The sequence below is a fragment of the Erinaceus europaeus genome, chromosome 14 (genome assembly GCF_950295315.1).
Source record: "Erinaceus europaeus chromosome 14, mEriEur2.1, whole genome shotgun sequence".
NCBI lineage: Eukaryota > Metazoa > Chordata > Mammalia > Eulipotyphla > Erinaceidae > Erinaceus > Erinaceus europaeus.
The window spans coordinates 65,066,222-65,210,400 of record NC_080175.1 but is presented as its reverse complement, the minus strand read 5'-3'; positions in this window follow the sequence as shown (position 1 = coordinate 65,210,400).

Sequence of the window (144,179 nt, the reverse complement as noted above, 5' to 3'; positions counted from 1 at the left end):
CCAAGAAAATATGTGTACACAGATCTTTTTGGATGGATGTGTTGAGTTCCTTAGGATATATCCCCAGGAGAGGGATTGCAGGGTCATAGGGTAGGTCCATTTCTAGCCTTCTGAGTGTTCTCCAGACTGTTCTCCACAGAGGTTGGACCAATTTACATTCCCACCAACAGTGCAGGAGGGTTCCTTTGACCCCACACCCTCTCCAGCATTTGCTGCTGTTACCTTTTCTGGTGTATAACATTCTCACAGGAGTGAAGTGATATCTCATTGTTGTCTTTATTTGCATTTTTCTGACAATCAGAGACTTGGAGCATTTTTTCATGTGTTTCTCAGCCTTTTGGATCTCTTCTGTGGTGAATATTCTGTCCAAGTCCTCCCCCCATTTTTGGATGGGGTTATTTGTTGTCTTGTTGAGTTTGGCAAGCTCTTTATATATGTTGGTTATTAAACTCTTATCTGATGTATGACATGTAAAGATCTTCTCCCATTCTGTGAGGGGTCTCTTGGTTTGGGTAGTGGTTTCTTTTGCTGTGAAGAAGCTTTTTAATTTGATGTAGTCCCATAGGTTGATACTTGCCTTAGTCTTCTTTGTAATTGGATTCATTTCATTGAAAATGTCTTTAAAATTTATGCCCAAAAGAGTTCTGCCAATATTTTCCTCTAAGTATTTGATAGTTTGTGGTCTAACATCAAGTCCTTGATCCACTTGGAATTTACTTTTGTATTCGGTGAAATACAGTGATTCAGTTTCATTCTTCTGCATGTTTCAACCCATTGTTTCCAACACCATTTGTTGAAGAGACTTTGCTTTCCCCATGTAATAGTCTGGGCTCCTTTGTCAAAGATTAGATGTCCATAGGTGTGGAGCCTCACTTCTGGGCTCTCAATTCTTTTCCACTGGTCAGTGTGTCTATTCATGTTCCAATACCAAGCAGTTTTGATGACAATGGCCATATCATACAGTTTGAGATCTGGGAGTGTGATGCCTCCAGTTCTGTTCTTTTTTCTCAAGATTGTTTTGGCAATTCTAGGTCTTTTCTGGTTCCAGATAAACATTTGTAGCATTTTTTCTATTCTCCTAAAAAAATGTGCTTGGGATCTTGATTGGGATAGCATTAAATTTGTAGATGGCTCTGGGTAGTATATTCATTTTGATGATGTTAATTCTTCCAACCCATGAACATGGAATATCTTTCCACTTCTTTGTGTCTTTTTCAATTTCTTTGAGTAGTGACTCATAATTTTCAGTATACAAGTCTTTCACTTCTTTGGTTAGGTTTACTCCTAGATATTTTATTGTTTTTGTTGCTATAGTAAAAGGAATTGATTTCTGGATTTCAATTTCTTCTAACTTAGTGTTTACATAGAGGAATGCCACTGACTTTTGAATGTTAATTTTCTTACAATCTTTTAATGAACTATTAAGGACGAGTAAATTAAACAAAACAAAACAAAAAATACGGATATCAAGCTCCATAAAAAGAACATACTCACTAGTATTGAGCTGTCCCAATATAATTTAAGTAATAAATCTGTTTACTATCAAGTTTCCTTAAATTCAAAGTAATTCATCATATTTCATTTTTTATTTCTTCCTTTTTAGTCAACAACAACTGATGCAAGCACTTAGCATAGTAAACTATAAAAAGAATGAAAGCAGACATACCTGAAAATTGGTCATTTTTTCATTCTATGAACATTTGCAGAATCACCAAGACTTATTTCTTTCTCCATGTCTATTGTCATATTAAACATACTCAAATAAACATATGTACCAGTTAAATAAGGCAAAATGAACTACCATCATAACAATTATTTTTATATCACTTGAAATGATAAACTACTTATAAGCTGACAATTTTTTCAAAACCTTTTCCTGTTTTCAAATCTTATCTATGCTCATAAGAAATTCAGTAGGCTTTAAATTTTAAGAATGAATAAGCAGTATGTCCTCTATATTAAAATGAGAAGACTAGGGCATCAAGGTCCCCATAGAATATATCTAAAATGGACCTACTAGCTTTTGCCAAAATGGAGACCCCAAATTTTCATCTGCAATATTCTTGCCTTTATGTTCATAATTAGTCAACAATTTGTTCTGCTTTATATCTTAACTCTTTTCCAGCCACCAGGACCCAGATGCTACCCTGATACCAACCTGACTTCCCCATGCAGATGACTCCACCAATGTGTCCTGGAGCTCTACCTCCCCAGATCTCTGCCCCACTCTGGAAAGAGAGAGGCTGGGAGTATGGATCGACCTGCCAATGCCCATATTCAATTACAGAAGCCAGACCTTCTACCTTCTGCATACTTTAATGATCCTGGTTCCAAATTCCCAGAAGGATAAAGAATAGGAAAGCTTTCATGGGAGGGGAGGGGATATAGAGTTCTGGTGTTGGGAATTGTGTGGAGTTGTACCCCTCTTATCCTATGGACTTGTCAGTGTTTCCATTTTATAAATAATTTTTTTAAAGAAAATTATTATGTAATTATGTTTTGCTCCTAAAGAATATTTTTATATCACATGATAGTTATTGGTGTCTTGAGTATACTGGCTATCTTAAGTAAAAATAAGTTAAATGATGAGTTTGGAAAATGTGTTTGTAAAATTTTAAAAAAAAAGGAAATACTTTAAAAGCTAGTGTTAAGGTGGATAGGAGATGATAATTCTTTAATTCTGATCCTAGTCTTGATGTTAAAGAGCAACAATTAAATAGATGTTTGAGGTACCTGAAGTTGGTTCATGTCTAAACAGAAACCTTAGACATGAAAGTATTTTTATAACCTAATTTTGCTATCTACCAGGCACCATGCTAAAGTTTTTAAAATGTATAGTTAATTTCCATGAGGACTCTACTTAAACAAAAAATATCCCATCCTAAAATTATGTGGAAACTCACCATATATCAAAATTTAAAATACTACAAAAGATAGAAAAGTCATGGACTCTCTGGAATATACCTAAAATAGATCTACTAGCTTTTTCTAAAATAGAGACCACAATCTTCATCTACAATATTTATGCCTTTAGGTCCATGATTAGTCAACAATTTGTTCTGCTTTATATCTTAACACTTTTTCAGCCACCATGTTCCAGATAATACCATGATGCCAACCTGAATTCCTTGGGCAGAGGTATCCCACCATGTGTCCTTGAGCCCTGCCTCCCCCAGATCTCTGCCCCACTAGGGAAAGAGAGAGTCAGGCTAGGAGTATGGATAGACCTAACCAACACCCATGTTCAGCAAAGAAGCAGTTCCAGAAGCCAGAGTCTTTTAAAATTGTTAATAGTTTTATTGAAAGATTCCAGAAATCAGTCCATTACACATTCAAGGCCTATTAAGTTAAAACTGGTCTATGCATGCTAAAGATGGCTCACTAAATAATTTTTTGCATCTTTTACCAATATGATTATAACAAAAAATTAAGAATTAAAAATTAGACATTAATAATGGCTTAATAACTAACACATTGATTATTTTTCTGGTGAAAATAATTCAGTCTTATAGAGAAACAAATCTTCTCCTTGCATAGACATTCCTCAGTATGAAAAGTCCAAGATAATATGAAAGCCATAAAGGACAATAGAGGTAGATTTTTTATATAGATTTTAGAAACAACAATTTATAAAAATTTGAAGGTCATCCTACAAATTACCTCTTTGATCATAATTTAAGCAAGTTTTTACACTGATTCAAAATAGATGAAATACAGAAAATTCATCCATTTTATATAGTTTTTTTATATGTGTTTTCTCTGTCATAAGACAAATTGATAAACAGAAGAAATTCCATCAACGTTCACAATTTTCTGGATTACTATGTTGACAATTATCCTTGAAGCTCGATGCCAGGCTTCTGCAATGTAATTTCAGCACATATGTGTGGGCTTCCCACACCAATTGGCAAAATCTTAGACACTAACAGGGTGTGTGAGAATTCAACTCAAGTGAGTTTAGTTGTAAAACTCTATTAAGAGATAGCATCATATTCTAGAGGTCAAGTGCTCAATCTCCCTAGATAATAATTCCATAATAATTACAAGCCCAGGGAGTTACCTATATTTCAGATCCCCTCTTCAGGCTTGATTTTCAGCTAAAGTGACTCACACAGATCAGGAGACCCATTTATTTACTCACTAGGTCATTGTTTCATTTCAAAGGCTGCAACTCAGGAATGGATGGAGGATTTGCACAGATCAAGGCAGGAAGAAAGACCTTCCTTATTTTCTCTGGGTGCCATTCTCTCCAAAGACCACACATCCAGCAATCCAGAAGCTTTGAAACCAGTGTGGGGATTTTAAGAGGGTTTATCATTTAGGCATACTTGATTAGATTATTGGTCATTGGCAATTAAACCTTCCCAGGAGGTTCTGACTGGATTACTAGGCTTCCTGCAAATCACTTCATTAACTTAATAGAAGACGCCTTCCAGATATCTTCAGCTAATTTCAACACCTCATAAATTCAAGAGATTTGAGGGGAAGCATGGACCAGAAAATGTGGGTGAGGACCAAGTATATATGAGTACTGAATGACCAAAATATATGTTATAAATCACAATATTTCTTAAGTTTATAGGATATTAAATTTGATATGTATTATGGAACATTGACAAACATTTCCTCATTAGCAGATAAATAGTGTTCTTAGGCCAACGTTCTTATTTAGATAACTGAATTTAATATTGTTCCTTAATATTTAATATTCAGTTATGCATTTAGTCACTTAATAATTACTTTAATTTTTTAAATTTTTTTTCTTTTTTTAAATATTTTTATTTTATTTATTTATTCCCTTTTGTTGCCCTTGTTTTATTGTTGTAGTCGTCGTTGTTGGATAGGACAGAGAGAAATGGAGAGAGGAGGGGAAGACAGAGAGGAGGAGAGAAAGACAGACACCTGCAGACCTGCTTCACAGCCTGTGAAGCGACTCCCCTGCAGGTGGGGAGCCATGGTTCGAACCTTGTTTTTCTTTTTGAATGTATATCAACACCATTCCCACCACCTCCAAAGGTCTGTCCCCTCCCCGCCATGAAGCTGAACATCTACCCTCACCATACACTCAGAGATTTTTACTTTGATGCCATACTCCAAACTCAGTCAGATTCTGCTTTAATTCTTATAAAAACAATTTATTTACCTATTTATCTTTTACTTTTTTCTTTTTTACCAGAGTAATGCTCATCTCTGGCTCATGGTGGATATTGAATTTAGGACCTCCAGACCACAAGGCTCCAATTAAATGAAATTTATATGTTATTCCTTTCAAAATGGTAAAATGTCACAAATGGTATGGTGTATTTTGCGATTACCAGGATTTTGAACTCATAATATGGAAAAGTAAAACTATTCTCTTTAGTATTTTTAGAAAGCAATGTGCTGCATGCCAGAAGATAGTGCACCTAAGATAGTGTGTGTGCTTTGCAGTGCACACAGCCTAGGTTCTGACCCTGGCATCAGATGTATTACCGTGGACCCAAGGGAAGCTCAGGTGCTCTCTCTCCTCTCTCTCTCTCTCTCTCTCTCTCTCTCTCTCTCTTTCCCACCCCCTTTATTTCTACCTTTCTTTGTTTTCTTCCTTCCTTCCTTCCTTCCTTCCTTCCTTTCTTTCTTTTTTCTTTTTCTTTTTCTTTTTTTTTTTTTTTTTTTTTATCAGAGTACTGCTTAGCTTTGGCTTATGGTGGTGCAGGGGACTGAACTTGGAATTTTGGTGCCTCAGTCATGAGAGTCTCTTTGCAGGACCATTATGCTATTTTACACTTTGCCTCCAGAGCTATCTCTGTGGCTCAGTGCCTAACCCACAATTCACTGCCCCTGCAGCCGTTTTTTTTTTTTTTTTTTTTTGCATAGGACAGAGAGAAACTGAGAGAAGAGGGGAAGATAAAGAGGGGGAAAGAAACAGAGACATCTACAGACTTGCTTCTATGCTTGTGTAGTATCCACCCTGCAGGTGAGGAGCTAGGGGCTCGAACTTTTCTTTGAACAGGCCCTTGAGCTTCGTACTTTGTGTGCTTAACTCACTGAGCCAACAACCAGTCCCCCTATGATCGCTCTCTGAAAATAAAATGAAAAAGTAGTCTCGGAGAAATGAAATTATAGTGGTCTGGGAGGTGGCGCAGTGGATAAAGCATTGAACTCTCAAGCATGAGGTCCTGAGTTCAATCCCCAGCTGCACATGTACCAGAGTGATGTCTGGTTCTTTCTCTCTCCTCCTACCTTTCTCATTAATGAATAACTAAATTCTTTAAAGAGAGAAATGAAATTATACATAAAAAATGTAGTAGGCGGTTTTTATCTCTCATATACTACCTAAAATGATCTTTTGAATAATTTTTAAATAAGATGTTAGGTAATTTGGCCATTTAATTAATGGAACTTCTTATTCATTTATTTAACTATTTATTTACATAAATGATGCTGATCGAACATATTACTTTGCATAGCAAAAGCAAAAACTTATCTTCCTTCTCCTATAAAATTAATACAGAGAATAAAAAGAAATCTCTGTGGACTTAAAATATTTACTATTAAATACTATTCATCTTACTTGATTTAATTTTACTGTAAGTACATCAAATTAGTAAAAATGGTGTTTAAATATATGATAGGTTGTACTTTCCTAAGAATCTTAATATATCTATCTTCAGAAATTAATTTACCAAAATAAACTGTAAGCAAACAGAAAGCTAAACACAACAAAACTGTTCAATTCAATAGAGACTTTTAATCATTTATAAAAATCTTACTTTAGGGCCAAATTATTTTACACTTTGTATCATTTTAATCAAGTTAAAATTGCTTAATATACATAATTGAACTGTTTTTTACCAGCATGTTAGATAAATGAAAACACAAAATAATATTTTAAATGATATTTCATATTATTTGAGTAATTCCTAAATCATTCCATGTTTATATATATGAAAGATTAATTACTTTGATTATATGACTGATAAAATTAAGTTATTATAATCCATAATCCTTATTAGGGTTAATTTAGAAGGAGATGATATTTATAACAACCTTGTTAATTTCATCTAGGCATATGTATCTTTGAAACACATTGTACACTGATGATAAACCTATATTAAATTTTTTATAAAATGTAGTTTGTTTTATATTATTAGAGATACAATGAGAAAGATGTATCTCTCTTATGATTTTCTTATCTCTCTTATGATTTATGAAAAAATTATGATTTTAAAAGTAAAACTCTAAGTATAGAACTGACTACTTAGAATCAATAATTTATGAATAATTTAATAATAATTATTAATTTACTAATTTAATAATTAGTCAATAATTTATTCATTTAAGAGAGTATGGCTGGGAGTATGGATTGACCTGTCAATGCCCATGTTCAGTGGGGAAGCAATTACAGAAGCCAGACTTTCAACCTTCTGCATTCCACAATGATCTTGGGTCCATACTCGCAGAGGGGTAAAGAATAGGAAAGCTATCTTTGTATGTTAACTCTCTTTTCAGTCACCAGGTTCCAGGTGTCATCAGGATGCCGGCCAGACTTCCCTGGATTGAAGACCCCACCAATATGTCCTGGAGCTCAGCTTCCCCAGAGACACACCCTACTAGGGAAAGAGAGAGGCAGACTGTGAGTATGGACCGACCAGTCAACGCCCATGTTCAGCGGGGAAGCAATTACAGAAGCCAGACCTTCTACCTTCTGCAACCCACAATGACCCTGGGTCCATGCTCCCAGAGGGATAGAGAATGGGAAAGCTATCGGGGGAGGGGGTGGGATATGGAGATTGGGCGGTGGGAATTGTGTGGAGTTGTACCCCTCCTACCCTATGTTTTTGTTAATTAATCCTTTCTTAAATTAAAATAAAAAAAAAAAGAATTAAGAAAGCTATCAATGGAGGGGATGGTATACTGAGGTCTGGTGGTGGGAACTGTGTGAAGCTGTACCTCTCTTATCTTATAGTTATGTCAATGTTTCCTTTTCATTAATAAATAAAAATGAATAGTAATAATAATTTATCAAGCACCTAGCAGAAGTATTCAGGAAGGTATATATTATTTTCATATAACACTAGGCTTGCATCTGCCCATAATGACTATCACATGAAAATCTAACAAAATGATGACATGTCTTATAAAATATACATATATACATTCACAGTAACCAGCATCCATAAAGATGTGAATTTCTTTTATTTGGTATAGAATATATTATTTAATATAGAAAATATACTAATATAATAGTCTATCTTTAATTATTTAAAAAGTAATGTCTTAATAATCTTAGTATAGCCCTTTTAAATTTTAGTAATATATGCATATTTTCTTTATGTTAGTAGTATTATATTGATTGATTGATTGATTGAATAGAGACAGCCAGACATTGAGAGGAAAGGGGGTAATAGAGAGGGAAAGAGCTAGAATGACACCTGCAGCACTGCTTCACCACTTGTAAAACTTTCCTCCTGCAGGTGGGGACTAAGGACTAGAACCTAGGTCCTTGCACGTTGTTAACATGGTGCACTCCACCAGCTGCATCACCACTCAGCCCCTGCATATTTTATTTCTAAGACGAAATTTTCTTTAGGGCATTTAATTTTCTTTCTATGTGTGTTATGTTAAACTAATGCCTTTTCAAGTTGATAAGTCATGTGGGCAAAATATAATTAATGTATGTTCCTTGCATTAAAAATATAATAAGATCTGTACTTTTCTCACTTATCATAATTGTGAAATGGCAAAAAAATAAAAAAGAACTTTTTAGTTATTCTGTAAGGAAACTGGTTTATCAGGTTTTTTTTTTGTAGAATCACATCTATAATATCTATTTCCTACTTGTGACAATATATGAACTGATAAAATAAATAGAATGAAGTGTACATCAATTAAAAACCTAACCCATGCACAACTATGTTAGTTTGCAATACACCTCACTTAACCATAAAGCATTCAAATCTCAGTATGGTATTTTCAAAGATCAATATGGTTTCCTCTGAGCCACACATTTTTACCACTAGGTGGGAGTGTATCCTTTAACGTTTATTCAAATAGCATTCAACATTTTAATCTTGACGAGTCAAATAGATTATATCATCTACAACTTTGGTTTTGTTTAATTTCTTGGCCCTTAACACAATAGAAGTAGCGTATTATTGTTATTCATGTTTGTTATTTCTAAAAGTATACATATATCCCAGAGAGGTATAAATGATACGTATTGCTAAACCTTAAAAGACAGAAATACCACTTGATGCTAGGGTGTTATTTTGGTATTTGTTTAATACTTCACACTTCTACATCAGCACCACTTCAAACATAATTCTTCCACTCTACATATTTTCTTTGTAAGAAAGTATCAGTATTTCAAGTCTCTTAAAAGAGGAGATAATATGATGTAGTTCTCTTCTTCAGCAAACAAAAGATCTTTCGGGGGCTATTTGTGAGTGTTAATCTCTTTCCCTAGACAGCAAGGAATCTTCTTCATTCTCTGTAAGGCTTATATTTGTCTTACAATCCTGGTGCCTCTGGGGCTTTCTTTCTCTCTTCCTTCCTTCCTTCCTTCCTCCCTTCCTTCCTTCCTTCCTTCCTTCCTTCCTTCCTTCCTTCCTCCCTTTTTTTCATTTTTCTTTCACACTTCTTTCGATCCATACAATTTGATACTGAATTTACAGATATCAACCAACTCAATGCAACCAGTGCCACCTTGACATGTTTCACTTTGGATTGTGTCCAGAGACACCGGGCCTATGATGTCAACCATCCAGCTCCAATATTCTTCCACTACATTGCAGATGCTACCATGATGTCAAACGGACTCCCCAGGGCAGGCGACCTCACCAATTCAACTTGGAACCTCACCTCTCCAGAGCCCTACCCCATTAGGCAAAGATAGAAACAGGCTGGGGATATGGATCAATCTGTCAATGCCTATATCCAGTGGAGAAGCAATTAAAGAAGCCAGACCTCTCACCTTCTTGCACTCCATAAAGAATTTTGTCCCTTACAACAACAAGGGCAATAAAGATGAGGGAAAGTGGCCTCCTGGAGCAGTGGATTCATGGTGCAGGCACGGAGCCCCAGAGATAGATAACCCTGGAGGAAAAATTAATTAATTAATTAATTAAAATTTAAAAAAGAATTTTGTCCCATACTTCCACAGGGATTTAAAAAAAAAACAGGGAAAATTACAATGGAAGAGGTGGAACTCTGGTTGTGAGAACTGTATGGAATTGTACCCCTCTTATCCCATAATCTTGTTGATCATTATTAAATCACTAATAAAAAAATATATAGAAAGTACCAATCCATACTGTTAGTTTCAGTACTTAGTAAACAGTTCTATGCAAAATCTTTGAAATTTATGTTCACATAAAAATGCTTGGTCTATACTGGTTAATTTTTCTATTGATTTGAGTTTAATTTAATGGTTCTGGTATTTTATGATCAACAGAACCAACTTTCTAGTACTGTAAACTTTTCTCCTGTTTGACTTTCCATATAACTCTACAATCACTTTTCTTAAGTTTGTCATACATTTCTGTTACCATAAACTGACACTTTTTATTTCAATGTCAATATCAATTTATTTAGAAAAATGTTGATTTACATGTTTTTGTTGTCAATAGGATACATTTTCTAATTTCCTCAAGACAATTATCCCTGTTTTACCCTCAACAAAACTACCATCCTAGTCCTCCATAGGTCTCAAATACCATTTAGTAATCCTCCATTCCCCCTTCTGATTTTATCACACCTGAACTGCTTTAACAAACTAAATTCCATTGAGGATTCACCTTGAGCCTGTAATAATTTATTTTACAGAGGGAAGAAGAATCCATGTCTAATCTGTATTCATAAATTATTTTCTCAATTTATAAACACCTATATGATTAATTTTTCTTAATGGCTGATTTTATTTTTTGGGAGAGGATGAAGAGAGCCTTGGAATTTGGTATACCCTTGTGCCAATAACAAAACTGTAAGTCATTAATCCCCCACAAAATGGAGGGGAAAAAAAACTTACTCTGTCTGCAGTCCCATGCTGTTGATAGGTGGAAGGAGTAGGACCACTTTGTTTTGTTGCTTGCTTTCACTCAGATTTTAAATGTGTAGGAATACTCAGCTCTTTTTTTCTTAAGTTCCTGTTAAAATGTTAGAAATAGTTACCCCTCTCTAGAAATCTTGACTTATGGTTAATTTCTTGAGACCAGCAGAGTTTGAAGTAACACTGTTGAACATGGTGAGGTCACTGTATAGTGGATGTTTTTCACTCCTTACAGAAGATGTCTTTGAATGACTGTGAGAGTGACTCACAGATCAGCTCATTAGAACAAAGTCATGCAGACATTCAATGTTTTGGCAATAATTGACAACAGCTACAGTCTTATAATTAGAGAATCTTGTGTTACTAACAATAATGTAGCCATCTGCTAAGACTGAGCCAATAACAAAATATTATATCTAAGTTTTTCCTTTGGGCAAAATAACTCCAGGATTTGTGTACTTTACAAATGGATATCTGAATCAAAGTTTGTTATTATTGACAATTTTTATAATCTTGATTCCTTCCTCCTCTTCTATCCCACATCATAGCAATCCAATTATGCTCCCTTATTTTCTTCCTTAAAGCTAATAGAAAAACAAAACCTTGCAAACTCCATAAGACATGCCCAAGAACCTGCACTGTGGTGCCAAATGTAACAACAGTAAAGAACTTAAGAAAATAAACCTTTTAATATCCCTTGGTTTTACAATCTGAACTAAAATTCGGGTCAGAGTTCCATCTATCCTCACAAATTAACTACAATAATCGTTCTTGCTTCTGTATTCCTGTGATATTATATACTACCGCTTTTTATTCTGTGACTTTGCATCTAATCATTGAAGTATGACCATATAATATTGATATGACTATATTACATATACCTGGACCCTACTAAACCCTGAGAAAACAAGACTACCTAGAAGGTGAAATAATTAGAAACATATCTAACACCATTTATTTCTTCAAGGAATATAGTAAAGGGAAGTCTGAGTATCACTTAGTATATAGTTTCTTTTTAAAACATATAAATAAAGCTCATCAAATACTTTCCTGGGAAATAGCACATTGCATTATAATCTAACAATAACTAGTAATTTTTTGTTCCTGCTTTTCTGCTATATTATTAAGTTGCATAGAGAAAAAACTCACATGATGGGACTTGTTAAAGAGCATATATAATAGTTATAGTTAAAGATTAAACAGTAAAATAGTTTCAGATTTAGTGTTTCAAACATAAAAGAATACAAAATTATAGAGCAGTCCTTTTGCATTCATTATCAAGTTAAAAGTTGCTCCAAAATATATTCTTAATTCTCTTTCTTTAAGAAGTTCAGACTACATAGGTCAGATAGTCAAGCAAAATCTCCACAGCAGGATATACACATTTGAAACCTTTCAGAAGGAAATGTTTTTATTCCCTGTAATTAGGCAATTAATTCTACTGGTATTTATAGGCTGCATGTGGTGACAAAAAAAAAGAGATAAAGAAAAGCAGTAAAATAAAATATTTCAATTTGACTTTAAAGGTCATTGAATTATATGACCTACCTTAGAAGTATTTAACTTGAAATAAAGAAGTCAGGAAATAAATGAGCTAAATAACTCAAGTTGTGAAGTTTGCTACTTTAATTAGCACATAAAAGATTTTCTTTTTAAGAACTTACTGGTGTGCTTGAATAAATGGTTTTTTTTTTTGTAGAGAGCCTGAAATGTAGTTTTTTTCTTTACTTTCTATTGTTTTATTTCATATATTCATATATATATATTGCATTCTATGTATAGCATATATTATAAAACATAATTTAAATAGAATGTTTTGTGTTTCTTTGGTATAATGAAATATGTTTTTACAGAGGGAAAATAAATATATAGGCCTAGAAATGATGTTCTTTAAACAATAAATTTTCTTTACTAAAAAATCAATATTCTGTAAGATTTATGTATCATTCTTAAGTAGAAATTCCATATGATATTATTAAAAATTATTTCTTAATAAATTATTGTCACCTAAATAGAAGAAAAGCTAAATATAGAAAAATAAATTAATGCATAAAGTAATTCTGAATAAAATACCTAGTGGTTCTGAATGCAAATTCTATATGCAAAAATATTTTTTATTTTTTTCTTTGCAAATATATTTTTATACATAATATATTTCTTTCAAAATTACACTAAGACACATGGAACCCAGACACTGAAGACATATTATATGTCTTATATGACATATTATATGGACTGGTGAAACAACATCATGGTTATACAAAAGCCTTTCATGCCTCAGGCTCTGATCTCCAGGTTCAGTTCCTAACAGCATAATAAGCCAGAACTGTGAAGTGATCTATTCTATCCCTCTGTATCTTTCTCTATATATTGTTCTTCTATTAAAAATAAGAAGTTATTAAAAGACACAGTTGATCATATAGTACTGTAAACCAATTCTCAGTAGGGAAAATGCATTTATAATATGTCAAAATTAGAGAATAAAGGGATGGGCAATAGCTAGCTCAGTAAAGTATGTGTGTACAAAGTCTTGAATGCCAGCACCAGGTGGGAGCACTATGGAGCACACTAGAGAAGTGTAAAACAGTTTTGTACTATTTCTCCTCTCTGTCTCTAAATAATAATAATGTTTATTATTATTGTTATTAATTTGGCTTGAATGCAAACAAAAGTTTATTTCCCAGTGTTGTATTAAAAAAATATAAAAGGAAAGGAGAGGAACAAAGAGAGAAAGAGAAAAGAAAGTAGGAAATGAAATCAAAGTGCTAGGGAATACAAAACAAGTCACTTTCCTTTAAGTCACTCTCAGTTGAATACTGTATATAGTTTATGTCATGTCTGAGTCCTCAAATATGTGCTGTATTACCACTCAGTATATTTTTCTTGAATTATCTTGTTCTATTTTAGAGAGAGAGGAGAAAGAGGGAGAGACAAAAACAGAGGAGAAACATCATAATAATCTACCATCCATAGAGTTCCCCCAAGGCCATCCATTGTGCTCCCAGCTAGTGCTGGAACTCAAATCCAAGAACCTTTCCTGTTAAATTTCACACCTTACCAAAGAGCTATCTTTTGTCCCTTTAATTTAGAATATAGCAGTAATTAATGTGTTTAGGACTGACATTTGTCTCTCAATGTAGGTTTAAAAATATCACTAATGGAACTTTTCAAGGAGTCAATAACTGAAGGCTTTGCTTTTGCCCTTTCTTATAGCTATATATTGACTTAGGTATAATTCTGACCCATTGTCAGACTTCAAAGTATGATTTACAATAGGCAAATTCTTCATTCCAATATAAGGAATATGATACCAGCTTTCTGGTTCTCCTCTGGCTGAGTGCAACATAAAAACTATACTAATAACATGGCAGAGCAACAAAAGAGAATGTCTGGTCTTGTAGGTTGTATTTTCAGCAGTGGAAACACTTGGTTTAATATCAGAGAGAGTATGAAGCTCAATATACTTATTTTGTGGTGTTCAATCCATAAATACCTGAAAAGTACCATTTTTTTGATATTGTACAATTCCCTTACATGCTGGGGAGTACATCATTAGTTTTCTATTCTACCACACCTGAGAGATACATTTCTACTGATAATACTGGCTCATTCCACTGAGATGGGAAAGAAGACAGACTGCCTTGACTAGCCAGTGTACTTTTTTTTTTTTTTTGCTAAATCATTATAAAATGTGAAACTTTAAAACATAAACTGTAACTTTTGAAATTGTTCATTATTTTTCAAAATTATCTAACCAGGTAAATAGCAATTAAGAAAATAAGAGAAGACACATTTTGTTAAACACACAGACTAGAAGTTACTAGAAATGATGATTATCTCTATTTATTAAAAAAATTTTCAATACAAAATAATCATTTTGATATTAGACACTCAATAACATCATGATAATATTATAGTTTTATGTCTTATTATCTCATATTGTCACTTTGACCATTTTAAAGGAAAGTTGAACATATTAAAAACAAAACAGATCAGGAGTCAGGTGGTAGCACAGAGGATTAAGCGCAGGTGGCACAAAGCACAAGGACTGGAGTAAGGATCTTGGTTTGAGCCCCGGGCTCCCCACCTGCAGGGGGCAGCTTCACAAGCACTGAAGCAGGTCTGTAGGTGTTTCTCTTCCCCTCTCTGTCTTCACCTCCTTTCTCCATTTCTCTCTGTCCTATTCAATAGCGACGACAACAGTAATAACTACAACAATAAAACAACAAGGGCAAAAAAAGGGAATAAATAATAAATAAATAATTATTTAAAAAAAAAACAGATGGTAAGGGGGTAGCATCACTGTTATGTAAAAAGCCTGCAATGCTAAAGGCTCCAAGGTCCCTTAAATTCTCCATAACACCATAAGCCACAGTTGAGCAGTGCTCTGGAAGAAAGAAAGTAGAAGAAAGAAAGAGAAAACATATATTATATAAATATGAAAGGGAATAAAGTAGAGATACATAAATCATTTGAAGGGTCTGGTAAATAGTGCAGTGGTAGCACACAAGACTTTCATGCCTGAGGGTTCTGCATCAACTAGCACCAATTATGTTTCAGAGTAGGAGAGTGCTTTGTTCCCTTCATCTTTCTCTTATGAAGATATGTCTTTTAAAAAATATATCAAAAGGTGCTTATTTTTACATCTGAAATCACATTATTAATTGAGGCCGAACAGTAAAATTATATTAACAAAAAAAAAAAAAAACTATTTTTTTGTGTGTGTGTGAGTTAAGAAAATTTACTTTTAAAAAGAATAAATGGTAAGCTTATTTAGGAAATTGTACACCTCCCGCCCCTACTTTCACCACCCCTACATGGACACCTAGCATTAAGGGATGTCTGTAAATAAACAAAGAAGAAAGATTTCTTAATTTTTAAAATATGTATTCATTTCCTTTTGTTGCCCTTGTTTTATTATTGTAGTTATTATGGTTGTCGTCGTTGCTAGATAGGACAGAGAGAAATGGACAGAGGGTGGAAGACAGAGAGACGGAGAGAACGATAGACACCTGCAGACCTGCTTCACCATTTGTGAAGCAACTCCCCTGCAGGTGGGGAGCTGAGGGCTCGAACCGGGATCCTTATGCTGGTCCATGTGCTCTGTGCCACTGTGCTTAACCCTATGCACTACTGCCTGACTCCCTAGGACGTGGGACTTGAACCCATGTCCTTGTGCACTGTTTTGTGCACACTTAACCAGGTGCACCACCACCTGGTCCCACTCCCTACTGTTTTCTTTTTTAATTTTTTTATTTATTAATTTTAATGAGAGATACAAAGAGAGGAAAGAAAGACCAGTGTACTGCTCAGCTCTGGCTTATGGTGGTGCTTGGGATTGAACCTGGGATCTTGGAGCCTCAGTCATGAAAGTTTCTTTGCATAAACATTATGCTGTCTCCCCAGTCCTCCCTGTGGTTATCTACAGTGATCACACAAGTTAAGAGAACCACCAAGGGTACACAAGGGTCTTTGTTCTCCACATCCTTCTACCATTTGTTTACCTGATATTTGATGGCATTCATATTAGCATGTATGAGATAATGATTTCTGGTTTTAATTTGTGTTTCCTTAATTATTAGTGATGCTGAGCACCTTTTCATGCACTGTAGGTGATTACTATTTCTTCTTTGGATGAATGTCTATTCAGTTTCTTTGATCACATTTGACTGTGTGTGTGTGTGTGTGTGTGTGTGTGTGTGTGTGTGTGAGTGTGTGTGTCAACTACTGAGTCATCTGAGTTCTTTATATATTTTGGATGTTAAACTATGGATGCTCTGGATATTCACTTTCTTTTTTAAGTTATGTACATACATATCATGTAAAAATTAAATTACATGGAAGCTAACAAAATATTAACACAGTAAGACTACTGATCATAAAAAATTTTCATCTAATTTATGGACTTTAAAATTATTCTTTTTTATTTATTTTAAAACATTGTCATTAATTTGTGTATTTGTTTTGCTGCCAGTACTATTACAAGGTCACATTGTCTGTATTCCTTTACTACCTACAACCATTTCTCCCCTTTTTTTTTCTTTCTTCCCCTTATTTTATTTTATTTATAAAAAGGAAACACTGACAAAACCATAGGATAAGAGGGGTACAACTCCACACAATTCCCACCACCAGAACTCCGTGTCCCATCCCCTCCATAATAGCTTTCCTATTCTTTAACCCTCTGAGAGTATGGACCCAGGGTCATTATGGGATGCAGAAGGTAGAAGGTCTGGCTTCTGTAATTGCTTCCCCGCTGAATATGGGCATTGACAGGTCAATCCATCCTCCCAGCCTGCCTCTCTCTTTTCCTAGTGGGAATTGTTCTTTGCAAAACTAGGAGTCGAATCCTGAATCCAGAGCATCCAACTTGTGAGGCATGTATTCTACCACAGAGGTAACACCCTCATTCTAATTTTAAAAATTTTATTCCCTTTTGGTAACTTAGTTGATTAATGTCAGGTGACCTCAACTTTTTGAAGACCTTTCAATTCAGGAGCACAGGCCTAGGCTTCTGTCTTTATTCAGGTAAAGGCTAAAGGAGAAATTTAGGGGGTCGAAACATCAGTCGGTGCTCATTACTGGTGAATTTTAAAATATAAGAGCAGAATTTTAAAATTCAGTAACAATGACCATGGAGGTGTTTTTGTTCCTGAGTGCAGAACTTGTAATCATGAGCCCCCTGTTTAATACCCAGTACTGTACATGTGTTGGTATGGTCAGTAATTTGGCAGGCACATGTTCAGTGTGACACATTTTCACTGCTGTACCAAAGCAGTAAGAAGAGTTCATTGAGGAAATAGTAGTAGGCCAACCACAAAGGGTGAAATTGATAATTGTCTTTATATATATTTTTGTTCCTCTGAGTAAATGAAGAGGTGTTTGCTACTGTTGTTGTTTTTCATGTTGAGATGTGACAAGGATAATAAGTGGATTACCAAGGAGCAAAGATCTTCTCATTAAGCATATTTCCTATGATACTCAGATCAGTTCATCCTTTGAGAAATTTAAGAAAATTCATTTCATCAATAGTTCAATAAATTGAAATTTTGATTATTTTAACAGCTTCTTTGCCTGACATTTATCTTTTTCAGCATCTAAATTAAAGGTTGATGCCTCCCTAAAACTTAACATATTAAAATTGTGTGTTACTTCTCTTAAAAAGTAAAAGCTAACTAAATATATGAATAATATAAACTATGACTTTGAGTAAATGAAAACGTACCTAATAATGAACTTTATACAATATTTAGATTCTCATTTTTATTATTTCTGTTATTGAACTAATAAAAGAAATCTTCTATTATCATTCACTATGAGTAAATTCAAGATCAATTTGATTAGTTGAAAGAATCTAGCATGATATATTGCTTATCTTAAATAAACAATGAGTAATGTAACTTAACTGCACTTTGCATACAAAATTTAATGAAAAGCATTTGAGTATAGAAGACCTTTCTAATTATAAAATATCACATTTCAATATCAAATGCAAAACATGTAACTGTGAAACGTTTAAGAAATAAACTATTTAACACATTATACCCTAAAGAGGAAAACTGATTCTTTGTGCAAAATGAAAACAGGAGAAGTACAGTGACACCTGTTTCATCTATTCGATATAATGATATAATAAAAATAAGGCTTCTAGTGAGCCCTATTTTGTGATCTCAGTCACATTAGTAAGACGTGCCTTGATATTGTATAGATTAAATTGTCTGCATAAACAGCTGTTTCCTTCATTCATTTGTAATATAGATTGAGTCATCTACAGGAGAAGATAAGACACAATGTACCTTAGTTTGATAATGCATATTAGCATCTAACATAATACTATCTAGTATCTTCCCAAATTAAGAAGCTGAAACTACTTATATAATTTTCATCCACAAACTTCTAATCATTTGTTTGTTATTAGTTAATTCTGAAAGTACAAAATCAATAGGAAAGTGTATCTCTGAAAACCTAGAAAAGAAACCTACACCCATACACACATACAAACTTTGAAAAGAGGCATCAAATACAAAACTACAGGGACCTGCACTATAATTCACATTGCTTGTACAGCTGTTTTATCACATGCATGATCCAAATTTGAGCCTAGTCTTCAACACACTAGCAAAAGTTTCAGTTCAGTGGGAGCTCTTACTCTCTGTTAATATATATTTATTAGTGAGAAGGAGAGAACAAGAGCATAGCTCTGGTATTTGCAATGCTGAGAACTGAACTCAGGGTATCGTGATTGAGGGTGCGGCAATTTATCCTCTGCACCATACCCCACACTGCTCCATATCTCTTTCTATCTTAAAATGTGAAATCAAGCCCCAGAAATAGCCCTGATGGGAAAAAAGAAATATCACATCCCACGATAAAAAAAAAAATTTAAAACTGTGAAACAGATAAATAAATGTGAAATATATTCAATTAAGGCTATAAATTCCCCTCTAAGACATGTTTTACACAAATTTTAGTGCACTGTATTGCAGTGGAATAAAAATACGTTTTTACTTGAGCTTTCTAATTTAATTCCAGTGTTTTCAGAGAAACTTATTGCATGAGTTTTACTTTTCTAATGTGCAAAAGTTTAATTTGCTAAGGATTGTTTTTACCATGCATGTGCCTTTTTTTCCAGCTCGGCTGTGACACTATATTTATGTACAAATTTTTGTTGTAATTAAATCAGAAGGACTTTTGCTGCTGCGTGGTGCATAAGGAACTGGCTGCAGAACAGCTGAGAATGGGTTTAAACAATTCTAGGCTTTAAGGGTGATACAAGGGTAAAGGACAAATATCTAGGGACTGCAAAATAAGCAGTTATCAGCTGGTGTTGAGAACACACTAGGCCCAGAAAGAACGTGAGTCAGTTACCAAGAGTTCAGTTTTCATAGTTGCAGTCAGCATCTGTCTTGCAGATCCTAGGAACCCTAGCTGGGTTCACAGTGTCCCAGAGAAGAGATCAGGAAATCAGGGGTAAGAGATCATGAGAAAGGTAACTAGCAAGGTTAAAATTTATATGTGTCCAAATCCTGGGAAAAAAGCCATCCCCACACTATCTTTCGAACTAGAGTCTCGAACCACATCCCTCATCCCCCGACCCCAGCCCCCAGTCGCTCCCAAGCACCAACCTCTCCTCCTGTCATCCAATCACTGCAAGCACTCAGGCAAAGAAGGCCAGATTTCTGGCCACTTGCAAGTTGCATCAGGCTGACATCATCTCCAGACAATTACATCACACAACAGTTAAGCCTTATTTTTATCATGTATGTGCCCTTTTTTTCCAGCCTGATTGTGGCATTACTACATTTATGTGCAAAAAAAAAAAAAAAAATGTCTATGCTTATAATTAGGGCAATTATATGTCAGGTTAAAAAGCAAAATGTTTCTTTTTTTTTTTTCTTAATTTGTATTTTTTCCCTGTAGGTCTAAAAGCAAAGATTAGGTACTTAGGAAGATGAAGTTGGGGCTTTAGACATTAGGTTGGAATAGATGTGACTACTTTGTTGATTCTAACATTCTCTGGGGCAGGGATCCCTAGACATGCCTAAGGCTATTTAGAATATTAGTAGACTTTCTAGAAAGTAGTTTTCCTCAACCTACCCAGTTAGTAATACTTTACTATTTCTTGTCATATGTGAGGGATCTTATTTTAATAAGATCACTTTAAAAAGTGATTTTTGGGGCAGGAGTAGATAGCATAATGGTTATGCAAAGAGATTCTCATGCCTGAGGCTTCAGAGTCCCAGGTTCAATCCCTGAATCACCATAAGCCAAGGCTGAGCAGTGCTCTGGTTAAAAGGAAAAAAAAAAAGTGATTTTTTTTTTTTAATTAGCCTTGGTCACATATTTGTGTTAATAAAGTTAACTATAGAAAAATGTAGGTGCTACTAATTAGATATTTGGTATTAATGTTTTTTTTAAATTTATTTCTTTATTGGGGAATTAATGTTTTACATTCAACAGTAAATACAATAGTCTGTACATGCGTAACATTCCCCAATTTCCCATTTAACAATACAACCTCCACTATGTCATTTATCATCCTTCATGGACCTGTATTCTCTCCACCCACCCACCCCAGAGTCTTTTACTTGGGTGCAATATGCCAATTCCTTTTCAGGTTCTACTTGTGTTTTCTTTTCTGATCTTGTTTTTCAACATCTGCCTGAGAGTGAGATCATCCCATATTCATCCTTCTGTTTCTGACTTATTTCACTCAACATGATTTTTTCAAGGTCTATCCAAGATCGGCTGAAAATAGTGAAGTCACCATTTTTTACAGCTGAGTAGTATTCCATTGTGTATATATACCACAACTTGCTCAGCCACTCATCTGTTGTTGGACACCTGGGTTAAAGCAAAATGTTTCTAATTTAGAAGAATTTCATATTTAAAATGTTTGCCAAAGGTGGGGAAATGTTACATTACTTGGTTTGGTATATATATATATATATATATATATATATATATATATATATATATATATAACTATAATATATATATAACTAAAATATATACAACTTAAAAAGCCTTCCTTATAGACTTAGTAAAAGAATGCAAATTCTGTTTACCTACTAGCTTTCTGGACCTGTACTAATTAAAATCTGAGAACATAAAGGTGTAAAGACAGAGACAAAATCCCATGATGTATAAGAGAGATCTTTACTTGAATAGGCAGAGTAGATAACAGAAAGATTAAGCAAAAGACTTCCTTTATTGAAGCTCTGAAGGCCCAAGTTCAATCACCAGAAGCCATAGTTGAGCAGTACTCTGGTCTCTTTTTGTATCTATCTTTGTCTCTTCCTCATTAAAACTAAATATGTATATAAAATATTAAAATATTTTTTAAAAAGCCTTACTTGAAACAGCAGGTACACCCCACATTATCAGATATTTATATTTTAACTTAGATTTGAGTGGTTTATGAATCCTTAACATATCTTGTTTTTTGTTGTTGTTGCTGTATGAGCTCCACTGCCTTATCAGATAGAGAGAGACAGAATGAAAGTGAAATAGAAAGACACCATAGCAATGATGCACTGCCAAAGTATGGTAGGGGGAAGCCTTGAGTCTCCACTCGCATGGCAAAGCATGGCTTCCCAGGTGAGCTCTATCACCAGACACTATTTTTGTATTTTTATTTATTTTAACTTTCCAGTAAAGTAATTGCACCAAATCATCAGCTCAAATATGGTTATCAGTCAGAAACCTGTGATTCTGTGAAGAAATGTAAAATACATCTAACACTTTTGTTAAATTTCTGTGGAGCTAAGACCTCACAAATACACATTTCACTTTTCTGGCCTGTTTATTTTTATTCAGAAAGAGAGAGGGGTAGAGGGAGGGGTCTTCCCACAATCAGAACTTTCTCCATCTCATATAATCTATTAAGTCTTACTGCAGATCAAACTTGGATTATACACATGACATTACAGGCATCTGCTCAGATGAGCTATCTCTCCAACCTCACCTGGAACATTCAAACTGTGAGAACTTGAATCCTCTTATAGTTAATGTAAAGAAATTTGAGCTCAAAACTTGTGCTAATGCTTAATATTACATGTTCATTCCAGACACCCCCTTTGTTCTTCCTACCTACCTACCTATGCAGTAGATTATATTAACAACATTATGAATGGTAGTGCATACAAGTTAAAGAGAACTTTCTCATTAGAATTCACTATGATTAGGAAAACAACAGAATATATGCAGGTGATGATAACATGCTATATGGCATAATATCAATATACAGAAAAAATATGTCTAAATTCAAGATAAATCTACATGAAGTTTAGGGTAAGATATGTGTATATTAGCTTTATCTTGAAGAGAGGTTTGTCTGATAAATAAGTCTGTCATCATGAATTACAAGATTATCAAAAGAGTAGTATCTTGGAGCAGAAGAATATATGTTTAAAGATATTGATAATAGCAACAGGAAGTCCTAGAAACCAAGGTAGGCTAATACCAAATCTTAACAATATTCTTTTTTGTCACCAGACTCACACTGATAAACTCAGCCTTGAATTCACTTCCTCCACTTATCACCAGCTTGTATTTAAATTTTCAGCACTTTGACAAACTTAAGTCAGTATTTGACTTCTAGAATTCTATGGGCATATAGAGGCAAGTACATATAAATAGACATATATATGAAATTGTAGATGTTTCCTTAGATTATAGACTTAATAAGTTACATGGCACTGTTTTTCCCAGGATATGATCATTTGTATTTTTGTAGAATCATCAGTACTACTTTGGAATTTTGAGTAAACAACAGTTATTTCAGGATGGCTTATTGCATGTTCACAGAAATATATTGATCATTTTTACACAATCTAAAATTTCCCTGTTTTCTCAAATTCATACAACTTTATGTTTGTTAGGTTTATTCCACTGTGAGAAGTTTAAAACAAATACTTTGCTTTAGTTGGTAATTTAAACACTACATGGAGAGTCATAAAAATACCATAAAGCATTTGCAAGCACTACATCCTTATACAGAATGTCATCATAAAGGAACCGGAATAAACTTCAGGACATAACACAAATGTTGTGTCTGCCTTGTTGCACATGTCACATTTTTTTTTCCCTTCTTGCTAGCAATTCTCTTGTATACAGCCTTTTACAGCTTGGGCCATCACAGATTATGCTTGTTGCTACTCATCAAGGTTATATTTCATGCTTTTTCCTGTTTACAATTTTCTTTTAGTTGATCTCCTCAAAGATGACAGAGAGAATGTTCATAATCAAAAGTCTGTGAAGGATACACTGCACCATATCATATATAGGGTAGGGCTCAAACTTGGGACTTTATGTGTGCAAGTCAAATGTTGCACAGGCTCCTATGTGGTCTCTCCCTCCTCTTCAACTCATGAAGCTCATAGTAGTACATGAGCTCGTAGGCATTTAACACAGAGACTGATGAAATTCCACTTTAGTAAAAGTATTAAGTAATCCTGTGGTGGGGCTAGGGCAGGTCGAGGCTCATCCTATTGAGAGAACACAGTACCATGAACAAAAACCTAGGTTGGAGTTCCCGCTCCCTACCTGCAAGGGGCCACTTAACAAATGGTGAAGAAGGTTTGCAGGTGTCTCTCTCTCTCTCTCTCTCTCTGTGTGTGTGTGTGTGTGTGTGTGTCTCCCCTCTCAATTTCTATCTCTTTTATCTAATAAAAGAAAAAAGGGGAGAGAAGGGGGGAATGTTACTGTCAGGAGTAGTGGATTCCTAGTGCTGGCACCAAGCTCTGCTGATAACCTGGGTGGAAATAAAACCATAAATGAAATTGAACAAGCATGCAAATAAACAAACAACCACAAAACACTTATGGTGTTCTCCCATTTTGGACCTATAAGGACAAATGATAAAAGCAAACAGTTAAATTGTATTAGCTCCACAAATTTTGAGAGTATTGTCAACAATTTCTTTCAGTCCAATCTTTGCCCATAGAACTACACTGAGTAGCCCAATTCCACAATAATTTGAAGAAAAAGACATAATAACTTACCAATACATGTTTTTTTTTCCCTCAGCTGAGTCAGGTGATGCTTAAAAAGTAGCAACAAAATTCAGATTTGATTTTATTATGGGAATAGTAGACTACAATGTAAGACTGTATAATATATCACTGATTCCTCTAAATATATCACTTACTTCCTCTAAATATAGGGGCCAGGTGCACACATTACAGTGCACAAGGACCCAGATTCAAGCCCCTGGTCTCTACCTGCAGGGGAAAAGCTGCATGATTGGTGAAGCAGGGCTACAGGTGTTTCTCTGTCCTTTTCATTCTCTATCACCTTCTCCCTTCTCAATTTCTCTCTGCCTCTCTCCAGTAAATAAATAAATAAATACATGAGAATATTATAAATAAATAAATATAAAGAAACAATTTAGTACAAGTATGTAGAATTATGGAGTGGCAAAAGGTTGGAAACAATGTTGAAATTATTGCTGCAATGTGTGCACATTTGCAGGTGAAACTCATACATTTATGTATACACATATTGCTGAATATGTGTATAAATATTATGATATTCTTAAGATTTCCTAGAAAATTTTAGATTTTGATAAAATTATTGCTGGTATATTCTGAAGGTAAAATTATTACTTCATGTGCAGAATTAACATTTTTTTAAATTAGGGAAAATATATTGTTAAGAACACCCATCAGTTCACTGGTTTCTGGGACTCAAGCCAAGAATATGGTAATATTCAAACAATGTTGTCTCCCTGTTGTGATATTTATTATTCAATTAATTTTTTGATATTTCCATATTATAGAAGCAATAGTAATAAAAAGTCCCTTAATTACTTTGCATTGCACATGGTGATGTCTTGAAATGTTTTCAGAAAGCAAATTCTAATTAAGAAAATTAAACCAAGAAATTAGCTTTATTTTATGATTTTGAACTACTGCTTGAAACGGGAGGTCAAGGTTGAAACACAAAACAAAAACAAATGCAAAAACTTAAGTCAGTATCAAAACCCTTTTAAATTCACTTTTTATAGTTTATAGACTTTCATTGTACCCTTTGCATGTATTGACTGGATTAAAACTCTTAATGATGAAATACAGAAATTATATTTCCTTACTATGTAATGCATTTAATGAGCATCTTATGTGCATCCTGATTAATAGTTAAGGTCTGTATTTACAGAAATAATTTAGTTAGGCTTTTTCTCCTATGTTTTTAAGACAACTATTTTAAATGTTTACATATTTGTGAGTGTGCATCTAAAACAACTCAGCATATTTATTCCGATATAGTTATAAGCAAATGATAAAATCATGTTATTGGCATTATTATTCACAATCTTAATATCATAGTAGTGATAGACTGTAGTGATAGACTGCTTTTGTGAATAGCTTCGTAATTCAGTCAAATACAACACAGGGGTGGGATGGTGGCAGACCAGGTAGAGTGTACATGTGCATATGCTTGCTTAGGTTCAATCTCCCGGTCACACTCTGAAGGATAAAAAACTTCAAGAGTGTTTAAACAGTGTGCAGGGTTCTCTCTTTTGCCCTCCCTTTTCTCTACATTTCTATGGAGAAAAGAGAGAAAGAAGACAATAGAAAAGAAAGAAAGATATAAGCACAGAAAGAAGAAATGAGAGAAAAAGAAAAAGAAGAAAGGGGAAAAGAGAAATGAATTTACTAGGAACAGTGGAGTCATCCTGCGTGTACAGAATCCTGATAGTAACCATAGTGGCAAATGAATGAATGAATGAATGAATGAATGAATGAATGAATGAATGAATGAATAAATAGGAGTTTCAGGGATAAAATATTGGATAAAATGCTGAATTCTCAAGCATAAGATCCCAAGTCTGGTACCCAGTGGTACATGTACCAGGGTAATATCTGATTTTTTTCTCTCTTTCTTTCTCTCTCATTAATAATTAAATAAAACATTTTAATAGTCAATGAAATACAGCCAAGAATTCAGTGGTGCTTGATTCAAATGAAATGTTTTGGACACACAAAATGGCTGTGCAACATAGAAGAGAGGTAATTGGTAATCAAGAAATCTAGATTTTGGTTCAGAGAGTAAAAAATGTCATACAGACCCATACATTAGAAAGCCTATCTAATTTCAATCCTGTAGTTTAACAATCCAACAGCTTTTACGCAATTCTCTGTTCTTATTTTTCCTGATCTATAGAGCTGATAATATATCCTTCTTGTGGCATAAATTTATATTATTTAGTTACTGTCTGAATGATGGATGCCTGAGAACTGCAGTTTACATTTCCCCAAAACCTTTGCATGGCCTGTGGCCTGAGTAGCAGAGGCCAATATTCACCTATGGAAATCACAAAAGCACCACATACATTTCAAGTGGCCCATCATGAGACAGGAACCATCAAGAATAAATTAAGATATATTTCTAGAATATATATTTGACTGTGACCTCTACCACCTTCCCACAGCATTCCACACACACCCACCCCAACCTTACTTCTCCAACTACTCCAGCCAGGCTTAGAGGGGGCTGTGTGACTTGTGACTGGTAAACTATTGTGACCCCTTTCCTCTTGATCTTTCTGTTTACACTTAGTTTTTCTGCCATGTCTCAGTCAGAACATGAAGTCATCATTTGAGTGACATAAAGGCAAATACAGAATTATCTCACTCAAAGGTGGAACATAAACCAAGATGACGGCCAGGTGATGATGCCCCTGGTTGAACACACACTTTGCAATGTGCAGGGACATAGGCTCAAGCCCCAACCTAGAGAGAGGAAGCTTCATGACACTGAAACATTGTTTCTTACAGACACCTACACACCTATGCTGGGGAGGTGAGAGGTTGTTACAATGTATCAACTGGGCTGTTAATTGTTACCTTCCCAATGAAGTAGAAAAAACATTACTGGCTACAAAAATGTAAATGTATTACTCTTAATAAAACTTCAATCATAAAATGAATACAACAATTTTACTCTCAGACTATAGTTATTATTGCAGATTTTTTTGTAGAATTAGACTCCCATCAAGCATGATTTTCTCTATTTTAGCTTCACAATAATCTTGGATATTTAATTGAGTTACAGTGTCCCATTTGCTCAAGTTAGTTTAATTCTGAAAAGTCACAGCTGGTATATTCTAGTTATCTAGTTTCCCTTGGTGACACATCTTGTTATCATTGTACTTCAAACTTTATTCCTCTTTTCTGACATTTATGGAGATAAATTGACTTGTTGGAGTTCCTACTCAAAAATTAGATAAGGGTGAGGGGTTTCCTGTCCAGTTGGATTTAACTCATAACTGTCCTTATGGAGTGTCAGAGATTCAACAAATCCATCTCTGGTTTTCTTCCTCTTAGTTGATATCTCTGGCAGCTTTTGAAACTTATCTCTTTTCAGATAAGATTCATAGAACTTTGTTCAGCTAAGGATGTATTGCCTAAATTTTACCTTCAGTTGTGTGTGTGTGTGTGTGTGTGTGTGTGTGTGTGTGTGTGTGTGTGTTGTTGAGGCGGTCTGGTGTCGGGCTGCACCGCGGAGAAGAGAGCGGATGTCCAGAGCAAAGGGGTACACAGATCTTTATTATAGGATGGGGGGGGGGAGGTTTGGTTCAGACCACGTGGAGCCAGCCAGCAATGGCCGACCACGGGGGGAGAGCAGGGAGCGAGACCTCAGAGAGGGAGAGCCGAGAGCCCAGAGAGAGAGAGGGGAGGGGTGAGGGGGCTTTTTATTGGGCGATAACCAGGGGTGACGTGTAGGGCCAGGATTGGTTGAAAGGGAGCACTCTAGGATTTAGCTGGGCATAGAAAAACCTGGGGGCGGAGACTGCATCAGAATAAGTCCTCAGCAACATGTGTGTGTGTGTCTGTGTGTGTGTCTGTGTGTGTGTGTGTGTAGGGGTGAGGTAATACATGAAAGATTTGTCCAATGTCCTCTTATCTCTTAAGAAACCAAGAAGAGCTGCTGACTTCTCACTGTGTTCTGATTTTTAGTTATTCTAATGGCATAATGATTTTCCAGCTTCATAAATGTAAAACAGGAAATAGAAGTTACTTATATTCTTGAAGCAAACTTTTCAAATTTAAATTCATATGATTCATCTGGAGACAATGTTAAGCTAACAGTGATTTTGCTAAGTATTTTGCTGTACAATATTTTTATATTTTAAGAATATTTTTTTGTGGTCCCAGAAGTGTTATGGTGGAGAAAGTGTTTGATTCTCAAGCCTGGGGTTCTGAGTTCCATCCCCAGCAGAGTGATGTGCCAGAGTGATGTCTGGTCCTTTCTCATTAATAAATAAATAAAAATATTAAAAACAGGGAGTCGGGCTATAGCATAGCAGGTTAAGCGCAGGTGGCGCAAAGCACAAGGACCGGCATAAGGATCCCGGTTCGAGCCCCCAGCTCCCCACCTGCAGGGGAGTTGCTTCACAAGCAATGAAGCAGGTCTGCAGGTGTCTATCTTTCTCTCTCTCTCTCTCTCTGTCTTCCCCTCCTCTCTCCATTTCTCTCTGTCCTATCCAATAATGACGACATCAATAACTACAACAAAGGAGAATAAATAAATAAATATTAAAAAATATTTAAAACATTTACTTTTTCTGGAAACAGTAAACAGAGCATAGCATCATCTGATCATGTCATAGTGCAATGCTTGGGATTGAATTTAAGACCGTAGACATGCAAGTCCTGTACTCCAAATTGCTGAGCTGTCTCCATGCCCTGATAAACATTATTTAAATGTAAGAATTAATTATTTGTTATGTTCTAGAGTAAGGATAGGAAACTTCTTTTCTGCCAAGATCCATTTAGATATTTACAGCATAATTTGTGGGAGTTATCCAGTTAAAAACTAGCACTTAATGTTGCAATAAAAAAGGTTTCTATATTTGTGGAATTTCAATTCCTATGTGCAGCCTGTCTTTGTAGAGCCAAACCAAGTGAATTGTGGTACATATACAGCTAGTAGACTGGGAGATCCCCACCCATGCTCCAGAGGATTAAAAAGGTAATTTTTTGCTGCACATTAATTTATTTTGTATAATCATAAAAGATTATGGAGCTACACTTTTATTTGGTTATCAGAAAAGTCCATAATACATGTGTTAAGATGATCTCAACTGTATTCACTACTACACTGTCAGATATCTCTATTGAAATATTTGATTTGTGACTTAACAAATGTGCATTCACCAGTCCAGGTCAAATTTTACTCAGATAATTTTACAGAAAGGGAGAGAGAGAGAGAGAAGGAGAGAGAGAGAGAGGAAGGAGAGATACCATAACTGTTTTTTTTTTTTTCTGTTGCCAAAGTATCCCTTATGCAAAGCAAGGACAAAACTTGCATTACATTCATGTCAACCAACCTTACCCATGAACTATCTCTATGTCACAGAAATTTTTGGTTTTTCTTGCCAGAACACTGCTCAGATCTGGCTTATGGCGGTGTGGAGGATTAAACCTAAAACTTTGGAGCTTCAGGCATAAGAGTCCTTCTGCATACCATTATGCTATCGAGCCCTTGTCACAGAAAGATTTTTTTTTTGTAAGTGAATAAATATATGTTCATAGGTGGAATGAGCTACAAGCTGTAGCAAATGTATTTTTGAGTGACTGATTTAGTTACTTTATCTGTTTAAGATATTTTCAGTCCTCACCTTTTTTAAAACTATATATAATGAAACCACGCTCACAGATGTATACTGCACTTTCAAAATATAGATTAGAAAGATATTTTTTTAAAATAAAGACTACTGAGAAATACTTGCTAGACAATAAAAAATACTCAGAAGTTATCTTTTCCAAATTCTTCCTGCTATATTAAAATATAGTATATTCATATCAGAGGCACAAGTGTTTTCAGGTTTAATCCCCAGCAACACCATAAGCTAGATCTTAGTAGCACTCTGGTAAATATAAATAATTAATAGATAGCAATAAATAAAATACTAGTTATAAAGTTAAATAATTATTTATTCATAAATAAACATGAAACTTCATAGAAAAAGCAATGTCACCTAATCATGGACTCATTCCTAGGCCCAAAATAACTATCTTTGGCTAGCAGGTAAGCTACATAATAGAACTTCTTATCTTTAGAAAATTTACACTTGCAAGTTTGGTTCAAGAATATATATGACTACCATTTCCTATTCCACATTTATGAATATTTTATCACAAATATTCTTTATGTAAAATAAATATAACTGTACTGGATAACATGATTTTGCACCTTGTGTTAAAAAAGGACTGACAAAACTATCATAGTGTTAGTAGTGAGAAGTTTAGTTCTTTATTTAAGAGAGTTAAAGTGTCCTTTTTGCCTAAATCAGTCTTAAGTAATATTTAAGTTATATATCAGTGACTGTTAGATGATTAAACCTTAATTTTCATTTTAAATACATTTTAAAAAATCTTGTGCATCTATCAGAGTTGAAAAAGTCTAATTGTTTATTTCCTAGTATGACATATAAAAGTAGTAATGCCTTCTATCCAAAAGAAGTTGAATAGAAATAGATTCACAATATAAGCCAGTACCAAACTAGAATCCCTTTCTTCTCCCATTAATTTACTTCTGCTTTATTGGGCAAAATTCTGTAATAAGTTCATCTGTGGAAATGTCAATGAACATGATAAAAGATCTTCTCTGGAGATTTATCATCGGATGTAATTGCTGAGTTTTACATTTTGTTGCAGTGTGCTGTCACAGATAAAAATGCTTTTGAAATTGTTTCGTGTATGATCTTGAAGAACTTGGAAGGTCTTAAAACTCCCTGTATAACTGCTAGGTAGCAAACATGGTCATTCTTTAGAAAAAATAATTTAAAAAGAGGCAAGATTATCTCTAATGTTAATAGACATTTTCTTTTATTTTTCCCCGAGTTTTTTTTTTAACTCCCTGACCTGTTTAATATAAATGTACATAAACATGCATATTCTAAATGATACAAGGGGTATGGATAGATCAATATGCTTACTCTAATTAACAAGCAGCTGGTCAAAAATACGAGCTTCTTGAATAAAGATTTCTGTATCACAAGAAGAATCAATCCTGCAGTCGCTCTGAAAATTTGTTATTTAATTGAATGCAATGAATAAATGCACATAAATATTGGTATGACAGCAGCATATCTACTTGTACCTAGTAGCTATGGAAATTGAATTGAATTAAGGGATCATGGATGCACATATCTAAGTAAAATGGATTAAGACATTTTATTTTAGGCATATTAATCTTATTTTAATTGAGAGATGGATTAATAGTTCACTAAGTAGGGCAGGCACATTTTCACATAAGTGGCCCATGTCCTAACCCCAGTAACATATGGAAGGTGCTAAGTCACCAGGATAGTCTTCAGTGCTGTGGAGTCTATCACTACCTGAGTGAAAAAAGGATGCTTAGGGGCAGTGACATCATGCATGCATGAGGTCTAGGCTCAGAGGTGGGGGGGCACCTAACAAAATTAATAATATTGCAAATATTTCACTTCAAGTTCAAATACATCTTGATTATAGGTATGTAAAATGAACAATCCAGAGAGACTTTAAGTTATAAAATTCATGGTAATCTGAACTATGAAATTGTATGCTTGGAAATTAGCTGAGATGGTTGCCATCATGAAGACCAACCGAAAAAAAAAAAGATTAACATATTCTAGAATAGTGCTTTCAGAAAAACTGATTTTTCTCAATGGTAGTAAAGGAATTGAGCATGAAATACTGTTAATGACCTTATGAAAAAAATTTTAAATTTTATAATGTACTATAAAATTTAAATTTTTTCATAAGGTCATGAAAAAAATTAAATTTTATAGTACATTATTCTGGTTCTTTTTGTTTTCATATTTATTTATTATTTTTCTTTTTGTTTTAATTTCTTTATTGGGAATTAATGTTTTATAGTAGATAGTAAATATAATAGTTTGTATATGCATAACACGTATCAGTTTTCCACATAACAATACACCCCCCCAGGTCCTCTGTCATCCTTTTCTAGGACCTGTACCCCCTCCCCATTATTTTAATTCTTTTCTTTTTTGTCTCCAGGGTTATTGCTGGAGCTTTATGCCTGCACTGGAAACCCAGTCCTCCTAGCAGCCATTTCTCATTGGATAGGATAGAGAGAAATTGAGAGAGGAAGGGGAGATAGAGAAAGGGACAGATAGAGAGACACCTGCAGACCTACTTCACAGGGGCTCTAACCAGGATCCTTGAGTGGGCCCTTATGCTTTATACTATGTTTGCTTAACCAACTGTCCCACTGCCTGACCCTCCTCTATTTTTTTTATTTTTTTCAAAATTATGCTTATAAATGTACTTACAAAACTATATGTATTATTTTATTCTCAATTTCTTAAATATATACACATTTATTTTATAAGAAAAACCAAAGATAGATACATAAATGAGAGCCCTGGTAAAATGTAGTTTTAAAAATTAAAACCAGGGCCTAGATAATATAGTGTGAGGTCAGGAAGTATGATGCCTCCAGTCTTGTTTTTTCTCAAGATTGATTTGGCAATCCTATATCACTTTTTTTTGTTGTTGTTGTTCCAGTGTTGGTAACATGTGTAAGCCTGATAGAGCTTAGGGAGAACCACCCCCATCTTTGGATGGAGGTCTGAGAAGATAACCTCTTGGTAAGTCTCTCTCAACCAAGGTGAGCATAAGGGGGGAAACTCAGACTTGGTTCTTTCCTTCTTGACTCTCAAGCCCACAGAAACCCCAGTACTTCCCTCCATTAACTGCAGGCCACATGGCCACAGATTCACTTATTCAAAGTCACCTTCTGATCACAGAAGAACACACCTTATCACACACTTCATCACACACCTCAGACCCCAGACAAGAGAAATTCCAAACTATACGTCCTTTTGATATTCATCTTCTCTCTGTCTCACCCTACGGGTTCAACCCCTATGCTTCTCTCAAATACCTTTGGATAATTAAGTTGCTCATGTCATGGAAAATAACTGTCTTGTATCTCATCAATTCCTGTCATACCAGCCCCCTACCTTAGGGGCATGCTGACTGTTAAGAAACCTGTAATTCCTGACATATTTCAACAATAATTACCTCCATTGCTTTTCTATTTAACTCATGTCCATTTTGCTAATAAACGGACTCTAGGATTCTGGGATTCTAGGATTCAGATTCCAGGCATGCTAAGAGTCCCCTGGTGTCTTTTACTTCATGTCCCCCCTGTTGTGAGCGAGAAAGAACCAGCCCATTACCTTTCCCCTGGAGACCACCCCACCTGAGAGGGAGAGAGATACCCCAAAATTCCAGATAAATTTTTGTAGCTTTTGTTTTATTTCTTTTTTAAAAATGTGTTGGTGTCTTTATGAGAATAGCATTAAATCTGTATATGGCTCTGGGTATATTGGTCATTTTGATGATATTAATTCTCCCTTTCCAAAAGGGTAAAGTATCTTTCTATTTATTTATATCTTTATTTTATATAAAAAAATTCTGACAAAACAATAGGATAAGAGGGGAACAACTCCACACAATTCCCACCACCAGAACTCCATATCCTATGCCCTCCCTTGATAGTTTCCCTATTCTTTAACCCTCTAGAAGTATGGACCCAAAGTCATTGTGGGAGGCAGAAGGTGGGAGGTCTGGCTTCTGTAATTGCTTCCCTGCTGAGCATGGACTTTGACAGGTTGATCCATACTCCCAGTCTGCCACTCTCTTTCCCTAGTGGGGCAGGGTTCTGGGGAATCAGAGCTCCAGGACATATTGGTGGGGTTGTCTGTCCAGGGGAGTCTGGTTGGACTCATACTACCATCTAGAACTGAAAAGAGAGTTAACATAAACAGACAAATTATTGATTAATCATGAACCTAAAGACTGGAATAGTGCAGATGAAGGGGGGGTGCTGCATTTTGTAGATAGCTAGTAGGCATATTTTAGTTATATTAAAAAGGGCTTGTGGCTATACCATTTTTATCTTTTTCTTTTTCTTTCTTTTTTTATTTTCCCTGATCCTGAAACTGATATGCAGATCGATCCTAGTTATTGTTTGGGGAGATGATGTCATGGCTGGAAAAAGGACCAGAAAGCTGGATCAGGGAAGAGAGTAGCTCCCAAATATGGGAAAGGTGTATAAATGTTGTTGACTACAAACCCCATCGATTTGATGTGATATGGGGCCCATATTCAGCTTAGGAGCCTATGTAACCTCTGTATCCCTGTAGATCTGAGCTCACATCCTGTGGTCACATCTTTGTATCTTTACCTGTTCCATTGAAGGGTGATATATAATTTTGGTGTACAAATCTCTCACTTTCTCTGTTTTTCTTTATTCCTAAATATTTGATGGTTTTTGCTGCTATAGTAAAAGGCATTGACTTTTGGATGTCTTCTTCTAATTTAGAGTTTTGCATAAAGGACTTTTACATATTGATTTTGTAGCCTGTCACTTCACTTTACTATATTGATCAATGATTTCCAGAAGTTTTCTACTTTGTTTGGGATTTTCCACATATGCAATCGTATCAACTGCAAACAGGTACCATAATCTAGATAACCATTATATAGTTTTATAGGGGATGGGTAAAGATGTATAGAGAGGAGTGAAAACACACACACACACACACACACACACACACACACACCATTTTTCCTGTATAGATTCTCTCATTTTTTTACCATTTTAAAATAAACATTGCATTTATGTGATTGGGAGATATTTCAGTGAGTAAAATATATACCTTACTGAAAGTGAGGTCCTAGGTTTCAGCACAAAAGCACATGAAAAACCATGGTGAGTACCAAGGGGATTTCATGGGTGATGGACTGTTGCTTTGTTGTCTCCCAATAAATATTTGGACCAGGAATGTGGTACACTAGTAACATATATGTGAAAAGCCATGGGTTTGTTCCATATCATTACACTAAAAAATACATTTAAACTTATGTTTAAATAGATAGAGAGTTGTTCTATGTACACATGTTGGCAATCAGGAAAGTAGAGAAAAATAATACCATTTCTTCATGTATAAAACTTTGTAAAATGTTTAGAAGGTTTTTAAGGGCATATCTATTTATGTTCTTAGTAAACAAAAACTTCAGAATGTGTTATTCATAAGATATTCTGTTTTTTTCACTTAAAATACATTTGAGGGAATACCTGTAGACAGAGGAAATGATGACAAAGACAAAGAAAATGACTGAGAAGTTGGCAAATGGGAGCAACATAATTAAAGAAGTTGACCCGACCCTGGGTCCATACTCCCAGAGGGACAGAGAATAGGAAAGCTATCAGGGGAGGGGGTGGGATATGGAAATCTGGTGGTGGGAATTGTGTGGAGAATCCTAAAATTTCTAAGAGGTCTTTTCCCCTTCTCACATATACAGAGAATATTCTACATAGAGCTTAAAAATACTGTACCCCTAATTTTCAATGATTCTGGAAAAGGTTAAGGGCAGAAGAATGAGTTGCTTTTTCAGCCAAAAGGAAAATATCAGATATCAATTTCTTTTAAACCTAAATAAACTTTATGTACTTGAACTTTCCTATTACCTGTTGTCAACCGTTCTCTTCTCTGGTACATAGTGTCCCAAGTACCCTGCTTCTCCTTGTGGGGAATCCTCTCCATATCTATCTTTCTTATTCATTTCTCTCTGGTTCTCCAGGGAACTTGGCAGCTAACAAAGTCCTATGTCTTCATTTAATGCAATATCTCAATAAAGGCAGAATCACTGATTAAATTAATAAATTTTGTTTGTTATGCCTTTTACTAACTTTTTTTAAAATAAAAAAGCTAAGTTTTGTTTTCTGTTGTCTTCTTGTTTCCCTCATCTGATTCCATTTCTACCTTCTATTTCCTGCTTTCTGACTTCCTATTGTTTTAACCCTAATTTCTGCATACTCATTCTAAGATCTTCCCGAAGTTAACAAATCTCTCCTGCCTGAAAGATTGTCTGTCATTATTTCTTCTTCCATCAAAAGTCTTGTCTCATGACTGCTGCTTCAGCACTTTCATTGTTTTATAGTCGAGATGGGTTGTCAGACTCAGATTGGACAAGCTGCCAAGAACAGTGACTCTGCATGATGGTTACAAAACTAAATTAGAAAATAACAGAGATATTTCTGAGAAACTTTACAGGTTCAGAAGCTTTAAATGAAATTTGATGAGACTGTAAAACAAAAACCAGAATTAATTTATAAAGAGAAAGTTTAGAGTGTTTAATTTGAATTTCACTAATCTTAATTTTCAAGTGGCAAGATTTCAGAAAACATTAAAAAGGGTATTTCTAATTTTAAGTGTATTTTTGCATGATTTACAGATTATTAAATATTATTCAACTTAAAATGTTGGTGCTTTGATAAATGGGATTCAATACCTTTTTATCTTATTACATTTTATGTAGTGATGAATGCCTAGATAATTTTAGTCTTATTAAAAACAAATCTAGATTTTTAAAAAATTGCTTTCCATTAAAATAATTGATTTTATTTCATTTTGTGACATATAATTGCATTATATGCTACATAGCAGGTTTACATATTTCCATCTCCTGAGATAAACCATCATTTATTTTTTTAGGTGGTTGCTTATTACTCTGTTATGACCCATTCACTTGATGTAGGTGTAAGACCAGGGAGCATTTATAAGCATTTATCAAGATCAGCAGCAATCAAAAACGAGGACCTTTTTGTTGGTATTGTTGTTTCTAGGGCTTCATTGCTACCAGTCTTTCAGATAGAGGGAAACAAAGAGAAAAGGGAAGCACCACAGTTTCAAAGCTTCCTCTAAAGTTGTGTGGACCAGATCTGAATCTGAACCTAGATCGTGCATATAGTGAATCAAATGCACTATGCAAGTGACTTATTTATATGGACCTACAATGAGGATATATATATATATATATATATATATATATATGACATTGATAAAACCATAGCATAAGAGGGGTACAACTCCACACAATTCCCATCACCAGCTCTCCATATCCCATCCCCTCCCCTGATAGCTTTCCTATTCTTTATCCCTCTAGGAGTACGGACCCACGAGCATTGTGGGATGCAGAAGGTGGAAGGTCTGGCTTCTGTAATTGTTTCTCCACTGAACATGGGCATTGACTGGTCGATCCATACTCCCAGACTGTCTCTTTGTTTCCCTAGTGGAGTGCGGCTCTGGAGAAGCAGAGCTCCAGGATACATTGGTGGGGTTGTCTGTCCAGAGAAGGTCTGGTCAGCTGGTCAGCATCATGATAGCTTCTGGAACCTGGTGGCCAAAAAGAGAATGAACATACAAAGCCAACCAAATTGTTGAACAATCATGGACCTAAAGGCTGCAATAGTGCAGATGAAGAGTTGGGGGGCCCTCCATTTTGTAGATAGCTAGTAGGCATATTTTAGTTATATTCCAAAGGCCCTATTGCTATACTAATTTTTTTTTCTGTTGTTGGTTTTTTTTTCCCTGAGCTGGAAATCTGATATGCAGGTGGATCCAAGTTATTGTCTGAGGAGATTATGTCATGGCTGGAAAAGGGACAGAAAGCTTGATCAGGGAAGAGAGTAGCTCCCTAATATAGAAAAGGGACACAAATATTGTTGACCGCAAATTCCATTGATTTGATTTGGTCTGGGGCCCATATTCAGCATAGGAGCCTATGTGACCTCTGCAACCCTCTAGAACTGAGCTCACATTCTGTGATCATGAGTAGGAACATGCCAAGCTGCCCCAGTATCGACCCATCTTCCTCAGGTATAACATAAAGTATGTTGTCCAGCCTCCCTTCTGAGGATGGAACATTCTCTACTGTTGTTGAAGCAAGTTAAGGGTAAGTCCTATGGGGGATGCACAAAGAAGTCTATTTTGTTGTTCCTAATAGTGATGACCGATAACAATGGAGAGAGGGATTTATGTGAGGTCTAGGACTATCATGTCTATTTGGGAATCTCAGGACTCCCCCATTAGGGCCCCAGTTGATGGGGTGGCCTGATAGTGACTAAAGAGTCATTCTTAAAGTATGCACACTCTCATTAATTTGTAGTTATATAAATCACTATTTGAATAATATGAGGGGGGAAAATTGATTGTATGTCTCAAACTTTTTAAAGCACAGACTGAGTCTTTTTAATATGGAGGCTGAGTCTTTGATATGCTGACTCTCTCAAAAGCCTAGAGCAGGGAGAACAGAAGCAACCAGTGGCACAGCTATACACAAATAATGTCAAAGGACATAAATTATGGTGATGTTTGGTATGATACAGCAAATCCTAACAAAGAGATTTTTCAAAGTTAACCCAATTGCCAAATAATGGGATTATAGCAATAGCTATCTATTGTCTTCTTAAACTCTAAAACAGCAGGAACCCCTCATTTCCTCTAAAGAGGAAATTTCCTCTTTAGAGCCTATATTTCCCCCAGTCCTGGATCATCTAGGGAGGGGTCTCACTTTTCTGCATGCTTCTCTCAATCCATACCAAATATTGAATCTGCTGATCCCAACCTAATGCAATAGTACCACCTCATAATGCTTCACTTCAGACTGTGTCCAGAGACGTCAGGTGTGGAATGTCAACCCTTCAGCTTCGTTACTAGAGTGAGACCTTTCCTTTCATAGTATTCTCTAATTCCATTCCAGGAGGTTCATTTCCTAACAAAATACCAAAACCTAGATATAGACCAGGTCCATGTTGACATGTATCCATAAACTAGGGCAAAATATATACCTGAAAGCAAAAGTACACAATAGTCTGTATTGAGTCAGTATAAAGTTCCTAATGAAATAGTATCTAATTAGACTTACCCTCCTCACCTACTTCCTCTTACAGTTCTCTCATTCACTCCAAAGCTAACCTTAGCAAAGCAAGGACTGCAAAAGCTGAGTAAGGAGTTTTTTATAAAACAACTTGAAAATTGCTAGTGTGTTTTTTTAGGCAAGGTGATTTCACTTGTTCTGTTGATGAACAGAACTAGTTTTCTAGACTATGCTAATGAAAGCAAGACACAATTTATAGGAAAACTATGAGTAAAATAAATGGTTCTCACTATTGCAACTGAATGAAAGCAACTCATGAATGTTAATGATCAAAAAACAGAGGTGGAAGGTTTGTCAATATGGGCCCCCAAGGCTATAAATCTAAAATTGAAATCAACTGAAACAATCCATTAAAAATCAACTACTCACTACCCATATTGTGTTTTGCAGTTCCAGCCTAATACTGAATTTAAAATAAACAATCTAAGCTTATTCCCAGTGGATAAGAATAAGCTCTGAAGAACTACTTTTTAAATGTTGTATTTCTTCTCAGTAACTGGACTTCAAAGATATTCTGAACACATCATAAAGTTTCAAACCTCAGTGCCCTCAAAAGCCTCACATGGCTCCCATTGACATCAATCAGAATTTTATGTGCATAGTCTCAGGGCAAAGGATAACCACTTATATTATCAACAACATATCTGATGACTAAAAAGAAAAAAAAATGTTTGAAATACAGTGCTGACTTTATAGTCTGCAAGGACACTTAGTTCCAAAATCTTTGATGTTTAACTATGGTGGGCAAGGCTCGTTTAATTTCAAAACTTGGAAACTGATTTTTTTTTATTACTTGCAAATTCAACTTTGTAGCTAAATTAACGCACAGCATTAAAAATAGTATGACTCTTTTACTATATAATTTCTACAAACATATTCAAGACTTTTTAGTTTTTTAAAAATATTTATTTATTTATTTTCCCTTTTGTTGCCCTTGTTGTTTAACATTGTTGTGGTTATTGATGTCATTGTTGTTGGATAGGACAGAGAGAAATGGAGAGAGGAGGGGAAGACAGAGAGGCGGAGAAAAAGATAGATACCTGAAGACCTGCTTCACAGCTTGTGAAACGAATCCCCTGCAGGTGGGGAGCCTGGGCTCAAACCCGGATCCTTATGATGGTCCTTGCACTTTGCACCACTGCCCAACTCCCTCAAAACTATTTTATTTATATAATACATATATGCACATGAACAGCATTATATTTTTCATTTCAATTTTAAATCAGTAATGAATAGCAAGATATATACTCCTAGAGGGAGACAGAGAATAGGAAGCTTCCAATGGATGGGATGGGACACATAACTTTGGTGGTGGCAACTGTGTGGAATCATGTCCTTGTTATCTTATAATCTTGTTAATCATTTTTAAATCACTAATGATTTTAATTACATGGAAAAGAGTTTTGTCAATATTTTCCTCTAAGTATTTAATAGTGTCTGGTTTAACATCCATGTCCTTGATCCATTTGGAGTTTACTTTTGTGTGTGGTGAAACGTTGTGGTTCAGTTTTATTCTTCAGCACATTCCAGCCCAATTTTCCCATTACCATTTGTTGAAGAGACTCCCCTTACTCCACTTAATAGTCTGGGCCCCTTTGTCAAAAATTAGATGTCCATAGGTGTGGGGGATTTCTGGGCTTTCTATTCTATTCAGTGTGTCTATTTTTCTTTCAGTTTCCGACAGTTTCAATTAAAATGAACTCAAATATGCTTCAAGATCTGGGAGCATGATGCTACCAATACTGTTCCAGTTTCCTTCTCTGACTTAACTATAAAGGGGAATAGAAGAAACAGAAAGCACAACTGTATCCTATATCTCATCTAATAGCACTTGCTGCAACCATAGAGTTAAATATTGATCTATTTTACAGATGTCATATTGTCATATACTGAGAAATACATATTTGAGCTCTGTTCTTGGTTCTCTTAGAATTGCCTAAGTGCTAAGAATAAGAGAAGTATCTTTGGTTACTCATAATAAGTTTCCCTATAAATGTATACAAATAATGTGACTCTTGGTGAGCTCCTAAATAACTTTGAAATGAGAATAGTAACCAATCTTCTTTGAGGCTTTCAGCCACATCCTCTGACCTTATGGATGAGTTAGGAACTGGAGACATAGTTAACTAACAGTGATTCAATCAAATATGATTGCAAACTTTCAGAGGTGTAGCTATGGAATAGTAGCTATTGTACACTGATCCCCTGATAAGCTAAAATGATGAAAAATAACCTGAGAACTCCAGAGTTTTCAGTGCGGCCTTAGCTGCCTTCTATTCTCATGTTCTTTGATGCTAGGAGTTGGTAGAGAACCTTTCAACAGTTGAGCTTGTTACCTCCAAATCCTTGCTCAGGTCTGCAGTCATCTTATTATACACATGGAGAACCTGATGCCAGATGGTGTTTTGGTCTACTCATCACTCAGTGTTCTCTAACACGGAGTAACATATTCCTCATGAACTTTAAGCCAACTTGAAAGTCCATCTTCAGTTTCTGTATCACATGTCTTATGTGCGAATTTTTCTACTACGATGTTGCCTTGATTTTCAGACTTTATATTTATCCTGCAAGTCTTTTAATTCTTTTTTTTCCCCTTGCACTTATCTGGCTGATTTGATTTTTCCTCATCTTGACACATATGTGGACTTCATTTTCCTCTCAAGTGGGGGTCTTTCTATGTTGGGGAAGTAGAGAGACCGGACCTTAAAAGTGTAACCCTTTCAGGAGAAGACTGTCTGGCATCACCTTTCAGTGACATGGCTATTTAACAGGGACCCACTGATTTGGACAGAAAAGTACCAATTCTTTTACCCTATGCTTTGTAAGAACCACTTTTCAGAGGCAGTAGATTTGTTACAACAGGCTGCTGTCAGAAACAAAATCCAGAAACTCACTCAGACTCCAACCCCATTTCCACTTACCTTTACTTTCAAAATCACCCATAGATTTTAAGAAAAGTTGCAAATTATGTTTTAGCAAGGAATGCAGAGAAAATATATTATTCAAGAAAACACATACTTTGATAGCCTGTAGGATCCATCTACCTTTGCAGAAGCCCAAGTGATGACAACAATAATGATAATTATACTAAGCATTGTATATATACACTATATTTTCTGATTGAGTTTTAAAGATTAATTTTATTCGGATAGAAAGTTAATATTGTGGGCCAGGTGATGGTGCACCTGGTTAAATGCTCACATTACAGTGCACAAGGTCCTAGATTCAAATTCCTGATCCCCATCAGCAGGAGGAAAGCTTTATAAGTGGTGAAGCCAGGCTGCAGGTGTCCCTCTGTCTCTCCCTCCCTCTCTCCTTTCAATTTCTCTCTGTATCTATTCAAAAATAAATAAAAGTATTTTATTTAAAAAAAAGCTAAATTTTAACAGTGTAAATTTTTGAACAATACATTTTTATCAACTCATAAACTTTTACAATGTTCTTAAATCATGGACATTTGTTCTGAATTATCTGGATCTATACCTATTTCATTGGTTATTTCCCCTATGCAATTTTTTTAGGATTAACATGAAATTACTTAACAACAAGACAAGCACAGACTTAAAATAAAAGGATGGAAAACTATCATACAGGATAATGGACCCCCCAAAAAAAGAAAAAAAAGAGGGCAGGAACAGCCGTTCTCTTCTCTGACACAATTGAATTTAAATTAAATAAAGTGATACAAGATAGGCAAGGCCATTACATAATGATTAGAGGATCAATCAGCCAAGAAGACTTAACAATTATTAAAATGTATGCACCCATCTAAATACATCAAACATCTACTGAAAGAACTACAAAAATATATCAATAGTAATACAATAGCATTGGGAGATTTTAATACCTCATTCTCACACTTAGATCACTGAAGCAGAGAATAAACAAAAAAAGAAGAGAATTAAATGAAGAGATGGACAGACTAGACCTCCTGGAGATATTCATAGTTCTTCACCCCAAAAAGCTGGAATACACATTCTTTTCAAATCCACATAGCACTTACTCAAGGATAGACCACATGTTAGGCCATGAAGAGAGTATCAACAAATTTAAGAGCATTGAAATCATCCCAAGTATCTTCTCAGACCATAGTGGATTAAAGCTAACATTTAACAACAAACAGAAAATAACTCATAGTCACAAAATTTGGAAACTAAACAACAAGCTAACTCAACCACATCTGCACAATTTCCCAACAGAATGCTTTCAGGTTCTGTCCATTGAGTATGATGTTGGCTGTAGGTTTGCTATATATGGACTCCACTATCTTGAGGAATTTCCCATCTATTCCCATTTTTTGTAGTGTTTTGAGCATCAATGGGTGTTGGATTTTGTCAAAGGCTTTCTCTGCAAATAAAGACAGCATTGAGATGCCACCTCACTCCTGTGAGAATGGCATACATCAAAAAGGAAATCAGCAACAAATGCTGGAGAGACTGTCGTGACAGAGGAACCCTTCTCCATGGCTGGTGGAATGTAACCTGGTCCAGCGTTTGTGAAGAGAAGTGTAGAGAACTCTCACAATGGTAGACATGGACCTTCCATATGACCAGTAATCTCTCTCATAGGGATATATCCCAAGGACTCCATAATAACCAACCAAAAATAACTTTGTATACCTATGTTCACAGCAGCACAATTTATAGTAGCTAAAAACTTGGAAGCAATCCAGGTGCACAACAGCAGATGAGTGGTTGAGAAAGTTGTGGTATATATACACAATGGAATACTATGCAGCTATTAAGAACAATGAACCCACCTTCTCTGACCCATCTTAGATGGAGCTAGAAAGAATTATGTTAAGTGAGCTAAGTCAGAAAGATAAAGATAAATATGGGATGATTCCACTCATAAACAGAAGTTGAGAAAGAATAACAGAAATGGAAACTAAAAGCAGGATTTAACTGAATTTGGTTTGGGGCACCAAAGTAAAAGCCCTGGGTTGAGTGTGAGGGTGGATGTTCAGCATCAAGGGGTAGGGGTGGGGTAAGGGGGATGGGACATGGTCGTTTGGTGGTAGTAACTGTGTTTATATACACTTCTATCAATTTTCAGTCATATAAATCACTATTTAATTAATATGAGAGGGGAAATTGATTGAATATCTCAAATCTTTTATATCACAGACTGAGTCTTCTTAATACATAGGCTGAGTCTTTGATATGCTGACTCTCTTAAAAGCTTAGACCAGGGAGAACAGAAGCAACCAGTGGCACAGCTATATACAAATAATGTCAAAGGACATAAATTATGGTGATGTTGGGTATGAAGTCTCCCACTATTATTGTATTACTATTGATGTATTTTTGAAATTCTTTCAGTAAGTGTTTGACATATTTAGATGGTCTCTCATTGGGTGCATAGATGTTAATAATTGTTAAGTCTTCTTGGCTGATTGATCCTCTAATCATTATGTAATGTCTTTGCCTATCTTTTATTACTTTATTTAATTTAAAATTTATCCTGTCTGAGATGAGAATGGCTGTTCCTGCCCTTTTTGTGGTCCGTTAGCCTGTATGATAGTTTTCCATCCTTTCACTTTAAGTCTGTGTTTATCTTGTTGTGACAGATGGGATTCTTGCAAGCAGCAAATGGTTGGGTTATGTTTTCTGATCCATTCCCCCCAACTCTGTGCCTTTTGATGGGTGAGTTTAAGCCATTGACGTTTATTGATATTATGGATTTAATGTATTGTAGTGCTATTGTTGGCAAATGCTAGAAGAAGAAGAAGAAGTGCCATTGTTCAAAAAAAATTTTTTTTTGTTTGCTCTGATATGTTGCAAGCATTATAGTGATGTTCTTGTTTATAAGAGGCCTTTTAGAACCTCTTTCAGGGCCAGTTTGGTGATGGTTGCCTCCTTTAACTGTTGTTTGTCTAAGAAGGTTTTGATCCCTCCATCTAGTTTGAATGAAAGTCTAGCAGGATATATTATCCTTGGTTGAAACCCTTTTTCATTCAGGGCTCCATAGATATCTTGCCATTCTCTTCTGGATTTTAGAGTTTTAGTGGAGAAGTCTGCAGATAATCTTATGGGTTTTCCCTTGTATGTGACTTTTTGTTTCTCTCTTGCAGCCTTTAGGATCCTTTCTTTATCCTTACTTCTTCTCATTGTGACTATGATGTGTCTTGGTGTCTTCAGGTCTGGGTTGATTCTGTTTGGTACTCTCTGGGCCTCTTGAATCTTGATGTCCTTTCTGTTATTGAGGTCTGGGAAGTTTTCTTCTATTATTTCCTCTAGAATCTTTGCTTCCCCTTCCTCTCTTTCTTCCTCTGGCAGGCCAAGTAGACGAATGTTACTTCTTTTGAGATCATCCCATATGTCTCTGTTGTTGTTTTCAGTGTCTCTCAATCTCTTTTTGAGCTCTTTCACCTCTTTCTTCATTTTCTCTAACTCATCCTATGTCTGACTAATTCTGTTAGTCTGCTTTCCCTTGCCTCAGCTTCTTTCTTCATTACAGCTATTTCAACTTTCAGTTCTCTAATTGCCTCAAGATAATCAGTATTTTCCTTGGGGGTCTCAACTGTTGTATCCCTAATACTGCCATTCCTTTCCTCCAATGTTGTTTTCATTTCTGTGATCAATAAGTTTATTATTGCTTGCATACTTTTCTTTTCTATGGTTACTTCTGGCTGATATGTAGTTTCTTCTGGGCTCTTGTGTTCATTCATTGGAGTAGCAGTTTTATTTGTTTTTAATCTACCCATATTTTTGATTTATGTGTTTCTTTTTTTTATGCTCTGTTGTTCCTCAGTTGTTGTGTCTTGAGTACAAGCAACACTGTACTAAATACCTTTATGACAATTGCACTCACCAACCTCAGGAATTACAGTAGCAACTGAAGCAAGTATTGAATCATTTTAATCACTACCAGTTAGCCAAACAATTTCTCCAGTCCTTGACAAAATAGTAACCAAATCCCAGTGAATAAGAAAGAGAAAAGAAAGAAGGGATAGCAAGAATAGACAGTTATGCAAATCTACTATCCACTGTATATTCTAAGGGTAGCTAAAGGAGGAAGGGAAATTGAACAGAGATACTTGCAGTGAGAGTCTATTCTGAGTCAGAATTCTTCCCCCAAATAATTCCCAAATGTGTATCAGTGAATTCAAAAAAGCACACTGTTTGGTGGTGTGCAGGATGAGGCCTATGGCTTTGGAAGCTGTAGGATTAGGGAAGAAAGGATGACAAGAATGAGAAAAAGAAAAAAAAAGAGAGAGAAAAAAGAAACAGATACGAAAAAGAACAGTCATAAAAGAGAGGTGAAAGGAAAGAGTTTTTTATTTATTTATCTGTAATTATTTAATTAGCTATGAGGAGTGAGGTGGGGGGGTTTGGCTACTTAGAAAGAAAAAAGGCATACTTTAATGATGACTCTTTAGTCAATATCAGGCCATTCCACCAGCTGGGGTCCTAATCGGGGAGTCCTGGGATTCCCAAATAGTTATGATGGACCTAGAGCTCACATAAATACTTCTCTCCATTATTACTGGCCATACCTAGCAGGAACAACACAACAGACCCCTTTGTGAACTTGCATCAAAAATGGTCGAGAATGTTCCATCCTCAAAAGAGAGGCTAGACAACATACTCTGTGCTTCACCTGAGAAAGATGGGTCCTGATACTAGGGCAGCTTGGAATGTTCCTACTTATGACTACACAATGTGAGCTCAGATCTACAGGGATGCAGAGGTCATCTAGGCTTCTAAGATGAATATGGGCCCCAGATGACATCAAATTGATAGAGTTTACAGTCAGCAATATTTATATACTTTTCCCATATTTGGGAGCTATTCTCTTCCCTGATCCAGTTTCTGGTCCTTCTTCCAACCATGACACCACCTCCCCAGGCAATAATTAGGATCCACCTGCATATCAGATTTCAAGCTCAGGCAAAATAATAATAATAATAATAATAATAATAATAAAATAAATAAAGCAGGAGTATAGCCACAGACCCTTTGAAATATAACTAAAATATGCCTACTAGCTATCTAAAAAATGGAGGACCCCCCAACTCTTCATCTGTACTATTCCAGCCTTTAGTTTCATGATTAGTCAACCATTTGTTTGGCTTTGTATGTTAACTCTATTTTCAACCACCAGGTTCCAGATACTAGCATGATGCCCATCAGACTTCCCTTGACAGACAACCCTACCAGTGTGTCCTGGAGCTCTACTTCCCCACAGCCCTTCCTTACTAAATAAAAGAGAAAGACAGGCTGGGAATATGGATCAACCTGTCAATGCCCATGTTCAGAGGGAAAGCAATTACAGAACCCAGACCTTTCAGCTTCTGCATCCCACAATGATCTTGGGTCCATACTCCCAGCGGGTTAAAGAATAGGAAAGCTATCAGGTGAGGGGATGGGGTACAGAGTTCTGGTGGTGGGAATTGTGTGACATTGTACCCCTCTTATCCTATGGTTTAGTCAATATTTCTTTTTTATAAATAAAAAATTAAATTAAAAAAAGAATATATACACAGAACTAGAGTCCATGCATCACAATTTCAAGACAGTCAAACTGTTTTCCTCTCTTGTATTGATTAAACAGTGTGTTATAGGACTATAAGTTAATAGAAGTACATAATAATAACATTCCCACCACCAAAGGTCTTTGTGTTCCCTCCCCTGCCCACACTGAAGCTCTGAAGGTTTTTTTTTTGTGTGTTTTTTTTAATGGAAATATTTGGCACCTAGCTTATTCTAGTGGGTTAAGCATTGAACTCTCATACATAGGACTACACAATTCAGTCCCTAGCTTCTCATATGTGAGAGTGATGCCCTTGTTTTTTATTCTCTCTTTTTCATTAAGACTACACTAAATAAATAAATGGAAATATCTGATCAATAGTAATGCTCAACTAATTACAATAAAATGACTTTTGCACTGTGAGGACTTTTCCTGGGGCAGTGCCATAAGTTTTGTATATATTATAATAATGAATTCTTATAGGAGTTTGTAATTGAGTGCTGCCATTATCTTTAATTTACCAATGATAGCTGACAATTTCAGAGATTAAGCATTTTGACCAAGCACATAAATCATTAAATGGTGTGTTGGAAATCAGATTTAACTTAGTTCAGTGTCTTGACTCTTCTTCAGAATATAAAGCTGTCTGCTAGGTTGCTCTTAAATCTTGGAATTCTTGTTTCCCATTATTTTTTTCAGTTCCCTAGCTCAAACAAATATCTTGTCTTTTTTGTTTGTTTTGTTTTTCAATTACTACAACCACCTTGTTATTGATTTGCTGCCTTTCTAACACAAATCTAATCAAGTTATTCACTACTCTAATACTTAAAACATGTCCAAAGGAGAAAATGTATTACCTGCCCCTACTTTCTTTTGTAGCTTTGTCTTAGCTTCCTGCTTATAAGTAGCAGTCTGATTTTACTTAGTTATTTGTATTTTACAGAAGAAGCCAAGTTATCTCTTGACATCAATTCCTCATATCCTCTTTAACTGCTGACCCCAACCTTAGCTATATGCCTAAACTATGACACCTTACTCAAAAAATTGATCTTATTTTTCCCCCAAATGTTGCTTAGTTTGAACTCCAACTACAAGTAGTACACTGGCTTCCTCAGTTGGAAAGACTAACATGTTTGTAAATAGTTAATAAAATCTGATATTTCTGAGAACACTTGCCAATGGTAATCTAGGATATTTCTCCATTGTTCCACTGTGATGCTGCATTTCTTAACTGAGGAAATAAATACTGAAATGATAGCTGGTTTCTCTGGAATTCTATGTTTTAGCATTGTTTTGTTTTTATTTTTTTAATCTCCCAAAGAAGTTCAAATGCATAGGATTTGCATTGCATAGCAGAAGACCCAGAGGTTTCAGATTCAATATCAAGGACTGCCATAAATCAAACCTGGATAGGAGTAGTGCTCTGGACTCTCTTTTATTCTAGTAAAAATAAAGGTCATAAATAAGTCTAATAAGTCTAAGACATGTTACAATCTCCAAATGAGCCATTATTATAAAACAATAATGACATAGTGGGTATTAAGTCTAAAGCAACAAAGGGGATAAACAGAGAAAAGTATGAAATAATCATGTAAGCAATCAAAAGAGGAACTAAATACCATAAGGACAGGTAGAATTCATATACTAGTTTAAATCACTATAAAACTGGACAATTACATTAGTTGAAAAGGATTACAATACGTGTGAAAGAAGGAAGTTCAGGCTATAAAGCACAGTAGTGCTTTTCTGCCCCTGAGATTATCACCTATTTCTTGTTGTAGATTTCACCTCCCTGTGATTTGGTGTTGGTCTGCTTCATATTGGTTTAGTTTCATCACTCCCCCCCCCCGCCTCTAGGAGATTGTGGTTTAGTCTTTGCCTTTTCACACTTCTCCTTTCTCCCTGCCCCCTACCCTACATACTTCCTGAGTTCCTGCCTCTGCCACTGGAGGAAAAAGATGGAGGAGCACATTGCCTGCTCGTGAATAAAGATTAAACTGTGTTCTCAGCTCAGCCATGTGTTTCTGGTCATCTGTTACCCGCCCGTGAAGCCAGCCCAGAGAAAACAACTATTTGGACTCTAGAAAAGAGTATATTCAGTGATCCCAGAGCCTGGATATCCAATGGGTTATTTGGCTTCATAGAAGGTAAAAAAGGCAAAGTCTTCTAGAGTTGGGGCTACAAAGTAACAGCAGCTGTCTCTTTCTCCTCTACCCCTGTCAATTAAGAATAACAAAGAAGATCATCTCAGAGCACAACAAAACTCTGAATACTTAGGGAACTCACCAAGTCAAGGGTGAGTACAAACATGTGTGGCTGTGGACAGAGAGAGGCCTAAGGAGACATTTTTGGGGCTGAAAGCCCATATCTATTCAGGAGCAAAAGGGAGACCCCCCAACTCTTCATATGAACTTTTCCACCCTTTAGGTTCATGATTAATCAACAATATATTTGGTTCTATATGTCAACTCTTTTTTCAGGCACCAGGTCCCAGATGCTAACATGATGTCCACCTGACTTCCCTGGGCAGACAACCATACCAGTTTGCTCTGGAGCTCTGTTTTCCCAGAACTCCACCCCACTAGGGAAAGAGAGAGATAGGCTGGGAGTATGGATTGACCTGTCAATGCCCATGTTCAGTGGGGAAGCAATTACAGAAGCCAGACCCTCCACCTTCTGCACCCCATAATGACCCTGAGTCCATACTCCCAGAGGGATAAACAATACGAAAGTTATCAGAGTAGGTGATGGGATATGGAGCTCTGGTGATGGGGACTGTGTGAAGTTGTACCGCTCTTATCCAATAGTTTTTGTCAGTGTTTCCTTTTTATAAATAAAAATTAAAAAATTAAAAGTAAAAAAAGAAAGAAAGGATTTTGAGCACTGCAAGGGAAAAACAAAGAGTCACCTACAGAGGAAAACCTGTAAGTTTAGGAGCACATTTCTCCACACAAACTGTAAAGGTCAGAAGAGAATGAGCTCTCAATGAGAAAGGCTTTCAACCAAGATTACTGTATCCTGCTAGACTGTCAGTCAAACTAGATGGAGGCATAAAAATCTTCTCCTATAAGCAATAGTTGAAGGAATCAACTATCACCAAGCCTGCCCTGCAAGAATTTCTGAAAGGTCTCTTATAAAAAATTACATTACCATAAACATGCCATATATATCTGAACATTTAAAAATTTTACAATATTGGCATTAAAATATCTTTAATCTATAATATCAATAAATGCTAATGGCCTAATTTCACCTATTAAAAAACACAGAGTAGGAAGATGGATCAGAAAAGACAACACATCCATATGTTGTCTACAAGAATCCCACCTAACTGAATAGGACAAACACAGACTTGAAATGAAAGGATGTAAAACTACTATAAAAGCCAATTGACCACAAAAAAGGGCAGGGACAGCTATGCTCAATCTGACATGATAGACCTTAAAATAAACAAAGTTTTAAAAGATAGGGGTAGACATTACTTAGTCCTCAGAGGATCAGTCAGTCAAGAGGTCTTAACAATTACTTCTTCTTCTAGCGTTTGCCCTTCTTCCGTAGCCAGTTAACAGTGTCAGGTTGAGCCTGATGTAAAGTTTCGAGACCTCCTTTGAATCTGGAGAGGTGGCAGTCATTGATTATTGGGGTCATAGTCTGTCTGTAGCCACAGGGGCAGTTCGGGTCATCTCTGGCTCCCCAGCGATGGAACATAGCGGCACACTGGCCATGGCCTGTTCGATAGCGATTGGGGCGAGCACAATCATAACGTGCTAGGTCAAAGCCGGGTTGACGCTTGCAGGGGTCTGTGATGAGGTGTTTGTTCTTTACCTCAGCTGACTGCCAACTCTGTTTCCAAGAGTCTGGAACAGAGAAGTTCAGTGTAGGCATAGGAGACCAGATTGGATGACACGACGTCAAGCGTTGGACAGGGTGGGCGAAGATATCCGCGTATATTGGCAGGTCCGATCAAGCGTAGATGTGGGAAATGAACTTAGATGATGTTGCATCCCGACGAATATCTGGAGGGGCGATGTTGCTAAGAACTGGCAGCCATGGAACCAGGGTGGAATGGATGGTTCCAGAAATTATCCTCATGGAGGAATATAATTTGGAATCGACCAAGTGGACATTACTAACATCTATGCACCCAATGAGAGGTATCAAACAGCTATTGGAAAGGCTACAGCTATAATATATTAACAGCAACATAGTAATAGTAGGTGATTTCAACTCTCCTTGGATGTTAGACAAGAAATTACCAAATACTTAAAGGAAATTACCGGCAGAACTCTTTTCCCTCTGAACTTTAAAGACAGCTTCTACAAACATAATCCAATTACAATAAATAAATAAAGTTGAAGAATAAACACAAAACAGAACTGCAGGGGGATAACTTCATGAGTGGTGAAGCACAGCTGCAGGTGTCTGTCTCTCTGTCTCCCTCTCTTTCTCCCTTCCTTTCTCAATTTCTCTGTCTGTATCCAATAATTAATTAATTAATTAAATTTAAAAAAGAAAATCTTATCTTAAAAAAAAGAAATTGAAAGAGGACAAAATAGACAACAAGAAGAAAGAGAGATACCTGCAATGTCTGCTCCATCACTTGTGAAGTTTCTCCTCTATAGGTGGGGAGCCTGAACTTGAACCCTAGGTCCTCACACAAGGTAACATGTGCTTAACCTAAAATAAAGACAAGGGGCAGGGGAGTGAGCCAAGATGACAACATGGAGACAACACCTGGCCTGAGTTCTGCAAGGAGATTGCTTTAAATCTGGGAAATTTGGGTGAGAGTAGGAGTTCTGGTTCAGTAGTTGGTTAAGGGTGTACTGGGTGGGCAGGCAGGAACTAAAGAAAAAGCATATAATCCATATTTGGGGTGGCAAACAGAGGCTGAAAAAGGACAAAGGAAACAGGGAGATTCACTGGGAGTTTTCTGTTTGCTAGTTCCCAAACCCCACACCATATACTCCTGGTAGGACTCCTGTGGAGATCATTTCTTTATCAAGACTCCAAGATCAGGAGAGGTGTCACTCAAATGGGTGTCATTCAAAGGACACTGAAGGGAACTAGAGTTCTATCTGACTGACAGAATACCTGACCAATCAGGGCTTCAATCTTCTGGTGTGTCAAAGAACAGTGAAAAGAACAGGAGCTCTGAGTGAAAGAATACCTGACCAACCAGGGCTCTGTCCCACTAAGGAAAGAGACAGGCTGGGCTGGGTGTATGGATCCACCTATCAATACCCATACTCACCAGGGAAGCAATTACAGAAGCCAGACCTTTCACCTTACACACCCCATAATGACCCTGGGTCCATATCCCTAGAGGGTTAAAAGATAGGAAAGCTATCAGGGAAGGAACTGGAATATGGAGTTCTGGTGGTAGGAATTGTGTGGAATTGTACCCCTCTTACCCTATGGTCATGTCATTGTTTCTATTTTATAAATAAACATGAAAAAATAAAATAAAATGTGGGGAAGGAAACCATCAGTACATTAATGTGAATTCTGGAAGAAAAATCTAAAAGCTTTGACCTCACCTTGATGCATAAACACATGCATCTTTATTTACCTTCTTGGTTGTACCTTATATGTCATGAACATCTGTGTGTATTGTGCAATTTGATCTCCCCTTCTCAGAGGAGTTTTACTAGAAATTTCATGGAGTAATGTTTAGGCACAAAGGGTCATGAAATAAGGTGAATCTCTTTTAAAATATGTACAAAATGTACATATTTGAATGTTCTCAAATTACTAGTTACATTACTATGGTCAATTATACTTGGCAATTGTGCTTAATTGAAGATAAAAGAACATTAACTTTTTAATTTGGAAACCTTAGGTACAACCTCTCTAAAAATCCCATTTGAGTTGTAGACCTACTGATGTTTCTCTCTATGTGATATGATTTTATGGTACATTAAACTGTTCATTCATGTAATTTGTACAATTACAAGATGAGCTGTTGTACCAGGTAACACATAAGAACACCTCCCATATATCTCCACTCGGATTTAGATATAAACCTGAGGTGATCCTCAATAAAACCACTCTATAAAAATATATGAGTGAGGGAGCCTGCCAGTGGCATACCTGGTTAAGCTGACACATTAATTATGCATAGGGACCCAGGTTCTGGTCACTATTCTGCACCTGCAGGGGGAAGCTTCTTGAGCTGTGAAATAAATCCTACCAGTCCTCTCTCTCCCTCTCCCTCCCTCCTTCCCTCCCCTTCTCTCTCTCTCTCTCTCTGTCTGTCTGTCTCTGTCTCCTACTATTCTCTCAATTTCTCTCCATCATTAAAAAAAGAGAAAGAAAGAAAGAAAGAAAGAAAGAAAGAAAGAAAGAAAGAAAGAAAGGAAGGAAGATCACCAGGAGAGGGGAATTTGTCATGCAGATACTGAGACTCAAAAAGATAACCCTGGTGGTAATATAAATTGCGTGTGTGTGTGTGTGTGTGTGTGTGTGTGTGTGTGTGTGTGTGTGTGTGTGTGTGTTTTCACACCTGCACCCATTTTGGAGGGACAGCTTAAAAATGTTTTTATGCATTAAGTTCCAGATTATATACCCAGCACTGAATATGTCCAAGTTGATCTCCTAAGCCCTCTTTTTCTCTCTTGATCACAAAAATATAGATGAGTAAACACAACCTCAAAACTGAGTGAAGAAAAACTTATCTTTTCTTAGACAAACACAAAAAAGCAATGTCTACAGAAGCCACCATCAAATCACCACATACAGAAAAGGTCATTTTTGGACGATCTTCCCATTCTTATTTTCTCTAATACTCTATATCTGTATAAATCACATGCTGCTTTGTAAGTAGTTGTCACATTCGACATCTCCTCTTCAATTCTTCAATTCTACTCCTCCACTATGGGTAAGTCTCTGTCCTCGGTCAATTCCTCAAATACATCTTCCAGTTTGCTGAGAGAATGACCCTTATTACAGCATATGCTAGAGTACTTCTACTGATAAATACCTCCTGACTTCAGGCTAACGCTGAGCATGACTCTAATGTTTTAATTTCTTTCTCTCAGTGATATTTCTCATAGAATTGTGCCTCAGCCCATGTAGGCATGTGAAGCATACTTAAGGGGGTGGGGCACACTATGGCATATGTCGTGCTAGGAATTAAATTCAGAAACTCACATATGTACCACCATTCTGATCACAAAATAGTTTTTCAGTAAGATATTTTTAACAAAAGTCTTAAATTACAATATCATTTGAATGATAAAATTTCCACCCCATTTTTGCCAACTTGGTTTAACATATGTTCTACCAAACCAGGACCTGACCAAATATGGAAGAAAACTGACATCAGCTTCTGGAAGCAGAGACCCACACTTGCATAGTCCTTCCCAGTCCTGTTCCCTCGGATTCATTTGGAATCAATATTCTTTCTCCCCATCTTTTTTCTTTTTAATATTTATTTTATTTATTCCCTTTTGTTGCCCTTGTTGTTTTATTGTTGTAGTTATTATTGTTGTTGTCGTTGTTGGATAGGACAGAGAGAAATGGAGAGAGGATGGGAAGACAGAGAGGAGGAGAGAAAGATAGACACCTGCAGACCTTGCTTCACCGCCTGTGAAGCGACTCCCCTGCAGGTGGGAAGCCGGGGTTCGAACCGGGATCCTTATGCCGGTCCTTGTGCTTTGCGCCATCTGCGCTTAACCCGCTGCGCTACTGCCCGACTCCCTCTCCCCATCTTTTAGGGAGGGTGTTGATTTTAAGTACTTTCTCCTATTGTGTGATGTATATTAAATTCCTGAGACTCTTATTATCTACTTTCCTTGACCCAATTCCAGCCCAATGAGAACTCAGAGAGTTCCTTAATATATCATTGACTCAAATTACAATTATATCTTTCTTCAAATGTATTAGAAACAGTCATCAATATACTTAAAATTATGTCATATTATTTCTCTAATTATCTCATTGTGCCATAGTTGTAGTCAATGAATCCTTTTCATACTATTACAACCAAACTAATAGATATCATTTACAATGTGCTGTAACTCCTGTGATGTGATGACGATCTTATGTAGAATCTGCACTGCTATATTTGTCACAGTACAGCTAACTACAAAAAAATATGTAACTTTATGGTCATTCACACTGTGCTAAACACTGCATGCCATTATACCTGAAATTCTCAGGGTGTCACATTTAAAAGATTATTTTTATTATTGTTGCTATAGCTGGAGCTTGTGCCAGTGCTACAAGTCCACTACTTCTGAAGGCCATTTTTTCCCCATTTTTATTGGATAGGACAGAGAGAAATTGAGAGGCCTTCACCATCTGTGAAGGCCCCACCCTGTGCAAGTGGGAAGCCAGGGATCTAACTGGGATCCTTGTGCGGGTCCTTACATTAGTACTATGTGTTCTTAATTGACTATGCCAGCACCTGGCCCCAAGCAGAATATTATATTAATGAATCTTTTTTTAAAAAATAAATAAATGCTTATGGCTCAGGAAGTTATGTAATAGATAACACCTTTTTTTTTTTTTTTTTTGCTGGAACACAGCTCAGCTCTGGCCTTATGGTGGCATTGAGGGATGAACCTTGTGCTTTCATTGTGACAGGCATGGACAATTTTTTAAAATTTTCTTTTCCTTCTTTTTAAAATTTTTTTTAACATTTATCTTTATTTATTGACTGAATAGAGACAGCCAGAAATCAAGAGGGAAGGGGGTGATAGAGAGAGAGAGACAGAGAGACACCTACAGCCCCGCTTCACAGCTTGTGAAGCTTTCCCCCAGCAAATGGGGACCAGTGGCTTGAATTGGATCCTTGAGCACTGTAATGTAGGCACTTTACTGGGTGTGCCACCACCTGGCCCCCAGGCATGGAAATCTTTTATGTAACCATTATACTTTCTTCTCAGCCCTAATGCATTGAACTTTAAATTATCGTGTTCTGACCTCAGTTTCCAGAGTCACATATAACAGTGACACTCTGGTTCTCTCTCTCTTTCTTTCTCTATGTTCCTGCCCTCTTGTCAGTCTCACAAATAAATAAATAAATGTTTTTAAGAGAAAAAATAAAAAGGAAATGTTCAACATCTAAGCAATAATTTGATTATAGTGCTATGTCAGGAGAAAATGCTCTCAAATTTAAAACAATCACACGCAGTGATCTCAGATTAAATTCAAATGAAAAGAAGCTTAAGCCATTTTTATAATTTCAGTGGTAATTATTGCAAACTATATTGAATTATAAAGAAAATTAGTAAAATCAGAGAGAGAGATAGCATAACGGTTATACAAGGAGATTTTCATGCCTGAAGCTCAGAGGTACCAGCTTCATTCCTCAGCACCAATGTAAAACAGAACTGACCAGTGCTGTAGTAAAAAGAAAGAAAAAGGAAACACACACACACACACACACACACACACACACACCTCAATTACATGATTTTGGAAAAAATAATGGAATGTGTTGTTATAAAAACTAGTTCAATAAACTTTGTTAAGCTAACCTCTATACGTAACTAAACTGCCCAAGTAATAATATGATGACAAGAAGGAACTAATCTTTTCAATGATTTACAAAAAAAGAAAGACACAGAAAACCGAGATGTGTTCTACCTGTCCTAACAAGTGTTTATTGTATACTATTAATCTCCCTCCCAATAAAAATAAAAGAAAAAAGAACTACTATGCTTATTTGTTAATTGTTTAAAATGTATTTAAACATGTCTCTCCTGATTTGTGCCTTCAGACTTTTTTGCTTTTGCTTTTATAAAGAAAATAAAAAGTAAACTAATTCCCAAAGCCAAAACAAAGCTTTGTTTAGATCTGCTGCTATTCTTCTTCCTCCATTTTATCTAGTGACAAGGAGAGACAACAAAGCTTTCCTGCCTTCCAGGAAGTTCCCTTTATTTCTGTAACTGGAGGTGCTCAGTGCCAGGGACCAAAGGCAGTCTCACACATGGTAGCGCTGTACTGTAACTATCTGCTGAACAACCTCTCTTGCCTTCAATTTTTCTTGAAATTGAAAACCAAAATTCTATGATCTACTGGTGTTGAGATGACTTTTCAAGGATTATCTATTTATTCATTTGTTATTCCTTTAACAAACTGCGAATTCCTTAGGAATGCCAACCAAGTTCTCACTATACATGTAACCTATCTGGATATCGTGAGAACATACAGGGAGAGAAGAGTTTGATTTTTTTTTTTAGCTATACTTCATTATAAATGAAACACTTGTCAAGAGAATCTATTTAAAATATTCTTTTGCTCACATACTCACATATATGTGCACATTAGTGTGATTACTACAGTTAGCTTTCATAGTTACCTCTTTAGTCATACACACAGATATCAAATCATTCAAAAAATGTAATTATAGGCGGAGGGTAGATAGCATAATGGTTATGCAAACAGACTTTCATGCCTGAGGCTCCAAAGTCCCATGTTCAATCCCCCGCACCACCATAAGCCAGAGCTGATCAGTATTCTGGTAAAATAAATATATATATATATATATATGATCTACTGATATAGTTGTTAAAAACAAGCACTGTGATTTATATTAGTACTATCTCCTTTTGAAGACAGAATAGGAAATAAATAACCAAACTAATTAAGAGGTACCACCATCCTGTATGCAATAGCAGGGTTTTATTATTTTTTTCAATTTTATTGGGAGGTAATGGTTTATTGTTTTGTCTTTAACACATAGGTACAACCCATCTCCTCTTGACTGGTGTTTTTCTAGGAGATGCATGAGTACCCCAATGTCCCTTCATCCAGTTTCCTTCCTTCTCCAGAGTCCTTTGCTTTGGAGCAATATACCACACCCATTCCAAGTTTCACTTTATGTTTTTCCTTATTATTCTTTAGAACAAAGAACTGTAAAAGTTTGACATTTTACAGATTTTGTACACAGAGATTGGAAATCAAGGAAGCCAGATGTGTATTAGCACATTCACGTGAATGTAAGCAGGAATTGTGGTACCATGGATGAGATTAAATAATAACCTTTTGAGTTCTCTGTGCTCTGGATGCTGAGAAATAAATGGAGATGAACACAAACTCTGAGGTAAGACATAAATGGAGAGAGAGAGAGAAAGAGAGAGAGAGAGAGGTAGGGAGAGGCCAAGTAGTGGAGCACCTGGTTAAGTTCACAAATTACAGTACATAAGGACCCAGGTTCAAGCCCCTAGTACCCACCTGCAAAGAAAGTTTCAGAAGTGGTGAAGCAGTGCTGCAGATGTTTCTATTTATTTCCCTCTCAACCTCCACCATCCCTCTAAATTTCTCTGTCTCTACCTAATGAATAAATAAGTAAGTAAGTAAATAAATAAATAAAGACTCATGTTTGAAAAATGGAAATTAAAAAGATAAAAGGATAGGGAGAGGGAAAAAGAGAAAGGGAGGGGGAGGAGGGAGGGAGAAGAGGAAGTCACTTAGACTGTTTTATCATTCCTTCACCTGATCTTTGCCAATTCACTTTTCTGCTTTTGATTCCTAATTCTCTAACCAGGAACTAGCAGGATATCCTGGCAGCAGTAACAGACTTTTTGAAACAATAAATTTAACTTCTACATCTCTGAAAAAAGCTTATAGTGAAGGAAAACATATCTAACTATTCTGTCATATTGTTTCACTGCCTCTGCAACTAAATGCGTATTAGCAGTTGATGTGTTATATTAATTTCTAGAAATTTCCCATCTCAAAAGTACCTGAGGGGCCATCTCAGTAGAAGTAAGTTACAATTAAAGAAATATATTAGTGGTCAAATGTTTTCCTGTTATTTTTAACATCCAGTGAATTAGTACTTTTTATTTATTTTTTATTTATTTTTATTTTTTATTTAAGAAAGGATTAATTAACAAAACCATAGGGTAGGAGGGGTACAACTCCACACAATTCCCACCACCCAATCTCCATATCCCACCCCCTCCCCTGATAGCTTTCCCATTCTCTATCCCTCTGGGAGCATGGACCCAGGGTCATTGTGGGTTGCAGAAAGTAGAAGGTCTGGCTTCTGTAATAGCTTCCCTGCTGAACATGGGCGTTGACTGGTCGGTCCATACTCCCAGTCTGCCTCTCTCTATCCCTAGTAGGGTGGGTCTCTGGGGAAGCTGAGCTCTAGGACATATTGGTGGGGTCTTCAATCCAGAGAAGCCTGGCCAGCATCCTGATGACATCTGGAACCTGGTGACTGAAAAGAGAGTTAACATACGAAGCCAAACAAATTGTTGAGCAATCATGGACCCAAAGCTTGGAATAGTGGAGAGGAAGTGTTAGGGGGGTACTCACTGCAAACTCTAGTGTACTTCTGCTTTCAGGTATATACTTTGCAGTAGTTTATGGACACGTGTGAACATATGCTCTCTCTCACAGAAACTGGTGTATACCTAGGTTTGGGGACTTTGTTAGAAAGTGAACCACATGAGATGAAATTAGAGTATACTATGAAAGGAAAGGTTTCACCCGAGTAATGAAACTGAAGGGTTGTCATTCCACACGTGAAGTCTCTGGACACAGTCTGAAGTGAAACATGTTGAGGTGGCAATCGTTGTGTTGATTAGGTTGTGATTGGCAGATGCAATATTATTTGATATGGATTGGGAGAGGCATACGGGAAAGTGGGCCCTATCCAAGGGTTCCAGGACTGGGGGAAGTAGGGGCTCTATAGTGGAGATATGAGGTTCCTGCAGTCTTAGGGTTCAAAAAGACAATCGATAGTTCATGTTATCATCACATTATTTGGTAATTGGGTTAACTTTGAAAAGTCCTTTTGTTATGGTTTGCTGTACAGTACCCAGTATCTTGTATATAGCTGTGCTATTGGATGCTTCTAATCTACTTGGTCTAGGCTTTTGAGAGAGTCCGCATATCAAATACACAGCCTATATATTAAAAAGATTAAGTTTGTGTTTTGAAAAACTTTGAGACAAACAATTGATTTTCCCCCTCTCATATTAATTAACTAGTGATTTATATGACTACATTTTACTAGGAGTGTACATAAACACCATTCCCACCACCAAAAGACTGTGACCCATCCATCCCACCCACTCCCACCCCCCACTGGCCCAGGAAGCTGCATGTCTACCCCTTACCACAGGGTTTTTACTTTGGTGCCCTACTTACAATTTTGTCAGGTCCTGCTTTTAGTTTCCCTTTCAGATCTCCTTAGTCAACTTCTGTTGATGAGTGGGATCATCCCATACTCATCTTTATCTTTCTGACTTAGCTCACTTAACATAATTCCTTCTAGCTCTGTCCAAGATGGGTCAGCGAAGGTAGGTTCATTGTTCTTGATAGCTGCATAGTATTCCATTGTGTATTCCATTGTGTATTCCATTGTGTATACATTGTGTATACATTCAGTATACAGGTCTTTCACTTCTTTGGTCAACTTTATTCCTAGGTATTTGATTGATTTTGCTGAAACAGTAAATGGGAGTGATTTCTGGATGTCTTCTTCTTCAGATTTAGTGTTTGCATAAAGAAATGCCACTGATTTTTGTACATTGATTTTGTAGCCTGATACCTTGCTATATTGCCTAACAACTTCCAGTAATTTTCTACTGGATTCTTTAGGTCTTTCTATGTATACTATCATATCATCTGCAAATAGTGAGAGCTTTACTTCTTCCCTTCCAATCTGTATCCCTTTGATTTCTTTCTCTTGCCTGATTGCTATGGCAAGAACTTCCAATACTATGTTGAAGAGTAACGGTGACAGTGGACAGCCCTGTCTAGTCCCCGATCTGAGGGGGAATGCTTTCAGCTTCTCTCCGTTGAGTATGATGTTGGCTGTAGGTTTGCTATATATAGACTCCACTATCTTGAGGAATTTCCCATCTATTCCCATTTTCTGTAGAGTTTTGAGCATGAATGGGTGTTGGATTTTGTCAAAGGCTTTCTCTGCATCTATTGAGATAATCATGTGGTTTTTGGCTTTGCTTTTATTGATGTGATGAATGACATTGATTGATTTACGATGCTGAACCAGCCTTTCATTCCTGGGATGAATCCCACTTGGTCATGATGAACAATCTTTTTGATGTGTTGCTGTATCCGGTTGGCCAAGATCTTGTTTAATATTTTGGCATCTATGTTCATCAGAGATATTGGTCTGTAGTTTTCCTTTTTTGTTCTGTTCCTATCAGCTTTTGGTATCAGGGTGATGTTGGCTTCATAGAAGGTGGAAAGTTTCTTCAATCTTATGGAAAAGTTTAAGAAGTATGGGTACTAACTGTTTCCTGAAAGTTTTGTAGAATTTGTTTGTGAAGCCATCTGATCCAGGACTTTTGTTGTTGGGGAGATTCTTAATAACGGTTTCAATTTCTTTGTCTGTGATTGGTGCATTTAGATTTTGTACTTCTTCTTGGTTCAATTTTGGAAGGGCATATGCTTTTAGGAATTGTTCCATTTCTTCCAGATTCTCTAGCATGGTGGCGTATAGTTCTTTATAGAAGTTTCGCAGGATTCTCTGGATTTCTGTGGTGTCAGTTGTGATATCTCCTCCATCGTTTACAATTCTATTAATTTGAGTCTTCTCTCTTTTTTGTTTGGTGAGTCTGGCTAGGTGTTTGTCAATTTTGTTTAATCTTTCAAAGAACCAACATTTGGCTTCATTGATCTTTTGTATGGTTCTTTTATTTTCATTGTTGTTTATTTCTGCTGTTATTTAGTGATTTCCCTCCTTCTGGTTGCTTTAGGGTTCCTTTGTTACTCCTCCTCTAAGTACTTGAGGTGTGTAGTAAGGTTGTTCATTTGAGCTTCTTCTTCTGGTGTTTAATATGTGATTGTATGGCTATTAGTTTCCCTCTCAGTACTGCTTTAACTGTGTCCCAAATATTTGATAGTTTGTGTCTTCATTTTCATTTGTTTCCAGGAACATTTGAATTTCCTGCTTGAGTGAGTCTCTGATCCAGTGGTTCTTAAGGAGTATGTAGTTTAGTTTCCAAATCCTGTGACTTTTAATAATTTTCTGTTTGTTGTTAAATGTTAGTTTTACTCCACTGTGGTCTGAGAAGATACTTGGGATGATTTCAATGCTCTTGAATTTATTGATGCTGTCTTTGTGGCCTAACATGTGGTCTATCCTTGAGTATGTGTTATGTAGATTTGAAAAGAAGGTGTATTCCAGTTTTTTGGGGTTAAGGACTCTGAAAATGTCCAAGAGGTCTAGTCTGTCAATCTCGTCATTCAATTCTCTTGTATCATTATTGGTTCTCTGCTTTGCTGATCTAAGTGTGAAAGTGGGGTATTGAAGTCTCCCACTATTATTGTATTACTATTGATGTATTCTTGAAATTCAGTAGGTGCTTAATGTATTTAGATGGTCCCTCATTGGGTGCATAGATTTTAATAATTGTTAAGTCTTCTTGGCTGATTGATCCTCTAATCATTATGTAATGTCCTTGCCTATCTTTTATTACTTTATTTAATTTAAAATCTATCGTGTCTGAGATGTGAATGGCTGTTCCTGCCCTTTTTTGAGGTCCGTTAGCCTGTATGATAGTTTTCCATCCTTTCACTTTAATTCTGTGTTTATCTTGTTGTTACAGATGGATTCCTGCAAGCAGCATATGGTTGGGTTATGTTTTCTGATCCATCCCCCCACCCTGTGCCTTTTGATGGGTGAGTTTAAGCCATTGATGTTGATTGATATTATGGATTTAATGTATTGTAGTGCCATTGTTCAAAAAAAAATTTTTTTATTTGCTCTGATATATTGCAAGTATTATAGTGATGTTCTTGTTTATGAGAGGTCTTTTAGAACCTCTTTCAGGGCCGGTTTGGTGATGGTTGCCTCCTTTAACTGTTGTTTGTCTAAGAAGGTTTTGATCCCTCCATTTAGTTTGAACGAAAGTATAGCAGGATATATTATCCTTGGTTGAAACCCTTTTTCATTCAGGGCTCCATAGATATCTTGCCATTCCCTTCTGGCTTTTAGAGTTTGATTGGAGTAGTCTGCAGATAATCTTATGGGTTTTCCCTTGTATGCGTCTTTTTGTTTCTCTCTTGCAGCCTTTAGGATCCTTTCTTTATCCTTACTTCTTCTCATTGTGACTATGATGTGTCTTGGTGTCTTCAGGTCTGGGTTGATTCTGTTTGGTACTCTCTGGGCCTCTTGAATCTTGATGTCCTTTCTGTTATTGAGGTCTGGGAAGTTTTCTTCTATTATTTCCTCTAGAATCTTTGCTTCCCCTTCCTCTCTTTCTTCCTCTGGCAGGCCAAGTAGACGAATGTTACTTCTTTTGAGATCATCCCATATGTCTCTGTTGTTGTTTTCAGTGTCTCTCAATCTCTTTTTGAGCTCTTTCACCTCTTTCTTCGTTTTCTCTAACTCATCCTATGTCTGAGTAATTCTGTTTTCTGCTTCTGTTAGTCTGCTTTCCCTTGCCTCAGCTTCTTTCTTCATTACAGGTATTTCAGCTTTCAGTTCTCTAATTGCCTCAAGATAATCGGTATTTTTCTTGTGGGTCTCAACTGTTGTATCCCTAATACTGCCATTCCTTTCCTCCAATGTTGTTTTCATTTCTGTGATTAATAAGTTTATTATTGCTTGCATACTTTTCTTATCTATGGTTACTTCTGGCTGATTTGTAGTTTCTTGTCTTCATTCATTGGAGTAGCAGTTTTAATTGTTTTTGATCTACCCATTTTTTTGATTTATGTGTTTCTTTTTTTTTATATGCTCTGTTGTTCCTCAGTTGTTGTGTCTTGAGTACAAGCAACACTGTATTAAATACCTTTATGACAATTGCACTCACCAACCTCAGGAATTACAGTAGCAACTGAAGCAAGTATTGAAGCAGTTTAACCGTTACCAGTTAGCCAAAAAAATTCTCCAGTCTGTGAAAAAATAGTAACCAAATCCCAGTGAATAAGAAAGAGAAAAGAAAGAAGGGATATCAAGAATAGACAGTTATACAAATCTACTATCCACTGTATATTCTAGGGGTAACAAGAGGGGAAACGGAACTAGAACAGAGATACACACATAGAGAGTCCACTCTGAGTCAGATTTCTTCCCCAAAATAATTCACAAATTCAGAAAGACAAAGAAGAAGGAATGAAGAAGTGTATGACAAGATAAAAAAAAAAGAAAAAGAAAGAAGGGACAAGAGAGAAAAAAGGGAAAAGATAACAAAAAGAGCTTTAATTAAAGAGCAGTGAAAGGAAAGGTTTTTTTATTACTTTAATTTTAATTTAATTTCATTTAATTTCTTTGATTATCTAGGAGGGGGAGTGAGGGGAGAGTCTGTAGAGGAGGTAGGATTAAGGAGACAAGTTCCTCCTACAATAGATAAAATGCCCACTACCCTAGCATTGAAATATATGCTAAGAGTTAATTCTGATCAACCTAAAGGGGGGGGAAGATATATGCCTTTATATAATATTAATAGTAAAATAGAGCAGGGTAAAAAAAATAAATAAATAAAATAAAAACCCTGTCCCAGATTACCTCAAACCTTGTGATCAGAGGCAGCTGATTGTTAAGAATGAGGAAAAAAAAAACAACCTCAGGACTAGACAAGGATAGCTGAAATAGATAGTTATGAAGTCTACTATCCATTGTATGTTCTAGTGGTGGCTAAAGGAGGAAGGGAAGTTGAGCAGAGACACTCACAGTTAGAGTCCACACTGAGTCAGAATTCTTCCCCAAAATAATTCCCAAATGTGTATCAGTGAATTCAAAAATGCACACTGTTTGGTGGTATGGGGGTTGGGGGCTGTGGCTTTGGAAGCTGTAGGATTAAGGAAGAAAGGATGACAAGAATGAGAAAAAGAAAAAAAATAGAAAGAGAGAGAAAAAAGAAAAAGATAAGAAAAAGAACAGTCATAAAAGAGCAGTGAAAGGACAGGGTTTTTAAAAAAAATTTATTTATTTTAAATTATTTAATTAGCTATGCAGGGTGAGGTGGGGGGGTTTGGCTACTTAGAAAGAAAAAAGGCCAGAGGTTTCAGAAAAGTATGGACTCAGAATGAATGATACTCCCTGGTGGGACAGGAATTTGGTAAAGAGGTTCCTAGCCGGGAAGCCTGCTAGAAGGTGGTCCCCAGGGACTGGTTATGGGGTGTGGGGGGGCAAGGGGGAGGAGGTATGCTTAAAAATTAAAAGGAAAAAAATTTTTCCCCTTTTTTCCTAGTCTAATTCTTAACCCAAATTAAGTTATAGTCACTCCCTTGGTGTCACCGCTAGGACCCCTTATTGACTGGCCTACTAAAGGCAGAAAATCCTATGGTTTCCAGGAGATGTGGTCAGAGCTCAAGCCACTAGCAGCCTTTCAGTCTGCCATCTTCTGGGAACCCCCCAAATTAGTACTTTTAATACAGCTTCTTTTTTAAAAAATATTTTAAACTCCTGTCTGTGAGATCATCCCATATTGAACCTTTTGTCTCTGACTTATCTCACTTAAAATGATTTTTTAAGCTCCAACTTAAAATAGCTTCTAATGTGAGGACTGACAGTTAAGGAAACACTACCACGTTTTTTTGATACCTTGCCATGAAAATAAAAAGCTGTGTGCAGGGTGCCAGCTGGATATATTATTTTTCTGGAGTTTTAGACCCTCTTTGACAAAGTCACTAGACACATGAATCTATCAGAAAACAGTTAAAGACTTGGTGAAGTGGTTGTGTTGAAATCCAATGCCTAACCCAAAGAGACTTGCTGCTTCTCTAGTCTGAGATAACCATTTGGATTCTACAGAATATAAATTTGAAGAAGCTAAAAAAGTGTTTGCCTCATCCATAGGATATGTTGTAATAAGAATATAGCTGGTATGATTTCAGAAATATTTATCTTTTACATGTTAAATGATTAAGAAAGTAACTTGAATTATAGTCATATAAATCATTTAATTAATATGAGAGGGGGAAAATTGATTGTATGTCTAACAAAGGGACTTTTCACAGTTAACCCAATTACCAAATTATGTGATGATAACAGTAACTATCCATTGTCTTCTTGAACCCTAAGACAGCAGGAAGCTCACGTTTCCACTATAGAACCTAAACTTCCCCCAGTCCTGGGACTCTAGGGTAGGGCCCACTTTCCCGTATGCTTCTCCCAGTTCTTATGAGATAATATTGCATCCGCTAATTGCAACCTAATCAGCACAATGAGTGCCACCCCAGCATGCTTCACTTCAGACTGTGTCCAGAGAATTCAGGTGTGGAACAACAACTCTTCAGCTTCATCACTCGGGTGAGACCTTTCCTTTAATAGTATTCTCTAATTCCATCCCAGGTGGTTCACTTCCTAACAAAGTCCCAAAACCTAGATATAGACCAGGTTCCAGGAAATAGAGCATATGTTCACAGGTATCCATAAACTAGGGCAAATATATACATGAAAGCAGAAGTACACTAGAGTTTGCAGTGAGTACCCCTTAACACTTCATCTCCACTATTCCAACCTTTGGGTCCATGATTGCTCAACAATTTGTTTGGATTTGTATGTTAACTCTCTTTTCAGCCACCAGGTTCCAGATGCCATCAGGATGCCGGCCAGGCTTCCCTGAACTGAAGACCCCACCAGTGTGTACCGGAATGTGTCTTCCCCAGAGACCCACCCTACTAGGAAAAGAGAGAGACAGACTGGGAGTATGGACTGACCAGTCAACGTCCATGTTCAGGGGGGAAGCAATTACAGAAGCCAGACCTCCCACCTTCTGCAACCCACAACGACCCTGGGTCCATGTTCCCAGAGGGATAGAGAATGGGACAGCTATTGGGGAGGGGAAAAATTAATAAATAAAGATAGACTCAGTAGACAATTGAGCCACTGAGTAATATAAAAATAAAAAAATAAAGTAACTTGACTTCCTGGCAATAGAAATTATAATACATGGTATTGAAAAAAACCATTGAACAATTGGCTTTGAAGTCAATAATGTTTCCAAGGTTCTAATTTTTGCCATTCAGTTCATAAACTTCAAATAAAATGTTGAACGGCTTAATATTTCCCAAATTATTCTAAAGTAAATACAATTGAATTGTTATTAGTAAGAGAGGGGAAGCACAAAAAGGAAATTGTATATATCTGAATAAACATTATGAAAAAAATGTGAAGTTTTTTTCTTTCTTTATTATTGGATAGAAATTAAGAGAGAAATTAAGAGAGGAGGAGGAGATAGAGAGGGAGAGAAAAAAACACTTGCAGCCCTGTTTCACCACTTGGAAGCTTTCCACCTGCAGGTGGGGACCAGGGGCTTGAACCTAGGTTCTTGCATATTGTAATATGTGCACTTAACCAGGTGTATCACCAACTGGTCAAGCAAAGTTAACCTTGATAAGTAGAAAAAAATGCCATTAGAAGGATTTTTACTGACTGGCCATAATCCATACAGTGAGGAATAAATCTGTAATATGCAACAAATAGAATATAGGAGCCAAGATAAACATTGGATTGGGTAGATTATAGCCCTTATTTCAAGCAACATATTCAAATGTGAAACAAAATTGAGAGCAGCACTGTCATATTATTGCTGGAAGCACTTTCCAAATTTGGTGGAGTTTTTTTGTTTATTCTTTATTCATTTATTAATATTTTAATTTATTTTATTATTTTTATTTTTTAGAGACAGCTTGAAATTGAGAGGGAAAAGGGAAATAGAGAGGGCAAGAGAAAAAGAGACACCTGCAGTCCTGTTTCACCATTCAAAGCTTTCGCTCTGCGGGTGGGGACCAGGGGCTTGACCCTGGCCAGCTTTCTGCACTGTAATGTGTGTGCTTAACCAGGTATATCACTAACCAGCTGGCCTTGAATATTAGTTTTGTTCACAGGAGACTTACAGAAGAACTAGTAAATAACTTCAATAATTTTTTGAGAGATTTATTTGAAGTATTGGAGTATCAATTAATTTCCATGAGCGGTGACTCAATATGACTTTATTATTTTCCTTTGGTTACTTCTTTGTTAGGATTTACCAAGAGAAATATATATGATTTTAATTTACTATTTCTGGAAAGCTGTAGTTTACCACAGATGTAACTAAATTAATGCAACAATTTTCAAAGAGTAATAGGAAGAATACCATTTCCCCAAGATGTGCAGGATTTAAATCCAAGAGGCCATGGGAATGGTAATTTAACAAAAGGGAATAAAGGTTTCAATTGTTCTATAGGCTATTATCTGGCTTAAAGAAAGCAGAACAAACATTAGATTTCAAATATAATCACAGTAATTGTTAAAAGTGGACACAAAAGGTAAAATATGGGAGTGAGAGAGAAATGTGAAAAGAGGAAAATGCTAAAAGAAATTCAATATTACTAACTGTGAAAATAAGGGAAACCCTAAAGAATGTGGCTTCTAGAAGCTGAGAAAAAAAAAAAAAGGAGAGGAGGGAGAGGAAGATGGCGGACTGAGAAGTCGCTGACAGCGAGCGCTCTGAATGCATCGTCGGCAACGGTAGGATTTTCTGCCTTTAGCAGGCCAGTTAATAAGGGGTGACACCAAAAAGTGAGTACAATTTAATTTGGGTTAAGAATTAGAGTAAAGGTGACACGGACTAGCGGGGCTCCAGAATTCCCAGGGCGCCGGGCAAGGCGAGTGCGCCGGGCATTGTCCTCCGCCCGCCCAGGAAGGCAGCTCCTCCGCCGGTTGCAGAGCGCGGCGGGCAGAGGAACTGGAGAGAGCACTTTAGCTCGGGGGCTTTCTCTTGGGAGTCTGCAGGGTCCACCGCGGCCCTGAGAGCAGATCCAAAGACTTCTTGAGTATAGCTCTCATTGGATCAAAGGATTTGGAGCTAGTTTTCATTTTTGAGAAATCCTTTAAAAAAGTCTGGAGGGAGGGGTTTCCCAGAAGATGGCGGACTGAGAAGCGGCTAGCCTTTGAGCTCCGGACACATCTCGTGTAAACAATAGGATTTTCTGCCTTTAGCAGGCCAGCCAATAAGGGGCCATAGCGGTCATACCAAGGATGTGTCTATAACTTAATTTGGGTTAAGAATTAGAATAGGGGAAAAAAATTCTTTTTTCTTCCTTTTAATTTTCAAGCATACATCCTTCCCGCCACCCCCCCCCCCAAGCAGTGCCTGGGGCCAGCTACTAGCAGGATACCCCATACCACCAAACAGGTTTTTTTTTTTTTTTTTTTTTTAAACTCACTGATACACATTTGGGAAGTTCCTTGCACTGCTCTTTAATTACAACCCTTCTTCTTATCTTCTCCCTTTTCTCTCTCTTATCTCTCTCTATCTCTTTTTTTATTATTATTATTTTTTTTATCTTGTCATACACTTCTTTCTTCTTTGCCTTTCTGAATTTGTGAATTACTTTGGGGAAGAAATCTGACCCAGAGTGGACTCTCTATGTGTGTATCTCTGCTCTAGTTCCCTTTAAACTCTTGTTACCCCTAGAATATACACTGGATAGTAGATTTGCATAACTGTCTATTCGTGCTATCCTCTCTTTTCTCTTTCTTCACTGGGATTTGGTTACTATTTTTTCACGGACTGGAGAAATTTTTTGGCTAACTGGTAATGATTAAACTCCTTCAATACTTACTTCAGTTGCTACTGTAATTCCGGAGGTTGGTGAGTGCAATTGTCATAAAGGTATTTAGTACAGTGTTACTTGTGCTCAAATCACAACAACTGAGGAACAACAGAGCATTAAAAAAAAAAAGAGAGAAACACATAAATAAAAAAAATGGGTAGATTAAAAACAAATAAAACTGCTACCCCAATGAATGAAGACAAGAGCCCAGAAGAAACCACAAATCAGTCAGAAGTAACCATAGATAAGAAAAGTATGCAAGCAATAATAAACTTATTAATCACAGAAATGAAAACAACATTGGAGGAAAGGAATGGCAGTATTAGGGAAACAACAGTTGAGACCCCCAAGGCAAATACTGATTATCTTGAGACAATTAGAGAACTGAAAGCTGAAATAGCTGTAATGAAGAAAGAAGCTGAGGCAAGGGAAAGCAGACTAACAGAAGCAGAAAACAGAATTAGTCAGACAGAGGATGAGTTAGAGAAAACTAAGAAAGAGGTGAAAGAGCTTAAAAAGAGATTGAGAGACACGGAAAACAACAAGAGAGACATATGGGATGATCTCAAAAGAAGTAACATTCGTATAATTGGCCTGCCAGAGGAAGAAAGAGAGGAAGGGGAAGCAAACATTCTAGAGGAAATAATACAAGAAAATTTCCCAGACCTGAATAACAGAAAGTATATCAAGGTGCAAGAGGCCCAGAGAGTACCAAACAGAATCAACCCAGACCTGAAAACACCAAGACACATCATAGTCACAATCAGAAGAAGTAAGGATAAAGAAAGGATCCTAAAGGCTGCAAGAGAGAAACCAAAAGTCACATACAGGGGAAAACCCATAAGACTTTCTGCAGATTTCTCAACTCAAACTCTAAAAGCCAGAAGGGAGTGGCAAGATATCTATCGAGCCCTGAATGAAAAAGGGTTTCAACCAAGGATAATATATCCTGCTAGACTTTCATTCAAGCTAGATGGAGGGATCAAAACCTTCTTAGACAAACAACAGTTAAAGGAGGCAACTATCACCAAGCCGGCCCTGAAAGAGGTACTAAAAGACCTCTTATAAACAAGAACGTCACTATAATACTTGTAATATATCAGAGTAAACAAATCGTTTTTTAGAACAATGGCACTACAATACATTAAATCCATAATATCAATAAATGTCAATGGCTTAAATTCACCCATCAAAAGGCACAGGGTGGGGGGATGGATCAGAAAACATAACCCAACCATATGCTGCTTGCAAGAATCCCATCTGTCACAACAAGATAAACACAGAATTAAAGTGAAAGGATGGAAAACTATCATACAGGCTAACGGTCCACAAAAAAGGGCAGGAACAGCCATTCTCATCTCAGACACGATAGATTTTAAATTAAATAAGTAATAAAAGATAGGCAAGGACATTACATAATGATTAGAGGATCAATCAGCCAAGAAGACTTAACAATTATTAACATCTATGCACCCAACGAGGGACCATCTAAATACATTAAACACCTATTGAAAGAATTTCAAAAATACATCAATAGTAATACAATAATAGTGGGAGACTTCAATACCCCACTCTCACACTTAGACAGATCAACAAAGCAGAGAACCAATAAAGATACAAGAGAATTGAATGAAGAGATTGACAGACTAGACCTCTTGGATATTTTCAGACTGCTCCACCCCAAAAAACTGGAATACACCTTCTTTTCAAATCCACACAACACATACTCAAGGATAGACCACATGATAGGCCACAAAGACAGCATCAATAAATTCAAGAGCATTGAAATCATCCCAAGTATCTTCTCAGACCACAGTGGAGTAAAACTAACTTTTACCAACAAACGGAAAATTATTAAGACATAGAATTTGGAAACTAAACAACATGGTCCTTAAGAACCACTGGGTCAGAGACTCACTCAAACAGGAAATTCAAATGTTCCTGGAAACTAATGAAAATGAAGACACAACCTATCAAAATATTTGGGACACAGCGAAAGCAGTACTGAGAGGGAAACTTATAGCTATACAATCACATATTAAACACCAAGAAGAAGCCCAAATGAACGACCTTACTACACACCTCAAGGACTTAGAGGAAGAGGAACAAAGGAACCCTAAAGCAACCAGAAGGACAGAAATCACTAAAGTTAGAGCAGAAATAAACAACATCGAAAATAAAAGAACCATACAAAAGATCAATGAAGCCAAATGTTGGTTCTTTGAAAGATTAAGCAAAATTGACAAACCCCTAGCCAGACTCACCAAACAAAAAAGAGAGAAGACTCAAATTAATAGAATTGTAAATGATGCCGGAGATATCACAACTGACACCACAGAAATCCAGAGAATTCTGCGAAACTTCTATAAAGAACTATATGCCACCAAGCTAGAGAATCTGGAAGAAATTTTATAATTCCTAGAAACCTATGCACTTCCAAAACTGAACCAAGAAGAAGTACAAAATCTAAATGCACCAATCACAGACAAAGAAATTGAAACCGTTATTAAGAATCTCCCCAACAACAAAAGTCCTGGACCAGATGGCTTCACAAATGAATTCTACAAAACTTTCAGGAAACAGTTAATACCAATACTTCTTAAGCTATTCCATAAGATTGAAGAAACAGGAATACTCCCTTCCACCTTTTATGAAGCCAACATCACCCTGATACCAAAAGCTGATAGGAACAGAACAAAAAAGGAAAACTACAGACCAATATCTCTGATGAACATAGATGCCAAAATATTAAACAAGATCTTGGCCAACCGGATACAGCAACACATCAAAAAGATTGTTCATCATGACCAAGTGGGATTCATCCCAGGAATGAAAGGCTGGTTCAACATCGTAAATCAATCAATGTCATTCATCACATCAATAAAAGCAAAGCCAAAAACCACATGATTATCTCAATAGATGCAGAGAAAGCCTTTGACAAAATCCAACACCCATTCATGCTCAAAACTCTACAGAAAATGGGAATAGATGGGAAATTCCTCAAGATAGTGGAGTCTATATATAGCAAACCTACAGCCAACATCATTGTCAACGGAGAGAAGCTGAAAGTATTCCCCTCAGATCGGGGACTAGACAGGGCTGTCCACTGTCACCGTTACTCTTCAACATAGTATTGGAAGTTCTTGCCATAGCAATCAGGCAAGAGAAAGAAATCAAAGGGATACAGATTGGAAGGGAAGAAGTAAAGCTCTCACTATTTGCAGATGATATGATAGTATACATAGAAAGACCTAAAGAATCCAGTAGAAAATTACTGGAAGTTGTTAGGCAATATAGCAAGGTATCAGGCTACAAAATCAATGTACAAAAATCAGTGGCATTTCTTTATGCAAACACTAAATCTGAAGAAGAAGACATCCAGAAATCACTCCCATTTACTGTTTCAGCAAAATCAATCAAATACCTAGGAATAAAGTTGACCAAAGAAGTGAAAGACTTGTATACTGAAAACTATGAGTCGCTACTCAAGGAGATAGAAACTGATACCAAGAAATGGAAAGATATCCCATGCTCATGGATTGGAAGAATAAATATCATCAAAATGAATATTTTCCCCAGAGCCATATACAAATTTAATGCAATACCCATCAAAGTTCCACCAGGCTTCTTTAAGAGAATAGAACAAAGACTACAATCATTTATCTGTACCTGAAAACACCTAGAATTGCCAAAACCATCTTAAGGAAAAGAAATAGAAATGGAGGCATCACACTCCCAGACCTTAAACTATATTATAAAGCCATCATCATCAAAACAGCATGGTACTGGAACAAAAATAAGCATACAGACCAGTGGAACAGAATTGAAAGCCCAGAAGTAAATCCCAACACCTATGGGCATCTAATCTTTGATAAGGGGGCCCAAAGGATTAAATGGAAGAAGGAGGCTCTCTTTAATAAATGGTGCTGGGAAAACTGGGTTGAAACATGCAGAAGAATGAAATTGAACCACTTTATCTCACCAGAAACAAAAATCAACTCCAAATGGATCAAAGACCTAGATGTCAGACCAGAAACAATCAAATACTTAGAGGAAAACATTGGTAAAACACTTTCCCACATACACCTCAAGGACATCTTTGATGAATCAAACCCAATTGCAAGGAAGACCAAAACAGAAACAAACCAATGGGACTACATCAAATTGAAAAGCTTCTGCACATCCAAAGAAACTATTAAACAAACAGAGAGACCCCTCACAGAATGGGAGAAGATCTTCACATGCCAGACATCAGACAAGAAACTAATCACCAAAATATATAAAGAGCTCAGCAAACTTAGCCGCAAAAAAGCAAATGACCCCATCCAAAAATGGGCAGGGGAAATGAACAAAACATTCACCACAGAGGAGAACCAAAAGGCTAACAAACATATGAAAAACTGCTCTAGGTCACTGATTATCAGAGAAATGCAAATTAAGACAACACTAAGATACCACCTCACTCCTGTAAGAATGGCATACATCAAAAAGGACAGCAGCAACAAATGCTGGAGAGGATGTGGGGACAGAGGAACCCTTTTACATTGCTGGTGGGAATGTAAATTGGTACAGCCTCTGTGGAGAGCAGTCTGGAAAACTCTCAGAAGGCTAGACATGGACCTTCCATATGACCCAATAATTCCTCTCCTGGGGTTATACCCCAAGGACTCCATAACACCCAACCAAAAAGAGGTGTGTACTCCTATGTTCATAGCAGCACAATTCATAATAGCTAAAACCTGGAAGCAACCCAGGTGCCCAACACCAGATGAATGGCTGAGAAAGCTGTGGTATATATACACAATGGAATACTATGCAGCTATCAAGAACAATGAACCCACCTTCTCTGACCCATCTTGGACAGAGCTAGAAGGAATTATGTTAAGTGAACTAAGTCAGAAAGATAAAGATGAGTATGGGATGATCCCACTCATCAACAGAAGCTGACTAAGAAGATCTGAAAGGGAAACTAAAAGTAGGACCTGATCAAATTGTAAGTAGGGCACCAAAGTAAAAACCCAGTGGTGAGGGGTAGGCATGTAGCTTCCTGGGCCAGTGGGGGGTGGGAGTGGGCGGGAGGGATGGGTCACAGTCCTTTGGTGATGGGAATGGTGTTTATGTACACTCCTAGCAAAATGTAGACATATAAATCAGTAGCTAATTAATATGAGAGGGGGAAATCAATTGTATGTCTCAAAGTTTTTCAAAAGACAAACTGAATCTTTTTAATATATCGGCTATGTATTTGATATGCGGACTCTCTCAAAAGCCTAGACCAAGTAGATTAGAAGCTTCCAATAGCACAGCTATATACAAGATACTGGGTACTGTCCAGCAAACCATAACAAAGGGACTTTTCAAAGTCAACCCAATTAACAAATAATGTGATGATAATATTAACTATTGATTGTCTTTTTGAACCCTAAGACAGCAGGAACCTCACATCTTCACTATAGATCCCCTACTTCCCCCAGTCCTGGAACCCTTGGATAGGGCCCACTTTCCCGTATGCGTCTCCCAATCCAAACCAAATAACATTGCATCTGCCGATCACAACCTAACCAAAGCAACGATTGCTACCTCAACATGCTTCACCTCAGAATGTATCCAGAGACTTCATGTGTGGAATGACAACCCTTCAGCTTCATTACTCGGGTGAGACCTTTCCTTTAATAGTACACTCTAATTTCATCTCAGGTAGTTCACTTTCCAACAAAGTCCCATAACCTAGATATACACCAGTTTCTGTGAGAGAGAGCTTATGTGCACACGTATCCATAAACTACTGCAAAATATATACCTGAAAGCAGGACTACACTAGAGTTTGCAGTGAGTACCTCCCTAACACTTCCTCTCCACTGTTCCAAGCTTGGTATCCATGATTGCTCAACAAATTGTTTGGCTTCATATGTTGGCTCTCTTTTCAATCACCGGGTTCCGGATGCCACCAGGATGCTGGCTAGGCTTCCCTGGATTGAGGACCCCACCAATGTGTCCTGGGGCTCAGCTTCCCCAGAGTCACACCCTGCTAGGGAGAGAGAGAGGCAGACTGGGGGTGTGGACCAACCGGTCGACGCCCATGTTCGGCGGGGGAGCAATTGCAGGGGCCGGACCTTCTACCTTCTGCAGCCCTCGAGGACCCTGGGTCCATGCTCCCAGGGGGATGGAGAATGGGAAGGTTACCATGGGAGGGGGTGGGTTATGGGGATTGGGTGTTGGGAATTGTGTGGAGTTGTGCCCCTCCTACCTTATGCTTTTGTTCACTAATCCTTTCTTAAATAAAAAAATTAAAAAAAAAAAAAAGGAGAATGCATCTTCTTTTAAAGCCCCCAGAAAGTATTATACTTCTCTTGATTTAATTCAATGAAGTTAAACTGAGGTATAAAATGATACATTTGTAATTTTTAAAATATTTTCCCTCTTTCCTTCTTTATTTGATCTTTTACTTATTCATTGTTGGATAGAGACAGAGAAAGAGAGAGAGAGAGAGTGGAAAAGAGACAGAGAGATGTCTGTAGCCCTGTTTCACCACTCTTGAAGATTTCCCTCTACAGGTGGACCAGGGGCTTGAACCAATGTCCATGCACAATGTAATGTGTGTGCTTACCAGGTGTGCCCCCTCCTGGCCTGCAGACATTTGCATATTTAAGTCACTGTATGCATTTTTGTGATTTCTCTCACACCCTAAATCCACAAAGAGAGAACTCCATATGTTTTGTATAAACAAAGTAATTTGAATCATATATATGATTATTAAAATGATGTAAGAGAAAACACATCTTTGTGAGTTGCTCCCTGATAATATATTTTTCTCTCACAGACATATTTACTTCATTCAAAGCCAACTGTATTGGCTACCAACGTGCAATGAATAAAATTTGCATAAGCCATGAATTTTAGTAAACTACAAACACAATGTTTTAAAGAAATTTGAGGGGGCTAGGTGGTGGCACAGCAGGTTAAGTGCACATGCACAGAGAGCAAGGACTGGCATAAGGGACCTGGTTCTAGCACCCAGCTCCCCATCTGGAGTGGAGGGATCGCTTCATAAGCAGTGAAGCATGTCTGTAGGTGCCTATCTGTTTCCCCCTGTCTGGACTTCTCTCTGTCCTATCCAACAGCCACTGCAGCAATAATAACATTGATAAACAACAAGGGAAACAAAAGGGAAAAAATAGCCTTTAGGAACAGTGGATTTGTAGTGCAGGCACTGCCCCAAATAATCCTGCAGGCAAAAAGAAAAAAAGAAAGAAATTTGGAATTAACTTTTGTATTAAAGACCTTTCACATTGTTTTTAACTATTAATGAATCAGGATATTGTTAGACATAGAATTTTAGGAAAAAGAAAAAAATACTTTGGGAAAAGATCAATAAATTCAGTATAAGTTCATAATTTCATTCTTTCTTGATTTGTTTTTGTTTGTTTTTACTAGCACAATGATAACTGATTTATGGTGGTGCTGGGGATTAAACCAGGGAACTTGGAGCTTCAGGCATGGAATTTTGTCTCATAAACCACTGTCCTAGCTTCCTGACACTTTTAATTTAATTTAATATGATTTTATTTTGTTTCTACCAGAGCATTGATGAGCTCTGACATATGGTCATGCAGGGAATTGAATCTGGAACTTCAGAGTCTTAGGCATGAGATTCTCTTGACATAACCATTATGCTATCTACCTCCCATTATGACACTTCTTTATTGTTATTGTCAATTGTTTTCTACTGTAGAGGTTTGGAATGGTGTTTATACAGGTACTGTAATTTATTGAAAGGAGTTTTCAAGCATTTAGTTGGAAAGGATGACAATCACATCACTAGCAATAATTTTTGTCACTTATGAGAAGTAAAAATTTTTGCCATCATTAAAATGCAAACATTACTATTGAAAACAATTCTGTTGTTAAAAGGCAATTCTGAACTAGCAGTATAACATATAACTCACCTAGGAAGAGGCTTGTTTGTGAGTGTGGGACCCCACCTTAATTCTAGTTGGATGAAGTTTTGTTCCTTTCCTTTCTTCTGTTTTTTGTTTCTTTGTTTATTTTTGTTTGGTTTGTTTTTTAATAGGAACACTGCTCCACTTGATTTGACTTATGGTGGTCCTAGGACCTTGTAGTTTAGACGTGAGAGTCTTTTGCATAATCATTATTCTATCTCCCCTGCCCCTCCTTTGAAAAAAAAAAAAAAGAAGTTCTGAGCAGTGAAGTCCCAGAAAACAAACAAACAAACAAATGAAACATAATTTGCCTTCTTTTATAAGTGTGAATTCACTGGCTTATCAACTTCTCCCTAATTGTTTTTATAATGGTTTTTGGACAATTTAACATTTTAAAGAATATAAAAACTATTACTAGAGTAAATGAGTCTTTGCTGTTAAATTTAATACTTAGGTTTACTTGCTGTCATAGTGCCTTCCTGATTGTTAGAGCAAAAGAAATAGTGGAGGGGTCAGGCGGTGGTGCACCTGGTTGAGTGCACATGTTACAGTGCACAAGGACTTGGGTTCAAGCCCCTGGTCCCCACCTGCAAGGGGAAAGCTTCACGAGTTGTGGAGTAGGGCTGCAGGTGTCTCTCTGTCTCTCCCTCTTTCCATCTCCCCTCCCCTCTCAATTTCTCTGTCACTTCCAATAATAAATAAATAAAGATAAAAATTTTAAAAAAATATAATGGAATTACCAAAATTTTGAGTGCACCTGGGAAAAATGATTCAAATTCTTTCGTAAGTCAGGTTGCATCTGCAGCTTGCTGTAGTATTTGAAGTTGATGACTTGGAATTCCACTGCTGTTAGGACTTGCAAATGGTTATTTCTTTGCCAAAACTTAAGCTCAGAAATAAACAAAACCATCTTGCCTGTCACCTTCCTGCACAGTTCCACATTGTAACAATATATATCAGAGTCCCTTGAATTATGATCTTGGAGTGGGTAAAAACAGAGCATCTCCAAATCTTTTACAAAGTGACTTTGAAAAATATCTATTGGTGACCTTTGAATGTCAGTAAATATTGATTTGAGCATTTTGCAATTCAAGAAGAGTAGCAAAGTTACAAGTGTTACCTGAGTGACCAAGCTTTCACCTTTTGCTGACTGTTTCAAGTCAGCCAGGTTTGTGAGGAATGAGGATGCGGCTGAGAAAGGTGCTAATTAATTTGTTAGAGGTAGAGGGAAGCAGAAAGTGACAATTATCTAGAAGAAAAGACAAATTCGGGGGCCAGGTGGTGGCACAGGTCGTTAAGGGTAGACAATACCATGTGCAAAGACCTATGTTCAAGCCCCTGGTCCCCAGCTGTAGGGGGGAAAGCTTCATGAATAGTGAAGTATGGCTGCATGTCTCTCTCTGAGCCTCAGAGGTCCCAAGTTCAACCCCTGGCATCACCATGCATTACAGCTGAACAATGAGAAGTACTCTATTTAAAAACCAAAAACAAAAGGACACTTTACATGTGTAAGGACACAGGTTCAAGCCCTTGATGGGGTGGGAAGTTTCACGAGTGGTAAAGCAGTGTTGCAGTCACCTATTTTCACTCTCCTTCTATCCACCTCTAAATCAAAAGTCCACAAAGATTAGTGAATTGGTCACATAGATAACAGATATGAAATCTTAGCAATAACTTGGTGGCAGAGAAAACTAAGCAAACCTAAATTAAAGAAACTATTTCTCAGTCTAATTTAACTCAGGCCTGTTATTGATTTCTTAGGATAATTCACTTTACTAGTGACCCCACTAATACATCATACTTTATATTTCACCTAATCATTCAAAACATTTGCTGTCACGGCCCTACTCAGTTAATGTGAACCATTCACATTTACTTCTAAATTGTTGCAAACATTCCTTTATCTCCAAAAACTGTCCAAGCATAAGACCAAGTGGGGGTTGTATGTTATGCATGTACAAACTAATACATAAACTGTAGACTGTAAAACATTAATCCCCCAATAAATTTGTTTAAAAAGTTGTCTTGTTCATATCCTCTGCCCATTTTTGGATGGGGTCATTTGCTTTTTTGGTGCTAAGTTTGCTGAGATCTTTGTATATTTTGGTGATTAGTCTCTTGTCTGATGTTTGGCATGTGAAGATCTTCTCCCATTCTGTGAGGGGTCTCCTTGTTTGTGTGATAGTTTCTTTGGCTGTGCAGAAGCTTTTCAATTTGATGTAGTCCCATTGGTTTGATTCTACTTTAGTCTTCCTTGCAATTGGGTTTGTTTCATCAAAGATGTCCTTGAGGTTTAGGTGGGAAAGTGTTTCGCCAATATTTTCCTCTAAGTATTTGATAGTTTCCGGTCTGACATGCAGGTCTTTTATCCATTTGGAGTTGATTTTTGTTTCTGGTGAGATAAGGTGGTTCAATTTGATTCTTCTGCTTGTTATAACCCAGTTTTCCCAGCACCATTTATTGAAGAGAACTTCCTTCTTCCATTTAATACTTTAGGCCCCCTTATCAAAGATTAGATGTCCATAGGTGTGGGGGTTGAGGTCGGGGCTTTCAATTCTGTTCCACTGGTCTGTGTGCCTATTTTTGTTCCTGTACCAGGCTGTTTTGATGATGATGATCTTATAATATAGTTTGAGATCTGTGAGTGTGATGCCTCCTTTTCTGTTTCTTTTCCTCAAGATGGTTTTGGCAATTCTAGGTGATTTTTGGATCCATATAAATGATTGTACATTTGTTTTATTTTCTTAAAGAAGCTTGGTGGAACTTGGATGGGTATCACATTAAATTTGTATATGGCTCTGGGGTGAATATTCATTTTGATGATATTTATTCTTCTGATCCATGAACATGGGATGTCTTTCATTTCTTGGTATCAGTTTCTGTTTCCTTGAAGAGTGACTCATAGCTTCCACTATAAAAGTCTTTCACTTATTTGGTCAGCTTTACTCCTAGGTATTTTATTGATTTTGTTGCAAAAGTGAATGGGACTGATTTCTGGATGTCTTCTTCTTCAGATTTAGTATTTGCTTAGAGAAATGCCACTGATTTTTGTACATTGATTTTGTAGCCTGACACGTTGCTATAGTGCCTAATAACTTCCAGTAGTTTTCTGGAAATGGGCAGAGGATATGAACAAAACTTTCACTTTAGAGGAGATCCAAAAGGCTAACAAACATATGAAAAATGCTCCAGGTCATTGATTTTCAGAAAAAGGCAAATAAAGACAACATTGAGATCCCACCTCACTCCCGTGAGAATGGCATACATCAAAAAGGACAGCAGCAACAAATGTTGGAGAGCCTTGGGGACAGAGGAACCCTTCTGCATGCTGGTGGGAATGTAATTTGGTCCAGCCTCTCTGGAGAGCAGTCTGGAGAACTCTCACAAGGTTAGACATAGACCTTCCATATGACCCAGTAATTCTTCTCCTGGAGATATACCCCAAGGATTCCATAACGCTCAACCAAAAAGATATGTGTACATCTATGCTCATAGCAGCAGAATTCATAATAGGTAAAACCTGGAAGGAACCCAGATGCCCGACAGCAAATGATTGTTTGAGAAAGCTGTGGTATGTATACACAGTGGTATACTATGCAGCTATTAAGAACAATGAACCCACCTTATCTGACCCATCTTGGACAGAGCTAGAAGGAATTATGTTAAGTGAGCTAAGTCAGAAAGATAAAGATGAGTATGGGATGATCCCACTCATCAACAGAAGTTGAGAAAGAAGAACAGAAAGGGAAACTAAAAGCAGGATCTGATTAAATTGAGAGCAGGGCACCAATGTAAAAACCCTGTGGTGAAGGGGAGCGTTGCCATTGGGCTTCCTGGTGCCACGGGGGAGTGAGGGGCGGGGGTGGGTGGGGATGGGACACAGTCTTTTCGTGTTGGGAATGGTGTTTATGTACATTCCTATTAAAGTGTAAACATGTAAACCACTATTTAATTAATATGAGTGGGGAAAAATTGATCATATGTCTAAAACTTCTTAAAACACAGACTGAGTCTTTTTAATACATAGGCTGAGTCTTTGATATGTGGACTCTCCCAAAAGCCTAGACCAGGGAGAACAGAAGCAACCGGTAGCACAGCTATATACAAGATGCTGGTATTATACCCCTAACCCTATCACCAAATTATGTGATGATAACAATAACTATCCATTGTCTTCTTTAACCCTAAGTCAATAGGAACCTCACATTTCCACTATAGAGCCTATATTTCCCCCAGTCCTGGAACCTTAGGGTGGGGCCCACTTTCCTACATGATACTCTCAATTCAAATCAAATAATATTGCATCCGCAGATCGCAGATCACAACCTAATCAAAGCAATGAGTGCCACCACAACATGCTTCACTTCAGACTGTGAGGGGATGGGATATGGAGATCGGGTTATGGGAATTGTGGAACTGTACCCCTCTTATTCTGTGGTTTTGTTAATGTCTCCTTTCTTAAATAAAAAAAAAGTTGTCCAAGCTTATCATTATGAAACTTTTTATTCACTCTCACATATAAAATGCAATAGAATTTTTTTATATTTTAGAGAAATTTCAGTTTTTGTTTCTGTTTTTTGTTATTGTTTGGTTGTTTTTTTGCCTCCAGGGTTATCCATGAAACTCGGTAGCTGCACTATGAATCCACTGCTCCTGGCAGCCATTTTTTTCCTTTTGTTGTTGTTTATCACTTATTATTATTGTTGTCATTGTTACTGAATAGGACAGAAAGAAATTGAGAGAGGAGGGAAAGACAGAAAAGGGAAGAGAAAGACACCTGCAGACCTGCTTCACCACCTGTGAAGTGGCCCACCCCCTGCAGGTGTGGATCCAGGGACTAGAACCTGGGTTCTTAAGCTGGTCCTTGCACTTCTCACCAAGTGCTTAACTGGCTGTGCTACCACCTGGCATCCACAATTTTTGCTTCTGACTCTCATATTGGACATGTTGCAGATAATGCCCTTCTTTAAACTTCTTTGTACTCCCTATGCTACCTTTGTTTGTTTGTTTGTTTCTCCTGTCTCTCATTTTGATAATTATTTCTCAGGGGCTTTCCCTGGAATTCAAAAAATAGTTTTGAATATAAATTCCCCCTTAGAAAATCATGTTCATACAATGGTTTTTATTATCTTCTGCATGTTACTGACTTCTATCTATCAAACACTAAATATTTAAATTTGAATTTCTGGTCTTAAACTCCCTCCTCATCAAATCACCCTTATGCATTCCTGCTGCAAACACTTTCAGAAATATTTGCCTAACTCCGTGGTTCCAAGGAAGCATTTAGTCCTGGATTTACTCTCTTTTCAACAGTTTCTAGTTCTCTTGAGTCCTCCTTCTAAATATTGCAGACAGTATACCCTCACTGATACTGTTCCTGAAATTTCCCATCGTACGCTTTCATCAGTTATTTTGAATCATTTTCATAAACTTTCTTTCTAATCTTACTACTCCATATTTTTCCTTATATTGTCACAACTATGATGTTTCCAATTAAAAACTTATCCTTGCAGATAGTTGTTAAACATACTGTATATCTTCAAAGTACTTCTGAATAGCCAGTTAGAATCCTTTACAATTTGAACCTCTTTTACACATATATTATCCTTTGTTTCATCCCTTTTCCCCACACAGATATATAAAATAATTACCCTATGCTCTGAGAAAAACTTGATATTCTCTTCCTTGCTATCAGAGATATATCACAATTTAAGCTTTTTATGTCCATTTCACTTTTACTTAAAAGGTTTATCTTCAGTTTTAAGAATAATATTGGATAAAGAAAATTATTTAGAATTCTTACCTTTTTTTTCTAATAGCACCTTACTTAGAATAAAGTTAACATTTCTAAAATGACTGTTTTTAATGGAAGGGATATTTAGACCTTTAATTTGAGAAGGAAATGACACTCCAACCTTAACTATAGTTAATGGTGCCAACAGGCACTTTGGTCTTTCTCTTTCTTTTTTCTTTTCTTTCTTTTTTTCTTTTTCTTTTCTTTTTTTTTTTTTTTTGGTAACTGACTGGTAAAAATAATGCATTTTTTTATAATTTATTTTTTATTTATTTATTTTTAATTTATAAAAAGGAAACATTAACAAAACCGTAGGATAAGAGGGATACAACTCCACACAGTTCCCACAACCAGATATTAGTATCCCATCCCCTCCTCTGATAGGTTTCCTATTCTTTATTCTTCTGGGAGTATGGACCCAAGGTCATGGTGGGATGCAGAAGGGTGAAGATCTGGCTTCTGTAATTGCTTCCTCACTGAACATGGGCATTGACTGATCGATCCATACTCCCAACCTGTCTCTCTCTTTCCCTAGTAGGCGGAACTCTGGGGAAGCGGAGCTCCACAACACATTGGTGGGGTTGTCTGTCCAAGGATGTCTGGTCGGCATCATGCTAGCATCTGTATCCTAGTGGCTGAAAAGAGAGTTAGCATACAAAGCCAAATTGTTGACCATACAGAGACCTAAAGGCTGGAATAGTGCAGATGAAGAGTTGGGGAGTCCTTCATTTTGTAGATAGCTAGTAAGCATATTTTAGTTATATTCCAAAGAGCCTGTGGCTATATTATTTTTTTTCCTGAGCCTGAAATCTGATATGCAGGTGGATCCAAGTTATTGCCTGGAGAGATGATGTCATGGCTGGAAAAGGAACAGAAAGCTGGACCAGGGAAAAGAGTAGCTCCCTAATATGAGAAAGGGGTATAAATATTGTTGACTATAAACCACATAGATTTGATGTAATTTGGGGCCCATATTCAGCTTAGGAACCTATGTGATCTCTGCATCCCTGTAGATCAGAGATCACATTCTGTGGTCATGAGTAAGAACATTTCAAGCTGCCCCAATATCAACCCATTTCCTGAGGTGTAGCATACAGTATGTTGTCCATCCTCCCTTCAGAGGATGGAACATTCTCTACCATTGTTGATCCAAGTTGATGGCAAGGTGTTGCTATGTTTCATATTGGTTTGTCCCCCTTCCCCCCAACTCTGAGAGAATTGGTTTGGCCCTTGCTAGTTTTGCGCCTCTCTTTCTCCCCGCCCCCTATGCTGCATAGTTGGAGAGTTCTGGTGTGGCCGCGGGAAGAGAAGGGTGCAGGACAGATCTGTGTGGTGATTAGTTTGGTTTAGTTTATGAATTGTTGTTCGTGAATAAAGAAATACAGCTTCCCGGCCCAGCTGTGTGTCCTCCAGTCTCTCTCTACTGCCGTGACGCTAGCCCGGCCAGCTGGAGTCTCCAAACTTTAACAACAAATGGCACCCACATGGACCTGACCTACGCATCTCTCAGATAAGTGAAGACAATTTGGCTATCTATGTACTATGGCCTTCTCTTCTGCTTGTGAAGAGATCTCCAAAGGCCTCTACCCTTTCTTCACGAGACTGTTTCACTGTTTCTGGAACATTTATCTCTGGACCACTCTGTGGTTTCCACCCAACGCCAGCCTGCAGGAGCCCAATGCCAGCCCGCATGAGCCGGCTTTCCACCGCAAGTCACGGGACATTGGGCGTGGGCTCCCTCCATGCTGCTCGGCCGCTGGGAGCAGGGCAGCAGACATGGCAGGGCCATGGGGTAGGGCCGCGGCGGCCTATCCTGGCCACTCCGTGGCACCTCAGCCCGCGCCTTCTGCATGGCTGGCCCGCCCGCCCTCATGCTATGAAGTCTGGACAGATCCCTGATGACCTGGAGACTGTGGGCTCCCTACCAAAACTGGGCCCCCTGGCCGAGATCCTCAGCTTGGGTCTGAAGGCAGACGAGTTAAAATACGCAGAGAGTCATCCAGAGATCGCAACCTACAATTCCTAGAAGTGGAGCTGCACGAGAAGCCAAATCTGGATGGTGACCCCCCCAACAATAACTAAGGCAGTACAGATCTAAATTCATGTTTAAAATGATATGTCTTCGTAACAAAGCTTTTTCTCCTTGTGTATTAATGACCATGTTTATGTGTGTGTTTAAAGTTTGATAAACAGTAACTTTAAGGCTAAATTCTTACCAGGCAAAGTTAAATGAAAAAGGTTTTCAACATAATTCTCATAAAGATAAAACTAATTTACATTTAAAGTCTGAGGTAAAAATTAGTTAAAAATCAATATATTTTAACTAAGTTGGTAAAAAAAAAAAAAAACCTGTGCACACCTAGGGTGTGTTTCCATCTTGAATGGGTGTAACAAAAGGTTAAAAAGACGTTGTTGATATGTAAAAGTCTCAAATTCCTTCACAATTAGAAACGTTAGATTGCGCTATGGTTATGCTAATAATTCTCATGCCTGGGGCCTTTTTCTTTCTATGGTTCATGTTTGCCTTTCCACATTTTATTGTTTGAACTTTAAATAGCCTTGGAATCATGCTGGAAGAGACTTCCAATTGTGATAGAGTTATCAATTGTGGTAAACTTCTAACCTGCTACAAGTTTTGTTTCATAAGTAAGTGAATTGCAGCTGTCAAGTTCTCTACAGAAAAGCAGAATTCCAATGGCTGACATTCCCCATCGAGAGAGACAATTGGCAATTCTTTGGTGGACATCTGCTTTGGACTTCTATCGGACTCACTAGTACACCTTGGACACTTTGCACAAAACTAGCGGCTTCCCTTTAGGCTGCTGGGTTTCTCAAAGACTGACTGCAGCCATGCCTTGGGACTCTAGGCCTCACCCTTCCCCCATGCTAGAAAATGTCCGTCGAGACAAGTAACACCCCCCAGAGGCAGTAAATTTTTTTTTAAGCTGATAAAGTTTTGCCCACAGAGGCAAAAAATGGCCCCCCCAGGCCTTCCCTTGGCAGCACACTGGTTCTAGTTACTCGCTTACATGTTTCTCCATGCTTGTGCCAGTTTCTTTTTTGAAAATGCCTGTACGATATAGGTTTCTGTTCACCCCACACCCCTGATATTCAGCTTTTAATGCAAACTCTTTTACAGTAAGACCAAAGAAAAGGATGGAGGCTTGAGGGTTGGGCAGGTGAAGAAGAGTGGGGAATTTTGCAACTAATGAGTTTTTCAAGTTGCTAAGTTTTTTTTTTACTTTAATTTTATTTGTTTTTCAAAATATTATGAAAATACATTTAGGATTACCAATCAAATAGCTTTATTAATAAATTTTCAAAAGACAAATTAGTGGACTGTGCCTAATTATTTTTTGTCCTTTCTTTTTGTATTGTTTCTTTAGGAAAATAACTACTTACAAATAGTTACTGTAACACGGATATAATTACTCCTCTTTATGGGATACATTATTCTTACCACCATTCTAGGCCCTCCTCCAGCACATACTTTAATGTTAATGAATCCCCAATGCCAACTCAAATCTCCTTCCCACTTTCCCTACTAGTCATTTATTCAGCTCTCACCCCCAAGCCTCCATATTCTCATCTCTTTCTTTGGTCTTGCTACAATAAACCCTGCAGGAAAATTCCCCAACATCATCATTGTTGCTGTAGAAATGACTAGTAGAATATTACACAGTTATAGTCATTTAAACATAAGAAGAAATGATGAGTATGTCACAATGCTATCTAGAATGGTAAACTGGCAAGAAATAAGAAAATGGAGACTTCTAACCAAGAACCATGGATAGTATAATTCTACCAATAACTTAAACTTATGAGCATTTTTCTCCTAGAGCCTACAGATAAGTGTCCGGTCTAACTGACACCTTGATCTTGCCTTTATGGGCTCACAGGTAGATGAATCCAATTCATCTACACAGAATTCATAGACTGAAATTGAAGCAGATATCTTTGAACACTTATATATGTTGGCTATTAGATTTTAGTGAGTTGCCTCAGATGTATGAAGAAACTTTCTGCTTCAATTTTTATTAGAGAAATCAAAATTTATACTACACTGAGATTCAACCTGACATCTTTGAGAATGACCTACATCAACAAAACAGGAAATAATAGGTGATCATAAGGCTATGTAAAAAAAATACATTATTGGTGGGAACTCGAACCTTTGAAGCCCCTTTTGGAAAACTTTAGAGAGGAGTTAGACAAATAAAAGTGGAAATATCTTAGGATCCTGCAAGACCACTCCTGGGCATTTATGCATTTATGCTAGTCACTCAAACACACTAATTCATAGGGGGTATGTGCACTCCCGTGGTTATATATGCATTATTAATGATAGAGAGTAGAATCAATCTGCATGCAGTGAGATTATACTCCAGGTAATACTACTTTGCAGTAATAAAGACTGCAAGTGATTATACTTAGCAGAATAAATAAAGATATAATAGATTACTACAGGATGGTTTCATTTATATGTGGAATCTGTAGACCTGAAACATGAGCTTGCAAAAAAAATTAAACCAAAAAGTAAACAAACTGCCCCCCAAAACTTTGTAGAAACTGTAGTGGTTACAACTGAAAAGATAGAGACACAGAATTTGATGGTGGATGCAGAGTGGAACTATATCCCATAATCTCGTAATCTTGAGAACTACTACTAATCACAAATGAAAAAAAAATGTTTGACTAAAGAAAAATAGAGAGAAAGTCAGTTGAGTATACATTGTATTGTTTTCAGAAAATGAGCAACTTAACTCATGCAGAAGCAGGAAATCTCTGAGTGCTATGTAATAGCTAAAAAAGAGGAGTGAGAGATTTTGAAGCAGAGAGATTAATTAGACTTCCAGGTAAATACCCACATAATGATAATGTCTTAAATTAAAGTAATGACACCAAAGATGATGGCAGCAGTGATGAAGTGTAAAATGTTAATGGTTATATGGCATATGTAATGAAAATTCACAACAGATGCCATTACAATTAGAAAAGTTGCTAGACAACATGCCAGATTGGGAAACATAAGATGAATAGAAGAGTTCCCTGTTAAAATATGTTTTGCAAATACAGCACATATGTTTTGCTTATTGATAAAAAGCAGGATATGTTTTCATGCTAAATGATATTTAAAGCAGTTTTAGTAAACACATACAGTCAAGTGCAAAACAATTCAAAAATGAAGGTCCAGGTAATTCTGCTGGTATCTATAATTCTATCTGGAAATATCATTAAATGTGAGAAATCCAAAACAGTTGCCTGTTTTTTTGTGGCTTTATTGAAGGGTGGTAGACAGGAGGTCCAAGTATTGATGTTTCCCCCAAATATGGGTTGAAACTACACGCCGACTTATCTCAGTCACTCACATGAAATACATTTTAAAAATGAGAACTGGAGATGGTGAACTAGTTCACTTGGATATTGTGCTTCATTTGTCATGGGCACAATCATGGGTTGAGTCTAGTCCTTACTGCATTAAAGGAAACAATGGTGTTGTACTGTTTTTTTCTCTGTATCTGTCTCTTTCTATCCGAAGAAGTTTACCTAAGGCAGAGAAGTCCTAGTTCCTATAAAGAGTAATAAATATATAAAACTAGAAGAGATAAATCAAAAATAAATAATGAGGAGAGATGAATATGTATAAGTTAATCATATATGCTGAGAGAAATCAAGAATTCTTAAATGTTTTAAATTTATCACCCCTTTCTTAAGATAATTAACTAGCAATTACATTCCATAGGAGAACTACTACTTTTTATAACTACAGTTATGAAAATATATAATATATATTAATAAAAACCTGTAAGACTTTTTAAATTTGTTGCCTATCTTCATTTGAAAAGGTGTTATTTCAGTTAAATGTAATGTTTTGTCAAGTGACTATCTGGAATTGAAAACATCTATGGATATATGAAACATAGCTATTTTTAAAATTGGTTAAATACATATATGTTTATAATGTATACATTCTACAACTAAGTTTATGTTTCTTCTGTTCAGCTAATATTACTCTAGTGCTTTTTGTGTTGATCCCCTTTATACACTGACTTATTTTTATACCTAATTTGTACATCAAAAGACCTTAAATTGAAGATGCAGAGAAAGCTGTATGTCCATGGCCTATGGGTATTAGACAACAGAAAATGGTGTAAGAGAGGGCCAAGCAGTAGAATGCCCAGAAGAATGCATATATCTTCATACTCAAAGACTGATTTGAGTTCCAGGTTCTCACATGCAGGGAGAAAACTCATGAGAGGTAAAGCAATACTCCAGGTGTCTCCCTTTCTCTCTCCCTATCTTCCACTCTCTTGTCTCTCAATTTATCTCTGTTTCTAGCAACAGAAATTAAAACAAAAGTAAATTAAAATAGTGTGAGAAATGATTTTTCCAAAAAGATACTAGAGGGCTAAGATTATATATATATATATATATATATAGTTATTAAAATGTTATCTAAATGTGATTCAATCTGTAAAATATAAAAGGGATTTCTTTGCTAATAGTTTCTTTGTCACTGATTTCATTTCAAGTGATGTGAAGATTTAAAAACACCCTTAGAGTACACACTAGACATATATTTGTATTTTTCTGAAAAAAAATTACCTACAATTTTATAAAATATGTTCATTAAAGAAAGAATATTCATTGGTCAGACAGAACTCAATAACATGTCTTAATCCTTGGAAATTTATTCACTTAGTGTTACAAGAAAAATTTAAATCAAATCAATGTTTTCATGGTTTACGAACCATTAAAATGTGGTAGATTAAGCAGAAAATTCTAAGAACTACTCCTACTGAATACAGCTGTAAGTGTTCTCCAGTTGGACAGCCACTCTATAGTAAATGGTTTATCATTTACTTAGAGCCTACCAAACTCTCTTCATTACTGAAGTACTAAGTGTTTGAAGAGCAAAGGACATTGGTATAGATATACTTTTACCTGCTTCTAAAACAACGGAGAACAATATTTTTTAAAGAAATTAGTAAACATTATAAATGAAGAGTGCATGGAAAATTCATTTTGTGTTTTTCAAATGATTCCTCAAAGAATTTGGCCAATATCGGATACCTTTCTCTACTGTAACCAAGATATCAAAGATACTTAAAACATGAGAAATGTCCTACTGACTGTTGTTAAATCCAGAAAAGATGAGCTTTTATGATTAGATCCACAGAATTATAAGATAAAACAAGGTGGTTCAGAGATGGGGAATATTGGGCATCAGAACACAAAACTTGTGTACCTGAGATTCCATAGACTAAGTTCAGGCCTCAATTGCCATGATCCTGTTCTTTCCCTGGTGGTGGTAGTGATGATGATGATAAATCTCAAAAATAATATAAAGCTTTCCCATAGGCAGAATAACTCATGTAGAGTATACTGCTTTGCCATATATGCATCCCAGGTTTGAGTCTCTCTCCCACCACATTTAAGGGTGCTTTGGTGATATGATAAAATTTTCTCCTCTCTCTGACTCCATCTCTCTTCTTTATGTCTTGAAAAATTAGTCTAGAGCCATGAAGTCTTAGAGATGACCAAATCTGAAAAAAAAAAAAGTCATACAGCTTTAAAATAAATAAATAAATAAAAAATAAAGCAATGCTTGCTCCAAGCCTTTAATTTTGGGGATTTACTAGAAAGTAATTTATTGCTGAAGTAAGAGTGAAATGCCAGGTTCTGGTGACTTATTCAAATATATGCTTTCAGACTCTGAATTTCCTTTTGGGGAAAAAGTAACTGGAATCCATTTATTTCACTAAAATAATTCTTCTATTAATTAAGTTATTGACATCCATAAACACATTACAATCTAGTGAGAGATGAGAAAAGATTTGAATGACTTCTGTAAATCCTGCTTCAAAGGTTATCTGAAAGTCACCAGTCTGTGTCCATTGCGGTGGTGGCTTCCCGGGCGGGAGACAGGGACGACCAGGGACTTATGGCTGAGCTGAGAACACAGTTCAATCTTTATTCAGAGCGGAGGGGGGATGCAGTCCAACAACCTAATCTCTTCTAATCACAACTCAATTCTGTCTTGGATCTCTCTCCTCCATGCCTCCTCAGGCGGATGAGTCAGGAACAAAGAAAATACTTACGAAAGGGGGTGGGGAGAAGGAAAAAGCTTGAACCAGCCAGGACTAAACCAAATGTTCCATAGCCGGTGGTGGGGGGGGGACCAAACCAATGTCCCAGAGGCAGGGGGGTTCCCATCCAACAGTGGACATGCAAACAGAACACACAGCAAGCAACACAAGCGAACCCAATGTGATGATAAAAACAGAAGGTCTCACGGGCAGAATCCAGAAGCATACCAACAGTCCATCATCATGAAAACCTGGGAACTGTAGAAGTCGGAACAGTTTACTCAATAGAAAATCATTGTAGCTTAAATTGTGACTCTGCAGAAAATAGACAGACTTCAATTTCATGAATATAGACATGTTGCTAGAGAAAATAAGTTGTTCTGTTTAAATAATTATTGCAACCGAGTGGACAAATATGTGAAGATATAATAAGGTATAGCCACTGCCAAAGACCAATGTTAGAGTCAATCATAATGGCTTGCAAACAGTTATGAAAATGTGCATGCAGAATGCACCTCTTCTCAAAGAATTTCTTTGCAGTTTACCGTTTCTTTTGGGAAATAGTGCTGCTAATTTTAACATAAGACTCATCTATTTAAAGAATGTTACACAAGTAAAATTGACTTGAAAATATACAGTGGCAGATAAGTGAATGTTTTAGCACATTTTGTAAAATCAGAATTAGAATATGATTGGGGCAGTTTGAGGACTCTGCAGCTTAGTATCTGCACATTCCCACTGCTCTCAGTTGACTCAATTTGGTTGTTGTTTTTTTGTTAAGACAGACAGGGAAAGAGAAGGATAGATATGGATTAATTATTATTATGTGCTATTTATGGTGATCCCATGTGATTACAGGTCTTAGAAGTCATAGCAAAGTCTCCCCCACCGCCACCTTTGCCATGATGGTTATTATCGGGGCTTGGTGCTGACACTGAAAATCCTCGTCTCCTGGAGGTCACATTTTTTTCTTTCTGCTTTATTTTTATTTTATGGGACAAAGAGAAATTGAGAAGGAAGGGAAAAAAGAGAGGGAGAGAGAATGATAGACACCTACTTCATCGCTTGTGAAGCATCCCCACTGCAGGTGGGGAGAGGTGGCTCAAACCCAGATTGTTGACACAAAACAAATGTGAGTGTAAAATTTTATTTTATAATCTGTGCTCTATGTCAAGTAAGTTTTAACAAAAATACATAAGTACATGGCGAGTATGTGTGTGTGTGTGTGTGTCACGGTAACTATGGAAATTGAGGTCAAATAGCTAGATTGCTGATAAAATTTATATATGTAAATTATATTAGATAAAATATATTCATCATTTGGAAACAAACATTTTCATTCTATAAATACACTCCAATGTGTAAAAATAATTCTGTGACACATTTTTAAAAATTTCTTTATTGAAGGGGACTAGTGTTTCATAGTTGACAGTAAATACAATAGTTTCTACATGCATAACATTTATCATTTTTCCACACAGCAATGCAACCACCCACTGGGTCCTCTGCCATCCTGTTCCAGGACCTGAACCCCCCCTCAACCCAGAGTCTTTTAATCTGGCACAATACACTAACTCCAGTCAAAGTCCTGCTTAGTGTTTTCTGTTCTGATCTTGTTTTTCAACTTCTGTCTGTTAATGAGATCATCCCATATTCATCCGTTTCTGACTTATTTCACTTAATGTGATTTCTTCAAGCTCCATACAAGATGGGCTGAAAATTGTGAAGTCACCATTTTCACTCTGAAAATGTCCAATAGTTCTAGTTTATCTATCTATTCATTTAGCTCTTTTGTTGTTGATTTTCTGCCTGGATGATCTGTCAAGTGGAGAGAGTGTTGAAGTTCCCTACTATTACTGTGTTGCTGTTAATATATTGCTGTTGATCTTTCAGTAGATGTTTGATGTATTTAGATGTCCTCTCCTTGGGTGCATAGATGGTGATAATCATTAAGTTCTCTTGATTGATTGATCCTCTTAGCACTAAGTAATGTCCATGCCAATCTTTTAAAATTTTATTTATTTTAAGGTCTATCATGTCAGATGTGAGCATAGCTGTCCCTGTCCTTTTTATGTGGTCCATTGGTATGGTACTTTTCCATCCTTTCATTTTGAGTTTGTGTTTGTCTTGTTGAGTTAAGTGGGATTCCTACAGACAACATATGGTTGGGTTGTATTTTATGATCCATTTTTCTGCTCTGTGACTTTCAGTACGTGAATTCATGTCATTGATATTTATTGATATTATATGTTGAAGATATTTCATTCCATTATTGTAGTTTTTAGAGTGTTCATGTTTGTGCAACACTGATGAGTCATTTTCTTTGTTCAATGTCTTATTTTCTGTTTTGAGAGAGAGAGACACTAAGAAAAGGAGGGAGCTATACCAAACCACTGCTTTGCTTTCTGTGATGTTTCCTTGTTGCTATCCACTAAGTTCCCATGTGATGTCTTTGATGAAACCCAGGAACTCATATCTGATAAGGCAAACACTTTACTCATATAGCCACCTCTTGCATCTTCAGATTACTTTTTTACATTTGGAAAGAACACAGCTAAGATATGGCTGTTGTTGATGCAAATGACCCAACCTGGGTTCTCTTGCCTGCAAGAATTAATGACTACCACATCTTCCTTGTACTCAGATTTTGTTTTCAATCAAATAAAAGGATGTCTTATTTTAGTGAAATAAAAGGATGACATAACCAGCAGGACAATGTACTGTATACTGTTTATTTATTCACAGAATGTGAAGTCCAACTTTTAAATCAAGTCAGTAACATAAATTTAGCTTTTAAAAAATTAAGCTAATATTGTGAAAGAGAAAAAACTAGAACACTTCTTGGTTTTGGCATGAGCAGTGATCAGATATTGAACTTGGGTACTAGAAGATTTCACAAAGCAATGTTCTAATATGATTAGATGTATTGAAATCAATCAAATAATAAATATGTTTCCGGACATGGGTTTTGACTATTTCTATAAAGCAGTCTGTATTCTAATATTATCTCCAAATTATGTAGTCAACAGTATACAATTGTCCATACTATGTGATTCATGTATTTGAGAAAGAGCATAGAACTACTCTATTATTTAGGATATGTGGAGTGATATTATTCTGAAGACTTGTATAACTTCAAAAAATAAAAATCTCTCTCACTTCCAACTTAGCCTGTCATGGCAAGATGAGAAAACCTACCTGTGGGGGCTGGGTGGTGGAGCATCTGGTTGAACGCACATGCTACAAAGCACAAGGACCTAGTTCAAACCCCAGTCCTCACCTGCTGGGGGAAAGCTTTGTGTGAGGTGAAGCAGGGTTGCAGGTGTTTCTCTGTCTCTCTCCCTGTCTATCACCACCATCCATCTCAATTTCTGGCTGTCTTTATCCAATAAACAAAGATTTAAGTGGCCAGGTGGAGTCATACCAGCTTGAGTGCACATGTTACAATGCACAAGGATCCAGGCTCAAGCATCCAGTCCCCACCCAGAAGGGAAAAACTTCACAAGTAGTAAAGCCTGTCTGTAGATGTTTCTCTGTCTCTCTCTCCCTCTCTATCACCACTCCCCTCTCTATTTCTGGCTTTCATTATGAAATAAATAATAAATAAATAACAAAACCCCAAATATTTAAAATTATAAAATAAAAATAGAATAAATATAAAAAAGAAATAATACCCATATGCCAACAACTGTCCTATAAACTATTAACTTCCCAATTAAAAAAAAAAAGGATAAAAAGAAAGGGAAAAGCAGAAAAGATAGCAGTTATATTACAAATAGAATGGGCACCAGCAAGCAGAGTTTGAGAAAAATAAATAAAAAGTCATTCTGAATATTCTTTCACTTCTTTTCTCCCTTCCTCCCTTCTTTCCTTCATTCCTTCTTTCTTTACTTTTTCCCCTTAATATCACCAAAGATTTGGTGCCTGCATAAAACTACACCTCTCCTGACACTCATTATTTTCTGAATTGTCTAATAGAGACAAAGAAAAGAAGATCAGTAGAGAGGAAGAGAGAGAGAGAGAGAGAGAGAGAGAGAGAGAAGAGAGGTGTAGTTCAACTGCTCATAATGCAGGTGGGGACATGAGACTTGAACCTGTTCTTTGCACATGGTAATGTGTACTGACTTGATAAATAAACATATAATATACAAAATGAAATTACAGAGATGTTATCTAGGGCTTGGCATTGGCACACCTGGTTAAGTGCACACAGTGGCAGCACAAGGACCCATGCAAGGATCCAGATTCCAGCCCAGGCTCCCCACCTGCAAGGGGGTCTGCTTCACCAGCAGTGAAGCAGGTCTGCAGGTGTCTATCTTTTTCTATTTCCCCCTCCTCTCTCAATATCTCTCTGTCCTATCCAATAAAATGTCTATCAGGAATAGTGAATTCATTGTGCTGGCACAGAGCCACAGCCATAAACCTGGAGGAAAAAAAAAAACTATCCACAGAGATTTTTTTTTTCCACAGAGAATTTTTATGAGGTGTTAAGACACATAGTGCAATATAGTTTCCAAGTGACTTCTGAATATTGCATCTCTTAAAAAGAGATACTTATCTTAAGAAATATTGTAAGAATTTACATCAACCAATAATACTGGATTGCCTTTATAACCAAAAATTTGGATTTAAGATAGTTTTTAATGGTAAACTATAGCTTTAATTAAATCTGTGTTACTCATATTCACAAGAAAGATAGTCAAGCTGTGTATCATTTCATTAATTTTTTTCTCAATACACACATCATTTCACCTCACCCTTTTTTTTTCCTCTAAGACAAAATTCCCTCAACTAGCCATTTTTTAAAGTTGTGAGTATGGATCAACCCGCCAGTGCCCATGTCCAGAAGAGAAGCAGTTACTTACAGGAGCCAGACCTTCCATCTTCTAAACCCCATAATGATCCTGGGTTCATACACCCAGGTGGATAAAGAATAGGAAAGCCTCCAATGGATGGGATGGTATGTGTGGAACTCTGGTGGTTAGAATGTGTGAACTTGTACCACACTTACCCAATCAATAAAAAATTGATTTAAGATTTTTTTACCAATTTACAGTATTGTTCAGTCAATGATTAATATATATATTAATTTGTACCAAAATATTTTGTATTTGTACCAAAATATTTCCATATTATTGTTTGGGGAGAAATCATTTAGCCATGAGTCCACTGTGCATTGAAAAGACTATCTAAAATAGTTCTATTAGTGAACAAGATATACAATATTCATGTACAGTGATGCTGACTCTGCTAAGATATCTATTAATGAGAGCTTATCATTTTTACTTTTTGAAGTTTATGACTCACCCTCATTTTATTACCTTTTCCTACTGGACATATACAGTTTCTTTCATTGCTTCTTTTTATGTTCTAGGTTCCAAAGATACTTCCTGACTGTAAATTGAAAAGTCCCTGTATATCATAGTAAACTTAGAACATGGAGGGAGACTAAAAGACAGTTCAATGTCCTAATCACAGTGTATTAATAGATCCTTGTGGTTGTCTTATTTTTTTCAGCCACAGTGCAATTCTGTATAAGTACAGAGCACTAACCAATTGCACCACTGGATCTCCGGACAATGGAATTCTTATTGATGGCAAAAAAATTGGACTGACACCTATCCTACTTAAAAGCTATACATCAATACAAGTATGAGAAACCTTGCTATTTCCACACATGTCTATATATTTCTAAATGACTTAAATGTTCCTATTTGTATTACTAGCTATAAGTATGTTACAATGTTCAAGGACCAGGGTTCAAGCCCCAAGTACCCACCTGCAGGGGGGAAGCTTTGTAAGTGGTAAAGCAGTGTTGCAGATTTATCTCACCCTCATCTCTCTCTTTTTTAATTAATTTATTTTATTTTCCCTTTTGTTGCCCTTTTCATTGTTGTTGTAGTTATCAATGCCTTGGTTATTAGATAGGACAGAGAGAAATGGGGAGAGGAGGGGGAGACAAAGAGGGGGAGAGAAAGATAGACACCTGCAGACCTGCTTCACTGCTTGTGAAGTGACTCCCCTGCAGGTGGGGAGCCAGGGTTCGAACCAGGATCCTTACTCTGGTTCTTTCGCTTTGCGCCACCTGCACTTAACCCACTGTGAGTCCAACTCCCATCTCCCTCACTTCTCTTTCTCTATCAGTCCCTTTCCTCTTGATTTCTGGCTTCTATCTACAAAATAAATTTAAAAAATAATGCAATCAGATTAAAAAATGAGATTCTATTTTTTCTGCAATACCAACTATTTTAAAAATCTCTCAAGAAACAAAAGTGCACTTAACTAGAGACATACGAGTGGTTAAATACTTAAAGTAAAACAGAAAAAAATGTTGTATTTGCAAAGCACTTAAGGAGATATTTTCACATTCCAGCTATCATCTGCTAGCTAATTCCTTCATGCTATTTAAAGTCAATGAATTAAAGCAATTTGCAAAGAGAATGATCTATGAAAAGCACTTGATCTTAAATATGGAAAAAGGCTCATCTAACACCAGAGATAGGAAAGGAGTCCACATTAGATCAAAGGATGAAAGCAATCAGAGGATAATGTCTTTCTATATTAGAAAACATTTTCATTAAACCAATCATCCCCTCTAATAATCAATCAAATGCCATCAGTAATCTGCTCCGCTAAAATGAAGAAAACATTACATACAACCTTGACCATTCTTGCCTGTCAGATTATGTTGCGATTAGGTGATAAATATAAATAGATTTTTATTTCTATACTTTCATAGTGTCTTTATTGTGTAATAGTTGCCACAGCTTTACTGTTTCATGTTGAACTTTTCACACGCATATATATATATATATATATATATATATATATATATATATAGAGAGAGAGAGAGAGAGAGAGAGAGAAAGAGAGAGGGAGAGAGAGAGGAAGAGAGAGAGAGAGAGAGAGAGGCATAGAGGAAGATACTACAGATAAATTTCTTTCCAGTGTGGTGAGGGTTATGATGATCCCGAGTTACACAACTAACAAAGCCCAAACATTGTGGAGGTGAGTTAACTCACCATTTCTTCACATCTTGTGTAGAAAACCAGTACTGAGAAAGGCTTTGGCTTAATAGAGACAAATGTTACAAAACGAATAACTTTTAATTCTGTCATTTGTTTGCTTTGGTTAAATATATATGGTTAATTGCAACAACGTACTATAGTGAAGAACAGTAATGTAAAAAATGGAAGACTCCTAAATTGTAAAGGCAAAATCAAAGTTTTAATATTCAAAAGTAGAAATATTTCCATGATGACTCATTCACATGGAAAAAGATAATTAACTTGATTTTTATAAACTGTGGCTTTACTGGGCTGGGAAGTTAGCATAATCATTATACAAAAACTCTCATGCCTGAGTCTCCAAGGTCCCAGATTCAAACCCTAGCACCACCATAAGCCAGAGCTGAGCAGTGCTCTTGGTATATCTCTGTCTCTCTCTCTCTCCCTTTCTCTCTCTGTCTCTCTCTCCCTCTGTGTCTTTCTCACATGAAAATAAAATATTTTTAAATGTGGCCTTGTTATTTATTTTTCTATTATTCTTAAACCAATATTAGAAAAGATGATACCTTTAACAAATATTTTTTGTTTTTAACTGATAGAAACCACAGGGATTTGTCTGCTCGCTGGTTCTTTGGGTCCACCAGTCTCCCTGGCTGTTTAGAGACGGAGGTCAAAAGCAGCCCCTGTGGGTCCCAGGACAGCTCAGCGTGGGTTATGTGTGCAGGGAGACAAGCACTCAGTCAGCCCTGGGAAAAGCCTCAGAGGGCAGTTCCTTTATTGAGAGAGAAAGTAGATAATATATAGGCCATAACTAGGGGTTGGGGGGCAGGTTTGGGGTAGCCATTAACCCAAGCACAGAGCAAGATAATCTATAGTTACATTTTTTAAAACTTTTTATTTATATATATAAAAAGGAAACATTGAAAAAAACCATAGGATAAGAGGGGTACAGCTTCTCACAGTTCCCACCACCAGACCTCCTTATACCAACCCCTCCCCTGATAGCTTTCCTACTCTTTAACCCTCTGGGAGTATGGAACCAAGATCATTGTGGGATGCAGAAGGTTGAAGGTCTGGCTAATGCAATTGCTTATCCACTGAACATGGGCATTGACAGGCTCCCAGCCTGTCTCTCTCTTTCCCTAGTGGGGAAGGGCTCTGGGGAAGCAAAGCTCCAAGGCACATTGGTAGGGTTGTCTGTCCAGGGAAGTCTGGTCGATTTCTGCTAGCATCTGGAACCTGGTGGCTGAAAAGAGGGTTAATATAAAAATTCAAACAAATTGTTGTACAATCATGGACTTAAAGGATGAATAGTGCAGGTGAAACGTTGGGGGGGGGTGTCCTCCATTTTGTAGATACCTAGTAGGCACATTTTAGTTATATTTCAAAGGGTCTGTAGCTATATTAGTGTTTTTATTTGTTTGTTTGTTTTGTTTTGTTTTTTGCCTGAGCCTGAAATCTGATATGCAGGTGAATCCTAATTATTGTCTGGGAAATGATGTCATGGCTGGGAAGAGGACCAGAAAGCTAGATCAGGGAATAGAGTAGCTCCCTAATATGGGAAAGGGGTATAAATATTACTGTAAACCCCATCAGTTTGATGTGATCTGGGGCCCATAATTAGCTTAGGAGCCTGTGTGACCTCTGCATCCCTCTAGATCTGAGCTCACATTCTGTGGTCATGAGTAGCAATATTCCATGCTGCCCGAGTATCGACCCATCTTCCTCAGGTGTAGCATAGAGTGTGTTGTCCATCCTCCCTTTGGAGGATGGAACATTCTCTACCATTGTTGATACAGGTTGAGTGCAAAGTCCTTTGGAGGCCCACAAGGGGACTATTTTGTTCTTCCTGATAGAGATGACCTGAAACAAAGGAAAGAGGGATTTATTTGAGGTCTAGGCCCATTAGGTCTATTTGGGAGACTCACGACTCCCAGATTAGGGCCCCAGCTGGTGGAATGGCCTGAATGTGACTAAAGAGTCATCGTTTAAATATGCCAGTCTCTTGCCCCAATTCAGCTTTTGCAGCCCTTGCTTTGATGAGGTTAGCTTTAGAGTGAGTGAGAGAACTATAATAGGAAGTAGGTGAGGAGGGTATCTAAGTCTAAGTGGACACTATTTCATTATGAACTTGATACTGACTCACTTAAAGACTATTGTGTATTTTTGCTTTCAGGTATATATTTTACCCTAATTTATAGATACATGTGAACATATGCACTATCTTATGGGACCTGGCCTATATCTAGATTTTGGGACTTTGTTTGGAAGTGAACCTCCTGTAATGGAATTTGAGAATACTATGAAAGGTCTCCCCGGAGTGATGAGGGTGAAAGGTTGGCAATCCATGCCTGATGTCTCTGTACACAGTCTGAGGTGAAGCATGCTGCGATGATGCTTGTTGCACTGATTAGGTTGGAATCAGCAGATGCAATATCATTTGGTATGAATTGAGAGAAGCATGCAAGGAAGTGAGCCCCACCCCAGAGGTACCAGGATTGGGAGAAACATAGGCTCTATAGACAAAGAGGGAGATTCCTGTTGTCTTAGGGTTTAAGAAGACAATAGATAGTTATTGCAATAATCACATTGTTTGGCAATTGGGTTAACTCTGAAGAATCCCTTTGTTAGGATTTGCTGTATCATATACACACTCACTATATTTTATGTCTTTTGACATTGTTTGCATATAGCTATCCCACCAGTTGCTTTTGTTCTCCCTGGACTAAGCTTTTAATAGAGTCAATATATCAAAGACTCAGCCTATTAAAAAGACTCAGTCTGTGCTTTAAAAAGTTTGAGATATTTAATCAATTTTCCCCTCTCATATTAATTAGTGATTTATATGACTCAAATTGATAGGAGTGTACATAAACACCATTCCCACCACCAAAAGACTGTGTCCCATATCCCCCTCCCCCCACACCCTCCAGATCCCCTGAAGCTGAACATTCACCCTCACCCTCCACCCAGGGTTTTTTCTTTGGTGCCCTACTCCAAATTCAGTCAACCCCTGCTTTGAATTTCCCTTTCTGTTCTTCTTTCGCAACTTCTGTTTATGAGTGGGATCATCCCATACTCGTCTGTATCTTTCTGACTTAGCTCACTTAGCATAATTTCTTCTAGCTCCATCCAAGATGGGTCAGAGAAGGTGGGTTCATTGTTCTTAATCTCTGTGTGGTATTCCATTGCTTTGGTATACCACAGCTTTCTCAGCCACTCATCTATTGTTGGGCACCTGGGTTGCTTCCAGGTTTTAGCTATTATGAATTGTGCTGCTATGAACATAGGTGTGCACATATCTTTTTGGTTAGTTGTTAGGGAGTCCTTGGGGAATATCCCCAGGAGAGGAATTACTGGGTCATATGGAAGGTCCATGTCTAGCCTTGTGAGAGTTCTCCAGACTGCTCTCCACAGAGGCTGAACCAATTTACATTCTCTCCAGCAGTACAGAAGGGTTCCTCTGTCACCACAGCCTCTCCAACATTTGATGCTGCTGTCCTTTTTGATATATGCCATTCTCACAGGAGTGAGGTGGTATCTCAATGCTGTCTTAATTTGCATTTCTCTGACAACCAGCGACCTGGAGCAAATTTTTCTTATGTTTGTTAGCCTTTTGGATCTCCTCAGTAGTAGTGAATGTTTTGTTCATATCCTTTGCCCATTTTTGGATGGGGTCATTTGCTTTTTTTTTTGCTAAGTTTCCTGAGCTCTTTGTATATTTTGGTGATTAGTCTCTTGTCTGATGCATGGCATGTGAGGATCTTCTCCCATTCTGTGAGGAGTCTCTTTGTTTGTGTGATAGTTTCCTTGGCTGTGGGAAGCCTTTCAATTTGATGTAGTCCCACTTGTTTGTTTCAGCTTTAGTCTTCCTTGCAATTGGGTTTGTTTCATCAAAGATGTCCTTGAGGTCTAGGTGGGGAAGTGTTCCACCAATGTTTCCTCTAAGTATTTGATAGTTTCCGGTCTAACATCCAGGTCCTTGATCCATTTGAAGCTGATCTTTGTTTCTGGAGAGATAAGGTGGTTCAGTTTCATTCTTCTCCATGTTTCAACCCAGTTTTCCCAGCAGTTTTCTTATTGAAGAGAGCCTCCTTCCTCCATTTATATATTTTTTCACAGACAGATTATTTGATTATAAGCTTTATAATGTAGGCTTCCAGAGGTAAATTGCAGGCACTTTAGAGCAGTAAACTATGTTTAAATTAGTTCAAATGTAATATAAAATTATTTCAATTTCAAATGTAATATAAAATTATTTCAATTTCAGCAATTTTAATAAATGTTTCCTCTTTGCTTAATGAACTTTCTACTAATGACTGACTTATTTCCCACTGTGAACCCATTGTAATTTGGTCTTTGAGAATTAAAACTTCAAATGAGAATCACATAACTTCATTTAATTCATCTCAAAATCTCTGCCTGTAGCTTACAAAAAAAGTATTAAAATTGTAACACAGTTCCATCCAAAATGTTTACTCTCTTTAATTGATTTCATAATGAGTTTTTTGGAGTACTTTCATTTCAATCTCTCATTTTTTTCCAAAAAAAAGAGCTATCTAATCATTTGGAGTTTCTGGCCTACTGTCTGTATTTCCTATTTTCCAAATTTAGTGTGGCTTTTGTTGTTATGCCAGGAGGAGGTGCTATACCTAAGATGTTGTATTTCTCCGTTTATATATATCTTGGTGGAGAGGCGATTTTATCCTGTGTTAGCATGCTACTTTAGTGTGTGTGTTATCAGCATAGGGTCAACCTGCCACGGTTCTAGCCTCTGGAGGGGCAACAGCATGAGAGAAGTACATATTCCTGTGGCTTAGTGAGTTTCAGAAGAAATCCTGTTTGGAATTTTTGAGTTTTCACTGCTTTTTCTAGTTGGTCAGAGGAGTGATGTGAGGCTGCTATACTCCACAGATTCTGGAAGTACAGTAACCTGTTTTTTAAAATTAAAAAAAAAAACATATACAGATAAAAATAGGAGGGGAGATCAAAGACTGTAACAGTGTTTTCTTGTCATTCCTAATGCTTAAGAGTATTAAGGTTATGCAAACAGCCTCTCATGCCTTAGACTCCGAAGTCCCAGGTTCAATTCCTTGTACTACCATAAGCCAGAGTTGAATAGTGCTCTGGTAACAAAATACATATAACAAAAGATATAAATATATATAGCACATATATATATTTTCTGATGGAATTGACTTAATATTTTATCATTATATAGTTTATTTTATATCTGTTATTACTTGATTTCAAATGTTGACATCTATGTAATTTTTTTTCCAGATCACTGCTCAGTTTCTGGCTTATGGTCATGCTGGGGATTGAACCTGGGTCTTTGAAGCTTTGGGCATGGAAGTCTTTTGCATAGCCATTATGCTGTCTCCCCAGCCATCCATGTAAATTATTAAGCTATAAGTATACTATTGGTTAGAAATGTATGAAAATATTTACCAAGAGAAGTTATTTTCTTTTTTTAAGATTTTCTTTTTCTTCTTTTTAAAATATTTATTATCGGATAGAGACAGAGAGAAATTGTGAGGGAGGGAGGAGGAGATAGAGAGGGAAAGAGATATCTGCAGCCCTACTTTACCACTTGTGAAGCTTCCTCCCTGTAGGTGGGGACAAGGTGCTTGAATCTAGGTGCTTGAGCGTTGTAATGTGTGCACTTAACCAGGTGCACCACCACTTGGTCTTTACAAGACATTTTCTTAAAAACCTTAGTGCATGTGAATATATATTATAATTTTAGGACTGCTGTCTCTAAAATACACTGACTATGACAGATTCCCTTACCATCTTCGCTTCCTTGAATTCAGGTGCAGCCTTTTACCTGAAAATAAGTCGTATTGAGTAAAATAAAATGATTAGAGCAGACAGATTGCCTTTCAAAGTTCCTGTCACATTATGCCATTCCTCTACTGAAAATGACTTTAGTCCACCCTATCTCAACCAGGCTAAAAGCCAGTCCATAAAATGACTGATAGTCCCACACAAGACCTAGTGCCCACACATTTCTAAGACCTCAGCTCATTCATGCCTCTCCATTAACCTCCCTGACATGCCCACAAACAATCAGTAAGGAGAATCTTCCTAGAGCATTGAAAGATTTCTCTGCTTTTGTTTTCCCCATCTCTCTCTCTCTCTCTCCATGATGCATAATACTCATGAGAAGCTGAAATAATATGTATTTGATTTGTTTCTGTCCTAGGCCTCTAAAATGTAAAGTCCTTGATGACTTTTTTTTCCACATCAGCATTAAGAATCCACTGCTGCTGGAGGCCATTTTTTTTCCCATTTTTGTTGCTACTTATGATTTTGAATAGACAGAGAAATTGAGAGAGGATGGGGAAGACAGAGAAGGGAAGAAAAAGAGAAACACCTGCAGACCCGCTTCACTGCTTGTGAAGCGTCCCCCCTGAAGTTGGGGAGCCTGGGCCTCAAATCCAGATCTTTCCACCAGTCCTTGCGCTTCACATTATTTGTGCTTAACCTGGTGCACTACCACTTGGCCCCAGTGACTTTTTCTTTTAACTTCTTTCCTTTATTTTCAATACATGAGTTTATGGTAGATATTGAAGAAAAAAAAATATATGTGTATGCAATATGTATTGTGAATTATTAACTATACTTTTTACTCCACTTTGTAAAAAGATATATAAAACTGAATATTTGAACAACCTAGAGGACTTTGCCACATTTCTACTGTTTTTTTAAGTTAAAATATATATATATATATATATATATATATATATATATATATATATATATATATATCTTTTTGCAACTTCTGGGAAGGCTCATATGATTCTTTTATATAAACTATTATTCCTTCACTTGGATTAATTTCTCTACAATTTAATCAAACTAGCTTCTGACTCATTCTTCAGATTTTGCTATTGGTTATCTCAACTATATTTAAATAACTGAATCCCAATTTTTAGAAACACACAGACTTACGTTAATTTATTTAGTCATTGAATATTTCCCTATGTTTATTGGATACTTTCATTTCTAGACAATTCATTTTGGAGATGCTGTACCTAACACAATGGCACAGGATTCGTACTTAAAAATATATTGAAAAATTGTAATATCAAAGTAATATAAATTCTCAAAAGTACAATCACCACTGAAGCAATATTTCATTGGTTGAGTGCAATATTTCATTGTTGGTTGAGTGCACAAGCTACAATACATAAGGACCTAGATTCAAGCCCCCATCCCACCTGCAGGGGGAAAGCTTCACAAGTGGTGAAGCAGTGCTGCAGGTCTCTCTGTCTCTCTGTCTCTCTCTCTCTGTCTCTCTGTCACTTTCTCTTTCTCCTTCTCTATCTCCATACTTCCCTCATGATTATTCTCTGTCTCTACATAAGTAAATAAATTAATTAATTAAAATAAAGAAAATGAAAGTTTTCTGTTGTATTTTCAAGGTCAGAAATATCCCTTGCATATGCAAACAGCTTACTTAAACTAAAGATTATTGCCACTAGGCTCCATTACTTGGAGAACAAGCAATAAGAATATATGCCCAATATTTTTACAGCTGGATAAAATTTAGTTTCTTTTACTGAGATTTCTATTCTGACAGGAAAAACTGTATAAAATAAGCAGTGTAACAAAGAAACAAAATAAATTCTGATTTGAGAATTCTTAGTAGATCTTGAATTAGTTTCACTCCAAAATTCTTTATAAAGTAAGCAGAACTTTCTAGATAATTTCAGGTATCTTCACAATTTAATTTCACAGGATGAGGTGCATTTCATAATAAAATCATATTTGATATCATGACAGTAATTGTATTTTAATGCTTCAAATACATTTTTGCTGTTTTCATTCTGAAAGGATTTTTTTTTAAATCTATGGATAAATATATTACATTTTAAAGAAAAAAAACTTAAAGTAGAAAGAGTTAGAATTCAGACTTAGGGGGTCGAGCAGTAGTGCAGTGGGTTAAGTATGCACGATGCAAAGCTCAAGGACTGCAGTAAGGATCTTGGTTTGAGCCCCCAGGCCCCTATCTGCCAAGAAGTTGTTTCACAGGTGGTAAAGCAGGTATGCAGGTATCTATCTTTCTCTCCCCCTTTCTCTCCCCTCCTCTCTCGATTTCTGTCTGGCCTATCTAACAACAACAGCAATGACAACACTAATAAAAATGAGAACAAGGGTAACAACATGGGCAACAAAAATGAGAAAAATAGCCTCTAGGAGCAGTGGATTCGCAGTGCAGGAAAAAAACCCCAGCAGTAACACTGGAGGCACAAAAACAATTCAGACAGAGTTTTTTTAGTTTTTTAAATTTTTCAGTTAGTGATTTAGTAATTGACAAGTTTATAGGATAAGAGGGACACAGTCCCATACAGTTCCCACCACCAGAGTTCTGTCTCCTATTCCTTCCATTGGTAGGCTTAGAAATTTTATGTAATATACTCTATTTTCATGAAACTAGATTACATTGCATGAAAATATTTTATTTATGCCTTGACATATTTTCTTAAACATCCTCACTATATAGAAGACACTGAATGGATATCAACTTCTTGATTGAATACTGTTATGAATAAATTAAAAACCAATAGATTACAAACGCAATGTCTATTTCCTATGAAGACTGGTTAAAGAATTTTTTGAATCCTTAGGAAGTATGTAGATAAGAGTTGTGCTAACTTTAAGATTCAACCATGGGGCTGGGTGGTGGTGCATCTGGTTTAGTGCATATGTTATAATGCATAAGGACCCAGGTTTAAGCCCCCAGTCCATATCTGTAGGGGGAAAATTTGCTAGAGGTGAAGCAGTGTTGCAGGTGTCTCTCTCCCTCTCTATTACCTCTTCCCTCTTGATTTCTTGATGTCACTATCCAATAAATAAATAAAAAATAATTTAAAAAATTTTAAAAATTCAACCATACCAGAAAGTAGAAGAATTTACTAAAACTGTAATATTTACAGAAAATCTAAAGCAACTTCCAGAGAGATAAGATAAAGGCCTTGAGCAATACAAACTGAAGTTTAGGGGCTGGGCATTGGTTCATCTGTTTAAGTGCACATGTTACCTTTGACCTTGACCTCCAAGAGGAATGCTTGAGGAGTGGCAAAACAGTGCTGCAGATGTCTCTTTGTGTTACCATCTCTATCCCTCTTCTGTAATTTCTCTTTGTCCTATCAAATAAAATAAATATGTAAAGTTTAAAAGACAAACAAACAGAAAGCCACTTTCATAATTACCACACAACATACTATTTGTTTTGCTTTTTAGATTTTCTAGATCTAAGTACCTAATTTATTATAGACTATCCATTTTCTCAAGTGCTGTGAAGTTTTCTTTTGTTTTGTTCTTCTAACAATGAACATTCCCACATGTTGGTTTGAACTAAATCAGAAAAGAATGGCGACTATTTTCCTAGTAGATGCGACTAAAATTATTATATATTACAAAATAGGAACTATTTCACAGTTGTTTCATATAAATTAAATATTTAAATGTTTTATTAAAGTTAAAAAATTCTTTCATATACTCACACAAATTTATATATGTATTGTATGTATTATTCATGGAATATATAGCATATCACTTAAAATACTGGTGGACATTTTTATTCAAAAATTAAGTGAAATAATTTACTTTAAATATGCTTTGTAAAATGATGTTACCTCTGTTATCATCTGTGTGCAAAACTATGACTTTGTTTTTTTTGTGAGCTTACGTTTCCTAATAGTCTCTTCCTGTGAAGTCATGGGCTTTGCTTTCCGAAGTTAATTACTGTTATTGAATTTTCTTTTATTTTTTTCTAGATAGAGATTGAGGAGAGAGAGAGAGAGAGAGAGAGAGAGAGAGAGAGAGAGAAAGTGAAAGAGAATGGGAGAGAGAGAATAGAGACCACAACATCAACACTTCCTTCAATGTGGTGGGGGCATTTTGAATCCGCCTTGTGTACATGGCAAAGAAGTACACTATGCAAATGTTCTATATTGCCAGTCCAGTGATTCTTTTAAATTTAAGAATTTGACAAAGAAGGAAAAAATATTTTAAAACAGCACTACACGCATAAAGCCTTTCATTCTTTTTGATTTCTTAAATGCTCGCTAACTACAAGAAATACTTACTGAATATTTAATTGATACAGATTGAAGAAAAGCGTGTCACACATTTTCTCAGAAAAAAAAATGTATTTACAAAATTGGCTTGGTAATTCTAAATGTCACTGAAGTATCTAAGTTAAAAGCTTTTGAGAAACATAAGAAAATTACATGAACATGTAAAGTTCTCTATACATTAAGAAAGTCATAATAAGCCACAAAAGTGAGCTTTTTCTCCTGTATATCTCTCCCGTGTTTGTTAGGGACAGGAATGAGAAAAAAATGCAATGAATTCCTCAGAAAATTGGGGCAAGAATAATGAATTTGAGTGCAGTTACAAAGAGCACACAGCCAAAGGAATATTTGTCAGGTAGATGATGCACAAATGGATCCCTTGCAGGGAATTTGACATTAGTAAGGTACAGAGTCTATATGTTAAGGGTTAGAAACCCAGAAGGGTGAGGAAATCAGAGGAAAGGATACAGTCACAAACCAGTGTATCCTGGGATTTAGAATTGTTGGAAAGGGGTATGGATATTTAAAGGAGGCGAAGATACCATATGGCAGGAAAATCAAGAAAGCATCACTAACAATGGAGTTGCCAAAACTATTTGTGAATGCTTTTAAAAAGTTTAACAGAACAGTAAGGAATGGTCATTTAGGTAAAATAATCAGCAAGAGTAAATGCAAGTTATCCAGGAGAGCATCTGTGGGGACCTCGGTTAATTTAGCTAATTGGAGGACAGGGGAGCTGAAGGTACATAATGCTAAGATCCTTTCCGGCACATAGGCCTATAATAAGCATGAACTCCAGGAAACCAGCATGGGCATTCATTTTATTCCCTACTGGAAATTTAGAACAAGTTCTTGTTTTGCTCTCTGGAAATAACCTTGCAATAGTCCTAATCAGGTTGCTCCCAAGTAAGGTAAAGGTACAAACTGCATAGCTATATCCATTGTTCACGATTTATATGCAATTTCTCCCCACCATTTTTAACATGTCTCCTCTACTAAGTGCAGCACAGCCTGTCCTCCCTTTAAAATTCATTTTTATGTAATTATTGGATAGATTGACCATTTTTTCCATGGCCCTGCATTCTCTTCCTTTGTTTTCTTCTTTAATGAACTTAAGTTTTTCTCAAAAACAAAACTTCTCTTGTGCATGAAACTTACTCTTAATGCTTCTCATATTCTTACCACTTGTTGATGGCTACATAATCTATTTTGCTTTTCTTTCTTACCCTGCAGAAAATTTTTCAACTCATACTAATTGTCTGAATAGTCCCTGATCAAATATAAATTTTTAAATCAGATGAATATGGGATGATCTCACTCTCAGGCAGAAGTGGAAAAACAAGATCCAAAGATAAAACACAAGTAGAACCTGAACTGGAGTTGGTGAATTGGACCAAAGTAAAAGACTCTGTTGTGTGGGGGGGAGAGTACAGGTCCAAAGAGGAGGACAGAGGATCTATCTAGTGGGAGTTGTATTGTTATGCAGAAAACTGAGAAATGTTATGTATGTACAAACTACTATATTTACTTTTAAATGTAAAACATTAATCCCCCAATAAAGAAATTAAAAATAAAATAAAATCAGATATGGGAACATTTCAGTAGAAAATCTTGGCTTTAAGTCACAAATTGCCCTTGAAAAGTCTTAGATTTTCGGGGAGTCGGGCTGTAGCGCAGCGGGTTAAGCGCAGGTGGCGCAAAGCACAAGGACCGGCATAAGGATCCCGGTTCGAACCCCGGCTCCCCACCTGCAGGGGAGTCACTTCACAGGAGGTGAAGCAGGTCTGCAGGTGTCTATCTTTCTCTCCTCCTCTCTGTCTTCCCCTCCTCCCTCCGTTTCTCTCTGTCCTATCCAACAACGACAACAACAATAATAACTACAACAATAAAACAACAAGGGCAACAAAAGGGAATAAATAAATTAAATAAATATTTTTTAAAAAGTCTTAGATTTTCATTTTCCTGGGAATTACATGAGTATCTGTCATGGTATTATCATTAATTGTCAAATAATTATGTGTATATTGTGTGATTTTTGTCTTAAGTTTAAGAGCAGTGCTGGCTGTCTCTCCCTCTATTGCCTTTCTATTTCTATTTCTCTTCCTATGTAAAAAGGGCAGGAGGGGTAGCAGGAGGCCTTTTAGAACTATTGTACATGTGTGAGATTCCAATTTCACTGTTGCTTCATTAAAATGTTTGTTTCTTATTTGATTCATTAATTACATAGAATACTAGATAGTATTTGTTTGTTTGTTTTGCTTAAAATGTGGAGATAGTTGCTGAAGATTTTTGTCTGTACTCTGAGAAAGAAACTTCACTTTACCATTGGGAATCTTGAGAAAGATTCTGTAATTACTTTCCATAAAACCCACATCTGTCCTCCATTGAAAAAACACTTAACATAGACAGTTGTATAAAAAAGACAAAGGTGACTTCACCATATTTTAACAACATAATTTCCTTTGCTCGTGTGGAACACCATATGTATAATTTGGGAAATTTTTTCAGTGTTTGTGGTAAGAATTCACAACAAATCACACAGTTCCTTTGCCTGAGGTTAACCCATATGCATTTCAGTATCTTTCTCCTGGATATTTCAGTTTACACATTAAATAACTGATAATTGGACAAGAGCTAACAGATACGTTTTGTAATACCACCTTTACTCAGTGATATAGTTGCTACTAAAATCATGAATCTTCATCATAAAACGTGTAATAAAAAAACCGAAAAACTAAGCCATTCAGTTCTAAGTTGGCAAGCTCATTGAAGCAGAAGGTTCATATCAAGAAAGTGGGTGATGGGAGAAAGAATTATTGACTTAGCAGGTATAATGTTTGTAATGCAAGCTGATAAGTTTTAGATGTCTTATATACAATATACTGCCTGTAGCTAAAAATATGTACATAAAATTAATGTTTTTAATTCTTAATTTAAGTTATTTGGTACCAGGGATGGCAATGCACTAAAAACCCACCACTACTGATGACTACTTTTTATTAATTGTATTTTATTCATTGAGAAGGAGGGGGGAGATAGAGGAGGAAAGAGCTAGAGGGACCCCTGCAGCACTATTTCACTGGTCATGAAGCTTCTCTGCAGATAGATACATGGCACTTGAACCAAGGTCCATGCAAAAGATGATATGTATGTTTTACTGGGGTGCTACTGCCTGGCTCCAACTTATTTTTCAATATCGTATTTTATTTATATTTAGCGATATATATATATATATATATATATAGAGAGAGAGAGAGAGAGAGAGAGATACAGGGACAGAGAGAGAGAGAGATAAATAATAACTATGGTTTATGGTGGTACTGGGAATTGAATCAAGGACCTCAGAGACACAGACATGCATGTCTTTTACATAACCATTATGCTATCATCCCAGCCATAAACTTTTTTTTGAAAAGAATAGACTTCATCTTGAGCTACTAGCAGGGAGAGATAGAGAGGGGGAGGGAAATCAGTCATTGCACACTTGTTGCTTGTTAACTTTAATTGTAGTAATGGTTGGATGAGTGTACACATGCTTCCTAACAAAAATGTTCATATAAATTCACTTTTTAATGTAGTAAGTAAAAAAAGAAGCTCACTTGCAATTATTTAAAAAATAGTATGAATATGGGAGTCATGTGGTAGCACAGCAGGTTAAGCTCATGTGGCGCAAAGTGTGAGGACCTGCTTAAGGATCCCGTTTCGAGGTCCTGGATCCCCACCTGCAGGGGAGTCGCTTCACAGCCGGTGAAGCAGTTCTTCTGGTGTCTATCTTTCTCTCCCCCTCTCTGTCTTCCTGTCAGGAAATTGTGTGAATGTGGTTGAGCTTGGCAGGGCTCACAAAGCACCCTGCGTTCCTGATACTATGGCCTATCTACATAATCATTGTTTTGCCTGAAAGATCCCCACCCATTCCTTTGAGCTATCTTCTTTCTACACTCATGACCCTCCCTGCCTGCAGGGTATCATTAATCCTACCAGTTAAAACCATCACAACAGTTGCTAAGAGAGTTTCTATCTTCCCAGCTCCCTTTTGCTGTTCTCCGCCCCTTTCCTAGCCATTTCCGTTTGACTTGCCACTTCCGGGTCTACCCTTTAAAAGCCTTGACTCTCTGATCAATAAGGATTTTGCATTGCCTTGCCATGAGCTTGGTTCATGAGTCATCCCCCTCACATTGCTGAGAGAGTAGCAGCCCAGGCTGCCTCTGGTCAAGTTCTCTCCAACCCAGAGAGTACGCACCAGGGATGAGGCACCCCCATGCTAGCCCAGCATCTTCTCCTCCTCCCTCTATTTCTCTCTGTCCTATCTAACAACAATGACATCAACAATAATAATAATAACTACAGCAACAATAAAAAACAAGAGCAACAAAAGGGAAAATAAATAAAATTAAAAAAATATAATGTATACATATGGATTCAAAATAAAGCTAATCCATTAGAAATATTGTGGTTTTTTTTTTTTTTTTTTTTTTTTTTTTTTACTAAGGCTTGGAATAAAACTCAATGAACTAATAATCTAAGTACAGAACCACAGCTACTATCAACTACACAGTGCTGTTTTTCTTTGAGCCTGAGCACCATAACTAGTCATTTGCTCAGTTGATATGCTCTTAGAGACAAGAGGAAATTTGTCCAAAGAGCTGGGGTCACAACAGCATCAGCCCCACGCTCTTACTTTTTACTGATGCATATAAAACAGCAATACTGGGGCAGCAAAATAGCTCACTTGGATAGTGTACTTACTGCCTCGTCATGTGTGTGAGCCATGTTTGTGCCTGGACCCAACTACACTGAAAGAAGTGGTCTCTTTCATTTTCTTTCACTCTTCTTCACTCACTCACTCACTCCCTCTCTGTCTCTGAAAAAAAAAGGGGACAAAGGAGGAAACAGAACAAAAGAGAGGAAAGAAAGAAGGAAGAAAGGAAAGAAAAAAGAAAGAAAAGAAAGAATAATATGACAGGTAAATGTAAAGCCAAACAGCAAGAATAAACACATTGCATGAAAGAAAAAAAAAATCTAAAGGAAAAAAGTTGGGCGGGGTGGGGTGGGAGGTGGCTTTCAATTCCTGGTACAAAATGATAAACACAATTTGAAGGTGCAAGTGTTTTGCAGACACCTTTCTTGATGTGATGAGAAATTGTATCCATATGTCAACAACTGTACTATAAATAATTAACCTCCCCAATTAAAAAAATGAAATAGTGAATATAAAACCATTTTAAAAAGAAAAAATAATATAAAAAACATAATGAGCACTTTTTATTACTATTTATTTCCTGTAAATTATTTAGTTTTTGGAAAGACTTATAATCTTTTGTCTTTGAGAGTACTGAGTGTGATAGCCAAAATATGAAATGTCTTTCAACAGATGACCAGATAAAAATGCTATGAAACATATCCTTAATGGTGTATTACTCAGCATTAAAATAGATGACTGTGTGTCCTTTGGATTAAATTGATGGAATTGGAGAAGATTATACATAGTGAAGCAAGGAAAGAAGTAAAGTACAGATAAAGGATGCTTTCACTCATGTGCAATTCAGAGAATTGAACACAGGAACTTGAAACAAACAAACAAAAAGCCACCCATATCCAACACTGTGGAAAACTATAGTGGTTATGTAGTGGGTGGGTGTGGGAGACACACACATCTTTGGTGGTAGGATAGGTGTGAAATTATAATCCTATTAATTTTTATTTATTAATTCCCTTTTGTTGCCATTGTTGTTTTATTACTGTAGTTATTATTGTTACTGATGTTGTCATTGTTGGATAAGGCAGAGATAAATGGAGAGAGGAGGGGGAGACAGAGAGAGGGAGAAGCGACTCCCCTGCAGGTTAGGAGCCAGGGGCTTAAACTGGGTTCCTTACATGCCAGTCCTTTCACTTTGTGCCACCTGCACTTAACCTGCTGTGCTACCACCCACCCCCAATCCTATTAATTTTTAATCTCATTAAGTCACTATTCATTTAACATGTAGGGCAGATATATTTAATATTTCAGTTTCTCTGGAAGGTTGCCTAGATCATAGCTTTGAGTATGCATATTTTCTTAAGTATATAATGTTCCAAATGTTTAAGATGATCAAATTTTGAAACTGGGCTTAGATGATCAAATTTTGAAACTGGGCTTAAATTGATCAAGGATATATATATATCCAAGTTACATACAACCTTAGGCCAGGTAGACCAAATAGATCAAAACGATTTGGCCCTGTCAGTATCTAAGATACAGTGATTACCAGATACTCCTAAAGGATACAAAGTATAGTGAGGTCAAGTATATTACTGAAGATATATCCACTGGGTTTTCATAGAAAAAAACAAGAATTTATCCAATGGACATACAAACACTTAATCAAAGGGACCTGTGTACCTCTATGTTCATAAGTGCTTTCTCCTATAAAGCCAAATAGTGGAAGTAACTTAATGATCACTAATAGATGCCTGGATAAAGTTATGCAGCACGTTAAGCCCACATACTTTGAAATGCAAGGACCTGCACATGGATCCCACTTCTAGACCATGGCTCCCCACCTGCAGGGTGATCAATTCATATATTTACCATGTGCAAGGACTGGGGTAAAGACCTTGGTTCCTCTCTACAGGAGGGAAGCTTCATGAATAGTGAAGCAGATCTGCAGGTGTCTTTCTCTCTTCTCTATCTTCCCCTCCTTGCTCAATTTCTATCTCTCTCTCTCTCTGCCTCCATGGTTATTGCTGGGGCTTGGTGCATGCATCACAAATCTTCTGCTCCTGCAGGCCGTTTTTTCCATTTTTGTTGCCCTTATTGTTATTGTTGTTATAGTTGTTGTGATTGGATAGGACAGAGAGAAATCGAGAGAGGAGGGAAAGACAGAGAGGGGTAGAGACAAGAAAAACACCTGCAGACCTGCTTCACCACTTATTAAGCGACCCCTCTGTAGCTGGGGATCCGGGCACTCAAACCGGGATCCTTATGCTGGTCCTTTGCGCCATGTGCAATTAATCCGCTGCGCTATCACCTGGCCTTCAATTTCTCTCTGTCCTACCCAACTAAAAAAAAAAAAAAAGCATGAAAGCATTTCTGGTGCTGGTGGTTGGAATTGTACCCCTCCCTCTTAGCTTACTTTCTTGTCGATATTTTTTATTTTATAAAAAAATAATAATAATTTTTTAAAAATGAAGAAATGAACTCCAGGAGCAGTGGATTCATAGTGCAGGCACATTTGGGACAAAATGGACAAAGTTGGAAGTTATATTGTTTAGCTAAATAAACCGATGAAGAGAGCTAGTGGATGTTTTTGCTCATGTGTAGAACATAGAGAACTGATACCTATGAACTTAACAAGAGTCGGTTGGTATCTCAGCGGTTAAGCACATGTGCCACAAAGCGCAAGGACTGGCTTAAGTATCCCGGTTCAAGCCCCTGGGTCCCCACCTGCAGAGGAGTCGTTTCACAGGGGGTGAAGCAGGTATGCATGTGTCTTTCTCTCCCCCTCTCTGTCTTGCCCTCCTCTCTCCATTTCTCTCTTTCCTATCCAACAACCACGACATCAACAATAATAACTACAACAACAATAAAAACAAGAGAAACAAAAAAGGAAATAAATAAATATTTTTAAAAATTAAATGCCAAAAAAACAAAGAAAAAGAAACAGGTACAAACAAACTGTTTCTTTTGTGACAACTATAGTTGTCCTAGCTAAAAGTATGGGGGCCTAGAATCTAGAATGTGGTGTTAAACCACACCTTGTAATTTTACAATGTTGTAAACTACCATTAATCCCAATTAAAAAATGGGTCAAAAATCCACACTTTTCTATTTATTAAACATAAGGAAAAATAATTAACAAGGTATAATTTTTTCCTTTTTATGATTTCATCATAGAATCTAGGGTCAGAAATAGCTACAGTTTGACCTGTCTTATGCTTTATTTTTTGATGGCAAAAAGAACATGATTTCAAATTCCTTAGCTTTTAATTTACATCATGAAGATATGTCCTTTACTTACATGTTGGGGGCTGGGCCCACTCCCTGGGAAGTCCAGACCATTGTTTCCATGAGAGTCTAAGTGGGTAGACCCAAACCCTTCCCCCTCAGAGTTGAGATTTGGCAAGTCCCTCCTGACTTCCGGATTTACAACTGTTGGACCCCCCCCCCCCCACATGGGTACTTTCCACACATGCCACTCCTTCCCCTTTTTAAAACAAAAGCCATGAATTACTGTGTGTGGCTAACTTGAAAACCACCAACAAACATCCTGATTGCTCAGCTGCCTCCCTTCCCCGCTCCCCTAAAGTGCCTGCAATCTACCTCCAGAAAAAGATACATTGTGAAGATTGTGATCAAACCCTCCTGTATGGTAACCTTTTACTTGTGATCAAATAGTCTGTAAGTCAAAATGTGACTATGCATTCTGTTGCTCTGTGTTTGGGTTAATGATTATCTCAACCTCCCATCCCCCCACCCTTCTCCCCAGCTATGGGTATATCTACTTGCTTTTATTCTCACAATAAAGGAGATGCCCCTCTGAGGCCTCTCCTGGAGCTGGTTGAGACTGGCTTAGCTTCTTCCTTTCCCAGGCACTTCACCCCTGACAGGCAGAGTCACCCCAGGACTCCCAGGGGACTGCTCTGACCCTTCACAGCCAGTGCCAGGGAGGCTGAGGACCCAGAGTGACAGCCCGAACTTGCAAACACATCTAATATAACTTTGGCATTTTCTCCTTTCACAAAAATATGTTCAGGTCTCATCCTGTTGAAGGCTGACTCATTAGTCCATGATACAAAATCAAGTCTTCCGTTGCATTAGCAGAGTAGCAGCTATGATCAGATGATTAAATTTTGAAATGATTGAGCAGAAATCCTACTTGCATACATTTTTCTAGCAAAGCTACAAATTAACTACATGGCATTAAGTAGATCATTAAAATTAAATGTGTAAAACTAGATTTATATATTTCTGGTACTATAAAATGTGGAGATGAAAATAATTTCCTGTCTTCCTAGCAAGTTTGAGAATTAAATCAGTGTTTGAAAACATAGCTAAAGATCAAGAGTCACTGGCTCTTTGTATAAAGGTGATGATTTTTTTTCAAGAAAGTAATTTCTTTCCAAGTAAAAACAGCATTTCTTTTTCTTAAAAAATGTATATTTACATATATATGTATATATATATTTAAATTTGTTAGAAGAGAGAGAAGTTGAGAGGGATGAAGAGATAGAGGAAGAGAGAATGGAGACAGTTATAGCAGTGTTTCACCTTTTGTGAAGTTTTCTCCCTGGGGGTGGGGACTAGGAGCTTGAACTTGACTGCTTGTGTACTTATGTATGGCAACTTGTGAACTCTACCAAGGTGTGATACTGCTCAGTCCCCAATATGTACTTTCAACCCATAGAGTTTTGAAATGATTTTTTATGTAGACAACTAAGCAAACAAGTTAAAGCCAGTTTGATTCCAATGTAGAGTGAATATTTGTCAAATGTTGCATGTGAATGGAAAATGTCATTAGTTAATTTATGAGCAGAGTTTAATCCATTTCCCAATGAGCAGCAGGTCACAAGAAAGACATGAAATGTAGGAAGTGGTATTTTGAAAACACCTCTGATACTTTCACTGTGTGTGATTTTCTGATACTTTCACTGTGTATTGACATTAATGGAAAAGTCACTTTGCATTATTGCAAAGGTTATTCATTTGTTTCCCAAGTATTTTGAACTATTCTAAGAGCAGTGATTTGTAACTCAACTAAGGTTACAATCCCCTTTGAAAACAGGATAGAAAATATAGTCCTCTCATAAACTAAATGCATATAAAGAAACTTTGCATCCAATTCTATATCCTTGGATAAAGCTCATAGTTTCTAAAATCTTTCTTTAGAGAAAAATAGCATACTATTGGACACCCTATACTGTTATTATATTGCATTTTTCAATATTAGCCTTTTGCAAAGAAAATTCAGTAGGGGCAGGATTGCACTTCTATGCAATGTCTTTGATTGTATCTATTAAGAGAGTCTATGGGGCTATCACTTAAAAGTTCATACAACCTCACATGAAATAAAATTATAGCAAATCGCCATTGGCATCTGATACAAAAATATACTAAAAATTTAACCTAGATAATGCATCTATTTCATAATGTCCTGGCAAAGCCAAGGGAAGGTGCATTGTGGACATTGCTATTAATCAGTATAGAGACAGTAATACTAGCTTGTAAAATGTTATAAATATAAACAACATAAGAATTAATATTGAGGGAGCCAGGCTGTAGTGCAGCGGGTTAAGCACACGTGGCGCAAAGCGCAAGGACCGGAGTAAGGATCCCAGTTCGAGCCCCCGGCTCCCCACCTGCAGGGGAGTCGTTTCACAGGTGGTGAAGCAGGTCTGCAGGCATCTGTCTTTCTCTCCCACTCTCTGTCTTCCCCTCCTTTCTCCATTTCTCTCTGTCCTGTCCAACAACGACGACATCAATAATAACTACAACAATAAAGCAACAAAGACAACAAAAGGGAATAAATAAATATTAAAAAAATAAAAATAAAAAAGAATTAATATTGAAAGATGATTTGCTCCTCTCTAATACTAGGGAAAACCTCTGTCCAACAAACTATTATATATTCACAATATGAGGTTCTGTGTGCCTTGTAATGACAGTAGTGTCCCCCAAAATGTTAAGAAATACAAAGAGAAAGAAAGACCTCAGAGAAATGAAGCTTCCTTCAATAATGTGGGGCCAGACTCAAATATCTTGCATGTGTCAGAGCTATCTAACTGAGCTGTCTACTGGTCATTGTACCTTATTCTTCAATATCTGTAGATGCTGCATCTCCTTGTTCATATTTGCCATTACTTCAGTGATATTATTTTTAAAATATTTTTTTCTGATGATGATGAAATTAATTATTTAGGTACAAGATGGTGGAACACATGGTGTAGCACACATATTACAATGCACAAGGGCCTGTGTTCAAGCCTCTGTTCCTCACCTGCAGGAAGGACACCCAAGGATGTTTTTATCTTTCTCTGTCCCACTTCCCCTTCAACTTCTCTCTGTTCCTATTCAAAACAAACAAACAAAAATTTAAAAGGAGTCAATTAACTCATGTTTATATAAAACATTCTACTGTTCTCTATTTCCACCTACACCGTACCTGCAATCTCTGGAAAAATTTGAAGGTTTGCAATAAACTTAAAACGCCAGAGTGTCTCTTCAGAAGGAAAAGAATTTCCAAAACTTGATTAAGACAAACAGGAAACTTTTGTTTGATGGCAAACCTGTTTGTCAGTTAAATATGTGTAATTCAATGCCATACTTAAATATTGTGAAAATCAGCATGGCTATAATAAGAAAGTAGTGGACCATGTGAATGAAGTTCCCTTTTGTTTTGTTGTGTTTCTTGCTTCTTATTATTTTATGATTCATATAGAATTAGTGTCAACACATGGTTTGAGGGAGGGACCTAACTTGAATTCCTTCCAGAAGAATTGCCAACTGGACAGCATCATATATATATATATATATACCCTTTTGTTGCCCTTGTTTTATTGTTGTAGTTATTACTGTTGTTGTTATTGTTATCATAGTTGTTGGATAGGACAGAGAGAAATGGAGAAAGGAGGGGAATACACAGAGGGGGAGAGAATGATAGACACCTGCACCGCCTGTGAAGCGACTTTGCGGCAGCCAGGGCTCTAATGGGGATTCTTACCCTGGTCCTTGCGCTTTGTGTGCCATATGCGCTTAGCCCACTGAGCTACCGCCGGACTCCCTGCACAGCATCTTATTAAGTGAACTTACATATGATTTGATTTTGAAAGTAAAAGTGAATATGTAGCTATGTGTCGACAACTATATTGTAGATTATTAACACCCCCAAAATAAAATGATACAAAAGTGAATATAGAGGCCAAGAGGTGATGGTACACCTGGTCAAGTGCATGTATCACTGTGCACAAGGTTCCAGGCTCCCCACCTGCAGGGGGAAAGCTTCATAAGTATTGGAGCAAGGATGCACGTGTTTCTCCCCCCCCCCTCGATTTCTCTCTTGTCACTATTCAAAAATAATTTAGGGGATTGGGCGGTAGCTCAGCGGGTTAAACGCATATGGCGTGAAGCACAAGTACTGGCTTAAGGATCCAGGTTTCAGCCCCCAGCTCCCCGCCTACAGGGGAGTCTCTTCAGGGGTGGTGAAGAAGGTCTGCAGGTGTCTCTCTTTCTCTCCCCCTCTCTGCCTTCCCCTCCTCTCTCTCTCTCTGTCCTATCCAATAACGATGACATCAATAACAACAGTAAAAACAACAAGGGCAACAAAAAGGAATAATAAAATAAATAATAAAAAATAATTTTAAATATATTAAAAAGTGAACATACAATACAGAAATACTTGAACATATATAAGATACATTTTATTTCTTAAGATTTATTTTAATGAGAGATAAAAACCCTTAGCTCTGCCATGTGACAGTAATGGGGAGGCTAGAATCTGGCATTTCACACATGCAAGTTTTATAGTTTAATGCTAAGCTAGCTCTGAAACATGAGTTCATACACACAAGAGACAGATACAGATACATACACCACACACACACACACACACACACAAGCATGCACATGCATGAACATATGCATACTCACATGCATGAATATTTGCTAGAAAATTGTCACTTCATCCACTCTTGAGAAAGTTCATAAAAAGTCTACTTTGACTAAATCTTTGAAAATTCATTTTACATTCCTGCTCAGCAGACAAAATGTTTCAGAGAATCTTAAAATTATCTTTTTAATTTTTTCATTTCGTCTCTGCTTGATTTGGCGTTATCTGCCATACATTTCTGACATGATTCCCATACATGTTAGGCTTTATTTAGTTCCTTTATACTCTCATTAATTCTCTTTCTAGTACTTGTCAGTTTCTGAGAGTCAGATGTTGACATTCCTAAGATTTTGGGTTGATCTACTTTCTTTGTTCTCCATCAGATTTTGCTTGATTTATTTTCAGGCTGTGTTGTTTAATGCAAATGTCAAAAAGAATTCTTGCTGATCGTTCATCTTCAATAATTTGAAGCAATCAGACATCTCTAGTAATTATTTTTTCTCTGAAGCTTATTTTGTCAGTAAGTCACTTTTTATTTTTGACCATTTGCATGAATTATCTTGCTTCCATTATTTCACACTCAACATACTGATGTACCTGTATCGTTACTTTCATGCTTCTCCTAAACTCCATAAGTTAATTTGTGTTTTGTATTTATGGATGTTTATATTATCAATCTCTGCTTTAAAAATTTTTTTATTATATTTATTTATTTTCACCTTTTGTTGCCCTTTTTGTTATTGTTATTGTTGTTGTAGTTATCATTGTTGTAGTTATTGATGTTGTCATTGTTAGGACAGAGAGAAATGGAGAGAGAATGGGACAAAGAGGGGGAGAGAAAGACAGACACCTACAGACCTGCTTCACTGCCTTTCACACTCTCTTTCTTTCTCTCTCTCTCCCTTCCTCCCTCCTTCTCTCTCTTTCTTTCTTTCTTTCTTTCTTTCTTTCTTTCTTTCTTTCTTTCTTTCTTTCTTTCTTTCTTCCTCCAGAGTTATCACTGGGGCTCCACGCTGACACTAAGGATCCAGTGCTCCTGGATGCCATTTTTCTTTTTTCCCATTTTATTGGATAAGACAGAGATAAATTGATAAAGGAGGGGAAAAATAAAGAAGAAAAGAGAATGAGAGACACCTACAGACTTACTCCACCACTTGTCAGGGTGCCACCCTGTGAGTGGGAAGCAAAGGGTTCAAACTGGCTTCCATGCTTGAATCCTTCAGTTTTGTCCTAAGTGTACTTAACCCAGTGTGCTCCTGCCTGTAGCCTTTTTTGTTTGTTTGTTTACCAGAAGGGGTGTACTTCTTCTGGTTTCTGGCGAAATTGGGGTTTGAACCTGAAACTCTGCTATCTCAGGCATAAAGGCCTTTGTGCAGAGCCACTACACTAGGTAAGTAGTCTGCTGTGATTTCCTTTGGTTTTTAGAGAAAGGCAGAGAGAAATTGCAAGATGTGAACCCAAGCCAGGAAGAAACCTGAGTTGTGCACATAATAAAACTATATAATATCCAATTGAGTTTTCTCATTGTCTTTTAAAATTGTCTGCTTATGTAAAGGTCTATTTCAAACATACTGTAGACTTAGTAGAGAAATACAAAACGACAGGTATTGTCATAAATAGAGTCAATGAGATTTTTCTTTTTCTTTTTTAAAATTAATTAATTAATTAATTATTTTTATTTATTTAATTTATTTATTCCCTTTTGTTGCCCTTGTTGTTTTATTGTTGTAGTTATTATTGTTGTTGGATAGGACAGAGAGAAATGGAGAGAGGAGGGGAAGACAGAGAGGAGGAGAGAAAGATAGACACCTGCAGACCTGCTTCACCTCCTGTGAAGCGACTCCCCTGCAGGTGGGGTGCCGGGGTTCGAACCGGGATCTTTATGCCTGTCCTTGTGCTTTGCGCCACCTGCGCTTAACCCACTGCACTACAGCCCGACTCCCGAGATTTTTATTTTTCCATTGTATCCAAAAGTTATATTTATCTGTTGCGCAGGCCCCCTGCTCCATCCTCCATTGCTGACACTATGGCCTATTTACATAATCATTGTTTTACCTGAAAGATTCCCACCTGCTTTCTACATAGAGACCTGCCCTGCCTGCAGGGTATTAATTAATCCCAACAGTTAAAACCCTAGCAACCATTACGATGGAAGCTTTCTACCTCCCTGCTCTTTCCTTTTCTCTACCCCCTTTCCTTTTCCGACTTCCCACTTCCGGTTCTAAATATATAAAAGTGTTGTCTCTGATCAATAAAGACACATTGCATTCCCACTCCACCACGAATTCCTGGTCTCTCTCCCAAGTGGCTGAGTAAGCAGCAGCCCAGGTTGGCTCCGGTCAAGTTCTCTCTAACCCAGAGAGCATGTGCCCAGGAAGAAACCCTCACTCTAGCCTGGCACTTATCCCATACTGTAGTTACTAGCCTTAAGTCTGAAAAAATAATTTATATATCATAATTTAAAATATGCTTTGTTGTATAATATGTCATCTTAGCTTATAAAAAATGCATCAGTAGATTATTTTTGCTGTTGCAGTCACCCAGTGTATTGCTGGGGCTCCATGCTAACACTACTAATTCACCTTTTGGTTGCCATTTTTTTCCTTCTTTCTCTACTCCTTCTTTCCTTCCTTCCTTTCTTCTAACTTCTCTCTCTCTCTCTCTCTGTCTCTATCTCTCTTCTTTATTTTTTAGGTGGGGCAGAGTAAAATTGGGAGGAGTGAGGAAGATAGAGAAGAAGAGAGATAATAGCCACCTACTTCACTGCTCATTAACTTCCCCTCCCATTGAGCACTATAATGTATGTGATTAACTGGATGGAAAAACAATTCACTAAATAGTGAAATATTTGCTAAGAACAAAAAAGTAAAATACAGTACTAGGAAGTATGCCTGTTCTGTTTGTTGGTTTATTTTTTTCTGCATTTTACTGATTTCTTGAACATTTTCAGAATTTGATTTTTGAGTTATTTACATTGTTTTTTGACATATAAACTTATTTTGTACTCATTGCTTTTGTTACTGCACTATATAAGGCGACTTATTACAATTTACATTTATCATAGTTTAACCTTTGCTATTAAATCAGTTTGCATTCTTAAGTTTAATTTTTTACATTTTGACTATAAATGATATTATAATTGCTTCAAATGTGGCTTTTAAAACTTATGAGTGGTTTGACTCATTGATTATGCCTAGCTTTATGTTCATTTTTCTTTGCAGATATTATAGGATTCTTTTATCATTTCTTTTCTTTTCCTTTGATATAGAACCTTTCATTAATATTTAAAAGCAGTTTTCTAGTGAAATTTAAACTTTGTCTTATTATCTTTTAATTTTTGAAGAATTGTAGGTATAATTGTAGTCAACAGTTTCAATTTTTCATTATTTAACAATTTTTAATATTCTATTTAATTATCTTAATGAGAGAGACAAACATAAATTGAGAACAAGAGAGAGAGGGAGAGGGAGAGAAAGAGAGAGAGAGTGAGAGAACTGTTCATCTCTGGCTTATGGTAGTGCTGAGGATTGAGCCTGAGACCTCAAAGTAGCAGACATGAACATCTTTTTTTTCCCTCCAGGGTTATTGCTGGGGGCTCGGTGCCTGCACCATGAATCCACTGCTCCTGGAGGCCATTTTTTCCCCTTTTGTTGCCCTTGTTGTTGTAGCCTCGTTGTGGTTATTATTATTGCCATTGTTGACGCTATTCGTTGTTGGATAGGACAGAGAGAAATGGAGAGAGGAGGGGAAGACAGAGAGGGGTGGAGAAAGATAGACACCTGCAGACCTGCTTCACCACCTGTGAAGTGACTCCCCTGCAGGTGGGGAGCCGGGGGCTCGAACTGGGATCCTTACGCCGGTCCTTGTGCTTTGCACCACATGCGCTTAACCCACTGTGCCACCGCCCGACCCCCTTGAACATCTTTTACATAACCATTATATTATCTCCCCAGACCTATTTTTCATTATGTAAATCTGTAAAATGTCCTATCATTTTCTTATTGCACCACAGATTGTAAATAAAAATATACTCAAGTTTTTCTTATAGATTATTAATTTCCTGTGAGCTGGGGGACAACATAATGGTTATGCAAAATGACTTTCATGGCTGAGGCCCCAAAGGTCACTACAATCCAGAGCTTAGTAATGCTCTGGTCTCTCTCTCTCTCTCTCTCTTCCTCTCAAGATTTTATTTATTTATTTATGAAGACAATAGGAGGAGAGAGAGGAGAAAAGGAACCAGATATCACTCTAATAATATGTGCTGCTGGAGATTGAACTCAGAACCTCATGCTTGAGAAGCCAATGTTTTACCCCTTGTTCTACCTCCTAGACCAATACTCTGGTCTTTCTTTCTGTATCTTCATTAAAATTAATAACATATTGTTAACAATCACATTTAGATAATTCATTTGCTTATCTCTGCTTGTTTTTTATGTTTTTTCTTGTCTTTTGTATTTAAAATGTCTTGGCATTTTTCTTTTTTTCAAATTTACTCAGTTTCTTGAATCTGTAGATTCATATATTTTGCCAAACTTAGGACATGTTTAGCTGTTGTGATCCCAACAGGATTTGGGACAATTAGCAGACAAATGACATCAGCCTGCGATGGAGCACATTCACAAGGGAATGTGGGTGTAGTGACTACATAAGCAAGGCCTTGCAGCAGCTCTCTGTCTGAATGGGATCACTGATTACCTTCTTTACAGGACTCTCCTGTTGGTGTAGCTCCAGATTGATCCTGATCACTTCAGGTGGTGAGCTTGGGCAGCTTAGTTGCAGACTTTGGACTTTTACCTCTTTCCTTAACTAGACTTCTCCCCTCACATTTACAGTGATTTTTTTTTTTTTTTTTGGTAATGATTTTTTTTACTATTTATTTATTCCCTTTTGTTGCTCTTGTTTTTTTTTTAATTGTTGTAGTTATTATTATTGTTGTTGACGTCATTGTTGTTGGATAGGACAGAGAGAAATGGAGAAAGAGGGGAAGACAGAGGGGGGAGAGAAAGAGAGACACCTGCAGCCCTGCTTCACCATTTGTGAAGTGACTCCCCTGCAGGTGGGGAGCCTGGGGCTCAAACTGGGGTCCTTACACTGGTCCTTGAGCTTGGCGCCACCTGCTGTTAACCCCCTGAGCTACTACCCGACTCCCTATAGTGTTTTTTTTTTTTTTTTAATGAATAAACCTCTCCTTTGTTTAACCTTAAGTGGAGGAGCCACGTGCTGTTTACAAAAAAAATGACACCCCAACATGTGGCATATTTTAACCTCACCCAATGCAGTTTGACTTTAATTTGCCCCCAACTTATGCTGTATTTACCCACCTTTTGCTCTAAACCGTTTGACTATATCTCTCCCGTGTGGAGTTACTATGTATGGTCTTTTTTATTTTGCCCACTGTGGGTCTCAAACTTGTTTCAGATTTTTAACCCCACCTTCATGCAGCTTGACTTTGTTTTGCCCCAACGTGAATAGTTTCCCACTCTTTTTTCCCGGTGTGGTTCTGTTTCCTGATGTAGCTCAATTTTAAAATGCCACGTTCTTTTTTTTTTTTTTTTCCTCAAGGCAGTTTTTGAGTTTAATCTACCACAAATACTTATTTTTAATTTTATTTTTGTTCTTAAATGTTATCCCTTTTTCTGCCCTTTCCTGTTTTGTTTGACTTTACACTTTTAAGCTCTAGCTCCATAAGCCGACTAGGGACCCACAGACATATACTAATTCTTGGTAAGTGACCAACATTTAATTTTAAGCTTTCTTTTAATTTCACTCTTTCTACAGTTTTTAAACTGCCACAGTGGGTATATTAGATTCTTTTTTTTTTTTTTTCCCCTCCAGGGTTATTGCTGGGCTCGGTGCCTGCACCGTGAATCCACCACTCCTGGAGGCCATTTTTTTCCCCTTTTGTTGCCCTTGTTATTGTAGCCTCGTTGTGGTTATTATTATTGCCATTGTTGTTCGTTGTTGCATAGGACAGAGAGAAATGGAGAGAGGAGGGGAAGACAGAGGGGGAGAGAAAGATAGACACCCGCAGACCTGCTTCACCGCCTGTGAAGCAACTCCCCTGCTGGTCCTTGCGCTTTGCGCCTCATGGCTTAACCCACTGTGCCACCACCCCCTGGTATATTAGATTCTAAGGAAGACAATTATGACCTCAAACAATTGAAAGAAACTTTAAAGATATGTAAAATTCAGTGTTACAGCAGAGAATTTTGTTAGTTTGTACATGTACTCGAGGTTGTCTCCAGACCTCTTCCAAAATATACAGCTATGTCAGTTGAGCTATGGACACAAATTGAAGATTATCTATTGGAAAATATTGGTATAATCACAGCAAAACAACTCCAAACCTGTAGTCACTGCCTATCTGCTCTAAAGCAATTGCAGGCTTCTTTACAATACTATTCCCTAAATACTCCTTATTCTTCTGTTTCCAAATCCCCTTTTCCTTCGTTCTCCACTTCCCAGACACAAATGGTTTCTGCTGTGCCTGAAATCCAAACTTTCCTCACATTTTTCTGCTGGGCCTTTAGCTACCTTACAGACTTGTCCATGCCTGGCCAGTATCCATGGCTTTAACAATGGGGGAGGACGGTGGCATAGCGCCATTTATAATTTATGGAAATCCTTTCTCTAGCCCTGTCTCCTTTCCTTCCACCTCTCCTTGCCCCTGCCCTCCTTCTACTGTTACATCTGATTCCTTACAAGTACTACCTCTTCTTTAACATCAGATTCTTTTCCACAACCACCTCTTCCTACCATGAGCCATGCGACTCACTCACCCCCTTCCTAACTTCTCCTCCTTCTCCATTGACTTCACCAGCTATAGACCTAAATTTGCCTGCTATCAGTGATAAAAACAGAAAACTTCCTTTCAAATGTGCTACTGAACAATGCCTTGAATTTGATGCTTTCCCCACGCTTCCTACAGGGGAAGGACATGAGATCGAATATAAAGCTTGGCCAGATCAAGTTCCTAGAGATATCTCACCCAGTCATTTAGTAGGTGAGAGTACCCTTTACCTGTCCCTGTGAGCATATGAACATCAGAAAAAATGACAGGCACTTTTCTGTACAATCAGCAGTCAGAACAAGTGATAAGGTTCCTAGTGCTCATGTAGAACCTTTTAGCTCTGTTCTCCAGAAAGCCACAGAACCATACATGGAGTTTGTGGAGAGATTAAAAAAAAGCTACCAGTAGACAAGTAGACAATAAAGAAGCAGCCAAAATTCTAATTAAGTGATTAGCCTATAATAATGCAAACCAAGACTGTAAAGGAATTCCTGGGCCACTTAAACATCTAGATTTCAGTATTGCTCAGATGATAAAAGCATGTACGAGGTACAGACTCAAACCCATAAAGCACACATTATGGCTGTATTAAGTCAGACCACCACATATGTGGTGGGCTCAGTACAGCCCATGAAAAACAAGTTTTGTTTTGAATGTAATAATGAAGACCATTAACAAATAATGACAAAATAAATCTTCAACAATTTGATTATAAGGTATTTGAAGATGACAGAGATTCAAAACCTCCCTTAACCAAATGCTCACTCTGTAAAAGAGGCTTTTACTGAGCAATTCACTGTCCATCCAGAACTTATGCAGAAGATAATTCTTTGCCAGAAAACAAAAAGCTGAGCCCTGGCTCTCCAGCCTACAAACTAATGAGGACTATTGAATGACTAAAGGATAGCCACTTTCTACAGGCATAAATCTCAATGGATTGCCTCACTGTGTCACTTATGTCTTCAACCTTCTAGTATCTCTATGGGGAAGTGATTTATTTGAATATGAGATATGTGTGTATGCATGTATCGACTCAAATGTATCTTAGAAGCCATTGTTGATTGTGGTATGTTATACACTCCTGTGTCTTTTAACCTAAAGAGAAAGAATGGAAACTGTATCTACCAGTATCTGGTGCCCTCTCTCCAAAGTTTTTACTGATGTTTTTCCACTGTGTCTAGTTAACCTATCTACATATTTTTTGATAGAGACAGAGAGAAACTGAATGGGAAAGAGAGTTAGAGAGATGGAGAGACACCTGCAGACAGAGAGATACCACTTGTGAAGCCCCCCCACCCTCACAGGTGGGAACCAGCCAGAGAGATGGAAAGAGAAAGAGAGAGAGAGAGAGAGATAATAGTTGTAGATATAATAGTCAGTCCATATCTGTGACCTTGGGAGAGCTAGTGTAGTTTCCATTGGAGGGGGGCAGAGAACTCTGGTGGAGAGAACAATGTAGAATTATATTCCCATTATCTCATACTTTTGTAAATAAATATTGAATCACTAATAAAAAGAAAAAAGGGTTGTAAAATTCCTGAAAATGTATCCCTATAAGTGACATATAGCATATGGTTACTCTAAAAATACCTTCTGAAGTTTGAATTTATTACCCATGTGTCAAACAGTTATCTTCTTATAGTTTAGTTATCCTTCTAAATCAGTATAAATCAGGAGCATGATTTTATACACAGGCATTCCATTAAGTTACAAAATAAAATGGATAGAAAAAAATAGCATACAGAAACTAGAGAGTAGTATTCAGTTTGAATTTTAGCTCTTCCCTTCATGATATAGAAATACAAATAAAGATATGACAGAAATACTCATTATTGTACTTATATTTATGCTATCATGTGAGGGCTCTTTAAGAATGTGTTGCAATAGAACCTAAGGCCAGGGCAATTTTCAGCAAGTTCTTCCTCAATAAAGAAAACAAATTAAAGTAGATTAGCATTTGATTTTATGCATATTCATTAATAGAAATAAGATTTTAAAATAATTTCCATACACCTTAAACTTGAAAGCAATACTTATATTTTTACCATTTAAATTTGCATATCAAACATTAGAAGAATGCAAGATCCAGAAGGGATTTTAGTATGTATATATGTAGAGTTAATAAAACTTCCGATAAAATCTATTCATTGATTCAGAATATAAATTATACAATATTAATGAAAATAAATTTATAAAATGATAAACTAGCATTTTTATTTAAATTTCTTCACTAATATTTGTACAGATAGTAGTCATAAAAATATAGAACCAGATGACCTCATTCATAGGTGAACCTCATTCATAATGTAACTTAAAAATCAAAGAAAATTTTGGTCCATACTTCCAGAGAGGGATAAAGAATAAGGAAGCTTCCAATGGAGGGAATGGGACAGGGTGCTCTGGTGGTGGGGACAACATGGAATTGTACTCTTGTTATTTTATAATCTTGTTAATCATTATTAAACAACTAATAAAATTTTTAAAAGGGAAAAATAATCAAATAAATGGCTATAACAGGGTGAAGCAGATCTGCTATGAGTTATTAAAATACTTTAGAGCCAAAACTCTAAAGGAGAAAGACAGGAAGGTTCTAAAAAGGCTTGTAGATTATTTTTTTAACATTGTAGTGAAAATATTAATGAATGTACAACTGCAGTCTTTTCTACTTCCTATGCAGATAGAACAGGTGATATTTTCATCAATACTAGAAACTGACTAACTTGTTGACAGTCTTATTATTGGATTAACATCTTATTCTCATCAGGAAAAATTTGTGAACATTAAGCCATCCTTTATGCCGCTGAAAGTTAATATTCACTGCCAGGATAGATGCATTTGTCAAACTAACAAGAGTCAGAATGAATTTTACCCACATGGCCTATTTCCAAATGCATCCCATAAGGATCATTCCTCACAGCATTTAGTACAATGTGACACATTAATGGATTTTGTATTTTACCCTTATTATGCTCTTTTTTTGGGGGGGTTTAAAATTTTATTTTTATTTTTTATTTTTTTATTTTTTATTTAAGAAACAAAACCATAGGTTAGGAGGGGTACAATTCCACACAATTCCCACCACCCATTCTCCATATCCCACCCCCTCCCCTGATAGCTTTCCCATTCTCTATCCCTCTGGGAGCATGGACCCAGGGTCATTGAGGGTTGCAGAAGGTAGAAGGCCTCGCTTCTGTAATTGCTTCCCCGCTGAACATGGGCGTTGACTGGTCGGTCCATACTCCCAGTCTGCCTCTCTCTTGCCCTAGTAGGGTGGGTCTCTAGGGAAGAGGAGCTCCAGGACACATTATGCTCTTTCTAAGGAAAAAAAATGACAGAGGAAGCTCTTTCTGCTTTTAATCCTAGAATTGAATTCTGTGACTTGTTCATAAACTAACACATCAAATATTCAAATGAATTCCTACATAAACTGTATTTTAATTTCTTCTGTATCTTATGCTCTTACTATTTTTTTCATAAATCATTTATTCAATATCTTAGGACACATACACTGTTAATTGATTTTATGGAAAGTGTAGACTACACATAAATACTAGAATGTGTTAATTAAAATACATTGGACAGGACCATTTGTCAAAGGCCGCTTATTAATATTCTATTAATTTTGTTAATTTTACTTGCCTAGATAACAATGGGCAGTCTGCAAGACAGAAAGAATGAAAAAGACCACAGCACCAAAACTTTCTTCAATATAATGGGGGCAAGACTCAAACTTATGAAAATCTGCACACTGTCCAAATGAACTATTTAATCAGCCCTATAGTTATTATTTAAAACTGTTGTATGTCTCTTATACTGTCACTCAGTTACCCAAGGCTAATTGTATACCCCAGTAATGTCAAAACCAGAATAACTTCAGGCCTTTGATTATTGACTTCCAATTCCATAAACCCACTACAGTGTATATACATCAACTAAAACTTACAAAATCATTTAAACAAATTAATTAACCATGCAGTAATAGATTCACATGACTGCCATGTGACATATCTTCTTCTAGGAACTTGGTATGCAACTTTGCTCAAAATAGGTAATTCCTGGGTTTATTAAGATAGCTAGTGTGAATTAACTCACAGTTTCTAAAGGAAATCTAGTTACTGTATTTAAAATAAACTTTTGAAAGATAAGATTGGTTAAGAGAAAGAAGAAAAAATGTCAGATATCTATCACTATGGGTGATATCTATCACTATGGGTGATTACATGGTTATGTAATAAGATCAAATCGAAAACATTTTACTTCAAGGCACCTTTGTACACATCACCCACCACCAAAGTACCAATATCATTCTATCACAATGCATTTGACCACCTTCATTTACTATAACAGGGCGTCACTTACTACTTCTGGCATGCAGAGGGAATCCTATGTAACTAAATTTATTTACAGATACAATGGAACATATGAATACTAGTGTTGAATAGAGAAGAAATGGATATTTAATAACCTCATATCACTCCAAGTTTTCCCATTATTCTCATTTAATCAGATTGAGCACTGATATCTATTACAGAGACTGAGTTTTTTGCATTTTAGAAGTATAAATGAGATATTGTGGATATGTCTTTCATCAGCCCATTACATCTCAATTCTTATTAATATACATTTATTTTAACTTGAGAGAACAGTATCATTTAATTAATGTCTGTCTAAAATAAAGAATGGAAATGAAAATAATACTTTGATCATTGCCCAGATTTCATTTACATTGTCACTTGATCATACATTTTGAGTGTTTGTTGTTATTCAAACAGCAAAGATGAAATTCCAGCATTTTTTTTTTTTTGCTGTGGTACCAGAGATTGATGTATGCATGATACTTTGTACCCAGGCTAACACTTTTATTTTTATTTTGGATAGAGAGTTAAAGACAGAGATAAACAGAGATCCACCGTGTTCTGTGGATCTTTCCCTGACTCTGCTGTAATCATTCCAGGTGGTGCTGGACCTCAAACAAAAAACTGAATTCACAAAATTAGCAAATGAATGTCTACCATCTCTTACTACTCAGGCATTATCTTAATCATACAAAGTGATCTTGTAATTTTGTTAAAGGTAGTATACATTATTTTGAGACATGCTACATATTAAATGCTACATATTAAAATTCTACAATGCTGCATATTAAAATTCCATTCCTCTGTTTACATAGGAATCTTTGTGTTTTTCAACTTGTCTCTATATTTCAAAAAAAATGTGATAGGTAATGATTTTTCAAAAATACTCTTCATGCACCTACCTCCTATATAGTTCTGGATAAATAGCAGGGAAAAATAGAAAGAAAATCCAATTCCTACTTTAATATTATTTGCGATTAAGATCATGGATTTTAGTGTCAAACAAGCATGAATTTGAATAGCATCCTGTCGCTACATGGTTCTGAGCCTGGTGCTTCATTGAGTAAACCTTAATTTCTACACCACAGTCTGGAGATAATAATACTGTCTACAGAGCGAGACACTAGGAAAATTATCAATGTGCTCAGTTTAACAGCTTGCAAAGTATAAACTCATCACTTAGTAGGTATTAAGGTCTTCAAAAGGGTGCTCCTTGCAGGAAACTAAATCAAACTCAACAGTATGCACTTTCTGGCTTGGTCCACACTGTTATAATTTGTAATTTTTATAAAGATCTATCTTGAGAATTGCTGCTTGTTTAACAGCTTGTCTGAATCAATGTACCACATTTCTATGAAGATTAGAAGTAAATTGAAGACAATTTAGTCTATTGTGAGTTAGATAGGATTGTATTTACCTTTCTCTTCAAAGGAAAATCAGTCTTCATCCTGATCTTAGCAGTATCTACTGCTAGTATTTTATCAACTCTTAGAAATGCATGCCAGATAGTATCAGTTATGTGTTACTTCTCACTCTCTTCCTTACATGAGTGGGTTTGGTGGATATGACCTGAGTATTGGTCCTTACATTGTATTATGCATTACAACTTGTCTTCTCACAGTCTTGTCCCCTCCAGTGTAAACATTTCTTAGTCTTTTCATTATAACTCATTTTAAACCTTAGACCTATTTAGTTTTTTCATCATTCTTCTTCTTTTCCCCAAGAAGCCTTGATTTTCTTTATAGAAACATTAGTCAAGGTACTTCTAAGTAGAATATAGAAATTTCCTCATGAGTTCTCAGTGCAAGGCTCCTACTTAACCACTCACTATTATGTTTATTTTCTCCAGAATTGTGTCACTGATTATTGCAAGATTATTATCTGTTATGACACTTAGCAATGTTTCTGCCATACATGCATTTCTGGGATTTTTGAATTGAAGAAGTATTTTTTCTTACCAGATAAAGAAATCTTATCTTGCCTGCATTTTTTGTTTGTTTTGCCTCCAAGTTTATTGCTGAAGCTCAGTGCCTACCCTAAGAATCCACTGCTCCTGTGGCCATTTGTTTTTCTTCAGGTTTTTGGATAGGACAGAGAGAAATGGATGGGGAGGAGAAAATAGGAAGAGAGAAAGACACCTGCAGACATGCTTCACCACTTTTGAAGGGATTCCCTATAGGTGGGGAGTCAGGGGTTCAAACTGGATCCTTTTGCCCATCCTTATGCTCCATACTATGTGTGCTTATCCTGGTGTACCACCTCAGCACCTCCAAACCCCCCTTGACTGTGTATATATGTTTTTTTCTCATTCTTTAAAGTCCTCTTGAATGGTGATTTTATAGTCTACATTTTCAGCTGTCTTTCTTCCTCCTCTTGTTTAATGTCATCTTCAGAGTTCATAAACACAACAAATACTCCATCATTATGATTTCCTATTGTTTTCTATTAAATATTTCAGTGTTTAACACTTGCCACACATCTCCACAAAAATGCCATCCATGCAGTTGTCAGTTCAGTTTAATTTAATTGACAATATAGACTATGGGGCTGATGATTTAGGCATCTTTTTAATCACCACTACTTGAAACTGTCCATTCTGTCTTCCCTCATTAACAAATTAAGCAAAACCTATATGCAATATTGTTCAATGCAGTCTGTTATTTGATTCTAAAGTCTTTCCTATATATCTCATACTATTTTTTGTTATCATTGTCACTGGGATTTTGCTGTTCCAGATTGACTTTTACAGTAGAAATATATATAAATGTTAAAGATAGAGAGAGATAGAAAGATAGAGAAATAAAGATACAGAGAGATAAAGAATACTGCTTTAAAGTTTCCTTCAGTGTAATGGGGGGCCAGGCTCAGACCTGGGTCCCATGCATGGCAAAGCAATTGCATTGCCCAAATAAGATATTTTGTTGGTCCCACCCCATCCTCCACTGTTTCTGTAGCCTAAAGATACTGATAATAGGGAGTCACAGTAGCGCAGCTGGTTAAGCGCACTTGAAGCCAACCAGAAGGACCAGTTTTAGGGTCCTGGTTTGAGCCCTGTAGGGGAGTCAGTGAAGCAGCCCCTGCAGTGGAGGCAGTGAAGCAGGTGTACAGGTGTCTCTCCCGCTCTCTGTCTCCCCTCCTCTCTCCATTTCTCTCTGTCCTATCTAACAATGCCAACATCAATAACAACAATAATAATAAGTAAAACAACAATTAAAAAAACAATAAGGGCAACAAAAGCTAAAATAAATAAATATTAAAATTTTTTAAAAGATACTGGTAATACAGATTAATGTGACATTCTATTGAGGAAAGGAATAAAATGATACTAGAAAGTTTTCTGAGTTAAATCATTAATCCTTTAATTTGTCTTTATTCATTAATTGTGAAATAGGATGAAAATTCAGCAATATACACTATGGAATAGGTGGCAAGATAATAGCATAGTTTGAAAAGAAATAATTAGGAATGAAGCTTAATAAAATGTGGTATATGTGCCTCAAACAAAATAATACATCATTATTCTGAGGTCAGAAATTCAATCCCAGCAAAGAATTTCAATGACCTTCTTTGGTTATTAGTTAGCCTCTTCAGTGATGCCATCTGACAGTCAGTCTTCTTTCTGTTGTTGATATAACTATGGTGCTAATCTGTGGCCCCTGGGGTAATTTCTTGGTGATTCTTGTGTAAAGTTTTCATTTGGAGACCTGAGTAAAAGGAAGGCTTACGAAAAGTTAAAATAGATTGTGTTGAGTCAGCAAAATAGCTTACCTGGGAGACTATTCACTTTCCCTGTACTTAATCCAGGTTCAAGTCCTACCTACACCCTTCCCATACTGGAAGAAGTTTCAGCGCTGGTGTTGTGGTGTCTTTCCTTTTTTCCCTGACTCTTTCTAGCTAAAAAAAGTCATCCATTATCAGTGAAATTCTAGAAACAACAATAAATAATAAAATAAAGAAATTGTATTAATCTGGGTGTGATTATAAAAACCAATTTTCAAAGAAAAAATGAGTTTATGTAAGGGGAAATACAGAGAGTCCATGCATATCTACTGGAATTTGGTGACAAAACAGTATTGAAAGAGAGCTTCTATTTTTAAAACAGAATATATTGGAAATGAAACTATCACAGACAGTAGCAGCCTTCCTCATCTCTTTTCCAAAAATTTAGTTTTCTTTCTTTCTTTCTTTCTTTCTTTCTTTCTTTCTTTCTTTCTTTCTTTCTTTCTTTCTTTTTTTTTTTTTTTTACCAGAGCACTGCTCAGCTCTGGCTTTGGTGGTGTGGGGGACTGAACCTGGGACTTGAGAGCTTTAGGCATGAAAGTCTCTTTGCATAACCATTATGCAATACCCCCACCAGAATTTAGTTTCTTTCAGAACATGTAAGATAGGAACTTCACTACAGAGATAAATTTGCTATATGATAATCAGATACAACTAATGCGGTTAAGTCATCAAAGCTATCATGATATAAAATTCCCATCATTCTCATATTAACAAAGTGTTTTTCCAATATTAACACCATTTATCTTTATTTCACCGTGTATCTTTATTTCTCACTAATTAACTATTATTAGGGATGCTATTTCACTCTATACTTCTCCTAAGTTTGCTTTTCTGGGATGATCTGAGACCCACATCTTTACCTCTCCCATTTTCCTGAAACTGTACAGTTTGTATTTATTTATTTATTTTACTTGGACCATTGAAGATACTAGATATTTGTATACTTTATGGTTCAGTGGATTTAATTAGATTTCCAGCTGGCAGGTTTACTTAATCCTGTTCATTGTGGAGCTCTGGTAACTTTATTTGGTTTCCTAGCACAGGAAGCCTGCTACCTGAAAGAAGTTAAGACAGGCAAATGATTTAATCATTGCAATTTTATGGATTGTAGGCTATATTTGTATGTGTGGCTGAATTTCTATTTTCTTCTCTTAAAAATTCTCACTCCCATTCAAACATTTAGGCCATTCTTGTTTATTACTTCTTGTGATGGGTGTGACTTGGATGGAGATAGATATGAGTTATCAATATTATCAGTGACCTTAACTATAGTTATAGTAACAATTTGGCCACTGTTGTTCTTACCCTGAAGTCTAGTATGGGTGTTTCTTTTGAAAGAATCAGCAGATATGATAAAGAATTGAATCAGGAATGAAAGACTATAAATAAATGAGTTGTCAACTATATGAATCGTTTACAGCAGTCTCAAAGGATTCCTAGGTAGAAAGAATATTTTCTACCTAGTTAATCCTTATAAGTTAATCTATATTTTCCTAATTATTTCTCAAATTACTGGAAAAATAGAGTAAAGTAATATGAATGGGAGATAGCATAATGGTTAAATAGCAGATTACTCTTTGACTCTCAGAAGATATAGGTTCAAACCTACAGCTTCGTAAGTCTGAACTGAGCAGTGGTTTGGTCTCTCATTGTCTTTCTGTCTTTGTGTGTGTGTATGAGTTTATCTCACATTAAATTAAACATGCTTTAAAAATAAACATGTCTATCTGTTATGGAATTAATTTATGTCAAATTATTTGAGTTATTATTCATTTCCCTTATGTGCTCAAATTTCTATCACTTGCAAAAAAAGATTATCATTTTTTAGTTTTGTTTTCATTTACATATTTTTAAATGATATATACATTTTACTTCTGTATTCATATTTAATTGAAAATATAACCTACTTTGTCAAATCTTATTGTATGTAAATGCTAAATAAGTGATTTATAAATGAAGTTGTTAAGAACTTTAAGTGATGGCAGTGCTTAAGAGTATAGATTACTTGACCCTGTATATTTCTTTACTTTGTTTTTTTTTTTTTTTTTTTGGCACCAGGGTTATTTATGAGGTTTGAGCCTGCATGGTAAATCCACCATTTCTGGGAATCATCTTCTATTTTCTTTCTTTTTAATATAGTAGAGAGAGAAATTTGAGAGGGGAGAGGGAGCTTAAAAGAAGTAAAGAGAGACACTAGCAGTATTACTTCATTGCTAATAATGGGATGGGGACTGTGGGTTTGATCATTTGATCCTGAGTTCTTACGTACGGTAATGTATATGCTCAACCAGGTACCCTACCACCTCTGCCTAGATGCTATAGTCTTATGATGTGGACAGTGATTACTTGTCCCATTTAGCTGTTGCATTGTTGATAGCAGATGATCTAAAACCGGATGAATCTCTTTTATTTAAAGAAGTTGGATATACATTCCCTCATTGTCTAAATTGTCAATATTAACAACAATACACAACACATAAGCAAACAAATGAGCAAACCTCTACACAGTTTACATCTTGCTATGACTCGGAACCTCTTGTGTAGTACTGGGAGTCTAAACTGGCCACACATACAGCATGGCATATACACCGCCTATCATACTATCTTTCGGACACTTAAGACATTCAATATATATATATTTTTTTTTCCAAAAGATGGAGGGTCAGGTTGAGTGCACATGATATAATATGCAAGGATCCAGGTTCAAGTCCCCAGTTACCATCTATAGCAAGAAAGATTGGAATCAGTGAAGCAGTTCTCTCTCTCCCCCTCTCTATTTTTCCTTTCCCTCTAAAATTCTTTTTTTTTAATTATTTGTGTTTATTCCCTTTCATGCCCTTGATGTTTAATTGTTATAATTATTGTTGTTGCTGTTATTGATGTCGTTGTTGTTGGATAGGACAGAGAGAAGTGGAGAGAGGAGGGGAAGACAGAGAAGGGGAGAGAAAAATAGATACTTGCAGACTTGCTTCACAGCTTATGAAGTGACTCCCCTGAAGGTGGGGAGTCGAGCCGCCCTTGAACCTCCTGTCCTTGTGCTTTGTGCCCCCTGCACTTAACCTGCTGTGCCCAACTCCCCCCATCTAAAATTCTATATCAAATAGATAAATAAAATAAATAATAAAGAAATACATTTAATATTGTGAGGGAATCAAACGAAAAGAGTAACTTGAGTTCCTATGCTTGAAGTGGTAATACCTTCGCATGGATTTTAAATCAACCATGGAAATCTGGAAGATTCAGAGATTAATCATAGTATTTTAGTAGTGCTTCTAAAGATACTAAATGAATAAATCTTTAGACTAAACAAATTTTCAAATCATGAAATAAGCATTAATCTAGAAAAACTTGGACAGCTAATAGCATCTAAAGAGAAAGTGAATTTCTAGACTAAATCATTCAATATTGAGTTCTACTGTAAATTCTACAAAATTCCTTAAATTAACAAATAAAGTAGAAATTAAAATGCTCTTTTGTTTATTATATATTATTGAATAAGGACTTTTATTATATTTAAGATTGTGTGCTAGTTTTTTTTCCCCTTATTGTTGTTGTTATTGTTGCCTTTACTGCTCTTGCTGCTGGATAAGGCAGGGAGAAATTGAGAGAGGAGGGGAAGACAGGGAGAGAGGGAAAAAGATACCTAAAGACCTGTTTCACCACAGCCAAGTGACCCCCCTGCATGTGGGGAGCCTGGGCTACATCCCAGATCCCTGGGCAGGTCCTTGTGCCTTGTGCCATGTGGAACTAACCCTTCAGGCTTGGGGGGTGGGGGCTCCTCATATTTCTTTCTTTCTTCCTCTCTTTCTTTCCTTCCTTTCTTTCTTCCTTCCTTCCTACCTTTCTTTCTTCCTTCCTTCCTCTCTCTCTTTCTTTCTCTCTTTTGTCTTTGTTAGGGGCTTAATGATTTATAGTCAACAGTAAATACAATAGTTTGTACATGCATAACATTACCCAGTTTTCACATAACAATACAACCCCCACTAAGTCCTCTGCCATCATGTTTCTGGACCTGAAGCCACCCCTCCCCCCACTCATCCAAGAGTCTTTGGTGCAATACACCAACTCCAGTCCAAGTTCTGCTTAGTGTTTTCTCTTAAAAGGGGATGATCTCACTTATAGGCAGAGGTTGAAATGCAAGCTCAGAAGAGAAAACAATAAGCTAGATATTTTTTTAATCCTTTCTCACATGTTCATTTTTTCAGATGCAGTTAAACCCTCTTTAAATCCCAATGATAGAATGATAACTTTCATTCTTTTTGAATTTCAAAATTTCCTTTTTTAATTTGCTTCTGGCTATGGACATTAGAAACTTTATTATAATTTCTAATGTTGGCTACAAGTTAATAATTTTCTCACAGACATACAATATACTCAGAATAGTCTGCCTTGTTCCTATAGACATTTATAATGGGTTACTCTGGATTTAACTTTTTTAGAACTCACTATGAAAATTACTTAATCTTTTAAATCAACTGAAATTGCTAAACTACCATAATTTCAGAAGCCATTATTTAAGTTACTTTTTTGTCCCTATAACTTTTGCGTATTGTTAAGAATTGCTAAGTGTTATAACTTTCTAGATCAATGCCACCTTGATGTGTTCTCTTTTGTTACACTGTTTCACTTTCATAGGATAATACTAGTTGAACTATATAAAAATAAGATATATTTTCCTTCTATGTTTTCAAATGTGCTATTATTCTAGACAAGGTATAACATGTAAAATAATTTTGGTAATTTTTATCTATCTAATTATAATATTTTATCTCATTTACAAGTTATTTTTAAGATCATGGAGCAGTACATAAAACTTGGCTACATTAAACAGAAAAGTTAAGCTGATACCCACATTTTTTAATTTGTGGGCTTTAAAATCAACTCACATTTAAATTCCCTAGAAGTCTCTATTCTTGTTCTGTTTAGAATTAAATTGCAGTAATTTGTTAATATTAAACAATTTTAAGTCTGAAAGCTATATTTATCAAAATATTAGAAAATGTATGCAAACCAATAGCCAGATTATGAAATGTGAATAAATAATGAGATAATTTCTATTATCCATCAACTGAAAATAGTATTCTAAAGATCATGTCTATGTTGTTTTTCTCTAGACATTTCATATACCTGTAGAATGATCCCTTGCTTGATTTAATCCTAGCTTGATTTAAAGGAAATATACACATTCTTCTCAATGCCTGTAGGCTCTGAAATAGAACCCTTATTATCTATAGCTTGATCTTTCTATGTTGAATTGTTGACTGTCATAGATTTGCATTAAACATAGGAAACTTCCAAGCAAACTACATAACAATTCCAAATTCTGTGTTTTGCTACAGTAAGTTTAATGGATCAATTTCAAATTCCCTGTGGGAGGGAAAGTGTCTCTAGCCATCCAAGTCTTTTTCAGAGTGGTTTAATCTCAGTAGCATGGTCACATTTATTGGCACATCTGGCAGCAAACAACCCATGCTTTGTAGACCTACTACAGAGTATCACTTCACCCTGAGCAATGGAGCAAGCAGGTCAAGTCGTCATGACATATGTCTATACTGAGCTTCAGGATAGTCAGCAATTGTTAACATAATGAGATCATAGTCTTCAAACTTCTGTGTTCTGTTATAAAAAAAGAAAGAAAGCAATGAGGAAATAAAGAAAGAAAGAAAGAAAGAAAGAGGAAGGAAAAGGGAAAAAAAGCCAAATTAACTCTCATTGGAAGGAATGTTTATAAAACTTGTAACCAGCAAGTTAATATCCTTCATGTGTTCTCCTAGAAGTCGAATTTTTACAATCATTTCTTGGATGAAAAGGTTGAAATCTCATGTCCACCAAGTGTGGACACTAATGATATGAATGCAAAATTTAGATACATTTAAATTCTTTATGTGAATAATGTCAATATTTCTTTGCTGTTACAAATTTTAGTGTACTGCTCTGTTTTAATCATTGCGAAAAACTTGTGGATCCATTAGTCTTTCATTTGGCAAATGGATGTTTTACTGTGTTTTAGCTACTGCATAGAGCATTGCAGTGAAATTTGTTTATGTATTTCTTTGGCTAAGTGTTTCTGTGTGCTTTAGACAAAATAATCTTGGAAAGGTATGGCTGGATTTTATGAAAGGGCTGTTTTAAAAGTTTTTAGGAATCTACATGCTATTTTCCATAGTGTTGGGTTAATTTACATTTCTGTCAACAGTTTAAAAAAATGTTAGTTTGCTTCCACTTGTTTCTGTCTTTGATGTAGGTCATTCTCACTTATGTGCTATATATACATAATAGGATGCAGTTTAGCTATAAGAAAAAATATCTTGTGCTTTGCTACAGCATGCATGCATCTTGAAGGCAGTATGCTAGGTGAAATAAGCCAGAAAGAATAAAGAATACTAGTAAAATATCTCACTTAGAAAGTGCATTGCTTTCCTTTGTGCATAATCCAGATTTAACACAAGTCCCCACCTCATTGAAGCAAGGTTTCTTGCTATGGTTTCTCTCTCTCTCTCCTTATCAAAATCAAAACAAATACACACACACACACACACACACACACACACACACACACTCATATGTGAATTTAAGAAAGAAATCAGGGAAAATTATGGGGTGAATTATAAATAAACCCTTAATATAAACACAGAATTAAAGTTATAAAAGGCTGGGGTGTGGGAGGAGAAGGGTTTAAAACTATGGCAGAACCAAGTGGAGGAGACTGACACTTTGGTGTAGGTGACTTGTGCTAACACATACCTTGAGGAGATGTGAAATTATATCCTGGAAAAAGCAATATTACGAATTATGTTCTCAACTATTAATAATGGAATTTTCTTATAATTTTTTTTTATTTAAGAAAGGATTAATTAACAAAACCATAGGGTAGGAGGGGTACAACTCCACACAATTCCCACCACCCAATCTCCATATCCCACCCCCTCCCCTGATAGCTTTCCCATTCTCCATCCTTCTGGGAGCATGGACCCAGGGTCATTGTGGGTTGCAGAAGGTAGAAGGTCTGGCTTCTGTAATTGCTTCCCCGTTAAACATGGGCGTTGACTGGTCGGTCCATACTCCCAGTCTGCCTCTCTCTTGCCCTAGTAGAGCATGTCTCTGGGGAAGCTGAGCTCCAGGACACATTGGTGGGGTCTTCAATCCAGGGAAGCCTGGCCAGCATCCTGATGGCATCTGGAACCTGGTGACTGAAAAGAGAGTTAACATACGAAGCCAAACAAATTGTTGAGCAATCATGGACCCAAAGCTTGGAATAGTGGAGAGGAAGTGTTAGGGAGGTACTCACTGCAAACTCTAGTGTACTTCTGCTTTCAGGTATACACTTTGCAGTAGTTTATGGATACATGTGAACATATGCTCTCTCTCACAGAAACTGGTGTATATCTAGGTTTTGGGACTTTGTTAGAAAGTGAACCACCTGAGATGAAATTAGAGTATACTATGAAAGGAAAGGTCTCACGCGAGTAATGAAGCTGAAGGGTTGTCATTCCACACGTGAAGTCTCTGGACATA